Source organism: Tauraco erythrolophus, chromosome 1 (assembly GCF_009769465.1).
Source record: "Tauraco erythrolophus isolate bTauEry1 chromosome 1, bTauEry1.pri, whole genome shotgun sequence".
Taxonomy (NCBI): Eukaryota; Metazoa; Chordata; class Aves; order Musophagiformes; family Musophagidae; genus Tauraco; species Tauraco erythrolophus.
This window is the reverse complement of record NC_141465.1, coordinates 104862218-104991652: the sequence shown is the minus strand read 5'-3', so window position 1 is coordinate 104991652 and position 129435 is coordinate 104862218. Positions and strand designations below refer to the sequence as shown.

Sequence of the window (129435 nt, the reverse complement as noted above, 5' to 3'; positions counted from 1 at the left end):
ACTTCGCACCAGCAGTTGAAAACAGTCCCTGAGCTGCATCATGCCCCAAATCGTGCCTAGGCATTGTCCAGAGGAGTGCTGACAAAGGCCAAAACACGCCAGGGAACATGTTACTGACAAAACACCACCAAGGACTGTGAAGTCATACTCAAGCCTGAACTCTTGTCCCTTTGAGGCTAGTAGTAGTACCAACACAATCCCAATACCTGGTCCTTGCAGCCTGGCCTTACTTGGCTGCCTATCAACAAGGTTTTAGAGTCATTTTTCTAATACAGAAGTGAACAATTTATCTAGTAATCTACTGCATAAAATGTTGGCAGTTATGACTCTTTCTACTTCTTCCAGTTTTAAAAGGAATGACTTAAAATGTTGAAATCAAAAAGGACTTCAAACTGTATGTAGACATCTACCTCCAGAAGAGGTGTAGGACTTTAGACATAAACCTCATAGAAAACACTACTGAGAAGGATACATACCACAACAAAATATACTAACTCCCATTCCTAGATGCTCAATTCCTCCTTACAAGGAGCACAGAAACATAATTTTAAATTGTACACTGCATCCAAGGAAACAGGCACTAAGCACTCGAGTATGATGAGCTCCACAGTAATTGTGTCCTTGTACAATCAAAGACTAGGAGACTGCAGAGCTGAGATTGTTCTACACCAAATACTAAGGAGTACTTGCTTACCTGTAACTTCTTACAGCTTTACCCTGATCTGGATTTGCCTAACACTTTTTAAGCAAATCTTAAACATATGTATTTAATATTTTTTCCTTACTGCACGATCAAAGTAGGTCTGCTGTTATTCCAGCTCAGTCAGTCTGTCATATTAATGTAACGAAATATATTCTTTGGGAATACATGGTTTTCCTCAGGAAGGCATTTCTGCCACAATGAGCTGCATAATTTAAAACCAACAGAAGTCTTTGATGTGAGATGAAGTATCTGAGTGTAAACATTAACTACAAGTTAATTGACAAATACTTATTGCAAACATTAAGTTATGTTAAATCAAGGATATGTCATAAAACAGTAATGTAGATTTCATTGCAAATGTTTAATTGACAATAGAAACCACAAAGAAGAAGGAGCTCATAAAGGAGAAGCATTACGAAGCGCAGTTTAGGCAGTGCTACGTAGAAGAAGTTATAAATAAAGTAGAGCACACTTGCCTACTTCTCATCGCATTTTAACCAGAGAAGTAACCTTGTAGAGTCATCTTTATCTTGCATCAGTCATTAAAACTCCAAACCACTTTACAACTCTAAATCACAACACATATCGATACTGGTGTTCCTTCTTCCTTTGAAAAATACAAACACCAGTTATGATAGCAAGTGTTACAGAGCAATACAATCAAAGGAAGCTACAGCATCAACAGCTGTAGTACAAAGTACTGCTTTGGTTCAGCATCTGTTTGTCCCTCACATATAAACACAAAAAAAAAACATCAAAGCTAGCAGACCAAATCAGACTGCACATGAACTCCATTTAACCTAGAATCATAGAATGGTTAGGGTTGGAAGGGACCTCAAAGATCATCTAGTTCCAACTCCCCTGCCATGGGCAGGGAAACCCTCCACTACCCTAGGTTGCTCAAAGCCTCATCCAACCTGGCCTTGAACAACTCCAGGGATGGGGCATCCACAACTTCTCTGGGCAACCTGTTCCAGTGCCTCACCACCCTCAGGGTGAAGAATTTCTTCCTTAGATCTAATCGATATCTACCCTCTTTCAGTTTAAAAGCCATTGCCCCTTGTCCTGTCACTACACACCCTTGTAAAAAGTCCCTCTCCAGCTTTCCTGTAGGCCCCCTTTAAGTACTGGAAGGCTGCAATAAGATCACCCCAGAGCCTTCTCTTCTCCAGGCTGAACAGCCCCAACTCTCTCAGCCTGTCTTTGTAACAGAGGCATTCCAGCCCTTGGATCATCTTTGTGGCCCTCCTCTGGACTCACTCCAACAGCTCCATGTGCTTCTTGTGTTGGGGACTCCAGAGCTGAACACAGTATTCCAGGTGGGGTCTCAGGAGAGCAGAGTAGAGGGGCAGAATCATTTCCCTCGACCTGCTGGCCACACTTCTTTTGATGCAGCCCAGGAAAAACCTGTCACAGTGCATCTTCCCATTCTGTTCTGGGCTGTTGGGCAGTTGTAGAAGGTGACACAGCTGCCTCTCATCCCTGTTAACATCAAAAGCTACTACGTAACCCTTTAAAACTGCATTCCTACAAGGAACCCCCCTTGGACTCCTAGTGCTCCTACAGATGAGTTAACAAGTTAACAACAGACCATTTTACCATCTGTGGAGTTAACTAGGAAAGCATGGCCATGCTTCTTGCTCTCACCTGCCTTATTGGGCTGACGTGAATTGCCTTATCTTTGGACAAAGTTGCAGTTGGTGTGCAACACCAGTGGAGAAGAACAAGGCCCTTTCACTACCCCAGTACTGGGCAGCTGAAGCTTGACAGAGCAGAAGGGCTTCACGCATCTCATCTCTGGCCCACCAAAGGCTAGCCTGCAGAAAAAGTATTCTGTAACATAGCCCAAACTATTTTAAGTATGCCAAATGTGACGATTTAGAGCATGTGTGTGCTCCACACTCTTCACCTACTGCACACATGAAAGGCATTTGCAGGAAGCACGTTTTCTAAGCAACAGTATGAAAGGAGTCTAATATCTTGCTTCTTCCTCTCTGTTCACAGCTTACAAGCAGAGTATAAGCTGAGAGGCAGGGAAATGCAACTGGATTGCTTTGCAGATACTGATAACAAAAATGGATACTCCATGGGTGTTTATTTTCTTGAATGACACAGCAAAAAAAGACCCCAAACCTAAGTCACGCTGTTCCCAGAACAAAATGTATTTCACTCTTAAAACAGACTGTGAAAATTGATAGACTTTGTATTTGATTTGCTTGCACTGAAACCTGCTCTTCCTTGTTTCTTCCTAATGCACTGCAGCAAGGAGCAACACTGTAGTCAAACATAGGACATGGCAGCTGACAGGGCTTCTACAAGGGCAAATCATAGATTCTGGAATTTGTTCACACAATCTTCATCTGATACATTCAAAACAACTACTTTTTTGGTTGGCTGCAAGAGAGATCAATATGACAGAATTAAGGAAAAGGCTGAGCATGAACTGTCAGGCTGGCAGGTAACAAGCTATCCCTTTCATAGGAAACAGATTTTAACTATGCCAGGGTTTAAATCATATTCATATAAAAATACGATAAAAATTAAGTAAAGGCTATAGCCACCTTAATTTTTGTGTCTAAAGTAACTTCAGTTCCCTTTAAAGTTACAAAATTAAAATACTGTCCAAAACTGTAGTGAGATGAAACACAAATGTTCCACAGTAAAGAAAGAATATTGTATGGTGTATTTCTATTTTGCCAATAAAAAAATATGCAGTATTATTAATATATTCTAAACTGATCTCCACATAATCTACATCTGGAAGCATCATAACCTTACTGGTAAATAATACTTGAGTGGGTAAATGGGGCTTCTCCCTTCAGGGTTCAATAAAGATTTGAGGAAAACGAAGTATTTCCACATGATTTAGTCAGTATCGACATCTGTCCCTTTCAAAATTAAGAATTATTGAGAAGAACCTTTAACTTTTTTCCACCTTTCATTTTGTCTGGCTACAGTTATTTTTTGTTAAAAGAAAGAATGACCTAGAGAGTTTCATCTCCTTCCTAAACTACAGATGACTAAATCAGCTAGCTATGTAAAAGGAATAAACACATTCACAATGACTAGCAAGGAGTGATATATTATCTTCAGATACCAGTAAAAAACAGAATCCTTCACATTCATTCGATCCAGCTTCCAAAGTCAGATAAAGGTCAGATGCACTTCGGTTTGTTTTTTTTTCTTCAGAGAAATTATGCAAGGCATTTCTCCTCACAAAAGCTCTGTGACAAGTAAAATTAAAATAATTTCAAGCTATTCTATATGCAGTTGCTCAGTCCCTTTAAATCTCATATTGAAGTCCTGCTTCCTAAAGCAGCCAGGAGAATGAAGAAAGACTGGATAAATACACACTTGACTTTCCAAAGAGCAGACGAGCCTTGTGGGGAAAGGTAAGAGCTAAACAAAAATATATAGCAAATCACTGGGGGAAATCAGAGTTGCAGTATGCAAGTATTTGTAAATAAGTACTTTTCAAATGTTTCTATTCTTATTTACCAAGCTATAATTTTCTTGCATAAGCTTTACTCATTCCATGCTTTTCTTAATTTTTGTTCATTTTAACACTTTAGAAAAAAAAACACGTTCTCTAACCATACTAGGAAACTAGAGCCTTGTGGAGATTCCATCTTTTTTTGGTTTGTCAGGTAATTTAAAATTAACCCAAAACAACCACTTATGGCAAGATATTCTTTATGACTAAGCAGAAGTCATCTAGCTTCTCTCTCTTCCTTTATTGAGTGTTTGGAGGTAAGAGATATTTACTGGTATGAACTACACTTCTTTAATTGCCTACCCCTTCTTGAGGGAATTACTAATTAAGCAGACACTTTGTAAAACTTGTACACCATTACATGGAGATGATATCCAGGTAATGAACTGCAGAAGAACATGGTAAACCACTCCTCCGTTTACCAGCTGAACCCTTCTGGGACACCTGGCCTCAACAGCCTTGCAAGTCAGCCACAGAAGCATTTTCTTCTTTTAGTAAATTACACTTCTCTGACTAAACCAGCCAATATCTAGACGCGAGGCAGGGGTGGATGCTCTGCACTAGAGGACCCATGACTTTACATTTCTACGTGCAGCCTTAACGATGTACCGGTCTCGCGTCCTTCACTGCAGTGACCCAGAGGCTCAGCAAGACATTTAGTATAGATAATGTTTCACTACTGCTTGTCTCCTGAGCCACCACTATACAAGTCTGCTGCTTACAACTCACAGCCTTTCCCTTATGGTAGCTGGAGGCAGCAACGGAAGCCAGTACAGAAACAGTGAGTACCTCCACACTGGGTCCAACTGCCCACAGCTGGCTGCCACAGCTTCCCTCAGCTTTTGAGGGAACTCTACTGTGCTCTCTAGTGACAAACCTCTGGCAACAGGAGACGGCAGACTGTCCTGCGTTTGGGGAGAGACAGATGAGACACGACAGACAGCTCAACAAAGCCGAAGGGCCCCTGTGCTGCACGTTTCTTTTTTATCCCCTCCACTGTGCTCCACTCCATGTATCTCACTGGCAACCGTGATAGTTGTAGGTCCCTTCCAACTGAAGTATTCTATTCTATTAACACTCAAATCAGCTACATAAGCCACCTCAAAATAGTACCAAACATACACCTCTGGAAACTGAAGAAGATAGATTCAATGCATTAACATACATTCAAACAGAGCACTCAGAAAACTTGAAATAATCCTGTGCTTGTTGTTGATGTTACATATTTGTTTCACAAAAGCCTGCAACTACACCCATAATTTCTGAAAATACAACGCTTTGGATTTTCCAGTCTGAAAGCCCAAGATCAAATCGTGTTACCGCATGTGACACTTGAATTACTTGGTAGAAACTGGTAGATATGTCTTATTGCTGATCAGTAAAGTGACTTCAAACTGGCTTGCAGAAAGTAGCAGGGGCCACTTTTTGTTTGTAGGGAGTCAAACTTGGGTATCTGTACCTCTGCCTTTTGTCCTCTGAATGTTACAACTCTCAAATAAACACTTTTTATATGCCTGCAAGGTTCTTAAAATACTGCCTGCCTCTTGAAACACTTCCTCATCTTCCCTGTTTCTGTGAGCTCTGGTAAAAGGCTCTCAGCCTCAAGTGCTTTCAGGTAGTCCCTTGAAGAACGGCAAAATCATGAAGAATTTCATACAGCAACAGAGAGGTCATGTGCATTTCCCAAGACACCAAACAAACATGCAAAAGTACTACAGAGGACAAAATTTACACTCTGGTACAGCAGCTATAGCACTGCACCAGAAATCCTGGGGCATATACAGCGTTGTGGTGATGAGTGTGGAGCTGGATACACAAGTCTTGGCTCCCCTAATGGAAAGGTCACCTTCATAACAGGGCATATTCAGAGAGCCACATGCAGCCGCTGACTTTGCCAGCAAGGAAAATCAAGTGGAAAGGGGTGGTTGGTACAAGGCGGGTCCACCAGATTCAATGTGAAGCATGGCAATTGCTTCCATACAATCCTGAGGCCAGCATGCATCTCCTGAGTTATAAACCTCAACATGGATGGGGCTCTTGCTGCTCAGGCACAACAACGCTCTGTGAATCTGGGAGCATAACCCCGCTGCCTGGTAAAGTGTCACCTGTACTAGAAAACTGTTAACTTTTCACTCTGAAGTCATACACAAACCAAACGCAGACTACCCTGGAAAGAAAACTGGCTTCACGCTTAAACTATCCCATTAGCTACGGCATACTGTGTTTTTTAAACTTCCCAGAACTGTAAGATATGGGATGGGCTCTTAAACAGTTGCTTTACATCTCTCTAGTCAAAATTAGTGCCTTTATAGTCTCCTGCTTTGTGACATTAATAGCATACTTCTGGTTTATAAGCAACACACAATATAAAGAAACAATGTTTGATTTACTGAGATCTAGCCTAAAAAAACAACCCAACCTCCCAGTATTTTATTTTAAACGGCATCCAAAAATACCAAAGTGACTGAAGCGCAAAGGACAATGCAAATCAATATTTTAAGTACTATTAGCAAACACATCAGATGTACAGAACTAAGGCCCTATTGCCAAGTGGGAATAACAAGTGGATAAAAATTAACTTACAAATAAAAGCATAGAATTTATTGCCTTGTCTTTGGCACCACAATACTGTTTAAGGGTATTATCCTTATGATTCATGCCAGATTAGTAAAATGATGTTGGCTTACAATCACATAAATCAGCAAAGCTATGTCAACTTGTTCCTCTAATATAACCCTTTTTTTCAAAACCTGAAGACATGCCAAAACTAGTCTTGTTTTCCCCTTGTAATTTATTTTCCTGGAAATAAATCTCAGCGAGACCACAACTTATAGTTGAGTGTGATTTTCTTTTTCTAGATATGCACGTTATACGCAGACGAATACTACTTTGAAACATTACTTACAGATTGCCAAGCAAGAGACTCCATAATTCGATGTTCACAGCGTTCCAGATGCTTTATCATTTCCCTTGTTAGGTTGGCTCTGCTTTAATAAAGCTTTCAATCACCTTGTAGAAGTCAAAAGCTTTAAATCAAATACATTGAGAATCCATGGGAAAGACAAGTCTGTTTCAGTACTGGTACCATCACTTGTGAAGCATTTCCTGCAGGGAAGATGGACTAACATTATTAAGAGTTCTACAGCCTTTCACTTCTGACATTTTTTCCTTTTTGTGTTTACCGAATCATTGCTAGTTCAGAAATTTGTGAGCACTTCCCCACCCCCATTTATTGTATTTTATGTATTAGAACAAATGGCAATAACTACCACAAATAACAATGCTATTTAGCACTTTAGATTCAACTTACTGCCGTATGTAGCCATGACAACCTCAACAGCACATGCCAGAAGAGATGTGTGGAAGACGTTATCATTCAGAAGTTTGCTAAGGAGAAAGTAAGTTATTAATACTTGTCCTGACACTAAAATAGCAGACTTTAATACAAGTTAGGGGCACACACCTGAAATTCTGCACTGAGAGGCGCTCTTCCTCCTGAAATATATGAATCAAACCAAACCTGTGAACATTCTTAGTATTGTAAAAGCAAGGCCAGTACTAAGCTACCAGTACTGAACTTACCGACTTCAGCATAGACTCCATTACTCTGTAATACAGACGTACTCCAAGCTTGTATCTCTGTTTAAAAAGAAGAAATTCAAGAATATTACAACATGTTTTAAGAGACTACAACAGGCAGATTCTCATGTTTAACAATTCAGAACACTTCAGATTTTTTGGAAAAGCCACCACAAAGAAGTCATTGTCTCTCTCCAGCTCCATTTGTTGATAGTACTGGAGAGGCCTCAAAGGCTATTAAGGTTTGTAACTACCTCAACCACATGAAAACTGATTAATCAAGTGTTTATGTTGATTCACAGTGAACAGGATAAAAAGCAGGGCTGACAGGAGACTGTCGAGTACAAACTTGGTTGGAGGATTTGTTTTCCAAAATTCTTGTTGAAAGCACAGTTGGCCTACTGATTTTATAAGGAAGTGAGTCACCTTTTGCCGTTTAGGCTGTTACCTTAATGAATGCAAATACACGTTTCACTAAATGTATTTTGCCCAGTGATTTTCCATTCTTTGTTCAAGTGTTTCAAACATATTTCCACCCAGTTCCTATTGCTCCTTATATATTAAGAATAATTTGTTGAATATTATCTTACAGTGCTTTAGAAAAAATACCTGTCCATTCCTCAAATTGAGAAGAATATTGTTACTTTTACCATTATTGATCTGCACTGGAGGAGGACAGTCAGTAAGCCAGGTGCCACATTACCTAGTACAGACAGAGTTCAAATAGGTAATACTCAACCAAAACGCTACTTACCTGAGCGCCAATTTCAGCACAACCCTGCCCAACTGCTTCAGCAAATTTCTTTTTGAAGATGTGGTCAAGACTTTCCACTCTTTTCAGGATACTATCCTTAGGGTTCACTGTGCAATTCTAATAAAGTACAGGAAGGAGGGCAGAGGAAGGAAAGGTAAAGAAAGGACGTTTTACTTCAAAAACATTTTAATGATTTTATCACGTTAGTCCTGACTCACTTTGTAACATCTCTCAATCAGCTCATCAGCATGAATAAAAGTGAAGCATTTAAAAAAAAGACAGAATCATTGTACACATTCAACAATTTCCAGTAACTACAACTTCTTGTCTCACATGCAATTAGCTGCAACTAACTCAACTAATATGTGAGCAGTACCATCAACATTAATGTTTTAAAGTCAGAAATATTCTTAAGTTGCTGAATGTGGACATGAGATCCTTCGAGTACATCCTCCTCCTCCTCTTGTCTCCCTTTAACATCCCCTTCTTTTTCTATGTGACACATTCATAAATAAATCCTAATATTTAGTGCAGTAACTAAAATATTTAAGAACTTAAAAGGTTGCAGTACACATCAGTTAGATAGAAATGCTTTCTACAGTGAGTAATCACATTTAAACCATCCCAATTAAAAAAGTACTTCTTCAAAAATGGTTGTTAATAAAGGAGTTTCTCAAAACACAGGCATCAGATCTACAGGTGTATATTTTACTTGAGTGATAATTCTGAGAATCTTTCACAAATCTTCCTCCTAGTCACTTACGTTGAAATACTTGAGAAGACTATCTGATGGTTTATTCCGTTGCTGAGTTTAAAATCATGATCAATTGCTGAATGTTATTCATTGCAGCTCTGGAAAAATACAATAAATACATAATAAACATTAAGGTTGGTTTGACAGTTTCCAGAAACTGAACAGCATTCTACAAACAAAAAAAAACCATTACTACTTTAGTTCTCATCCCAGTTGTCAAACAACCTGCTGGAAAAAACCATTGTACTGTGTTAACCATTGTGAGTTCTAATAATAGAATTTATCTACTCATCTAATTATTAGAATGATTACAGTCCATAAGTAAATAATCAAAAGAATTAAGTAATAAACACTAACAAGCACTTTTAAAAGCAATAAAATGGTGGAACTGCAATGCTTGTATGTGAAAATATTCAGTTAAATCAAACAACTCCCTAGCAAAAACAACTCCGGATTTTGTACAAAAATAATACAGAAGACTGGTGAATGAAGACAGCTTTATATTTCAAGTCACCTGTTCACAAGCCTAATAAGTAAGAGGCATTAAAACATGGCAGTCACAAGAAAATACAGCCTTTTTAACACAGATGCTTTAAAAACCTGTATTTTTCAGAGGCAGAGCTGTCAACATTCCTATTGGCAATAGCGTGAGAATACAGTCTTCTCCCTCTCTGGATCTGAACTCAAAAGTCATATTAAAACTTAAATTCTTACTTTAACTCCAATTCTTTCTATTTCCAGTACAAAGGCTACAATTTCTGTAACCCTTATTCTACCTGCTGTATCTGTAACTAGGTTAGAAAGATCTAAAATATAAAATCTTCTTAACTTCTAAAGTATTATGAGTAGGGAAAAGGATGTGGACATTAAGGAAATTTCTGTGTTCCCAAAAAATACAACGATATCTTCTTAAGTACAACAAAAATTCTTTATTGTCTAGATGAAAAGTAGATAAAAAATATGAATAACATTAACGCGGACATACTGAAGTATTGAAGTATGCCTCCACAGAAGAGAAGGCTCCAGGGAGATCTTACAGCAGTCTTCCAATACCTGAAGACAGCCTACAGGAAAGCTGGAGAGCGACTTTTGACAAGGACACGTAGTGATAGGACAAGGGGCAATGGCTTTAAACTGAAAGAGGGGAGATATCGATTAGATCTAAGGAAGAAATTCTTCACCCTGAGGGTGGTGAGGCACTGGAAAAGGTTTCCCAGAGAAGCTGTGGATGCCCCATCCCTGGAGTTGTTCAAGGCCAGGTTGGATGAGGCTTTGAGGAACCTGGTGTAGTGGAGGGTGTCCCTGCCCATGGCAAGGGGGTTGGAACTAGATGATCTTTGAGGTCCCTTCCAACCCTAACCATTCTATGATTCTATTTTACAGATAGAGAGTAAAAACCAAAACACACTGACATTAAAACTACTTGTATCTCTACTTAATGCCTAGAATTTTCTTGCTAAAACCAGATTCAAAATCACAATATCCATTGTTTCATATCCAATGTCTTAACATAGAAAACCACTAAAGTTAATCCAAGTAACAGCAGTATTCTAGAAAAGCTGTAATAATTAAAGATTAAGAATACTTTGAGAAGTGCATAGGATCCTGCTGTTTATCCCATGAAGTTAAAAGCCTTGTTAGGGTGAGCGTATATCTCTCTGAAGAAAGTATTTTTCAGTTTCTCTTCTAGAACTGTGTCATGGCCACAGCTAAGCCACCACACCGCCCCTCGCTCACTCTTTCCCCTCGGTGAGGTGGAGAGGAGAAAAATGTAACAAAAGGACTGAGGGTCGAGAGAAGAACAGGGAGGGATGGCCCACCAACCGCGGCCGCCCGGGCAAAATGGGCTCATTTGGGGACAAATCAATTTAACTCATTAACAGTTCATTCAGGAGACCACAATAAGAAACAAGGCCAAATCTTATAACACCTTCCCCCACTCCTCCCTTCTTCCTGGCTCTACCTCCTCCCCCAGCGGCCCAGGGCATGGTGGGGTTGCAGGTCAGTTCATCACACATTGTTTCTGCTGCTCCGTTCTTAAAGGGGGAGGACTCCTTACTCTCCTTCCCCACTCCACTGGATCCTCTCCTCACAGGAAATAGTCCACAGACTTCTCCAACATGAGTCCTTCCCACAGGATGCAATCCTTACCCATCAGATTGCTCCAGTGTGGGATTTTCCCACAGTCACAGCTTCTTAGGGCAGAGCCATCCGCTCCAGTGTGGCATCCTGTACGGAGGACCTCCATGGGGCCCAATGAACCTCAACAGTCCTGGCAGGACAAACTCCACCCAGTGGGCAACCCAGGAGCTTCAGAGCTCTCCAAGCTGCGCTGCTACAGCCATCTCTAGTCAAGTGGTGGTGGCGGCCCAGAGTGGGAGGTTCAACTGGCCAGCCTCCTACCTCCCACTCTCTCTTCACTGTAGGTCCAGCCTGGTTTGGGCTCCTTTGTTCTCTTCTTAAATAGGTCATTCACAGAAGCGCTGATTGGCTCTGCCCCGGCCAGAGGGGATGAGGGGGTCCAATGTGGCCAAAGGCTCATCTGACCAGTTTCAGAGCCAGGGAAGCTTCTCGCAGCTTCTTAGAGGGGCCATCTCTGCAGCCCCTCCTCTGCTACCAAAACCCCATCACATAAACCCAGTGCAAACTAAAACCCTGATGACAAACATTTTTCATGACTTTTGGAAAGATCATTATTTTAAGATAACGAACACGGCCTCTTCTCAAATAGCATGGATTATCCAGGAGATGACTGAAATATCAATAGGCGGGGAAAATAATAATAGTGATCTTGTCACACAGGACAAGAAGATACGTGCATGAGCTAGCATCTAAGCAGCCCACATTTCCACTTCTGGGGGTATCACTTATTGCTCTGCCTTTATTATTTGCACATACGTATAAAAGTAATAATACATTCTAGTATATCCATACATACTCATGTGGCCTGGGTTGTTTTTTAAACATTTTCAAGTTACATATTAAGCAATAGCATTAAAGTTTGTGTTTTTAGAAATGTTTGTGTATTAATTTCTCTCATAACATCTAGGAAACAGTTTCGATTCTTCCAGTGATGGTGTTACTTTCTGAATTTTTCATCTCATCTCTTTTGGTGGGGTGGGTTTTTGTTTGTTTGTTCTAAATTTCTGTGCTATTTAACCTCACATTGGCTCACATCACTCAGAAAATAAGTGGTGAAAGAAAAAATACATTCAATCATTACAACTATAGGAGTGCAAAGATGTATTTTTCTTTAAACTACTTCTTAGAAGGTTTTGGTAAAATTTGTTCTACTACAACTCTACTAATAATAAGGAAAAAGCATGAGGGCAGTGGAAAAAAAACTAAAATGAAAGCACACAACCCATTCTCATTATGCTCTGAACACCCATTTCATCTACTGATTTCTATATAAATGACGAGACACAAATGAAATTTATTAGATTCTCACTCATTTCAGGGGGCTTTCAGAGCAGATCCTCAGTGTCTAGGTCCAGAAAGAGGTGTAAGAAGACTCAAAGTAGTAAGTATGGTGCTTTCAGACAATCTGTAAGGGGTTCTACTTGACACAGCGAGAGAGTTGATTAGCCACTTTCTGATTCATGCTGGTGCTCAAAGGCTTACTGCCATCTAGTGACACCTCTGTACTTTAAGAAAAACAGTTGCTACAGCCAAAACCACTGCTGGTGAGTAAGTCTTCACCTGAACTGTCTTAAATGGCATCAGTTTTGGAAAACTCAGGAGAAAAGTCCACGTGTGGATGGAGAGAATCTAAATATCTCACTAGACCTCCTCTCAAGACCAGAGGAGGTTTAGCACACTTCAAATTTTTAATAATGCAGAAACTTGGTGTTCCTGGACTTTCTCAGTAAGACTTTCATGTCAGGAGCTTTAATGAAGCATCTTGCACAGTGCTGGAGGGCCTTTTTTAATGCTAGTATAACTGAAAAGTGTCAATAACAAGCTATCTACATTTTTCAAATGTGGGATTTGTCGTCAATGGCCTTCTTGTTAAATACATCACATGTTATAGATGGTCTAGTTCCTGATACTGCACATTCAGTCTGGGAACCGATAGGCAGCTGATGCCTTTATGGCTAAAAAAGCATCACTGGCAGTCAAGAGATTAAAGGCAAAAGACTAAAAGCGACCACTAAGCAATCAAATAAAGCCTTCTGCAGTCACAGGCACTAAAGTTCTTTCATATACTGATCAATATCTTCTCAGTTGCATGTCTCCTTTTACTATACTTATGAAGAAGTTTTTCAGAACCTTACTGCTCTGTTGGCTAGAAAATAATTAGTTTATGCAGATGGCATTTAGTAGATTGATAGCGGATGTACAAGCCCAGAGTCTAATTCATTTTTCCACAAACATATAAAGACTGTATAAGTATTTTTAATAAAAAACAAAAATAATTTTTCTCACTTGAGAAAACTGAAGTAATAATTACGTGTACAATACTTTACTTTTCTCATCTCTACAGCATGTGAAAATGAAAGGCATTTATACAGCAAGCATGGAACAAGAACTTCACTGTCAGACTTTATTAAACCTGACACTAAGAATGACTGCCTGTACGACCACTTCTGTCTCTCCACATAGTACACGGCATTGCAGTGACACAGCTGGTTGGTTCTTGAGTGTCGGGAATTTCTAAGCACCATCATCAGGCAAAAACATACTGATTTTGTCAAAAAACTATGGTGGCATAAGGAAAAAATGGCACATGAAAATCTCCTTTCCTTTCACAGAATCACAGAATATTAGGGATTGGAAGGGACCCCAAAGGATCATCTAGTCCAATCCCCCTGGCTGAGCAGGATCACCTAGGTTAGATCACACAAGAACGCGTCCAGGTGGGTTTTGAACATCTCCACAGAAGGAGACTCCACAACCTCTCTGGGTAGCCTTTCCTTTGGTTATTGAATTCAAGCTTGCAGTTTTTCTGCATTTGATTGTAGATCAAACATCTCCAATTAATACCACATTTATACCATATCTGTCCATTTTCCCAATAGACCAAAAATATGTTTGCAACTCTGACACATTCATCTTCCCACATGGGAAAAAACACAATGTTCGTACTCTGAAATGTTAATCTTCCACATAGAAAAGCAGTAAGTACTAAGATGATCACAGGAGAGGAAACACATGTGCATATACAATCCGGTACCAGGAAAAAGAAGCCAGAAGATACAGAGCTGGACTAAACATGGGAAAGGAAGATGGAGGTATAGCAGACAAATGTACTACCATGGAAATAAAAACTCGCATTCTCACAACAATAAATCATAGAATAGTTTGGCTTGGAAGGGATCTTAAAGATGATCTAGTTCCAACCCCCTGCCACAGGCAGGGACACCTTCCACTACACCAGGTTGCTCAAAGCCTCATCCAACCTGGCCTTGAACACCTCCACGGATGGGGCATCCACATCTTCTCCAGGCAACCTTCACTACCCTCATTGTAAAAAAATTTCTTAGATCTAATCTAAATCTGCCCTCTTTCAGTTTAAATCCATTGCCCCTTGTCCTGTCACTACACACCCTTGTAAAAAGTCCCTCTCCAGCTTTCCTGTAGGCCCCCTTTAAGTACTAGAAGGCTGCAACAAGATCACCCCAGAGCCTTCTCTTCTCCAGGCTGAACAACTCCAGCTCTCTCAGCCTGCCTTCATAGCAGAGGTGCTCCAGCCCTTGGATCATCTTCGTGGCCCTCTTCTGGACTCACTCCAACAGCCCCATGTGCTTCTTGTGTTGGGGACTCCAGAGCTGAATGCAGTACTCCAGAGCTGAATGCAGTATTCCAGGTGGGGTCTCAGAGTAGAGGGGCAGAACCACCTCCCTCGACCTGCTGGCCACACTTCTTTGATGCAGCCCAGGATATGGTTGGTTTTCTGGGCTGCAAACAAACATTGCCGACTCACATGAGCTTCTCATCAACCAACAGCCCCAAGTCCTCCTCAGGGCTGCTCTCAATCCATCCTCCGTCCAGCCTGTACTTCTGCTTGGGATTGCCTTGACCCATGTGAAGGACCTTGCACTTGGCCTTGTTTGATACAGTAATCTATTTCACAGTCATCTTGTACTACTTCATTCAGTAAAAAGCTTTTTCTGTTTTCCAGCAACTTCACTGGGAAGTGAGGGTACTCAGCACCTACCCCTCAAGTACATGTTCACTTCTCATTCATGACCGAAACCACATGAAAAACAAAACAGTTGCTTTAAAATTAAAACAACTACTCTAAAGATGAATATGTCTAGTGAGGATGTTAAACAAAAGAACATAGCTTTAAAAAAGTTCATACCGAACAGGAGTCTGTGGAAGAATAAGATTAAGTTCCTCATCTGGATTATTTTTTACCGGCGTCCTCTCCAACTGTGAGCTACAGAAATGGAAAATAAACTTATGAAGTACTAATGTAATTCAAAAAATAATGTTTATATAAGATTATTAATCTGCAGAAAAAGCTATAGAACATATTTTTAGAATATCTAGACGTCCAACCACTCCAGTTGTTAAAACAGTGTAATTTAAGTTGCCAAGTAGATCTGCTTTGAGCAGAATGTTGGACTAGATGACCTCCAAAGTTCCCTTCCAACTTCATTTATTTTCTGGAATTCTATTTATAGCAACTTAATTTATATGTACCACTAGTATTAGCTCCATTTCAATCTAATTTTAAACATACGTATTTTTCTAGCATAGATAGTCACAGATTCACACCATCTCACATTAGGTAAAGTGGAAATGTTGAACCACTACAATTTTAGAATATGACTAAAAGAATTCAAATACATCTGTATTATTGAGCAGCATGAGAGAATGTGCCTGGGCACTAGTACTCAATTCCTTACTCTGCTAAACCATCCATGACATATTTCTGTTCCACACAAACCATCATTCCCCAAACAATTTGCGGGTACAGGTCAGAAGTCAGAATGGGCTGAGGACCAGTCTCTGCAGGCAGCTTCCAAATGTCACCAGCCAGTTTTAGGATAGGAGGAGCTGGACAGTGAGGACCCAAGCCATTTCATGCCAGCTGGCCCCAGAGCCATAACACAGCCTCGGGCATATCTAATCAAATAGCATGATGTGGCCTCAGCCACCTCCTCCTCCACCTCAGCTTCCCCAGGACAACAGGGGTCGGCACAGAGTAGAGCTTCAGAATCATTTTAGGTAGAGTCAGAGTCATATGTTTTCTAATTATTTAAGTGATAATGTAAAGCAAGGCTGGTGATGCCAGAAACACCTTAGCTGAACTACAAAACCTAAGAGGTCAACAAGATACTGAGATCTTCACTGATAACATGAGGGGATGAAAAACAATGCCAGTTCACATTTTCTGTTATGAAAAGAAAGCAGTAAATGGAAATATTACCATGCTATGACATCAGGCTGTAGAGTTTCATCATGATCCAAAAACAATCTTGCATCTATATCTTGTTTTTGAGATAGAGCTCATCATACTGTTTTGAGAGAACTTCAACCTCAAAAAAAACATAAAAAAAATCCTTTATTTCACAGGAACATGTTTGACAATTTACTGAATAACATAAACTAGTCCTACTTCATTAATACAAGGTTGAAATGCTGAGAGAATGACCTTGAAGCTCATAAAGTCACTTCTTACACAACAGCTGAAACATAACCAGTGGAAAACTACCGTTTCCACACGCAAAGATTATCTTTTATAAGAGAAAACAATCCAAGATCATGAGATTTTTTTTTGAAGAAATGTAGGTCTTGACACTGTAAAAAGCTAAAAACAGCTAGAGTGGGAGACACAGATCTGCAAATCAAACTAACATTTCCAGGTTTTTAAATCTTTCCTTCCAGTAAAAAAAAAAAGTGTCTCCAGGAGCAGGAAATGTAGTTGTCCTTGGAACAGCCATCGGACAATCAGTCCCTGTCGCTGCTGGTTTAGAGATGAAAGCCAAGACCCAAACTCAAACCTTCTTGTTCTGAATATAAGAACAGTTTCCCCATTTCATATTAATATTTGTAGCGGCATAGCTCTTGAGACATGCCTATTTCTACAAAAACATAGACCATTATTTCATATCCACATTGTTTTTTGAGTTACTGTTAAAAGTTTCTTAGTTGATTGAATCCCACATCGAGAGGACTTCATTTTGCATAGAAAAGTTTGTTGGTTTGGGGTTGAGTTTTCTTATTTTTTATTTTGAGTGACTGACATCAACTGGATTTCTGAAATTTTTTTTTTATCAGGGCTAGATACTAGCCTCCACTTCAAATCTGCTGCTGTGCTCCTGCAGAAGTAGGCAGTGACCTCAATTGTCTGCTCCCTGAGCCCTTAAGCATACTAAATATATTCCAGTGAAGCACTGGCACAGGTTGCCCAGAGAAGCTGTAGATGCCTCATCCCTGGAAGTTTTCAAGACCAGGTTGGATGAGGCTTTGAGCAATCTGATCTAGTGGAAAGGGGGGTTGGAACTGGATGATCTTTGAGGTCCCTTCCAATCCTAACCATTCTATGAAATAACACTATGCTCTAGCAAATTCCTGCTAGAAAAACAGGAAACAGTGCATATGAACTCACATTATTCTCCCTCTAATCCTAAGATAAAGAAAGCTGCAAATACCTCCTACACAGCTCTGTTCCTCATCCCCTCCTTTTACCTTTGCCAAACGAATTTGCTCCAAACTGATCTCATGGTTAAAACTTTGAGACTAGGACTATTAAAATCAAAGATTATCTTTCAATTCCTATTATTACTTTTTTTTTATTTAAAAAGTTCATTATCTTTCCATTTTTCATTATCTTCTGAATGGCTTATGCGTTTTGTCAGAAATATTTCAATATTTCATAAACTTCTAGAAAATTCAGACTCTCACTGCAAAAACCAGTAGCTCTTAGATAAAATGCCTGTGGCTGGGCTAACTGGGAAGAAACCTTCAGTCAAAAATAAGAGTTCTGGATCAATCTATTTATCAGTTCATAAAGCCTGATCATCAAACATACAGTGAAGACAAATGAAATACCAACATTAAGCCTCAAAAGCTTTTCTTGTTTTGGAAACAGTATTAAAATTTCTTGAAAGCTCGGTGGTCAATTTAAATGTCCCATATTACTAGCTATTGTACTGATGATCTCAGCTAGGACTGATGGTTAGCTGGATTACAGGTATCAGATGACTACCTCTGAAATATAGCTGTAACTTCCTGCTTTGTTTCAGAATATCCCCTCAGGCACTCAATTTTCAGGAGCAAGGATCATGCGACTGGATTTTTCTTCAAACACATCATTTTACACAGCTTTCACCAGCAGAGTCCTAGACTGGTAATTTTGAGACTATGCCTAAATTAAGCAGCCTTGGATGAAAACCCTCACTGATTTGAGAATAAGCTGTATAATGATCTTTGCCTGGAACTTCATACAGGGCTTCTCAACTACACATACCCATAAATTAAAAAGTCTAAAAAAACCACTGATAGCCTGAAATTCATTTGGAGGAGATTAAGATCTTTAGTAGGTCTTGTATTTTGTTCCCCATCCATACACCATGAAACTTGCAGACCTTCAGTCTGATAAACTTTAGAGCTGCTTATTTTCAGGTTACCACATCTACTGGTGACACAGAGCTAAACCTAATCTTTTAAGAAAGACGGATATAAATACATTGCAAGAAGTTACCAACTGAGGTGCATTGTTGCACGCAATCACATAGAGGTACTCTGCGGTATCCAGGCTACAACTCAGTAAGATGAAAGCAATTCTACACGGACACAGCAGTCCGAACTCTGCCAGTTGTGGAACTGAGTCTAATCTTTTGAATTTCTCTCCAACATGACTACAGTAATATGTCTCAATTATATTTAAAATAAGGTTTGTAATTTAAGACTGTATGCATTTATAGACTAACTTCAGAGAGTTGTATTGTAGACTAATGGCCCCACTAAGATCATAGATATGCAACTCCTATGTCATGTTTTGCTTTGAGCAAAAGCACTAGTTCAGCCTCAGGAAATTAATTTGTTAAATTCAAATGTAAAAACTAAATATACTCCATGAATGCTGGAATCCCTGCTAAGCCACATTCCTGAAAAACAATGCATTTTGTCAGATGATTCTAGAAGAACCTATTAGAATTTCATCAATGTGTAAAGAGAATCTTAAATAATTTGGCATGAAGTAAAGCACTGTTGAACTGTCTTAACTTACCTCTGGTAGTCCATTTGAAGCTACAATACCAATAGAATTCAAGAAAGGAATAAAGCTTGTGAAATACACATTCTTGACCTGAAAAAAAAGAAAATCCATAACATTAGCAATGTACAGAGGTAGCCACTCACACACTGTTTACAGAAGTATTGAGATTTAAAAAGACCATTTAGATAAATGTATATTCCAGATAGGGTTCAGTAGCAAGATTTAACAAACTTTAAAACAGAGGCATTACCTCATCTAAATTACAATCATGCTCTTTGCAAAGGACTTCAATAACTTTTGTATCGGTATCAATTGGTTTTGAAGTACGTGTACTCCTGTTCTGACCTCTTCTTGGAGTTCGAGCTGAACCATTTACAGTCACTGCAGTCACAGCAGACTCTGGAAAGATAGTCAGAACCACCACAAGGTTAGAGGCGTCTTAAAAAAGAAGAGATTTAAATTTTTAAACCTAAGAGACTTAAATTTTTATATGATTTTTCAGGTCCTCCTCTTAAATATTTCCCTTTTCATCTGTTCAGTAAGAAGCCTTTATATAGAAATCTATACAAAAAGAAAATTAATTTTTAAATTCCCATATCAGTATTTGGACGTTTTGGTTTTAAAAAGCTATTCAATATAGAATGTAATAGCAGTTTTTTTAAGTAACTTTGAATAAGCATCTGTTTTGCAAAGCTAGGAAACCCTTATCTTTTCACAGATCAGTAATTATTTTTTCTATGCTTACAGAAGTGTAAAACAAGGAAAGAGTAACTGCGCCCTGCATGTCTGAAGGCTAATGAAGTCACACAGGGCTTAAGTGCTGGTGGGAACCTGGAATATGGCTCAGCAGGGAATTCTTCCTTTCCCTACATACCCGCAGGCAAACAAGTATGAACAAACAAGTTCACCTTGAAGAAGATAGCAAAAAAACTTAATTCAGTGAGGTGTTTCATTTTGTTAAGCTCAAAGTAGACAGCTTTAATATTGTCAGCTTGAAACAGGTGAATTACATTAATAACACACCTTGACATCAATATATATTGTTGATTGAGAACTGATACTCTAATCAGTATGCTGTTCTCATCTGTATTTGTATTTGATAACTGCTCTGAGAAAATCTGCCAAACTATACTGCTGGGGTGGTTGCATCTTAATCCCCTCAACCTTAGTCAGATCATATAGCTTGACATCATTTAGCACAACATGAAGCCTCTTGGTCACGAGGATTTGAACAATACATTGTGTTACTTGAACACTTGAACTCATTACTAGAAGAATGAGGCATTGTGTGACAGTTTACACAGCACCTGCACATACTACACAGCTTCAAGTTAAAAATCCAGTGCTTTACGCTTGACAGCGATACCCACGTTTGCAGTTTAGTCTGAAGTAGGAGCGTTTCTTTTCAAGATACAAGGCACAGAACCAAACTGTTTCTAATAATGAGCTTCTAGTTGTCTTAGTTTCACTTAAACAAATCAGGGTGAATAAAGCTTAAAACCAGTCTGTTTCAATTCAGTGTTCTTTGAAAATATCTCCATTTAAGCCAACTATGGCTTTCCAACATTTGAAATAAACAGTAGCATGTGTCTGTCCTACTACAACAGACAACTTAAAATCAAACTAGTACTGGAGGAAGACAGGGATTTGCTTGCTACAAGTCCATCCTTTCACACTATTTATTTCTGCTGGCATTAAAAGAAAAGTGAGTAAGTTTTGGTACAAAAAAACCCAGGTTATTTGTTCAAAAAAACCCAGGTTATTTGTTCTTACTTGCACCAAATAATTACTAGGGCAGATAAATATCTTTCAAAACATGAATTTATGGAATATAGCAGAGAATATATCATCTAACCTATCACACTCTAACGCAAGTGGATATTTAGTTATGAAACAAAGAAATAAAGCAAGCAGATTTAGGCTATGAATACTACTGTCAAATCCAAACACAGCAGAGGATAAAACTTAGTATCAAAAAGTTGTTTTCTACACACTGGGGCTCCAAATACTTTAGTATATCAGTTCCATAGCTTGCAAAAAAAATATTCAACAAAACCAGAATTCTGTCTTTGAAAGTTACTATAAATGCTTGCTTTCTCTGCCTTTTTAGTGAGGTTTTCCAGGTTTTAGGTATAAAAACTGAATACACAAAAAAGTTGCTGCTGAACAGAAGTTTCCATAGTGAAGACCCATTATATTTTTGCTTAAAATAAGAGACACTTGCTAATAACAAAGGGGATGTAATAAAAGCAAAGCTATCTACATTTTACCTCTACCATTTTGTTTTAAGCTACCACTGCAATTAGGCTTTCTATCCACCATATACTCCTTTTAAATGTCTGTATAGTCCAGTACCTTGTACATTTCTGTTGTCATCATACTGTTTATGTCAATGAAATAACAGAGTCATAGCACCATCTTCTCTTTTCTAACTCAAAGCATACCTAACCACTAGTTCACCTACCCAGAACCTGAATTTTTACCAAAGTAAAACTGCTGTTTTAACAAGCCCCTAAACAACTTGTATGGGCAGAGGCCATAGGAAATGATGACAAGAACAGAAGAAAAAACATAATTTATATTAAATACACTGCCACATTCAGATATTTTAATTCAAGTTCACTATCATCTAATTTTAACTAAAACATTGCAAATTCCATTTTAATAAGCTTAAGAAGTTTCCTTATGTTAATTATGAACGTTAGCATGACTCTAATAGAAATTTAAACCGATTTACTTACTACTTTAGTGAATAAAAAACTAAAATCCTTACTGTATGGTTCCTTGAGCATAGCAGGAGGTGACAGTTTGATAAAATAATCTAAGACACAGAGCAATAATTGGAAAGAAATCACCAGGTCATCTTCCACTTGCAACACTTTACCTGCAAACATTTAAAAAGGTAAAGAAAACCTTTGTGAGATGTTTGACTTAATTTCTGAAGTAATTTGGAAAAAAAAATATTTGAAAGTTAATTTAATAAGATGCACTACTTTTAGAATTCAGAAAGCATCATACAGCATGCCAGTGTTCTTTAAAGGTTACTGATTTTAAAACTCATGGTTCTTAAGAGGTTGGTTGCTTTACAGATAGCATACATACAAATAAATCTACTGTGCACAAAATTCCTACCTCCCAGTGCTCCTTCCTGATTTCTGTTTCATTTTACTATAGGCAAGTAATTGTGTAGACTATTTTACTTACAAGAATCCCTTATTTCTGTGCAATTCTTCCTCACTTTCTTTTTTCTGGTGTTACAAAATCTTTGTGATAGCTGCCAAGTATTCAGAAAGCAGGAGTTGCTAGTATACAGTGAAGAAAAATTCAAAAGAAGCTATCACACTGCATGCTCAGCCTGTCAAACTTACATGAAATGATTTAAGTCACACAAATATTAGCATGAAGAGCACTTTTAAAACTATAATATTCCAGTTGTTCCCAAATTATGATTCAGATCTACAGGGCCATTCCAAGATGATGTGCATTGCCTCAAAAAATTTGGAAAGCCAATACTGATTCAGAACAGCTACAGACTACTACTTGTGCTCTATTTGCATGTGTAATTTTTGTATTTTTTTGCCTCGAAATTCTAGAATTAGTAAACATCACCTACACTCTCCTGTGACTTCAACTATTTGCTGTAAGTTTTAGCCTTCCTTATTCTCAAGGAAAAGGCAGAAAAACTAGAAAAACTTTGTGGGTTTTGCTGGATGCTTATGCTTAGAGAAACCTAGTGAAAAAGCTCCATGAAGCTCAGCTGATCCAAGACTGCTTTCAATGGCAGAGATGTGCACACTTCACTGATAATACAGACCCTCTGGAGTAAGCAGCAATTAAGATACATGATTCATTCCTTTTTGCAGGAGTAGTACAATGAGACAGGACTCCTTGGACTACTATAATTGTTTTATCACTCAGCTTTAACTGGAACTTCAGCCTTTTCAAGGAATAATCGTAGCATTCAAAGGACAACTTCAGGGACTTATCTTAAAATAACACCTTATTATTAAATTTATTTTATTTATATTATATACTTATAATATATATAAGTCTATTAAAAAAATTCTGCCAATCTTTTCAGGTAATCATCCATTATTAAAATATTGGCAGACCTTTAAAGTAAAAAAGAAAAAGAATTCTTAGAAAGTTTAAAAATTATATATTTATATACAGGATGTAACACAAATTAAAATAATAGCCAAATTGCATAGAAAGAAATCTTACTGAGTAGCTACAAAAGCCACACAAACAAAACATTCTAGGCCTGTGCTATGCATATTTGTAACAAGGATGCTATTCTCATACTGCACATGTTAAATAAACCCACACTCGCTTCAACAATAGTCATCAAAATAACTCCTTTTCAATCAAAACTCACCTTTTGCCAGCAAAAAGTAATCCAGTAATTTTTCAGGACTAATACAGAACTGAGTTCAGCAGAAATCCTGTAGAGACACAAAAATAAAGAGTTTGCATTAACAGCTCTGTAATAATTTAGACTATAATTTCTAAAAATATGCTTCAGTCTATGGAACAGCTTAAGACAACATGCAACGTTTCCCATATAGTTAAGTTAATTAATTATCTCATTCCATTCCCTACGTAATTATGACCACACATTTGAAAAAAAAATTAAGTCTCTGTAAAGCCGTTCAAGAATCAGGAAACATCTGTATAATCCGTGGAAAAGAAAGTGAATGTGGATAATTCACTTAACTGTTACAAGCTGTTTTCTCTCGTGCCTTTGACTAATGCCCTATTCTCCAGTGACAGCATGAACTCAAGCTCATTTGGGAGTTGCTAAGGCATCTTTTCATCTATTCATTTGTTGCTATGATTAGGAAGCTCACTCTCCAAATGTTCGTTTCCACCACACCAAGACACCCGCCATTGGGTGGCGATCCTTCATAAAGGAAGTTATCAATTATATCACTCTGCAGCTTTCATCATCTCTCACTGAAATTCAAAGTCCCCACTAAATCTAAACCAAACACATGACATACTATGGCTTAGGTATATCTTAATGGGTAAAAAGATAAAATGCTGACATGTTTTGTATCTTATCTTGACAAATACAATTTAGGAAAGTCAAACTTACTCACTACTAGGTTGTTCCAGATAAATAAGGCCACAAGTCCTAGAAAACAAAAATATATTCTTATTTTTGAACACTTTTCTGAAAGTAAACTATGCAATAACTTTGACTTCAACGCAGTAAAAAATAGGCCAGTTATTTTAACTTTAAAAAAACACTGACTCTCGGAGAACAGACCAAGTACAGCCCTGCCAGAGTTGAAATAATGCTGTTGCTTGCATGCTTATGTCAAAGCCTAAACAACAAAACAATTTCACTTTGGTATAATAAAATTTGTTATTGTTTTCTTCCAGAAAGAAAGGATTTGTATGTACATTGTTACTCAGTGGCTTGTAAAACACAACAAAGTACATGCTACAGCTGTGCCAAACACAATAGTAAAGATTTTAAAATGGCCTTTTATATTTCTGCAATTTTACTGAAAGCCTTGTGGTGTAACATTTCTTCCTAATTATTCAAGGTACATGTCATTTCAAGAAATAAATTCAGTTTATTCAGAAACAAAACAGGAAAAAAAGATATTTCAAGTCTTGCTTGAACAAAATTTTTACTGCAATCCAAGTTTCAAGAAAGTAAGCAAGAAGAGTTAGAGGGACAAAAACAAACATGCCTGTGTAAATCTGCAATGACACTTTCACAGCCCAGAAAGACTTGCAATGAGTAAAACAAAAATTTACAACTTTCATAGAACCTCATAGCTTTAAGGCAATTGTAAGCTTTACTAAAACACTGTGATATACACATTACCCAGGATAATGGTAAGCGTAATTGATTGGACTTTGAAAAGACAAATAAACTCAGATCACATTTATGCCTTGATCCCATAAACTACCAAGGGGTGACCTGCTACCCCTTTCAACGGTCATTTAAAGGATATTTGAGAGTCTTTTGTGGTTTAGGAGGCAAAAACATTACAGTGACTCAAATGTCTGTAAGTGAAAAATACCACAGCTTTCTGAAGCAACGGTATTAAAAAATAGGACCATCACGGAATGATGTTTCAATATGTAACAACACGAAACAGTTTTCTAATGGTATACACTATAGAGAATGTCACAGACTGATTAGAAATTGCCTCAGAGGATATCAGATCTTGCCAATACACATCTGTGCTAGCACATTTTAGCCTGTAGAAGAATCTAAAGTCTTTATCATCTCTGTCTTCAGGTTAAAGCACATAGTGTGGCAACTTACCGGCATGGAGTAACAGCAACTCAAAGAAGCATCCATTTGAGAATCTCCTGATGTTCAAGACACACGCAGAGAGCTCTTCGCACTCTGCCATAAGCGCATCCAATTTATTCCATACAAAGAGAATGACCCTCAATTTTCATTGTACAGTCAGCTAAACCACTTAGGAAGGTTTGCCTTGATGACAAGTGAGAACTGCTGACAGAGCAAGCTTTGCATCACCTCCAGACATTGGAACAGACAGCCTTCAGTTCCAGATCTCGGAGAGGGAGACACTATCTTATTTGTGCTTTTCTTCTTATCTTCAGATCCTTAGAAATCTTATCAATAAGGTCAAGCAAAAAAGTTACAATAAATTAATAAGTAACCAATCCTTATGTAAAAAGCTTAACAAAGAGACTAGCTTGTCATGCGCTCTATTATTGTTTGTACTGCAACAAGGGGATTGTTTAACTAAGCATTGTAATAGTTATGTAATGTAAGATGTGTTTATTCAATGCATGTAAACAGTTCCATTTCACTGTTCTGTAATATTGGCACATAGAGTTTAAATGGGCTCTTCTAACACACAGTTTGAAAATCTAAATACTTAAACATTGACAGCCATAAAGAATTCAAAATTTCAAAATGAAAAACGTATACTACCTTTCAAACTTGTGGTATAGTGCAAGTAATACATCATATTTCTTTTTCAGCCTTGATACAGTGCTATCAACTTTAGTGCTTACAGTGTCCATGTTAACATCCACCTCTTTCAGAAACTGAAAAAACGTGCATACACTGAAAAAAGGGGAAAACATGTCAGATTATCATAACTGAGAATGACCATTATGCAATAGCTCTTTAAAAACCCCAGCAAAACCCACTGCCTTACTTCACTAGACTCCAGCACCTTCTTACTACAACTAGCAGTGACCAAGAACCTTGCTTCAAAAAACACTACTTGCTTATCTTGAGCCCCATATACCACTTTTACGTTTTCCAGATGTAAGAAAACTGTTAAACTAGGTAGCACGAGTCTCTTGCAATACGGGCTCTACTACAGAGCAAGGATAGCCTCACCCTTTGGAAATACTATTACACAGGGGACCAGAGTTGTTCCTACTCGCCCATGCAATATTATGGTCATCAAGAAAGCATTTTGTTGTTTTGTTCATAACCAAAATGAGCAGATTACTAAAAATTAAGGAGGAGGAAGCTATGAAATATTCAACTATTTCAACTATATCAAATACATTTTGATCCTTTATCAGAATATAGGATTCTGAGAGATTTTTTTATTTTTGTCAGATTAAAAAATAGAACATAAAACCAGAAGTTCATTTGGGAATTCTTTTACTGTGGAATGAAAAATCTTTCCAATACATCTATGTAACTCTAGAGGATCAGACAATTGGTAGAGATCTCTGCCAGACTGACCTTATTGCTGACAAAAAGCCCAGGGTTAACAAGCAATTGAGTATTGCTAAAATAAAAATTGGCAGAGTAATAGCTTACTCTTCGAAACCCCAAGGGAAAAAAATTCCTTCAGTTTGCAGCACAAGTTGGTCTGTACTCATGTGGAACACACTGAATGTTGCTGCACAAATGCAATTAGATTTCATCCACACAGTTCCAAGTCAGTCAAGACAGAAGGCATTAAGTCAAAACATAGGACCTGACCGCTGCTCTAGGAGACAACACAAGGTAGGAGAAGCATGGAGAAGACTAATCGTAACTGATGACTTCCAAGAAAAGGATATTTAACCCCAAGCCTGGGGTTACCGCCACAATGTGCCTGGTGTTCTAAACACACAGCAGTTACTAGGCAGATGGCACTGGAATCCTGTTCCTCAGATGAGTTTAACACAAGAGTACATCTATTGCTGGTGTCACCTAAATTTACCTTAAAAATAGATGCTGTCCTATAATCTTAATTTCTGTATTACAAACTTAGTGAATATCTAAATATAACTTTTTACTAGGGGATGGTTACTGTATGTGGAAAGGTACAGAATTTAGACTAGAATTAAAGTGTTTGAAAAGGCAGCATGCTGGCAAAATATTGAAGAGTAACATTTTTTTTCCACTTCTTGATTTAGCACGAGCCTAATATTGGCAAAAAGATTTTATAGAAAATCTCAATACAGGGAAAGAAAGGAAAACATTTTAAATGTAATTTAAATCAAGCTAAATTGATTAAGACTTTAGGTCAAGCAAGAACAAGAATCAGCTTTGTGATACAATGAAAGCCAATTGCAGTCGAATCAAACAAGTATCACCATTCTCTCAACTAAAATATGACAGCAAGACTCCTAGTTTTCAAAAATACTCAGTCATTTCCATAAGTAGCCTTCACATTAAAATTGACTGGCCTGACAGGCATGAAGATGGCTTTAAGTTAATTGTTGAAATCTAAATTCACTTACCTTATGCTTATACTTTTCAGAAGCTCTGTGAAAGTGAACGTCATTTCATCTAGATCAATCGCTACAATAAAGATACAAACTCCCCATGTTTCCTTCTTTTTGTTATAAGCCTTTTAGAAAAAGAGAAACAGTTTTTATTTTTGTTATGCATAAAAACTGGGTAATTTATAGAAAGCAGTAATTTGTCCAAATTAAATTAGAAATGGTGAAACAAGATATCCTCAGGGAAACATTTGACTATGACAGTCAATTATTTGATAACTGAAAACTTTTAAAAGTTTTACATTGCGGATGAAAGACCAAGCACTTCAACTCTTATTCCTACAGCACAAGATCAATTTTACCCAATACAGTAAAGGTTCAAAACAGAAGCCTTAGTTCCACTGAAAGTTTAAAAAAAAGTAAATCATGGCTTCCATTTTGCATAAAGTTACAAACAGGATCTATATTTGACCATAACAGGACATTGAAGGTTAAGGAATCAGGAGAGAAGGATTTGCTCCTTCCTAGAAAGAAGGTAGCCATAAGACAAAGAAACATAAAATCATCACAAGAACAAATAATACTCATGAAGCTTATCTCCAGCTAGGTCTCAACCACTTGTCACAGCTGAACCACAAACCCATCTCTTTGTTTAGTAAAGCATGATCGTAACAAGCACCATCAGGCGTTTTCCTACCTCACATCTACACTTAAGGTACCTGTCTTCTGTACAAGCTGTAACCAATCATCCTTCACCAAAGAAAAGCCATCCCACAATAAGAGACATGCCATCCACATGGAGGTCACTCTTGATGGTTCACAACCTAGTCACTTGGAGTCAGCTGGGCATCAGTTATGATTCCAGTAGCCTTTCACCGAAACAGCATCTCAATGGAAAACCTCTGAGAAGTCGTGTTTTGTAGAAGTATGGAAGTAAAAACCCAAGCAGGCATAGCACAGATTTTGGAAACAAATCTATTTTGCAGACAGAACCAGGCATGGGTGCAGCGCTGCAAGACTCCCAAAACCGCAAACTTGTGAAATACTCTTTGGACACCTGGTGTCCTCACCTAAGGCTCACAGCCTGCGCTCAGCAAAGGAGCAGAGCTTGAGTGCACCTCTCAGCAGCTCTAGGTCATATGTGACATCCATCAGGGGATGGAGATGAAACAGACCCCTGGGAGCGAGTGAGCTGAAATAGCAAACTCCAGCTCTTCTACACTGCTTAGTTTTACTCCACTCCCTGGCTATTTTTTCATCCTTCTTCTTAAGGAAGAAGTAAGTATTTCTTACTTTCTGCATTCCTATTTGAGCATTTCTATGAATCACGACACCTCGTACAACAGAAAATGATTTTGAAAGAAACTATTAACAGGTTGAGATGCATTTGATGATACATAAAGGAATGGATATTAACATCAAAGAGTCACTGTCTCCTTTTTTACTGGGAATCCTCACCTTTTACACATTTTATGTACCATCATGTACCACCAGCCACGTAAAGATGAGGAAAAAATTGCCCTTGAGGAGGGTTTGCAAGACCAAAAGGTTTTGCTAAGAGACATGCTCCCACTGCCTCAGCCAGTCTCAACAATCCTTTGCTGACAGGTACAACAAGCTACCAGGCACGTAAGAACCAAAAACATCCTGTAGGATGGGGATGCCTATTTTCCTGCATTAATATGTCTGTGATGCATTGTAAAAAATCTTGCAGGTTAAGGCTAGCTAGTGACCTACCAAGAAAGGATGACTACTCATTTACTAAGGACACCACTGCCACTGGCTTTGGCTGATCCTGTTTAATAAATGAGCTCCTCTCACTTTGTATTCCTGCAAACTCAGACTATGATGTTGTTCTGCAAATGCAACATCTCAGTGCAGGAGGACTGAGTGCCAGGAAGTCGTGAAACTGTTCCTAGTTTGCTGCCTATCCAAACAAAGCTAGCTCTATCCTGGGATTATGAATGCTTGAAAGATATAGTAATGGTTTATTCGGTAAGAGGGGGTCTCATTTTGCAAGAACGGTCTTTAAACTCCTTACCAAACCAGTATGGTTCATGATAACAACTCATTTATCTCCACCATTAAACAAGACAGCAGCCAGTCAATCCACTAGATTCAAATCATTACAGTGAATCAAACACTAGTAACAGGACTACCCCTACACCCACTGCTAGTGTTACAGGATGCTTTGGGCACCTTCGCCTCGACCAGACAGAAGATGCTGTTATGACTGCTGGCCTAACAAAAAAACCTAAACAGAACCCAGGATAACAGGTTATGAATTTTTTTCCAGTAGCAAAGAAAAAGTAAGCAGCACCTGAGCATGCCTGCCTCTTAGTATCAGCTGTGTGAGTGAGAACACCAGACAAGGCATATCCCACCAGCTACTGCTGGTTAAAAAAACCCAAAGACACACATAAACTGCAGTTTCCTCAGAGTAAGACTATCCACCCATACCCGTATGTGAAGATTTTAGTGGGTTTAATACATAAACAAACATCATTGGGAAGGAGAAAGGGAGAAAAGATAAGGATAGGTCTTCCTAGCAAGTCAGACTCCTGAGTATTCTCTTCCTCATATCCCTTCCCTCCTAAAGCTCTCAGACATTTTTCAAGTTCTTTCCTACACAAATGAGTTAAAGCTGACTGCAGAACAAACATGTGGCAGCATTACTCCGTTCAACTATTTTGCCAGTGTCGTAACTCCAGGGGAGCCAATCCTATGGCACAAATTAACAGTTTGTTTACAGCCAAAGCCAGACAATTCTTCCCAGATGGACTTGAGGGCATGGGAATGGATGTAAGGCAACTTCACAGCCAGAAATGAATTTCTGAGGATTTTCTTCTTGACCACAGTCTGACTCAAGATCTTCGTCAATGATTGTCCTTGGCTGTCAGTCAGTTCCAAAAAGACGACTTTCAGTAACCTTATTTCAATTCATGGTGAATCAAAGCCTACCAATCACCAACTCAAAGATTATTTAGCACCTAGTCTACATAGATTTCTTTCATTTTTTATCTAGGATTCTGGGGAATCAATGCTATAACTTTGGGTAATGTAGCTCAGCTCTGTTGAATCAATATAGTTTTCTGTACGAAAAATTCTAAAATGCTTAAAAACTCTTCCAAAATACTTATTTCTCATTCTGGATTTACTCTTACTACTATTTGATCTATTTTTAGCAGATCACCAGTTTGCCTAAATCTAGTGAAACCAACCTGGAGGAGTCATAGGCTTAAAACATACATCAAACTGAACTACTGTGAAATGGGATCCTTGCCTCTCTTCTTTCCAGACGGTGTTGCAAAGTGTTGAAGGCACCAACAGAAAAATTCTGTTCTCTATCTCAAAGGTTCTCCAGTGCTAAACCAGCCCCAAGGAGGCCGTGGCCAGAGGAAATCTCAGTTCTAGTTTGCAGCTAGAATCGCAGGACAGCCCCTCCAGCACATTGCAGTTGTAATGATAGCCCACAAAAGTGATCCAGGAACAGAAACCTCAAAGGATGTTGCATAAAAGAAGGTCAAGAGAAATATGCAAAGACAGACAGGTACTTGAATCAGATGAAAGGCAGGATGTCACACTGTAAATACCAAAACCTAATTTTTGAAGGAGAAGACGTGGAACTTGTTGGCTTATCAAAACCCCAGTCACCACATCCTAATCAATACAGACAACTAGCTAGATAGTACAACAAACATTCACAGATATGTTTATGATCACAGAGGGGGAAGATGGCAGGGCAAAAGGAACCAAGAAACATTCACAAAAAAAAAATTGACTTGTAGGAAAAATGTCCTAGAAAAAAAATTCTAAAAGTGAATACTGTACCCACTGTCTACATATAAGAAGTTCCATGTAAAGACAGTTAGATCTCCATTTTTCAGCAATCACATTTTTAAACTCCCTACTGAATACTGTCTGGAATGGAAGATGACCATTAGTTCTCAACAGATTAAATCAAATCAAATACAATATTAGCTAAAAGTAACAGACATCAATGGAAAGCACTGAATTGATGAAAATGGTTTCCCATTACACTTTTCTTGCCTGTAACGAGGCTGGAAGGGACATCAGTCTTTCTCCAGGGTGGGCAGAAGATGAGTAAAAAAGCAACAGTGTGTCAGCTATGCTTTCAAAGTGCAAGGGCACACCACATACAGGCAATGCATCTACTATTAAGATACTGAACACCACCAGCAAGAGGCTATGGTGATGATTTATGTTTGCTTCAGGACTTTCAGTAGCTCTTTGTTTTTTGTTTAATAACAGAGGATCCTAAAGTATCTGTAATTTCGCTCAGCCACCCAAAGCTTCAGTGGATTCAAGTTCAGTTTAGCTGCAGTTCTACAAATAAGAGTCAAAGCTCTAGACAGAAGAGATTTTATCAGCTCATATGGATTTTATGCTTCTGCCAAAAGGAAGAAGCCTTCTGTGGGTATTTTAACATGAGGATAAGGTGGTTTACCAACTACAATGTTTTCTTTTTCATAAGAAACTACAACCAAAAGGAACTGAATTAATTTAAATGTGAAATGTTATGGATTGAGAACATTTAACCTGCTGATCACTAACTTTTTGGTCTATATAGAGCAACCTTGCTATATTTGAGAACTCATTATTTCATTCCTCCACATAAGCTACAGACCATCTTTTAAGTTTTCTTCACCATGAACATAGTTCAACTCTTGTGTAGATCAAGTGCTCTGCAGTATTTACATACCAGTGTAAGTCACTAGTTGGAGAGAATTTCAGAATGTAAGGTGAGCAATTAGAAACAAGGAAAGATGACAGACATCTTCATAAGCTAGAGACTTTTGGGGCCAGGGGAATAAGGCAGCAATTATACATTCTCACATCCACAGGGTACAGAATAATCACCACTGGCATGAATTATATCACAGAAACAGATTAGTGTAGTACTTGAGGAAAAAAATCATGGGCAAAGAAAGTTAAACTAGGCAGGACTAACTATGCAGACTACAGATCTTTCATCATCAGAATTTTTTAACAGCGAGTTAGACAGACACTTGACAAAATTATTTGGGAATTCATGAGTCGGAACAGCTGAACAGCAGCAGAAGAGTGGGCCACATTTCCCAAACAGTGCTATGAACAGCAAACAAAAAATTAAGCTCCTACCCATACAACACATACTATGGCAAGTTGGGCTGAAGAGGTTTAAGCACACCAGACCCTATGTCTCGAGGACCTTGGCAGACAGCAATTTCTATCAATTTCCTCAACCCCTTCGGTTTTCTTTGCCGAAGCTTCCAATTTACTCACCATGTCATCTGTTCCTCATATTGGTTCCTTCCAATATATTAAGCAACAATTCACTCAAGTTTCTTTTTCCTGCTTACATCACCAAATATTCTACTTCAGATTCTCATTTTGTTGTTCTTTACCAAAACAAACAGTAGCAGAACATAACAAACATCCTGAACTTTTTCCTAGCAGTATTAGTACGGCTTCCAGGACCTCTCCTAGTCTCTCACACCAACAATCACATGCTGCTCACCAAAGTACATTAGTAATTCCACTAAGTCTAAATTACTCTGTCTAGAGTACTACTGATTCATTACACAGATTTCAGAACAGTTAAAAAAACAGAGTACTAGGGAAACGCATCAGAGTCAATTTTCAAATTCCACAACTGTTAGTGTATAAGAGTTTTGAAATTAAGACAGTAAAAACTACAACCTTTAAAAAGAAACATTTTTTTTTACCTGAGTAGCTCATTTTGGTATATAAGAGAACAAAAGTCCTTGTATGACACTAATGAAAAAGCTTTTATATATACACTTCCACGTTTACAATAAACTTGTGCAGGGGTTGACCAGATATAAAAAGAATTTTAAAATAAAACACCTTTCTGGTCATGCACCAGATACCTTCCTTGATATCATACGCCAACAGTGCTGATTCAGTATGACATTTCTAGAACCAGAGTTTGTCTCAGAGATTTCAAGTTATGATTTGATTGTAGAAGAGTGTAATTAAATTCTGCTGTCATAGAGGAAATCTTACCACCATATTTAACACACAGTTGTAGTGGTTTGAACCATCTTTCTGCAGGTCTAGTTTTTCTAACTACAAGTCAGCCTCAATTTTCCAGAAAGATCATGTAACCATCTCTCTCCTGTCACCTTTCTCCTCCTCCACACCTCTCAGAGAGGTTCAGCTGTTTCAAGGATTCAAGGCTCAACTGTGATAAGGTGCAGTCACATTTCTTGACTCAAATTGCTGTAGCAACAGCTAAGTTGAAAGCATTGTAAGAAAAGCTACAGTGCAGAGCTATGCAAGATAAGAAAGGTGAAATTTCAGAGAAAAGTAGGATCATTTGCAGCTCAAAGATTCAAAAGAAAAAAATATCATTGTGAAAAGGTATGACATCCAAAAGGAAAAAACAGAAAGTCAACCAGTTTTGGCAGTGCCAGTGGCTTCAGTGGTGATGCCACAGAGGATTTATTCGAGGGAACAGCAGATACCAACCTTTCTCCTCCCAACTGATGCCTGCTTGGCCAGCAAAGACTCTTTACATGTCTCACTGGAGCACAGGCATACTTAGGTTGATAGGTCATTACATCCTAGAAATCTTTTGTGTGCATGTGCCAAAACCAACTGCTTTATACTTTTAAGCTGCCTATAAGTTGTTTGCAGAGTATCTTTGCTCAAAAAGGACAGTACTAACAGATGTTTTCACTTTAAGTCACTAAATACTCATCAAGCAAGGACATAGCAGGTGTTCAGACGAGGTCCAAGCCCACATTTGCAGTCTGAATCTCTGCCAGTTACCACAATACCTTATGCCTAGGCCATGCTGCTTCCTAGTTAGCACAACAAGTCCCCTCCACATCCTCAGAGGCTTGGCAGGCACAGTTCTCAGATCAACCACAAAGAACAAGACCAATGTGGCAGAGAAAGTACAGTTTCAGGTCTTCATGCTCTGTAAATGGCTTGAGAGCACGATCATTAGATGCTCTATTTCCATCAGTTGTCTGATGATTTAAGCTGCCTCAAGCCAAATCAACTACAGGGTTAAACAGAAGTGTTCTGGTAGGTACGTCTCAACTGATGTCCTGTTGTTCCCGTTTTTGCTTGAGAACAGAAAGCTGCTACATAAGCAGCTGCTTCTGCTCCAGTTCAGAACCAAACAGGTTAGCACTGAACCACGTTGATGAAAACATACACAGTTGGTGCTCACAGGACAAACCCTGGGACAGCCACTCCAACACATTACCTTTTCCATAGGGGAAAAAGAGCGGGCATTTAAATACAGCCTCATCCCGAGAAGCCCTGCTCCTCACGATAACAGCTTGACTTGGAAAGAGAAGCTGCAGTTAGCCAGGCTGTGAACTTGCTTGACTTCGCAAACAAAACCTGCACTGGTCTCAGCTAAAAGTTGCAACTCCAGTGCCCACCAGATCCCCATGGAGGTACACACTCGTCAGCTTCCTCATTTCAACACCTTGCTGATACATCAGAAAGTGCGAGGAAAAGGCCTGGGATTGAACTACAACGCAATGCAGACTTTTTGCTATACACTGAAAGGCTCTTAGGATAGGCCTCAATTGTACTTTAATTGCAGGACAGTAAATATTAGCTATATGTCATTATGAAGATCTAGTCATTGCCCTGTTCTGAGCAAGTAAAGGAGGTCATCTTCAGATGCTGAAAGGAAGAGTTGCAAACGCTCTCTGTCTTATCTGGCCACTGTCAGGTAATGATCAGCAAAAAGAAAATTTAATCTGTAAGTGAAATTTGCAGAATTTTACTGAAACCTGTTTTGTTTTCTTTCACTCAGTAGAACAAACTACTCCTGTTTCAGTTCACACAGAGGAGCCCAACTATGCTTTTAAGTAAATGTTCCCTGGGAACATCCGTGGCCAGAAATTGTATCTGTTACTGAAAGAGCTGTACACAGGCTCTCCCACGCTGTTAATGTACTGTGTTGTGAAACTCAAATGCACCATGAGCTGGTATACCCTACTGCGGTTTAAAAGCCACAGAAAATAAGGTATTACTAGTGACAGCAGAGTTGTGGTAGGTCAGCTCCAGGTGCAGAAGAATAAGCAGAAGTCAAAACAAATACACAGATACTAGCTCACACCGTGCGAATGAAATACCCCAGCTAGGTATTTTTAATCTAATTCAGGTCTCTATAACAAAGCTTCGGTCATGATTTAATTGTATTGTAGCTGTTTTCCGAGTCAGCCTGTTGAGACAGCAGTAATACACTGAGAAGAAGAGGGGAAAAAAAAATATCAGGAAAGGGCATAGCGTTTTAATCTGTTTATACATGCCCAATGACTAACTTTGAACGGAAATACCTCAACGATAAGTACATACAGATTAACATTATGCAGTGGAAAAGAGTTTAACATACAAACAACCTTTTCTCTTCAGAGCCTATATAAAGCTGACTCAGACATATTTGAAATAACTTGCGGTTTGAAGAACTAGCAGGTTATATAGCGTTGTTTTCTACTCTCGTTTATTAGTAATCTAAAAGACTTCTTGACTCTTAGACCTTTATTAGAAAAAAATAACAAAAAAGGGAGATATAAAGCAACCAGTTTACACAAACAGGCACAGGGTGACATCCAGTTTCAGACTAACTGTACTTGGAAAAACACAGTCACGTTGCACAAGCCTTGGTTACAAGGCACTCGGCCCCCGCTCCGGCAAAGTTACAGTTTAATTCTCCAACCCGGGCACAGGGCAGACCCCACCGGAGGGATGAGCCCCGCGCAGCAGGTACTCACTAGAGCTCCATCCGCCGCCGCTAAACTCTCGTATGTCACCCACGCTTTCTCCCTCACGCTCTCCGACACTTTCAGCGTATTACAGAGCGCGACGAAGTCAGCTTCGCCAGTTTCCAGCCTAGGAAAAGCCAAACACATCACTAGCAGGGACGGCGCGCTGGCTACGTACCGGCGCACCAAGCTCCGAGGACGCACCAGCTGCTGCCGGACGCCCCGCGGTGACATGGCCCCACCCCGAAGAGCTCCCGGGAAGGGGCACAACCCGGACCCCCCCCCGCCCCCCCCGGGCACAGAGAGCCCCGGCAGCGCCCCGGGCCCGCCGCCTCCAGCCGCGGGGCAGCCCGGCCACTTCCCCAGCCCGCCCCGCGAGGGACGGGACGCTCCCGGCCCGAGCGGCGCTTACCGGGGGGCGGCAGGCGGCGCGGCGCCGCTGTCGGGGCTGGCGCGCTGGCTCCTGGCGGCGGCGGCACCCGCCCTGCGGGCGGGCTTGGGCGGCATGGCGGCCCGCGCGCGGGCGCCGGACCCCGCCGCTCGAGCCCCCGCCGCGGGCGGCAGTCACGAAAGGCCGCCGGCTCCGCTCCGTTCCTCCCGGCCGCCCAAACCGCGGGAAAACTGCGTCACCGCCGGCAGCCGCTCTCGTCACTTCCGGGCCGGCTGCTGCTCCACCACACCGCCCCCGAAACGGACAAGCCCAGCGCGCTTCGGTACCCGAAGAAGAAGCTGCCCGCGCCCGCCGCTCAGCCAATGAACGCGCCTCTATCTCCGCGCTAGCCAATAGGAGACGGCTCCGCTTCGCGCGTCCCGGCAGCCGGCGCGAGGGCGCGCCCCGCGGCGCGAGGCCGCCTGCGGCAGCGGCGGGATGGCGGCGAGGCCTGGCTGCCGGGAGGTGAGGGGGAGCCCCTGTGCCCGACGGCGTCTCTCGCTCTCCCGGACACGATTTTACAGCTGAAGTGGCTCAAAGGAGAGGACTCCGCAAGGGAGACAGCAATGGCATCCGCCTGTCTCAGCTGCGGGTGGCAGGTGGCTGAGGGAGAAAAGCTTCCTCGCAAAACGAGCACTTCGCAGCCCGGGTGTCAGAGACCCTCCAGTCGCTCCAGAGACTACCGCCCAGCAACTTCTGATGTGTCAAGCACTCAAGAAGTTGGAGGCAGTTGATGCATCTTCTCCATGACACAGGAAGAACCGTAGACTTAAATATAAAAAGAAATAACTATACAGATGTAGAGCACGACATAAACTACAAATCCTTTATGACCATCTCTCAATCTGACATTCATCTGAGTCCTAACTAAAATACTACTTTTAACACTGTGCTTTACAATTACATTTAAGGTAAGAAATTCTCCAGTCTTCAGAGATCTTCAGGCTGAGAGAGTTGGGATTGTTCAGCCTGCAGAAGAGAAGGCTCCAGGCTGATCTTATCGCGGCCGTCCAGTACTTAAAGGGGGCCAACAGGAAAGCTGGAGAGGGACTTTTTACAAGGGCATGTAGTGGTAGGACAAGGGGCAATGGCTTTAAATTGAAAGAGGGCAGATTTAAATTAGATATAGAAAGAAATTTTTCACTCAGAGGGTGGTGAGGCAGTGGAACAGGTTGCCCAGAGAAGCTGTAGATGCCCCATCCCTAGAAGTGTTCAAGGCCAGGTTGGATGAGGCTTTGGACAACCTGTTGTAGTGGAAGGTGTCCCTGCCCATGGCAGGGGGGTTGGAACTAGATGATCTTTTACAAGTGTGTGTAGTGATAGGACAAGGGGCAATGGATTTAAACTGAAAGAGGGCAGATTTAGGTTGGATATAAGAAAGAAATTTTTCACTCAGAGGGTGGTGAGGCACTGGAACAGGTTGCCCAGAGAAGTTGTGGATGCCCCATCCCTGGCACCGTTCAAGGCCAGGTTGGATGAGGCTTTGGGCAACCTGGTGTAGTGGAGGGTTTCCCTGTCCATGGCGGGGGGGTTGGAACTAGATGATCTTTGAGGTCACTTCCAACCCTAACCATTCTATGATTCTATCTTTGAGGTCCCTTCCAACACTAACGATTCCATGATTCTATGATTTTCTGGATTTTAATCCAAGAGATTCAGACCCCCAGTGCCCTGACTTAAAAATCACCTCTGTTATCTGCAAGCGCATAACTGCATTTAGAAGGCAGATCGCTCCTGCAAACGAGCATGTTTCCTTTCAGATTTTTATGATATCTTGTTCGAAAAAGCAAAAATCTTTGTATGTAAAGACTCTCTCTACAGGCACGCATTTATCATTCATCTGTAAAGCAACTAGTATTAGTGAGATTGATATCAAACTTCTGGATTTTAAAAAAAAATCCTGAGTACAACAATGGTATAAAATTAAAATTCACTAGTATTTTTAAGATTTACACACTTATATTAATTTGTTTGGGCTTTTTCTTTATATTCATTAACTTATTTAAAAACAAGAGAACAGGCCATTTTTCTGATTCAGAATTAGAATTAAACCAATTACAGTAAAGTGAATACAGAACAAATGCAATTTCTCAGGCAAATCAAAGTACATAAACTCCAAATGAAATGTTTGCGTTGTAGACTCTAGTGGGATTTAAGCATTCCTTACTATGATTCCAGTAAAACTGTGACAGTTTACTCTGAATCTAAGCACATTTAAATATTTCTGGTAATCAGATGATACCAGATACTGTGGAAGGTTCGGAGTCTTGGACTACTTGTTGCATACAGCTGAACCACAAGACAGCTAAGCAGATCTACCGGCTTGGAAAAGTAAGCTAAAACCCTAAACCACAGATGAGTCCATTGCTCTCTCCTCACAACTGGCTTTAAGAGCACAGAAGAGTTTAAAATGGAGCAAAGCATCTTGGAAAACTTGGTCACAGCCAGTGGAGACCCTCCCAGCTGCCAGCAAGAAGGAAACACACCCTCCTGGGTAGCTTTCCTCACAGCTGCTTCGATATGCTTTTAGAGCCAGGCCCTAGATCATCCAAATGATAGGCAAAGAATTTGTGTAGCTCTCGTAACCCCCTGTGCATTAGTGCTTAGGGAACATCGTATCCTTTTAAAGAGTTGGCAACCAGCCTCAGTGTAAATACTGATTTTCTAGTTAGCATACCAAGCATCCTCTCAAGTCAAATTTTATGCACCTTTTCATCAAGGTACTTACGGCTCCTGTCCATAAGCAGGTACAACCAAAATATAATCTCAGAATGCCTCAAATTACAACTGGAGGGAGAAGAGAGGCAGCAGATGAATCGAGCTATAATAACCTTTAATCCTCCATCCCGGAGCCTCAGATGTAACTACATCTAAACTGCAGTAAGAAGACTTAACATGTACGTATGTACTTCCAAAGAAAGGCACATGCATGTGTCAAATCATATGTAAATTGCTGCACTTTTCCAACCCTCTTGTGAGATAGACTGATTTGAATGTTTTAATCCTGCATTTTAAAACATTTTCTTTTAACTTGAGCTTTTGGGCTTTTGGAATTAAATGACAAAGGAAAGAAGAAACAGCTCTTATTGGGGAAAAAAAAAGAAACAAAAGAAAAGCTGCGAGGTCAAATAAAGTATTAATGATAATTTCTTATCTGATCCGATAATCTTCTAAATATCTTGCTACAACAACTTTTAAAGTGTAGGTCATAGACAGATGGCAGTCTGTGAAACACTGCCCAGTCAGGCAGTCCTGAGTCATTGTTTGCAGCTGCTAAACAGTCTCAAGTAATTTTATTATCTTATTTTTTTTCCCTTAAAACTGTTGCTATAGTTTCATAGTAATTGCTAGTGGGAATAGAAGTCATGCTTTCACTGCAAATGAAACCAAGCCTTTTTTTTGACTCTTACTGGTCAGATACGATAGAAGCTTGCTACTTTTTTAGTTTTCATAAAAATGAAGTATTTGTGATGGAGAAACTTGATTTAAGTGCACCTCATGGTTTACCAAGACACTGCTTATTTCTACAGTATCACAGACCTCTACCACTTAAGTTACAGTCATAATAAAATCAGTTCTTCTGGAGATGCATGACAGAAATCTATGTACTGAAACCACTAAATTGGAAGCTTCTGGGTATTAGTCCAAGTACTAAACATGGGCAGAATTTTTGCTTGAATAAAACACATAGGCTATAAAGTTCACAGACTATAAAAATCTGCCTGAAACACACCCCATTTCCCTGCCTGTAACAGGCAGAATTAACCCGGGAGGCAGCAGAACCTCTCTCAGACAACCTTTTCTGTGCATGGACGACCCTTGCACCATGCTGCAGCTGCCAGACCCCTGCCATCAGTGCTACCTGGAGCCCAGCTGTCCGTCTCAAAGCCCCAGCACAGTGCTAACAGGAGTGAGGAGGTGATGACCTGTCCCCTCTCCCTACAGGCCAGCTCTTCTCCAGCTGCTGCCCTACAGGCCCCAGGCCTTAAGAAGGACTTCTCTGGAGCTCCACCGGGAGCAACAGACGGACTTAAGTGACCGTCCTGTTTCAGGAGTGCCTCAGGGACACTAAGGCCATGGATGGAACCAGGCCTTTTCCACTCCCCAGCATGACCTACCCTGGTAACACTGCCTTGCAATTGCACTGGCATCAGCTCTGCCTTTGAAGCTGGAAATGGTTTACAGGAGCGATGGGGTGAAACTGGCTGGTTGCACCCCTTTGTTGGTGAGCCTGGCACCTAATATCGTTGTATCCTATATAAAGACTCTGTTCAAATATGAAGGATAAAAACATTTCTGTAAGTTAGTATTTCTACAGTAAAGTAAAATCCACAGGGGCCATGACAAACCTCAACCTCAATTTCTCTCTAACAGAGAGGTATTTGTTAGATGTTTCCTCCTCTGACAGTTCAAAGCCTCTCTATATACACATTATTAATAAGAAGAATATTTTCACTCCCTGTTTATACACATCTGTGACTTGCTCTTCTCAGAGCATTATGTAGTGTGCTACTGGAGTCTCAGATATACTGCAGTGAGGAGTTTAAGGCTGGAGTCTCTACCAATAAAGTGCCCAAATTGCTAGTGGGATCTGAAAAGACGCTGACTGTGGTTGCTGCATGGAGAAACGTCTGCATGTATATGATGCCTATATGCAAAACTGCAACCCAGGCCGTGGCACGCATACTTCTGCTTCTCTCCCTTTGAGATTAGTTTAGAGAGGATTTGTATTGATTAAAGTTTTTAGGCTTCAGTGTTGTTTTTTCCTCTTTTTACTCAGGTAACTGTTTCTATTCATTTATTGAAAAATAATAACTACTTAGAACTGTATAAGAACCTTATACATTGCATGTTCTCTGTGAGTGCAAATGGCTGTCAGAGTCGTGTCTATTTTACAGATTTGTGCTAGCATTGAGGACCAGGGTACTGAAAAATGAAATCTCTGACTGATGCAATTTATCAACTGAAGCCTTAGTGGAAGTGCAGTCACATCAGAAAAACTAATCATTCCTGGTACAGCTTTCCCTGCTTGTGGAAGGTTTCCGGGCATTAGTATAAAACATGTCTTTGCCCACACAGCTGTGTCACACCACGTGCCTTGTCTTGCAGGTACCATCCTGTGTGTCCCCAGCAGGCAAAGCACTTCTAACCCCAGACACGTTCTGCCCCTGGGATGCCCACTCTGCAGGGCAGTTCCTTCCAGTTGGTACTGCCAACTGGTAACGAAATAAAGGTCAACAAACCAACCAGCCACAACCCCCTTGCTTGCAATTACACAGCGGCATTAACGACCCCGTTGCAATCCCTCCCTTCCGGTCCTGCTCCAGTCCCAGGTTCTGCTTCCTCTCTCCATGTGAGAAAGCGTGCTCCGGCACAGGCAACACCCTGTCCTGTTGCTGGCAGTCTCCCAGCGAGGATGTTTCCCATGCCTCCTCTTCCAAGATTTCCTAAGCCCACAAGAAATAGAAAACCCTCTACGAGAAGTAGTTCTCAGGAATCAAATTAACTTTAACTGACACCTTGAAAACCAATTGAAAATGAGCAACCATAGCCTACAGTGAACAGACTTAAGCATTTCTCTGAATCTCTTTTATTTTTGATAAGAGAGTGCCTAAAATGATTACTTTCTTTACCAAGAATATAATGAAATACTCCAATAGGTGAAAACATTTGTGTATAGTATTCCAGCAAAACTCATAGCATGACAACAGCGCTATAGGCTCTTCCCTGTTGCTTCCCCATAGTAGTAAATATCCTCCTCCGACTAGAACAAACAATGCCATAAGAGCACAGCTCTGCTGAGTATTTCTCACCACAGGCTTCTGCTTGTCAGACTTCCGTCCTCCCACCCAACCCATACCAATAAAAACGTGTACCCACCTTTCCAGAGGACAACGCTACTCTCAGCTGATGGCTTTGATAAACCTCTCTTGGCTTCCACGGTACTGATTCAGCTGGAAACAATCTTCTTCAAACAAATGAATCCAGCCCTCTAGTTTTTTTTTTCCTCTGCAAGTGCACACAATCTGTGCGCGTTGCTTCAGGTAACCCCGCGGCATCTACTTGTGCCAGATAACCAAATTCTTGCATTTCTATTTTGCAGGCCTTCATTATTTTCTTCCATGCCAAAGCGAGGCCCATGGCACTTTCCTAAAGCTGAAAGACTCAACTAGAGGAGGAGGGAGACTTGGAGCTCTTATCACGCTTTGAGAGGCTGGTTGCATGCAAAGACCTTCTGAACATCAGAGACTGTTCGGGACCTGTGAGAGACCAACACAGCCCGGCCAACCAAATAAACACAGTGGCATGGGATAGTGGCACTTCTTGGATTTTGCTACTTCTATGGCAAAGTGTGTCTGAGAGCATTAGGACGCATTTTCTTTCTTACCAAGAGTTTTAAAAATATTTGCAAAAATAATTGTCCAATGAGGTCATTTTTCTGCTAACTCTTTTCTGGCATTCATTGGTCTAGAAATGCAGCTCTCTTGAGTACAGCACAGCTATGTCTGTTTATTATACTCTTTTATTTAAAAAGGAGAAAAGCCCAAGCAGCTTTTTTCATGGATTTGTGTCCCGTTCTTCATTGACTTTGTCTAAGAGGGCAGAAGTTCCAACGGGAACTTTTTCCTGCACTCGGGGTGTTTAGGTCTTCTTCCCATACAAACTGCCTGGCATTTAATAAGACGTGAGTGCATGCTGGGAGCTTTCCCTCAGTGCATGCAGTTTCTCCCTCCTCACTCACACTTATTTTCACTACTGATAGAAATAAATTTCCCTTCAACCATCCACAGGCTCAAAAGTCATTAGGGACACAGGCACGCAGCATGATCATGACAACCTCCTGTCTATAAGAACAACCCGATTTCACCCCTCTCTGCCACCCCTTCTGCAGCCTCATTTGCTGGTGTCTCTGTTAAAGGGACACACCACAGTTCACAAAGTTCTAACTGGATTGTACATTGAAAACAAGTTATGTTTAAGTAAGTCTTGCATCGTCTTTAACAAGTTTCATGTTTAACTTACGGAAAATAGGAACAGTGTCTCATTAAAAGGTAGGAAACATGCTTAAAAGTACTTCAGAATGAATCCCGCGTCATACAGGGGCTCCAAAGAACGCACTACTAACCCTGCCCTGACATTTATTTACCTTTATTTCAAGCACACAATTGCAACATCCTGAATGTCTGTAGCTAAAGTTTTCCCAGTGGATTTTCCAGCTTGCTTACATCTATACCAAGTGTGGCTATGTAAATACAATTTATACATGACATGTAACCCATTCTACATGAGGCTTTTATTTGATGTTCATGACTGCCATGCACCATCAGAATGGATTTAAAAGTCCAGCTTCTGGAAAGGAACAATTAGACTTTTCATTTTATATATAATGCAGCTACACTAAGACTAAACTCTAAATTAAGCCAAACGCAGATGAAGAAAAAAAATGTATTGTGTATTTAAAGAAACTCCTTAAAACAAATTATTTTATCTCGATCCAATATTCACAATAGCAGGAAGCTGGATGATAGCATGTTTACAGTTGTATAATAGCTCCAAAACCAGTCAAGCATCCTCCCACTAGATTAAGAAAAGATCCTTCAGAAGGTGAAAAATAAGATTAGGCCAAAGCCTCTTCTCTGAATTCATGCAAGACAAAAGATTTGGACACCTATGTGTGCACATTATTTAAAAACAGGTTAAAACATTTTTTTGGCAAACAAGTATGCAAATATTTTATTAAACATTCCTACTTCCTGTAAATCAATGCTCAAAATTTGGTCAAAAAGACAAGTCAGCTCCCATATTGTGGAAGCTTAGAAGATTTTGGGGGAGATTTTCCAGCCTTGTTTTTGAGCGTTACTCATTTTTTTTCCCCTCTTCGCAATTTTTCTTGCAACCAGCTTCAGACAGCAGGTACTACGATACATCTTATCCGGCCTCTCCCCTACAAAAGTTGCCATTACAAGAGATCCCCATGATATAAAAAAAAAATTTCAAACTTGCTTAAGAATAGCAGTTCTAAGTGAAAATGGCACGATATAGGAATGGTATTAGCAATCTTTGAGCTGGCTCCAGATTAACTGGCAAAGCTCAGTGGCACAGGCTGACAGGAATGCTGTGAAGCTGAACAAAGGGAAGAGTCTTGCATCCGGTGAACGCTCCTGGCTCTCAGCGGGGTCAGCCTGACTCACAGCATGCTCTAGATTACATACATCATTTGGCAAATACTCAGGACAGGGATTTCTGACACTAACAACATCTTAAGTCAACTCTGGATCTCCACTCTGATCATATGCATTGTGGAAATACAACCCAGAATTTAAGCAAGCAGTACAATATTGCCTTTAAATGAAAAAGGAATGGAAAAACATGTTTCTCTGTTCATATTTCATTTACCAGCCATCACCTATTCCATTTTATCGTCTCGCTTTTAAAAACAGTTCTGCAGGTAAAAAAACATTAGTTTTAACTTTAACTGTTGTCCACTCTAAAAAAACCTCCACAGTAATAGCAAAAGAAAACACAAGACTTTTAGACAAACAGGTTTATAAGATTTATTTTCCATTGCACATACATGGATTATATACAAGTTAGTAACATAAGTTACTTCTTAATTTTCTAAAAGATTGTTACAGCAAACACTTGCCATTTTAAAACATCAAGTCAGAAATCAATCTAAAAAGGTAAATATGACAGTATTTTAAAAACAAAACAATTGCACTTGGTTAGGGAGAGTCAATACGGGTTTGTCTATATGCTGTAACAAACAGTATAGCAGGTAATATTACAGTTAGAAGTAGCTCTTGCAGTCCGGTTTGTACATTAATAATTCTTTTCAGTTTACTTAATTAAAAACTGGTGGATATTGCAAAGGACTTTCCCTTCTTCCTAGTATTCTCACATGAAATGCACTAGCAACTAAGTCTTTATACAATTGCTATTGAATATAAGAAACACCACACCTGAAAATAAGGAAAAACTAAACCATATTGATTTACATGTATCATGAATGAAAAGAATGGAAGGTGTTCAGCATAAAGCCCTGTCCACTACTGACATAAAAGAGATTTTAAAAATAATCACTGCACACAATACAAAGGGTGGGGTCATACTGGAGTTTTTAAGTCTCCTGTAACAGTAATATTCCTCATTACTGTTCACAGATGAGCGTTTCCATAGCAACCTGTTTTCAAAGTGTCGAATCATTTCGGCAATTGACGGCTTCCGCTTCTGAGTTCCTGTTTATATTAGTAAGAGAACACGGACAGTAAACAGAAGAGGGGATAGGTTCATCAGAGACGTAATAGGTTTTACATTTGCAATAGTAAGATGTCACCAGAAATGAGAACGACCCCTCCTCCACCCCCCTCTCAGAAGAAACACACGCAAGCACACATTCACACACAGAAAATCAATAAGCAGGGTATCATCCTGAAGGTGCGCTGAACCAAATCGCAGTACTGGTTTAGTTAAAACCAACCTGCCAAAACCCTCCACTGGCTAGTTTTAACCCAGATGAGTTCCCAAACTCCCTCTCTTCGCATCTGTAAAAACACTTGTGGGGACATAAGAGAAGGAACAGCAAAAGAATAAACTGCTGTAGGCAAAAAAAGAGTGGACCAGTAGTAGTATTTAAACAACATGTTGGAATCAGAAACAGACAGAATTTAACCAAATTTTAGCCAAACTAATGCTCACAGCCAACCTATGTTCATCATTATTACCACGGGATAAACACATTGAATTTTGAATTGGATTTTGCTATCAAGACCTTTACATTTTTAAACATTGTTCTAAATTATTTTTATAAAATATATTTCTTTTACTTGTTTTCCCAAGCAGTCAGGTCCAACAACATGACTAATGCAATTAAACTCCTTCAGTGTACACTTGCACATCATATACAGTTTGTTTGTTTGTTGTTTAAAAAAAAAAAAGCAGCAAGTCTGAGTAAATCTTTAAGGCAGTATTTAATAGCTTGTCAACACTCTTCCAAATTATGTTTTTCAAACATTTTCCATGAAGGAGTACTGAGCACTAGAATTCTCCTGTGAAGACAACTCTTACATTTCACTGATGCAAATAGGAAGACGTGAACCAATTCACAGACGGCTTTCAAGACAAGAAGAACCTGCAATTCTCTACTTGGACTACAAGGCTCCAGCTTCTCTTGTATTAAAGGGTTTTTTGGTTTTGTGGGGTGGGTCAAGAAACAAGGTTAAATAGAAGCATCAATGAAAGCCTGAACCACAGAAAACATACCCATGCGTACACATGCCTTTAGCAGTTCCTAGCTCACTGGGGCCTTGGCACAATATTATTTGGCACAATAAAACGACTTATTTTCCATACCTACACAGAAAATATCAGGCGTACTTAACCCACAGAGCTGGTTACTGCAATAAGCAACTCTCGCGTTAATAAGAGTCACAATCAAGCCTATTATTGAACTCAAGCGGCACTGAACTTCCTGCCAACACAAAAGATCACCAGGAGGAACGCTTACCTTTCACGGCTTCTTTGCGCTGTAGTTTATAGGTTTCCTTGCCACGGCAGAGGCGGTAAATAAAGAATCCCAGCTGATCCACGTTTTCAATGCGATCAGTAACAATCATCTGTTTCGTGAATCAAATAGGACTGAGGCAAGTATGTTCCAGCCTGTTGAACAAAACATAACAGCTCTGTCAAAAGCCATCTCTTTGTGGTCTAAGTGCACAAGAAACACTTTGCATCGTTTTCTTAACATGGCTGTGACATATCTGGAGTTCTTTCCAAATAAGTATTATCGCAGAATTTTATTCTAAATGTGCAAACATCATTGCACTGCACTACGCTACAGAAATACATAACGGTTATATTGAAAAAGGTCACAAAACTTCCACTGATGCATACGTCCACCGCTCTCCTGCTACAGTAACATCAGTCTTCAGCAGAGAAGAAATCTTTCCTCTCAGGCGCACCCACTGTCCGGATCAGTCCTGCACTTCTCAATCCAAAGTTTGCATTTAATAATTAACAACAGCCCGAGAGACCTCAGTGGGAACCACTCCCAAACAGGAGTTGGCAGAGGCGTGCTTCTCCATGGAGCATGCTCTACGTACTCTTGCTGATGAAGCACACCAGCTACGGTATACTCCAGCTGCAGTCCACGGGGTTTGGGAAGCCTTGGACACATTCACAGTGTGGGTCACAACTCCCAAGCCAAACACAAGACGACCATCTAGCCCCGTAAAAGTTAGTAAGACAATTCCCACAACTGTTTATACAGAAAAGTATTGGAAAGCCATGGTGGTATAGCAGGTACTTTAAGGCAATACACTGAACAGGAAGAGCCATGGACGACACACAAAGGCTTCCCAAGCCTTTTCTAGGCCGTTCAACGCTATGTTGCCACAGGTGGAATGCTGGGGAATCCAGCTCTGTGCATACCTGACTGTACATGGCTGACGAAGCACACAGTCAGCTATCAGCCAATTTCCTAATACTGCCACTGGTAAATAACCATCAACGTTTTTTGAACTACTATTTCATTTAAGACATTTTGTTAGTGGGATATTAATTTATAGCAGTAGAGCAGGTGTTGCTTGCTTTCTAAAAATACAATGATCACTTATTATGGAAACAAACTCAGCTTCTGTGGTGAAAGATCACTATATTTTGAATTGACAATAAACCACTTGAAATTTCCATTGCAAAACAAGACTGTCTTTTCAGTCCAAGCAACATGCTGAGAAAATGCTGATTAAATGCTATTCTTTTCAGTAAAGAGAGAAAGGACTGTATAAAATTCACTTTAAATTATGAAAATTTTCTTCAGGACATACAATGATGAAAACAACCCCGTTTTTTTCTCTTTAAATAACGGCTTGGAAGACTTCACATTCCCAAATTATCTCACTCATTATTTGGTAATTAAATCACTGTAAACTACTGTATCTTAACCCCTGGTGTTTTAAATTTCAGGAGAGAGCCTGAGGAAGCCCCAGAGCAAAGCAGCAGTGCAGGGCACTGGCAGGGCGGGCAGCAGCGCTGACAACCTAGGCAGCCTGCAAGGATGCCTCCTGGGCCCGTGCCCTCCAAACCGCAGGACCTCGCAGACCACCCCCCTAGACCTGAGGCTTTCTTGGCCCTCCCATGGGGTGCAGGAGGAGAGGGAGCTCAGAGCAGGAATCTCCTCTGCCCAGCTGCTGCAGGAGCAATTACTGAGCACTGGGACCCAGCACAAAAGTTGTCAGCATCGTCTTTGAGATGTCCTGTGCATTGCATATGGTTAAAATCGGCCAGTTGGCTCAACAACAGAACACGGTGGATAAACAAATATACCTGGATTTCAGCATTGTTTCTCAATGAAAGGAGGCCTTTCACTGCCTGCATATTCAAGCAAACTGTATCAATATATAGAAATGTCCTTCTTTAGGCTAAAATTATGGCTTTTGTGAAAAAATCAAACAGCCCAGAGCACCTCGATTTTCATAAAATGCCCTCTGCATGTATTCAGAGCTCACTCAAATGAACGAGCACTTTAATTTCATACTTTTTTTCCCTTGTGCAACCAGCGTGACTGCAGGACAGTGAATAGAAATTTACTCACTTTGTCCATCTGCAGAGTAGTTTCCCAAATTTCAGTTACAAAACATTTAGCCCCATTTTCTGAGACATCAAATGTCCACAGCCTTTTGTTAATACAATGAGAATTAAACAGATGTCTCCTAAAATTAGAGCATTCACTGTTGGGGACAACGATCAAATAGTTTGCTTTTGCACAGATTTTGAATTAAATGTGTGTTGCCTGGTTATCCTCTTACTTGTAAACCAAGCATATTTGATTTAGTACTAATGACAAAATGGGAAATTAATAGATTTTAATAGTGGAATTTGTGTGAACTAAAAATGGAAACAAAACAGGATACACAAAGTAAAAAAATATGAGGTCACCAAGTTTTACAGACACCACCTCGTCTTATGTACAGGAAATGAAAGTGTGTTTAAATACCCAGTCTCAAAACAGCAGCAAAAAAGCAGCAGAGGACTTACTTGTGAACTCATTTTTCACATGAAATTTATTTATATACAAAAACCACTCAGAAATGGCTAAAATGCTTCCTGGAGTCCTAATTTCAAGGCCTTGTTTGAAAGATGCAAACCCAAAGATGAGATTAACAATTCTTAAGTTACAAAAACCCACTAAAATAAAATATAAAATACTCTCCCCAAATCTTAAGACACAAGTTAGCTTATCAGCTCTCTTCCTCACCATAAGTGCTCTGCTGTTCTGTAAAGAAAATGGAAGGCTGAAAACCAGGGTAAATACTATTTAAAACTGTGCTAAAAGCATACATATGTGAGTTAAAAAAAAAAAAGAAAGATGATTCATATTACATTAGTAAGAGATCCCATTAGATTATCTACTTTGGCCTCCTCAGTTTCACAGGCCATTACGTTTCACCCAGTTACTACTACTAAGAGAACAGCGTGTCCCCGTGATGGCGAGAAGCCAGCCAGCACCAGCACCACAGGCCAGGCAGCAGTGTTCAATTATCAGACCCTGCTGGGAAGTGATTAGGAGTTGCCAAAATATTATACTGAAAACTCATGTTTGGTTGTTCAGCGTTGTGATAACTCAGTCCTTCCCAGTGTCCTTATTTTTAAGGACACCAAACCTCGTTCTGAAGGTCTGGTGCTCACAGAATCAGCAGTCTGGCTGTACTAAAACCCCTCTTGCTTAAATGGGCTTTGCTAATCATACAGTGCAAATCCTGATCACTCCTACAAAACCTCCCTGGTAATAGGAAGATCCATCTTAAGGCTGCTGGAAGCCTCGTGAACTCACATCCAGTGCTAGTCCATCACACTTAGTGCCACATCTAATTTCCCTGAGCACGCAGCGCAGATGCAACACACCTCACGTACATCATTCAAGCCATGGGACTGCTTCAAAGCAGCGGGCAACCCTAGAGATCTACGCTTTAAACAACGTCCTCTTGAAAGGATTTCTTGGAATACTTACTTTAAACCTCTCAGATAACCATCTTAGTCCAGTGCATACATGCTTTAGGGAAACTTTAGGTCACGACGGATTATAAATTAAAAACCACACAGACTACTGTCCAGAGTCTAGGTACACCACATCTACACAATTTGTCAATGAATTTGTAGTATCGAAGAGTGAAATCAGCTTTGTTTGGCTTCCTCTGAATTAGCATTTCCTTCATGATTGTAGATAATTAACTAAGGTTACAGACTTTTTACTGTCTTTGCAGGGATGTCTAAAGATTAGTTAACGTTCTAACACATGTGCCTTGAGTGAATGTCAGAGTTCTGGGGAAAAAAAAAAAAATTATCCTTTCTCCCTGTCTTCAGATCAAATTACTTATGATTTAAACCATACCTTGATGTTGATGAGCAGCTCCAGGAAATTTTTTGGTGGCATAACAACTGAAGTGTTCAGAGGAATCACATAGCACTTATCCAGGCTAAGGTCAAGATAGGCAGTGAGTCTCTGTTGAGGAAATATTTATTTTAATCAAAATAATGAGAACATCAGAAAATTTACACACAGACTTTGCCAACTGCTATTGCTTCATGTTGTTCTTCAAATTATTGTTTTGTTCAATATAAAGTCTGTCCAACAAACTCCAATTTGAGGGTAGGTAATGCAGAAATAAAAGGCAGACTTGATGAGAGTTTAAACCTACGACAGGGATTTGTGCAAGGCAACAGGCAGTAAGTAGCTCAAATGCACTACAGTAACGAAATTAGAAAGGTGTATCTGAGCTGTTTGGGAATCCACTACAGTAACCATTTATTCCTAGTTCCTGCACTTTGAAACAACAGGGCAAAAACCTTGCTCTAATCTCTATGCTTTTACATTTTGTTATAGTTGAAAGGGGAAAAGCTGCCAATAAGTACACAATACAGAAGGAAAAAAATACTGTTACAGACAATGCAACAAAATTCGTTTTATTTTCAAAAATTCTACTGACTGGAAGTATTAATGATTATTTATAGCTGAGTTATTACATTTATAGTGCATGAATTGTAGTATTTGTCATTATTTGATAAAAACAGAGACATAAACCCCAGGGAATTATCGTGATGAATCCTATGGCTCTGTTCAGAGCTGTGTTATACTGGATCTATTCTTGCTAAAGACAACATTATCTCAAGCTGCTGAAAGCTCTAAGGCTGGAGATGTATATGAAATACTGAGCACCAAGAGCTCAACGGTCAAAATAGTACCAAGACAGCAATCATCAGTGCAACTAATCTCATTACATGGGAATAAGTGCTACGCCTATGGCAAATGATCTTTGTGCTGACCTTTAGAGCAAAGCCTTTAACCCATTAAATCAAAAAGTAAATTTCTAATATTATATTGCTCCTATTGACTTCTTATATGCTGCTTTTTTTTTCTGTTTTTCCCCCTCTTTAGAGGCTTTGCTATAACTCTTAACAGAAGCTCTCTAAATATATTCAGGAATATTTTTAAATTACATAGCTCAAGCAAGCAATGTTTTCCTCCAAATCTGGTTATGAATATTTGATAGATAGCACTCACTTTGCCTGGAAAACTTTAAACTCTTAAGTTTGCATAAAAAAATAAGATACTTCCCTATTCTTTTTCAGCCTTGTTTAAAAAAGCTATTCAGCGAAGTCTTCAAATGTTCACAGAAATTTAGCTTCCTGAAAAACAGCTGTAGAACATTTCATCGCTATCAGACAGCTTCCACCAGGCTGTTACAGAAAAAAGGGCTTCTAATTGTTTTACAGCTGTCATTAATACCAAGAGCTGTAGGCCTGTCAACTGCCCTAGCAAAAATTTAGTACCACGATTCCTACCAGAGTTGTTTCTACAAAGAAGAAACAGCTAAAAGTGCTTCAAAACCCTGTTCCAGTGCCTTTAGGAATCACAATAACCTGTGGTGCACACGGAAAATTTAGCCTCTGCTAGGCTTCCTACGGCATCTGGAAAATGAGCTCTCTCCCACCGTCGGTCAGCTGGTTGCCTCCTTCCCTTTCTGCTGCTGCTTTGGGGTTTTTGAGCCATGCTAGGAGAGCACCTCTGGGGGTGCTTAAACATACCTAGTGACATCAGATGCAACCAGTCCCTGCAAGGTGAGATCAAACCTCTGACAGCCCTTTCCTAACTTCCTTGGCCCCACAGCAGTTGGTCAACTTCTGGCTCGGTGGACTTAGCATGGCAAGAACTATATTCTCTTTACTTCCTTATACTAAGGAAAGGAAATAACTCAAAGATTTTTCCCTTTCTAAAAACAGAACCGTATTTGCAAATGGTGGTTTACATACTACTTCATGATGATTGTATAACGCTGTACTTCGTATGCCCAGTTAGTAAATGCCTGCAGCCTGCTGCTGATCAAAACATTTCTGCTGCCTCCTCCTCCACCCTCCACTTTGCCCCACCACAATCATTATGAAGTACGTTTATCAGGTTGACTGACAGGGAACACTTTTCAAGTTTTTAAATGCATTCGACTTCTTCAGATATATTTCTTACCCGGTGGAAGTCATGGACGATATCAGCAGGGTCGCTGTCAGCAAACTCAGGGACTGGCACACTGATAAACTCAACATCTTCCTCCTCCAGGATCTGAATATTTTGCTCAATCGTGTGGTAGCGAGCACTCTGAGCTTCTGCCCCAGGCTCAGGCAAACTTAAGCCGTCTTCGATGTACTTTATTCCACAGAAATACACACCACCCTGCTAAAAACAGTAAACAACCCAGCAACAAAACCATCAGTAGCCTTTTTAGAAGTTTAAAATTAATATTCTAAAAGCACTGTGGAGAAGAAAAACCTGTCAGACTAGGTGAAGTGTTTTCCCTTCAATTTGATTCACACAGTAAAGTAGGAGCCAGTCGCTATCTACAACAGGACCATGGGTAAAACCTTAATTATACTGAACCCAGAAGGAGCCCTTCCCTTAAACTCAAGAAAAACAGGATCCCAAAAGCAGGTTCTTAAAATACACTCTTCTATTTTGCATCCATTATCTGTGGTACATTGCACATTTTTTTAGAAAATGAAGCTCCTCTACCTATATGCATGCATATTATTATTATTTTTAAATTAAATAATTATTTAAATTTTAAATTTAATAATGATTTCACTGCAGTCAATAATTACAATTTAAGACACTGAAAGTGATCATCCAAATCACTTTTGAAAACCAAGTCTAACTCTGAATTTGGTCCTGCATGCAGCAGAGGTCAGACCACATGACTTCAAGAGTTACCTTCCAACTCCAATTATTCTGTGAAATTGCTTAGTTTTGCAAGGCTTCTGAAGTTTTGAAAGTCAGTTTCTAAAATAAATTTTTGTTTTGAACAGTTTTAAAAGACAAAAAGGTAATAAAAAGAAACTAAAACAACCAATTTGTGTCCTCCTGTCACAGTTATATATGTCACAGATATGTATATATCTCACATATATATTTATATATGGCAGGTTACGTAAGTGAAGTGTAAAATACACTCTTGAATCAGAGGACGTCATATACCAAATTTATAGGCCAGACAGTTTTAGAAACATACACCTTAAGCATATACACATCCCATCAATTTAAAGTTTTACATTGAAAACATGTCTTCAGTGCAGCGTTAGCTCAATTCCCGAATGTTTCCTCCAACCCAGATCTGACTCATGAACAAGTACCACAGGTCTGAATGAAGCAGCACTTTCAATTTCAGCTAGCTGGCATGTGAAAGGTGGAGAAACGTGGTGCTAAGCACGGATGGAATACACATTAGTAATGCAGCAGGCCTTCACCTACTCTCAGCTTGTTAATCCACCAAGAGACAATATGTCGTTTAAGCATTGTTTGCAATACTACTGCTCCCCTGTAAATTAGGTTAACGTGATAGCCAAAGAGACTGCAAACTGCAAGTTCAGCTAGAATTTCTCATGTTTAAAAACTTTCCTTCCACATTAGGAGATACTAAAATGAGGAAAAAAATAATCCTGGTAGCAGGGACAAGAAACCTTCTAATTATGTGCACTAACCAGTGGGCTAGAGGGATTCATGTTTTGCTCATACTCTCTCTTTCTGACCCTGTGCAGTTTCTGAAGGAGGAGGGGTATGCTCACACCACTTGGGCAACAACCCAGCACATCCAGTGCTGCCCAGTGACAATCACCCTCAAGGAAGACAATATTTAACTAAGATCTCCCATGTTTTAGGTAAGTGTTCAACTTCGCTGGCACCACTGCCTTCACAGGGCTCCTCCTGCAGTAGTGCCATTTGTTGAAGACTGAGAATACACTTTGTCAGAGGTCTGATCATCAGCGTCGATTAGACTTGACAGAGCATGTTTAACCACGTTGACTGTGGTTCTCCCAAGTTCCCTGCAGGGCCTGTATTTCTTATTCCTGTGGAGGCTACAAAGGAGGAGAGTCACGGCACTGCTTTGACGACCAGTTCCTTTCCTGTGCATTTGCAGCACTGCGTGCTTTCAAGGGTTAATCTACTTCCAGTATTCAGCACTTTGGAACAGGAGAGAGCAGATGAAAATCTGGGACACCACTGGGGTTCCCACACCCAAGTCCTATTTAAATATAATCCTTTCTCTGCAAAGTAAAGTTTTTGAAAGTGTTGCTCCCTTTTATTTGCCAGCTTCAGTCCAGCCTTCCTCTGCTGACAGGTAACTTCAGAGCAGGTCACACACGTTGCCTTTAGAAAAGCTGAAGTTTTAGAAAGATAAAAATGGGAGGAGCAAGGCTATTTGGTTTAGTTCATTGCTCATCTTTCCTCTTCTGCACATAAAGCATAACAGAGAAAAACGCAGCCCTCCAGTAACAAAATGTATTTGACTTACCTGGAATGCAAAGTATTTGTACAGGTAGGCACCACCCAGGATCACACCCGCCAGCATAAAGGCCAATCCAAAACACATGCACCAGCACCAAGCCCTCCTCTGCCCAACAGGCACAGCATCCTCAGGGTCCTGCAATGCATCAGAGAGAGAGACCTTCAACACACTTCCCAAGACACATATGGTAGTAGATACTTCAGGCCCAGCAAGTACAAACATTGCATCCATCAGAAAAAGCTGTACGTGCTTTATCACAGTTGTTTTGAAATGTATTTTATTTGCTAAAGTGTAAAACATATCTATTTATGTTGAGGTTTAGGAAAACTTGTACTAACAGTCATTTTTAATGCCACCATCACTGATTAAATCAGAAGACTTAAGGAAGACAAAAATATAACAAAATCTCCCAAGATACTTAATAACACACAGTGAGCCACTTTACAGATGGCAGACAGAAAAATATCCGTTCTCAGGCAAGCTCCATGCAACAACAGCAGAGCGAGGAAGTCAATTCAGAAAGGTCAGATTATTTTTTATCTTGGTATATGCAATTTAATTGAACCTGAAGAACCAACAAAAGATCAAAGGTAATAAGAAGAGCAAAACATATCCTTTCCTATGTTGTTCCATCAGAAAGAAAGAGACTTTACCACCTCTTTGCTGGCAGAATAATAACAGTGGGAATGAAAAAAACAATGCTTTGTAAGTTGTAGTTAAGGAAGTTTTCTGCTCTAAGACAGCGCTGGCCATGCCTTGCTATCTGCTGTGCATGTTATGCTAAAGGAATGACAGGATGTTTCCCTTCTGGGGCACTAGTTTGCATAACCATGCAGTCCCCACAGGCATCCTAAGCAATAAACTGCTGCTTGCAAAATCCTTCCTCTATCAGCCCAATCACAATGCTCCTTCCTCCCTCAAATGTTTGCATAACTCACATCCAAAAAAAAAAAAGAAAAAAAATCCTACAACAACAAAAAATCTTTAAGTCACCCTCTTCCAAGCCATGATAATTCTGGGAAAATATGAGAATTCAAATAAATACAAAGCAATTTATTACCCCTTTGCAACCAAAAAAAAACAATAGGGTAGCATGATGACCAAGGCAAAATCATTATGGAAAATAAACAAAAAATCCCAAAATGGAGGAAAGGCATGAGGGAAGTGCTTGAGAAGGCATTGATAGCTATGGTTGTCAGTCAATGTTCTGCCTCATGTGGGTTTTTTTGCAGTATTTGCTAACTAAGATTATTTCCCACTTGACCAAAGTTGTGGTTGTAGTCCACATGCTACCTTGGTCCAGTGGGGAAGGAATTCCCCTCATCTGGCCAAAGCCATCTAAGCAAGTCTGACACCAAATGGAAATGGAACCCTCCCTGTAAATGGTGGGGAAAAAGAGGCGGTTCCTGAGAATGACTCATTCCAACCATTCCTGAGAGGAAACAGAGGGCTTTTGGAGAGGACTTCTTTACGCTGATTATAGGGGGAGATTCCTTGGTTAACAAACTAGGTACCTAATTCATATGTAGCCAAAATTACAGCCTGTGAAACCCACCCTTACAGCACACTGCAACTATCTTTCATACAGAAGTGGCAATGCAGCTTCTTTGCCAGGCAACAAATGCCAAAATCTGATTCAGAAATACTTAAGAGCCAACCTCTGAAGATATTCCACAGATTCTGTTTTATGTTACCTTGCAAACTACCACAGTAAATCAGGTTGTGAAATCTCCATCTTTGGAGGTTTTCAACACTCAACTAGACAAAGCCACGGCTGATCTTGCTTTGGCAACTGTCCTGTTTCTAAAGGGAGGCTGGACTAGATGACTTCCAGAGGCCCCTTCCAACCAACGTTTCTGGGATATGTTAAAAGGCAAAGTGAGAGTGGCTGGCTAGAAAAACAGAAAACAGTTGCCGTGGACTGGAAAAGCAGAATGAAAGGATAAGTAACAACTTTTTAAAGGTTTTACATTACTAATTATTTAAGGAATTCAGTGTAAAGAATTACAGGATTACTAACTGTGGTTTTTAACTTGGCTGTTTGCAAAGACTGAGAACAGGACATAACACCCATCTTAATCTAATTAACTTTCAGGTCAGGTTAAGATTCACTGTGGATTCTTCTATAAATCATCTCAATTATAAATCTAAACCAGGTAAAACAAGGATTTTTATTTTTATGTCGCCCCGTATCATTAGGTAACTATTTCCCTAGATATTTCAGAGCATAAAGGACACCCGATTGAAACTTTTTAAAATAGCTATCTTTTAAATTGTTACGAGTTCATGTCTGAAAAACAGATAGCAAACTGGCTCCAGGATACAATGCCGAAAACATTCCCTAGCGAAGAATATAAAGAGTATCTTCATTCTTTCCCAGTGCTGCTTTTATTCCCCATTCCACCTTTTTAACTCCAAGCAGAATTATTCATTAGTGGAATAACCACCTCTTCCATTCGTCCATCATTTTGTACATTCATAAAGATTTACAAAATGTGCATCTGGGAAATGGTACAGAAGGCATACACAGCATGAACACCGACCCAGAAATGGGAATTAATGGCAAATTAATTTCGCACAGGCCACAAAAACTATCAGAAAAAGGAAAGCAACTTCTACACTTTTGCCACGCTAGGAGGAATCTGAAGGACAAGTTTACTCATATTCCACCCAAAATTATTTTGCTGTGCTATATGAGATGACAGATGCAAATGACAGGTTTAATAGAACTCTTTAATCCCCTATCAGCAGCTACATTTTATCATAACTGTTTCTGAAGGCATCCCTTATGGTGGCATATTAACATATTTTGTGTTTGTAGTTGCCTATTGCATTGATTTGTCCAGAGCCTACTGAAAACAGCACACCAAATTTAGAGCAAGAGTTCAAATCCAGCTTAGCCTCTTGCTTAGAACAGTGCATGAAAGCACTGCATCTCAGTACAGAGGAACCACAAGCATTAGGTAACACTGAAAATATTTTATGCTATTGAAGGAGAACACAGAATTGATTTCTTCTTCTGAATCTGAAAACTAAGTACACCATCAAGCAGTTTAAAACCACCTTAAATTAAAGAATTATAAATAAACTACTGAAGCTAAATTATACTCATACTAGTAGCTGTCCCATGGCTAAGCTTTTGTATTGTTGCCATGACAGCTTAGTTTGGGCTGAATTGACCCAAAAATTCATCCCTCGCTATATAAATCTGACCCTCCGCACTGGGAAGAAAGCACGACAGATGCTCACCCTCCTTCCAGGTGAGTCATCTTCTGAAAGAAAAAGCATTAAGTGAAAGCGGATCCCCACACCGAGAGGAACGGTGCTGAATTAGCACCTCTCCCCACATACTTATGACTGCACTTTGATCCCAGATAGCATCTCCAGCTTCTGAAGCCAAAGCATACTGAGGTTGCAGCCTCGCTGACTAATTTTTCTCTAGGTCAGCTTTCCATTGCCAGAGGTATCTGACAAAAGCAAGCAGCATACACTTGAGGTGAAGACTGACCTCTAAAAATATGCCTCTCTACTTTTGTGAGCAGCAATAATTAATCCTTGCTGTTACGGTCCTTTTCTTTCCCCTCTTCTGCTTCATCCCTGCCCCATATAGTTCCAACTCCCTGGTGAATCCTCAACCTTATGGTGATGCCACAGAAGTAATCTTCTCTGATGCAAAATGCCTTAAGAGGAACTGGATGCAAGCCCACTACTGGCTTGTTTCCCTTGATGAGCTGATTGTTCTAATTGGAAAACATTTGATTAGCCTACTTCCCATGGACAAGACAGGAAACAGAAGCATCCCTCTACCACTTGTACGCTAAATCCTACAGTGTTAAAATTAAACAGTTCAGAACTTCCCAACCTGAATAGCTTCAAGCTCTGCAGGAACAATTTTCCTGTAGATAGAAAATGAGAAGCGTTAAATTCTCTTATTATTTGAGATTGGCAAGGTTCAAATCTGTCATCTTCTCACAAAGAATTTACAAGATGACTGCTGTTTTCAGTCAAGATCCCTTCATCAGTGGCCACAGCAGCTAACGTAAAGCTGCACTCTGTCTTGTTACTGGAACCGTGGAACACTTTGAAAACGGCCAAATGATACCACAAACTATTTATCAAAGCACTTCTCAATTATAGAAAGAGAAGTCTTCACAAGAACATATTTACGACAATTAGCATTATCTGTTCTGGAGTGGACTGAAGGGAAAAAAGTTAATAACCTCTAAATCTGCAAACATCAGCAGTTATTAACAGCTACTGGCTGTTCTTTTCAGCTCAATTTTAATGCTACTTTTTTTTTCTTTACATAAATGCTGGATTTCAGAAGCACCAAATTCATGTTTGAGGTAACATTACAAAACTCTTCTAAGAAACTCAGAAATACTGAGGCACAAATGTATTTAATTAGACTTGGATTACCAAGATTACTTAGATTTTCCCCTTGTGACTTTTTGTACATAGTCGAATATAATTGCTTTACCATTATGAAAGTAAAACAGACTAAAAACTTAAAAGGCACATGTCTAGTTCATATTAAAATGGGTGAAAAGATTACCAGACCTTGCTCCATTGCAGAAATTAAGGATGTATCAATTATATGATTAAAAAAATAAAATTCATATGAATCAATTAAGAAAGAATCCACCTAAACCAGAGACGATGGATATGCTGTGGGGAGTCCAGAATACTGTTTGAACGTTGTACACCTACGCAAAAGATAACGGCCCAAATTTTAAAAAAAGGTATGAGAGCAACAAAAATCACTTTGAGAGAGGGAAATGTCTTTCAGAACCAACATGCAGTCTTTGATCACAGAGAAACCAGATGCAGAGTATTACAAATATTACTAAAAATGTCTGCAGAATAATCCACAAACGGTCTGTAATAACGCATCTGAGAATAACATCTAATATATATACACACACACACATAAAAGCTTACAAGTGGTGTGGGTAGAACTGGCTGGAAGCTGTTTTCTTCTGAGGTCCTTTTGCATGCCAGTTAGCTTACATGGATGGACAGGATGCAGTGGGGCAGACTGAGCTTCCTAAAGGCAAATATTGACCAACTGCGACGTTAATTAGTGAAATGGGGAGAAGTTAATGATGACTCCCTAAAAGTGCTTTTTAATGAGGGAGGCTAAAGAGTCTTGAAATAAAATACTGACCAACGGCTGTATAAACTGAATTCTGGTGGTCAGGCTCGCCTGCTCTCACTTATAAATCTGACATCTGTAGAAAATCCTTCCAAAAGACAGTCAATTTAAAACGAACTTAATTTAGAAAGAGCTCTGCATTCCTCCCATGGTATTCTTGCCTGAAGACTGCTCCAAGCCTGGTATTCTATTTATTACTTGTTGCAGATGGGAAATTAAGGCAGGCTTTTGCAAGACTCCTCACTTGGCAGATGCTGTGAATCTGGAAGGCCATCATACTGATCTGCCTCTCAAGCAGAAATTTTATGATTCCTAATAAACTTAAATTTAAATTTTAAGTACAATGACCTTTTAACTTGCTAGTTGGAAAAACAGACTCTATATACAATAGATGCTTCAGAGATCTCTCGCTTATCACCAGGAGTGACGTAGTCTTTCTACGCAGATGATGAAGCCTGAAAACAAGCTATGGTTGTTTATGTGCAGTTGATATCTGAACACTGCAACCCTTCTGTGGCAGCACTGCCAGTTCCTCTTCTGTCAAGATGGACAGGGACTTGTCCATCTGGCCAAAGGCTCTCTGCCTAAAGAATAGCATGAAAATCAGACTTTAGTTCTGCTGTTGCTTGCTGTAGTCACACAGCTTGGATAACGAAGGAGATTAATTAATCAGAATTATCTATTAGGCAGTTGGTACTATTAACCTCTTCCTGTATTTCCAAAATCTGTATATGTTCTATAAAATAACACCATAAATAAAAAATCTGTTGTACAGCACTAAGAAATCCAGCAGTGAGAAGAAAATACATTCCAAGAGATTTCCAAAGTTCAAAGTCCAAAGACATTTTTATATTAGTTGAATACTACCTTTCACCAAATAATGGCTGTTTTATTAAAAAACGAGGTGTCTGTCAAACAGCTCATTTCATGGTTCAAACGTCATAACTATCATGGAATAAAAACATTAATATATGCAGCCAGCTCAATATCATCTTAAAAAGGGAATCAGTGCTGGTAGGTAGGAAGGAAGTTGCATGTATTGAGAAAGATGGAGGTGAAGGGAGAACAAAAACAAGGAAAAATTGACCAAGAAAAGGGGAGCAGGAAATAAAACTAGAGAGAAACATGATGGAACACGAACAGTTCAGTATCTCTGCAGGAAGTCAAGGAAAATTAAAATTGTAAAGTGAATGTAAAGGATGTGAATCAGCAGTTCACCCACAGCCACATGATAAAGGGGCAATAAAATAAGCTGTCTTGGAAGAGTAATCCTGCATCTCTTAACTGATGAGAGTAATCCTGATTTACTGAAACACTGCCTTCAATTTTTGAGACAGATTACAAAACTTGATAGCAGCCAACAATTAAAGAGCATGGGTAAAGAAGGAAGAAGCCTGTAACTATTTAGTCTGCTGCTCTAATTAAATTTGGGAGCAGTATTGTTAAAGGTGGTTATTTTTCTTGTTAGCTTTAGTTTCACATGGTCTAAAATATAGGGTGGGGGGGTGGAAACAAACAAACAAATCAAAACAAACCCAAACACACTTATTTAAATGGCCTGAAAGTTCTGCCTTTGTTAACCAGACAAGGACTTTCTTCAGGTGATTCACATGCACAGCTTTTGGCTATATCCTCATCCCAGGCTATCTACAGCAACCATACAACTAACCACACACTATATTTTACTGTTTTCTTCGAACCATATTCCCCAAACTCTTCCTTTTCTCTCTGTCCAGTTCCAAGACCTCCCAACCTCCTTCTCTCACCATCAAAACCAGTGGTTTCAAGTCTTCCTATAATTTCCTTCCTATCCTGTGTCTATGTCGCCCGTATCTTTCCCCATCCCAAAGCAGAGTTCTCTGGTCTCTGCCACGTGCAGAGTACTGGGCACACCTTATTTCCATTTCCTCCCTCCATCACTGCTTCACGATAAACCATTCACCACATCAGCATGCTACACTCTCGGGAAGAGGAGCTGGGCTATGGCCACAGAAGTACTCTATCTTTACCCTGCCTGACCAACCAACACTCCTGCGTCTCTGGTCCTGCATTTCCACTGTAAACACTCAGGGTTAAGGGCTGCCCTCCTTTCTTTTTCTGTGCAGCAATTACCACAACCGGATCTTAATATCATCGTATATTCCTTCTGAACATCAGGAAGTACTTTTTTTACTGTGAGGGTGACTGAGCACTGGCACAGGGAGGTTGTGGAGTTTCCATCCTTGGAGATACTCAAAAGCTGTCTGGATGCAGTCCTTGGTAATGGCCATTAGCTAGCCATCTAGTTGGACCAGATGACCTTCAGAGGTCCCTCAACCATGCTGTGATACACATCTACAGTCCTTAAGTAACACCACCACTACGCAGAGAGAGGATTAATGAATCATTAAAAAAAAAAAAAAAAATCCCGGAGTGCTGGGTCTGTACTAGACAAGTAACAAAGCTCCACACATCCTTTATTTCCTTTGCTTGGAGCTTTATGATTCTTCTGTCTTCCCTCCATCCCACCCCCCCAACATGAAACTTCAACAGAACCTACCTAACTTGGAAAATGTGCTGTCTTTAAATGTCTGGACACTGAATTTGAAAGTCCTTGTGCTGCTGACACCCACAGAGATCCACAATTGCCACTGTATGGTACTCAACACAAAAAGTTTTCATAAGCTTGGCTGGTGAAGAGGTGGTGGAAGACAGTTTTTTTCACGATACATAAATGTTTATGAATTTACCTATATATTTTCATAAACTAAAATGATGGAAATTTGTTCTGTATTCCACAACTATTTTTCTCAAATATTTTAAGAAAAGAAAAGCAATCTGGTGCAACAGTTTGCAAGTCATAGATCAAAACACACAGATGAAAGCTTGCACAGATACCTGGCAAGAGGTGCCTGAGGGATGCTTATTTTTTTAAAGCAGGAAACCCCAAACCTAAAAGGTTATATGGGACATTTTTCCGAATATGTTTTGCTTTCAGAACCCTTTATGGTTACAGCACGTCAAACAAGGCATTTCATTAAACTGTCCAATTTTGAAAAATGCTTCATTTTCACACATTGCCAAAATAAACTCTTTTCCCCACCTGCATTCTCTGACCTATAATTGACTTGTGTTCTACCTTAACTTATAAAAAATACACTAAATAAATCTGTAGCTTTAAATGCAATATTTCTCTTGACTTTATCCTGAATTAGATCAATGTCTGAAAACAGGAACTTAGAAGGTTCCTATTCCACTTTAAATGGATCAATACTAAATTATCTTTTTGACCTTGGTTGTTCCAGTTCCTGTCTCTTCCTTATCTGGCTCACTTCCTATGTCTGAAATTTCTCTGCTTTTTTCCTACAACTGCCTGAATCTCAGACATCAGTATGATGGAATGCTATGTGGATTTAACCTAGATTTCTCTCAAGGCTATTTTCCCAAGCGGTGATGGCTCTTTCACCCAAGAGATCTCATTAGCATGCACATATGCACCACTGAGCCTCAGAATTTAATAAGTCTATTCCCAGTTCAGCCACAGATGGTATGTCATCTCAAGCAAGTTAGAAACACTGTGTCTCAATTTCTCTCTAAAGTAGAATCTAGCATCACAGAAACCACTCGGGAGGTCTCCAGTCCAACCTCTTGCTCAAAAGGAGGGTAGACTCTGAAACCTGTCCGTGTTGCTCAGGGCTCTTGTCCAGCCAGGTTTCGAAAACCTCCAAGGACTGACACTTCTCAAAGCTTCTCTGGGCAATGTGCTCAGCATTCAGTTCTCCTCAGGCTGAAAAATATTTTGCTTATGCCCAGTTAGAAGCTCTCTTTTTTCAATTTGTAGCCACTGCCTTTTCAGTTACTTCCCCAGGTGCCAGGGGGCTGCTGCGAAGTCCCCCAGCAGCCAGGCTGAACAAGCCCCACTCCCTTGGCCGCTCCTCACAGTGCATGTGCTCGAGCCTCCGGCCATCATAGTGGCCCCTGCTGGTCTTGCACCACTTTGTTCATGTCTCTTTTTTTGATCAAAAAGCTCTCAGCCTCCAACGATGCCAGTGACTCATGCTCAGCTGACTGTCCAGCAGAAGCTCTGGGTCTTTCTCAAGCAGATCGGCTCCCAGCCAGGTGGTCCTCAGCCTGTACTGATGGAGAGGTGAGGTACAGGACTTTGCATTTGTTATTTCTGAAACTCGTGAGGTTTTGTTCAGCCCATTACTGTAGCCTGTTGGGGTCCCTCTGAATGGCAGCCCTATCCTCCTAAAAAACACACCTTGCTAATATATGGATTAGTGAATTCAGATGCGTGGTACCTGTACAGCAAGCAGAGTTCCCCGTGTGGAATCCATTCTACATGCAAGTACAGAATAGCATTTAATTGTGGCACTTTGGAGTATGAGCAGAGAAGAGCTGACCTTGAAAAGCTTACATTTAATTACACCCTCTTCCTAGAAGAAACTGTTGTAACAATCTGAAGGGCTTCACTGCAATTAGACTATTCAAAGCCTGAAGCGGAGCACACACTTCAGTCCCCAGCACCTGGCTGCATCACATCCTGCAGAAGCACAGATGCTAACCGGTGTTCAAACACCTCGCCAAGCAGCAGGACAACTTCCCAAAACCGCAAACGTTAGGGCAAGACGACTCACCGCACTTTTGTGCAGCAGCCTCAAAAAGTCCTCTTCAGTTTCCCATTCCGCAAAGGGTACTGCATTTTCAAACGTGTAAATGCAAGGGTTTTCTATGCAGACTGTATTTTTTTTAATAAAAAAATAAATAGACCTTTGTGACTCAGCAACCATGTAAGATACACTGCAGAGATCACTGCCTCCTCTCAGTTATGATCTCCCTAGCATACGCTTTTTCCACAGTCATTCCGCTGCCTCATTCTACCCTCAAAACAGCAGAAAGCCACTGTCAAAAGCAGGAGCTGGCTGAACCCTAGGAGGACGACAACCACAAATTATCCCAGGACTTGCATTCAAGGATCTCTACTCTTAAAACGCATGTGGATTTTATTTTTGTGTGTGTATACAGACATACATATATATGAAAAATAATATATATTATATACTTAATAATATATAAATGTTATAAAAATATTTGCACGTACACACAGAGACACTATTTGGAAAGAGCAAACAAAATATCAACTTATTTTTTCCGCAGCCTCTGTAATAACTGTTGGGCAAATATTACTTTGCCTTTTTTTCATGGTAAATTTTGTAAGGCTGTTGCACAAAGGCCTCTTGCTTGTAGATGCTTCAGACAGAAGCTGGAGTCTCTCTATATGTCGGTTGTGGTTCAAACCCTAAGCCCACGTGATGTCTGCTGCAAAACCATTTCTGACTTCATTGCAGAGCTCAACCTTATTAATTATCTCATTCCTTTGGTTTACCACATCTGTAAAATTAGGACAGATATCTGAGTTTTATAAATTAGCATGCTTTTCATCTGTAGATTCGAAGTAATTTCCAGTGAGGATAAAAAGCAGTACATAAATAGTAAGAAAATTAATGTTGTATTATTCATACGGATCAGGAGACTAAAAACAGATTAACGCTAACTTTTGTCAATCACAGCATAAATGGGGGGGGAGGGGAAGGAGTCTACACAATAGCAAACAGAACACACCGTTACTTATCCCAGCTGTAGTTCTTACATTTCAAATACGTCATAATGTTTTTGAAAGCACAGAATAAAGAACATTTAAAACGAGCAGGACTTCAAAACGCAGTATTTGCTTTCGAAGATACTTCCTGAGCGTCAGAGAGAGAACTATTTTCTTTGTATGTAAGCTATTTGATGCCTGTAGCTAGCAGCTACTGGAGAAAAAGTAAGTATAATGCTGACAAATATTCCAAAATCGCAACTGCGGAAGAGTTAACCAAAAACATTACTGGAGGTAAGTAAGCTTACCATTCTTCTAACCTCCCCCTCAAATACCATTAGCATCAAAGTTTATTAAATTGCTGATGAGAAAAAAAATGGAAAACACCACACAAATAACAAAGAAAATTGATTTATTTGAGTATATAAAAACACAACTGTTAGTAACATTTGCAACTGTAAACATTTCATTAAAATACTTTACAGGAAAAAAATATATACACATATTTTGAAATTAAGCTTTTCTTGAAATAAACATTCATATGTTAGATTAAATATTCATTATAATGGAAGAAGTCTAAACCATTTCCCTTGAAAATATTGTTGATTCCAAGAACATTTTCTTTCAAATGTTTTTTTTTACAGGAAAGTTCAGCATTTCATCTTGATCCAAATCTTCAGAAATGAACAAATTTAACTTTAGTTTTTCCCACTGAGCACAACTTTTGGTTCCAACAGCCGCTGTTTAAGTGGTATTTTTCATACCACTATGCAATGTTAACATCCAAACTAGTTTCTTGAAGCTTACCAGAAAGAAACAAAAGAGTACTGCATCACAGAAAGACAGGAGTGAACATAAAAGAAGTATTTATGACATTAACTATAACAATACATTACAGTGCAGGATAATGTTTCTAGATACTGCACTGTACAAAGCTTCATCTAATTATGGACTTTGCCACAAGACAGCGTTAAGGAAAAAAAAAAGTTTTCCAACTACATTTTTAGGGCAAGGGGCCTCAGCCAAGCATAAATTCATTAATCTGAAAAAAGAAACCATTTAGAACTGCGTAAAGTACTTGCACTGTCACTGTGCTCATCCCTGCACTGAATTCATATAAGCTGTAACGATGTGTGTACGGACATCAGCTCTTGCTCACACAGCCAAAAACATAAATGACACAAACAACTGACGAGGTAGTTATCACAAAGGTCTGGTAGAACACACCCTGTTTGAAATATTAAATATTATGCTTCTGGGAAATGGCTGTATTTCCAAACCAAAGCTTTGTATTTGTTTTTCAGGCTAGAGAGCGATGAGAAACAGAAAAGGAAGGGAGATACAGACCACTGACAGAACTCTGTCCCACAGGTTCATTTCCATCACTGGGTGGATGGGGATGACAAAAACACTTCAAAATAGCGAGAAATTTTCAGAGAAGCACCACAAACTTTCATGATTTTGTTTTTTTAATACTGTTCTCTCAATTGCTGGCAATGTCTACAGAATAGCTTTAGGAGCCAAAGTCTCAAGACCACAGCAATCTTATTTTCAGGAAGCTGCACTGCTTAACCAGTAGCACAGATCCACCATGTAAAAGGATGCAGGGGATGACATCAGCCACAAGGCTTCTCTTATTAGGAAGGGTTCCTCATGAACAACCCCTGCCACAAATTTTGTTTACATAAACTCAGTTTCCCCAAATTTATGCTTGCAGGTACCCATAAAGCCAGATAAGTAACAGAATCCTGGGTACCCCTTGTGCCTAAAACTGGAGGGTTTTCATCTGAGGTTTGGTGGCTTTTCAATAAAATCTCCAAGTCAGGGAGAAGAAGGGGAGAGAAAGCTCAGTTTCCTAGGATTTTTTTTTTTTACTTCTGATCCTCTTTTAAATAATCATACCTTAATCCAGAATGCTCTGACAGACAGCAGAAGCTGTTTGGTTTAATGACCTAGTTACATCACGGAAAATACTGGAAAAGACAAAGACTGCTCTTTCCCCAACGGTGAGTGGTGAAAGGTCTATAGAAAATTGCCCGGAGGAAGGCTATAAAAGGAATAAGGAAGCTCCTCGAAGAAAAAAGAAACCAAAAACAAAACAAACCACCCCAAAACACCCATCTACAGACACATCCCATCAAGTGGGAAAACCTGCTTTCCTGATGGCAAAACAACAAGCAAATGACTATTTATTAGAGTGTATACTAACATATATAGCATATACATACACATTATATAGTGTTTTTATATATATATATTTACAGACACACAGAGTACAGCAACTGTAAAGCTACTATCTTTGTTTCAGAAACATCTAACACCAATTACAAAATCTGAGGGGTTTTCTACATGGTAAAATAGTGCTTATTAGTTGCTCAACAGTATTTCCCAGGTGGACTCTCTTACTCTGTGTTGAAAGTATTTTACTGTGCTTTAGAAAAAATTAAGGTAAACTGAAACAAAAGACTAATTTCAGAGTGCAGAGTAATAATGTTCTCATAAGGAATAAATGCAGACAGCTGCTGCTTTTAAAATTCTTAACATTTACACTTCTACATTGAAGTCTCTCTGCAGATACAGCTGTCCAAAGGTCAGCTATGATACATATATGTGAATCCACAGTTTCTGCACACAAAGCTGTACCTGGTGAAGATGCACTGAGTTGAGCGGCCCAAGAGGGGAAAAAAAATAAAAATAAAAGGTTGTCACCTACCCTGGCAGAAGGGAGCAACCGCCTCAGAGTTTCTGAGGGCCCAAAAAGCTTTGGGGAAGACTTAAATCTATTGAACAGACTTTGCAAAATGTCTGAAGACTTCAACTATGCTCAGAACCATCTTTGGCTCTTCAAAGGTCTATAGAAGGGAGAAACGTTAAAATACCACCTATTGCTCGTCTGTTGGGAAACTGGGTCATAATATACCGCATTGTACTAACAATGAGCAAACTGGAAAATTAAATGCGGCCTAAGAACCTTCACTAACAGTATTCTGTATTTTGGCCAGGAATTATGGCATACAAGTATCTTCCCAACAGCAGTAGCAGAGTTGTAATGATTGCCTACAGTACGTATGGAGCCACTTTCACAACACACAGTAATACTGACAGGTGACTTATGCAGAGACAGGATTAGCACTCTTGATTTTTACACTCCTTTTTAAGTAGGATACTCCAATGCGTAAGACCCTTGCCTTCTGCAAAAGCTTTAAGCTGTTGTTCCCGTGATACATCCCCTACTCTTCTCACATCTTCCTCCCCTCTCTTCAATTAATTTCCTATTAGTATCTGCATCAGAGGTTACTGGGCAAATTTTGGTGAGATCAGAGTACTTCTATGCCACATCATCAGCATATTTTGACCGCACACACTCTTTAATAAGCCCTAGGAAGATTATCTACTTGAGAGTAATCCTGCAATGGCAGACAGACTGGCAGTCTTCATGACACTGTGCCAGAAAAGCAACAGAACGAGACTGTCAAAGAACTAGCCCAAGAGCTCATTCCATGAATTTTTATTTTCTGGACATTTCAGAGTATTTGGCTTTATTCACTAACATTAACTGGTTTACTAATACCTCTTGCTACAATCTTTGGAAGTTCTTCTTAATAAAATTCTGAATGTGCAATTCTGCTGATCCACTTCCATTCTTAAGTTTTTCCATTTACTTCAGTCCAGAATGCCTCTCAGGACATTCTTCATAAAATGTAGTATTTTTCATGTTCACACCTGTGATCCAGATCTACTTACTGTCCTACAGAAACAACATCTGTAAAGATACCTGAGAGGGGAAAACAAATGTTCCACATTTGCTGTTTTGGAGATGTGACCTTTTTTCAGTCTACCAGAACTGACTCTTCTATATACATTCTCGTATTGCCTTCAAACCTCACTTGAAGCTAAGGATTTTTCCAGCAATGAAGCCACATGAATAATACATTCGTCACACGTGGTTTATTTTTCCCCTTCCCTCCAAAGAACTACATAGGCAGTAGAAGTTCCCTGTGGAGGGCGGGAAAACATTAGTTTCTAATGCATTTGTATTAGAGAAGGTAAAGTTCAAAGAGTGTGTCTTGCGCTCACCTCAAAGGTATCAAGTTTTACAATGGCCTTCAGTTCCTTGTTTTGTCTGAGATCTGAGAATAAACTCCCAGACTTGAAGATCCAAATACCTCTACAGCTACATGACATAATTGGATTCAATATTGTTAATCCTGCACGAATTGCATAGCCTTTTCTACTAAAGCTACAGATGACACTACTGTACTCAAGTCTGCTTTTGTTTATGCTCTGAAACACAAAAGCTCAAAAAAAGCTTATTCAAGAGAATTTTGCACACCGGTAGGTATAGGTCTGCAGTTCTGCTAAGAAAAGATGGAAATACGTCAAGGAGAATGTCAAAGGCTTGATGTCCCATAAGAGTAGTCATCTGCTTTTGGAATTCTCATCTGTACAGAGCATCAGCTCCCAGCATGCTATTTTAGGACTGTTTTAAGCCTTGTTCAGGCATGTTCATCCCCTGATAACAGTGCAAGAACTTCTAAGTAGCTACTGTGAGACAAGACCACCTTTTGACCTGGTTAATAAGTCTTTGCAAGTCTCATTTCTGGCCAAGGAAAGCAGTACTAACTAAGACCCGAGCAAGGTTAAGGCAGATCTTGTATCTCATCCTCAGCTGCAAGAATTTACAGCTCTGCGTTAAGGAAATCATAGTCAAATAACATGCTTCCGTCAGTATCTGGACAGGGTCAGGAGAATTTGCTCCCCAGTGTACAATTAGCCAGATGTATTTTGTTTGTTTAGCAGTAGGAACGACAAGCCCAAATTGGTGGGCTATCTGAAAACAAACATCATCCAGGGCAGATCTGAGATTCCAAGGCCATATGAAAAATGTGTTTTCTGGAACTTGTAGTTTGTATCTTGCTTCTGTGCTCGGTGTCAAACTGATCATCAAACCTGGGGTCGGAAAGGAACTCCACAGCTCAAGGTGGGCTGTGGGAATCCATTACCTTCTAGAGAACAGCACTCCCGCTAGGAACCACTAGGCACACAGATAACCTAGGGGATTTCCTGTAATTGCAGAAAATTTGAGTAACGATACTGTCTCATTTGTTGCGGCATACGATTCTAAGGACTTAAATACTTTGGTCCGAGTTTTATAAATGCAGTATGTTCAGTAGAAGTGTGGAATTTCACCACCTGCTACAGCAGGAGGGCATCACTAGAAAACATCTTGTGGTCCCCCTTGGCTTTGAAATGACAGTGGATTCTGCAGGCGAAGAACCTGACTCCATCAAAGACATGGCAAAACCTACAGCGGGGTATATCTTCACGCTAAAAATTCAACAGATACTGTCTTCCCAGGCAGAATTTCATCACAAAGATTTAGGAAATTAAAAACCACTATCTCTTCTGCGGATCCGACCTGGTAATTCAGAGGCCTGATGCACAAAAGATTGTGAAAGCAAATGAAAACAGCAAGGCGTGCTGTTTGTGCGCAGCTGGCCATTTTTCAAGTTTTCATTCTCTTTTCTAAGAGCTCAGAGCAAATTACGCTACTCCTAATTAAAAACTGGGTTTGATTATGGGAGCACAGAAACTGCAAGCAAAAAACCTTTATCTTCTGGGCAGTTTTGCACTTCAAAAACTTTAGAAGCCGCCGCTGTTTTGTTCTTTGTTGCTGTTCGGAGGCTCGGAAGGAAGGCGACAAGCTACTGGAGTCTGGGCGCTGTTTTGGGGCTGGGGGAGGCCGCTCTTTGTTCCTTTACTTAAAGCAGCCCAAGTTTCAAGGCGAAGTTCGCCGTGACACACGATTACCAGGCTCTGCAAACACTCTGCGGCAACAAGCACGGCCCAACTCCCAACTTCACCCCTGCCGCCAAGCGCTCCCTGTCCCGAAGCATTTCAGGTTTGCGAGCGAGCTCTCAGCTTGCCGGACTTCTCCGTGCGGCCGGAGGGTATTAAAGGCGCTACGGAAACCAAACGCGATCCGCCTTTAGGAAAACCAATTTCCGCGACAGACCCAAACACACCGAAGGTTCGCTCCGCACAGCGCGCAGCGGCTGCGGACCGGCTGCGGGACCGAGCGGGCAGCCGCGCTCACCGCCGGTGGGCCGGGGCGGGCGGCCCCTCGCCGGGCCGGCCCCTCAGCTCGCTGCGGGTCCCGACGGGACGCCGCAAAAGGAAACGAAAGCGCCTTAAAAACCGACCTGGACGCGGTCCAAGAGCTGCCGGGCTAAAAAAAAAAAAAAAAAATAAAAATAAGAACATAAAAAAACCCACACCACAAAAATCTCAAAAGTAGGGAGAAGCGGAGCTTTAAAGCTCGTTCTGTCAGCCATTTTAGAAGCGTGAGCCGAGAGGGGCGGCGGGGCACACCGCTGCGCAGCTTTCCCTGCCGGCCCGCCCGCGGTTCATCGCCGGGGAGCAGAGCGTATGAAGCACAAAATCGTCCCCACCGCGTTTCGCTTCCCTTCGCGGCGCCGAGCGGAGCCGGAGCACCAGCCGCCGCGCAGCCGGGCCGGCCGCAGCGGCTCGGTCCCCCGCCGCCCTCACCTTGGCGTCCGGCGGCAGGATCAGCACCTGGCTGTTCTCTTCCTCCTTCTTCGCCGCCTCCTTCTGCGCCAACGCGGAGTTGAACGACACCTTCACCATGGCCGCTCCTCAGCAGCCCCCACGCAGGAGAAGGAGCCCGGACCGGCAGAGCTACGAAGGCCACCTCCTGCCTTGCCGCCCCCCAGCTGCCGCCTGACCGCGACTGCCACCCCCGTCCCCTTGTCAGGCGGCGGCGGAGGAGGAGGAGGAGGAGAGGCGGGCTGCGGCCTGCGGCGGGGCGGGCAGGGGAGAGAAGAGGAGAGGAGAGGAGCGGAGGAGGCGGCGCCTGACGGGGCGGGCTGGAAGGAGGGAGGGAGGGAGGGCTGGCGGGGTCTTGTCCTCCGCCCGCCGGGTGAGATGGGTGAGGGGTCGGGTTGGTGGGCACGTTGCTGTCCCTGCTGTTGAGCTGCGGCCTCGCACGGGGGTGCCACCTTCCTCGGGGAGCCGAGAGTGGCACAAGCGGTTTGGTTCACCCGCTTTCAGTGTCTGCATTTGTTGGGTTGCCATTAAAATTTGATTTTTATTGAAAGAAATTTTATGGGTGTTACGGTCGGGAAGAAAATCCCAAAAATGCTATATAGGCAGTGCATAGGTGAAGTCCACCAATTGTTAAACCCCTTGGGAAGGATACGAGGAGTACTGGGAAAGTGGAGGTGTGACCTTCCCCGTTCCTCTCCAACTTGGTGGGTTTAAGTCAAGCGAACCCAACACACCCGCTCGAGTAGGGTGCTCTTCAATAAAACAATGCGATGCATTCAGTCGTGTTGTGGATATGGTTATAGGCTGCTCCGAGAAGGATTTCATGCTGGTGAATCACCTGGGTAGAGTTGATTTCCTGGCAAGAGCTTGGCAGAGTGGTGTTACTGTCGCTCTTCGTAAGACACCTGGCAAGCAAAATGCAGTCCTTGAGCTCCGTGGGCGCTCTGCTGCTTTGCTTTGCAAAATCTGGTCTTTCTCTCTAGGGCATTAGATGGCACCTCGACTGAATTTTCCTTATGCTATGTGCCTGGTCATCCGTGTCCTTTAAAATTGCTTACCTAAAATGGCTGACAGAAAAGCTATCTTAACCTGGTTCATTCTATCATCCTGAAATATTTTTCCCTAAAGATCAGTGGATAATTTAAGGATCTTTTGGGTTTTTTTGCTGAGAAAGATACAAAATCCACAAAGCAAACCATGATAATTTTACATGATCTCTAGATAAAACAGCTAATGGTACAGCTTGCACCCAAGACTGCAGATTGCCCCAGGTATTCCAAAAGTTCAGACTAACTACCTTAAAATTCAACAGAGGTTAACTGAGTCATTTGCAGATATTTCACTGAAGTATAAAAATCATGAGTGCCAAGGAAGACAGAATACAGAGATTTCTCTAGGCACTTTCCGACCATATTTGGTATGATCCTGGACGTTTTGCTTTAGTAGGAACTTTCATAAAAAGTATTTGAGCATTCTATATGAAAACCATGAAGTACTTTAATAAGGCTATTGTCAGCTACAGTTTCCCAGGCTGCTACTATGGATTTTTTAAATTTTTTTATAAGTGGAACTTCATTGTCCCACTCCCAGATTGAGCAAAGCAGTGGGTGACACCTCTGCTCCCATTTCAATGGGAATCTGTGCAGGCGCATCGTGTATTCAGGACAACATTTAGCATGCAAAGGCTGCAGTTCAGGGCTTCGCTTTGCTTTGTTCTCCTTAATGACATCGTCAGATATTCCTCACAGAAGGATGGGTATGCAAAAGATGGTCAAAGCTAAGGCACGGCATTTTATTACCTATGTCAAAGTATATCTAAGTCTTTCCTCGGGCAGCATACCGCCTTATCCTTCCAGATCAAATATAGTCTGTCTGCTTCTTGAATCATGTTTACAAATCGTGGCGGCTCACCACAGCAGGATTAGAGCAACACCCTTATGGTGTTGCCACTTCTGACCTTCCAGTTAGTGAGAATTTAGGATATTTGAGGTTCTTTTCATTAGAGAACAGAGTAAGAATAAAGCACTAGGAGAACCTCTCGGCTTATTTCCAGACTGTGCTGTGCTTCTACGTGCTTGCTTTCAGGCTGTGGTTTCGCAGGCACCTGAGCTGATGGGATGGCTCCGTTCCTCCCAAAGGAAATCTTGCCTCATCTTCTTCCTCCTCTTGCCCTTCATCTTCCCCCTCATCTCACTCTTTGTATTCCCATCTTTCCACCAGCAATCCTACCCAATTCCTGTGCTACACATATGACCTGTGCATATCTAAGTTTTTCTGGGTTAGTTTTCTGCTGGGTTGCTGTGTTGTGTCAGTTCAGAGAGACATGAGGACCAGCACCAATATAAACAGTGGGCCTGCGAGGCCAAGAACAGGGAGGAGGGTGGAAGCAGGGAGGAAGGCCTCCCCGCTTCTGTGTAGATACAAGTATTGTACCATTACTTCTTTCAAAACCACAGCCTCGTTTTTTCTCAGGCAAGTAGGTGCATCTCAGTTTATATCCGGATGACTTTCTCATTCTCTCTTAAGTTTCTGCCTCTTCTCTCTCATGTACAAGGCTTCATTTCCTTCAGTCCTCTGCCTCATCATTTATTGGATCTCAGGACTCTCCTAGGAACAGATGACCTACGCTCATAGAATCATAGACTCATAGACTCATAGAATGGTTTGGGTTGGAAGGGACCTCAAAGATCATCTAGTTCCAACCCCCTTGCCATGGGCAGGGACACCTTCTGCTAGATCAAGTTGCTCAAAGCCTCATCCAACCTGGCCTTGAACACTTCCAGGGATGGGGCATCCACAGCTCCTCTGGGAAACCTGTGCCAGTGTTTCACCACCCTCATTGTAAAACATTTCTTCCTTAGATCTGCTCAAAATCTCCCCTCTTTCAGTTTAAAGCCATTGCCCCTTGTCTTATCACTACATGCCCTTGATCCCACTGCCTATGTCGCCGATGAAGATGTTAAACAGCACCAAACCCAACACCGACCGCTGAGGAACATCACTTGTTACTGGCCTCCACTTGGACATTGAGCTGTTGACCGTAACAATTTGAGTGCGACCATGCAGCCAATTCCTTATCCACCAAGTGGTCCATTCATCAAATCCACGTCCTTCCAATTTAGAGACAAGGATGTCATGCAGGACAGTGTCAAGTGCTTTGGACAAGTCCAGGAAGATGACATCAGTTGCTCTTCCCCTATCCATCAATGCTATAACCCCATCATAGAAGGCCACCAAATTTGTCAGCCACAATTTACCCTTCGTGAAGCCATGTTGGCTATCACCAATCATTCCCTTATTTTCCATATGCCTTAGCATGGTTTCCAGGAGAATGTGCTCCATGATCTTGCCAGGCACAGAGGTGAGACTGACTGGCCTGGAACACACACAGGTCTCTCTGTGTGTTTGTGTCCTTGGGCAGAGGTTTTCCATTGTTTCAGCAGACACTAAAAAGGGGGCATCTCATTGATTCTGTGTTTAGCCTGAGTGGAAAATGGCTGTTACATCCATCAGGGCTGGGAGTCACTTTCTCTTTCCGATGCTTCTCTTAAAATGCCATGATGCCCCAAGCCATACCTCTGCTTGCCCATCTACAAAATCAGCCTACGTGCCATCTCTTACACCGGGATCATAAGTTTCTAATGCCTGTACTACACAATCTGTGGATTCGAGCACATAAAACTGCAGGGGTTTTAAATACCAATATTGTCTTCCAACAAAGGACACTGTTTTGAGATGAGAAGAATGTCGTTGGTTTTAAAGTTTCTTTTATAAAGCTTTTAAATGGAACTGAACGTGGAAAGTTCCATATGGTGTCACGGTATTTTTTAATTGTTTGTTCTACTCCTCGTTTCTCGTTAACTGCCTGACATTTTGATATGGTGTATCTTAGTTTTCTCTCAACCACTCTTTTCCAGTTTTCTCTGCCTACCTACCTATCTACCTATCTATCTCTGTCTGACTATGTATATAATTCTCATTTCTTGGGCGGGGGGAGGAAGGAGACAAGCGAAAGTTGTTTCTGTGACAGACGTTTCTTCAACTCGCTTTCTTAGCCAGAAATTGAAATCCATTTACACTGTTTCAAGGCTTTTCACACCGTGGCTGGCTCTTCCTCTCTGCCCTGTTCTGCCTTCCACCCCCACTTTTCCGCACAGCCCCCTCGGCTCCACCTGAAAGGATTCTCATCTACCAGATTCTTACTCAAATGGCCTGCAAAAAATCTTGCTGTCACACTGTCCCTTTTGTGTGATCCCTGAATTAATTCGCAAGGACTTGTACTAAGAGTAGAATTAATCTTAGATACGTTAGTACACGGGTAAGACTAATAGTTCTACCTTGTATAATACCAGTGACAAAATCCTGTACTGGCAATGCCACTTTATCACCAAAAGGATTTTTTTTTTGCCATTGCTTGATCTGGGAATTTTTTTTCAGATTTTTTAATTTTGGTTATGTAGGGGAATATGGCCATGGCAGCAGGTTTTTTTGCTTTGTCCTGAGTTAAATCTGCTACCACCTCCAAATCTACCTTTCCTGTAACAGCTCAAACCAAAAAGACCAATGTAAATTCCTGATGGCTAAAGCAGAAGGGAAAAGATGGCACTTAGTATTGTAAATAGGATATCATAGGAAAGAAACACATCAAAGAGTCTGTTTATCAGCCTCTACATTCTTCTTAATTACCCAGAGCCTCCTGAAGTCGGCAAACCAAATGGTGCATAAATCTTTGCCATTCTTTAGCTTGCAGATGGCTGAGATTGCAGACTGTTGGTGTTCTCACATATTTTGGGACCCAACCATTACAGCAGAATTCCCAATTTTTATTAGTCTCTAGGCAGTATTGTAATCTAAATCTTAAAAATAACATAATTTTCACAATCTGTCTAAAATGTAGCCGCTACAACAAGGCATGAAATAAGCTTGACAAATCTATTCCAACTTGGCTTGTGCCTCCCGGCACCTCAGTCATCCCTGCTGTGAATAAAGCCCATTAGAGTGCGTAAGTGGCACCACAGCAATGAACTATGCCATAATCCACCAAGCTGCTTTGCATGGCCGGCTTCTGCACCCACGTGGAACCTCGGGGTCCATCAAGGCACAGCAGCTTGCTTGACTGGGTCTGTAGTTTGTCTGGTGGGAAATTACCATAAGCAATATGCAGAAATGTACCTGTGTGTACAGTACCCAGTTGCACGCTCTTAATTTCAAAGAATTGTTTGTAACATGAGCCAGATCCTCCCTCATTTGAAGGCAGTGGAAGGACTCACATGCTCGTCTCTTAAAGCTGTTCCTGTGCTCCTGTGCTCAGGTTCAATACGAACGTTTTTACTTCCATTCTTACTGGGTGTCATCTATTAAGTGCCAGACTGCAGGAAGGCAACTTTTGTATTAATTTATCAACATTTTATTTGCTCATTAAGCATCAGTGATTTTGCCAGTACTGAAGGAGACTCAAATTAAAGACTATTGCTGCCCCAGGGATTTTATAATATAAATCAGATACAGAAAGAAAAAATTCTCAGGGAAGCTGAGGACACAGAATAACTTTGAAGGCTCACTCTCTGTCCCCTTAAGCTCTTTTCATTCTCTCATTTCTGTTCACAGAAATAAAAGTTGTATGCAAGCCCTTGTCCTCTAGTATCCTAGCAGCTGCTACTTTCTTACCGGCACAACAAATGCCTTTTTCCCCCTTTTTATACATTAAATACACACTGCAGATATCTTTTGTCTTTTAGGACTTATTAAGCTTTATCACTCCTTTTGACTTTGTCCATTAGTACCCAAGACTGCCAGAACTGTCAGGTGCAGGTGGTTAATTTACCCCAGGACACCTGCTTTAGGAGGTTAAAGATGAATTCAGCTTGCTCCATTACAATATATCCTAGCATAGAGTGTCATAGTCTCAGTTTTCTGTTTGAGCCTCAGGAGTTTTTTGTACCTGTCCCTTTGTCTCCTTTTCTGCTGCATCAAACGCAGACTTCCTCATGGCTGGCACGTGGCCCTGTCCATATAGGTTGTTAGATCTCATGGCTTGTCCTACAGATCATTACTGGTGCAAACTTTCTTTTCTTTGGTCCTGGGTCACCCATACGTGTAAGGAGCTGTCCTGCCCATCAAAACCCATAATATTTCTGAAGTTTTGCGTGTCATAGCCCAACCGAAGAATCACATCTGTGGCAGCTGGGTCACCATAGATCTGTAAAGGTGCCCTTACCTCACATTTACCAGCCAGATCACTAACATCTCCCACATTTGAACTTAATGCTATAGTTTCTCTCTTCTGTGGGGCAAACAATGTCTATACAGAGGAGAAGATGAAGCCAGGCCAGAAGCACTGAGCCTTCTGGATGGATCTACACTCTGAGAGGCCCTACAACTACTGTTCCTCTGCAGTTCTGGGACTCAGAATACAACCTCCTGTGCACCAATGTGCACATAAGATGAGAGCTCTGCCAAGGTGAAGTGATAGGCTGCTCACCCCACTAATCCAAATCATCTTACCATTGCTCTGAATCCTTGTTTTTTGCCTCCTTTCCCTCCACTTGCTGCATATCACTATGTTTCCATGGCTCTTCTGGATCTGAGATTGCCTTTTCATGGACCCTGTGTGAGTGTGCGGACAGTGCTTTCTGCAACAAGCTAACTAGCCCAGTGCCTCTAGACATTCTTGTGGTACGAACTATTCAGATAGCATCCCTTTGGGGGTTTGAAGTAAGCAGGGGCCTAGAACGTCAGGGGTGTGGAATTGGAATAAAATTCTTGTTTAGCAAATTTGTCAAAATTTCTATTAGTTAAGGTCTTTTTTTTTTTTTTCTTCTTCCTTAAACCTTTTGTTGGCTTTGTCTGTTTTCAAACATTTTCTATGTTTACCAGCATTTGGCAAAAAGGTAAAGAAGTGACCTTTCCAGCCTGATGCTGTAAGATTAATTCTATGCAGCAACTGTTGGTTTTTAGGATAAACTTCTGCAAAGCTGCATGAGTTACACAATAGAAAGCATGCAAGGCTCTATCCTGTTTAAACAGGTTTCAGTGTGGTTGGCTCACAACCCTGCTCAGAGAACAGCAAACTTGATGTCTTGCGTTGAAGGGTTAATTTCTCTGCTAGCTATTCTGTCACGCCTAAGACAAACCTTCTTCACAAACAGCAGGAGTCAGAGGCTGCACTCAGACATGCCTGTTTAAAGCTTCATCTGATACCTTCAGGAGAAGTTTCACGTTACACCAAATTTTGGACAACTGCATGTATCTGCTACAGTGGCACCTCCATTGCTTCCTATGAGTCAGGCCTTGGTGTGGTCATAGATAAACTGGATCCAAGAGTAAAATGCTTCTTTTTTTTTTATTACTGCACTTCCTTAGTGGATGAGCTTGCACCGGATCAGCTCTGAGCAGCTCACCACTCACCGTTTAGCTGCACAATCTCTAGAGTTGCCTCCAGGGAAGTGGACAGAACTTGCTGGTGGGGGAGGAAGCGGAAGGAGTAGTGAAAGGGCTCCTTGTAGGCAGCAGCCCACAGTCACTTTGCTTTAGATGTGATACGAAACCTCACTCTTCATGTTGGACGGAACCACTGACATTGTCATCCTGGTAATGAAGATGTTGTGGGGAGGAGGTGTAAAATGGCCCAGATGCTGAGATTTCTGTGTTCATCAGTTCTTTTTCTGCCTTCTTTTCCTGACAGGCAGGGCATCCTGGAAAGGCAAAAGCAGCAGCAACATAAAATTAAGAAGGGCTGCAGGAGAATACTGGTAACAGAGCATGGGATACACCAGTTGTCCCATGTCAGTAGTCAGAGGTATCCCTACATTTGCATTTAAGATAAAATATGTTTTTAAGATGCTTGGACATTTAGTTACCTTTCTACTCAATTTACAGACTTGGAATAGCCCACCTCAGTTTATATGTTTTTAAAAACAGCTGTAAGTTCAATAAGATCACCTGGCTTAATAAGAACAAGGAAAGATTTCCCTACGAATGCTCTGGCATGAGGGAGGTTTCCTTTGTGATATGGTAATTCTAGTAAAGCAGAGCAATAAACATACATCCCCAGCCTGTGACTTGTTTGCATCATACAGCCCAGGCTTTCCAGTATTGCTCACCATTTCAAGAGAAGAGGAGAAGAAAAGAAGAGAAAAGATGTTATAATGTGTTATAACATGCTATAATATGTTATAATGTGTTATAACGTGTTATAATGAGAGAAGAATTTGGAGTGGGCTGCAGCATACTGCTTGTTAAGTATTGTGCCTGGGCCAATATTATTATTACTTATTGTCAGGTATCTGACAATAATTTAAACCTCTTTTAAAACTTCATTTACTAAAAGACCGCCTTCTCAAATCCGGAATGGGTTTGTAGAAAGATGTTTACTCCCCAGAAGACCTCATCTTTTGCCTGACTGTAGAGACAAAAAAAATCAATAACATGCAATCTCTCCCCAACATTTTTCTCTTCAGGATTATTTAAAGTAATAGAGCTAACATATCACGTTTCTTGTATATTTTTGAGACTGGTTTGAAGGGTAGTGGTATCATTACAAGGATGAGACACTGAAGAAACTGAAAGAAATGTAAGAAATATTTGCTAGTTTCTCAGGAAATCCCTGTAGTCTGTATATAATAATAATGTTTGTCATAATAATGCAGGAAAAATAAAGATAATGGTGATTTGTGAGGAAATGCCAAGACTGAGAGAGAAAACCATAGTCTCAGTCTAAGAAAAATTCTTAACTATCTCCTCTGGGGAGGGCTAGACAAAAAAAAAAAATCTATCTTCCTGCCTATGACTTCGTTCTCTAGTTACTGAAGTCAAAAGCAATATTCTCATTGACTGAAGATGTGCAATTATGAGTCTTGACTGCCTTAGAGAGAAATCATCCATCTTCACTCTGCTAAAAAAGGATCTTACCATCTCCTTTCAAGATTAATAAAATTTATGTACCAAGAAACACCTGGCCATTACTGGAAGCAACAGAGAATACAAAGGTTTTTGCACAAATTGCATCACTCAAATGATTTGACAAGAAGCCGTCATCAGTCAAAGGCATGGGTCAATGTTTTTACATATGTACCTTGCCAGCAAACCAGCTAGTTTTCCTTCAGTCTTAAATAATTCATAGCACAAGAATTAGATTCCTAAATAATGCTGCCCCTTCTGAGTGGAAACCATTGTAAAAATAGGTTAAAAATAAACAATAAATTCCTTATATATATATATACATATATATATGTAGTAACTGGAAGCATAGTACTTAACCAGTCATCTGCAATCAAATCTGAGGCTACTCATGTATTGGTGAATATCTCTATGAGCATGCAGCTTGCCACAGAAGCAAGATCCTAATATGAAAACCGTGGATCATTTCCGTTGCCTGTTCTCCAGTAAGACTGCCATTTGCTTTCAATAAACAATCGTCTGAGTAAAGACAATAGAAGCAGGTCCTGTATTTGAAAAACAAGAACAAACACAAATAAATACACACCAGGAAAGAAGGAGAAGGAGCCAAACACATGTAAACCAGAGGAAAAAGAGCAAGAGGAATAGACAATTTAATGAGACTGGGAATGTGGAGATTAAGACAATTTTCATGCTAGCTTTAAACCTAAATTAAGAAGAAAGTGATAAGTATTTTATTAAAAAAAATGAGTAGACATGTTTTGGCATAGCATGCTTTCCTCAATATGCATGGGGGCTAATGCCTTGTTTTGATTTAAGAGGCCTAAAGAGATGTTCTTCACTGTGAAAATATCTTTGAGTAAATCACATTAGCATATTTCCCAGACTCTGTCTTTTCTCCTCTATTTTGTACAAGTTACAGGCTGAGTTTGTGAGCCCTGCAATCAGCCTCATGATATCTCCGTCTTCTCTAAAGCGGTAACTTCTGAACACAGTTTCCATTTATTTCTCGAATTTCAGGGAGTATTCTTAGCACAAGTGGGAAGAACTCTCTTGATTTCGGTAAATATTTAATAATGAAGGAGGAAGAAGACATGAAGAGGGTACAGAGCCTTTTCCCTATGTTCATCAGAACTACAGTCTCAGGCACTTTTCGAAGTGTACTGAACCAAAAATCCATTAAGGACACACATTAACACCTTCCAAGATAACAGTGTCCACCCATCCTTTCTGTTTGTCCTTTCAATGCAGCTGGGACACACCCACACTGCATAATTCCTCTCCAAGACAGAAAAAAAAACCCATAACAATAGTGGTGGAATGGGCATAAACCCAGCCCTGGAGGCAGGGAGGGAAGGAGGTGAGGGGAGCCTGAACTGAAAAGAAAAAAAAGAGCATAAAGTACTTTGAACAAAAGGAAAGAGTGTAAAGTCCTTAGCATAAGGAAATTAGGGTCAACTGAGCCATGAGTAGGAAAAACGAAAGGCAAAATCCTTGCGCTGGGTAGGAGGGTAGATGGCAACGGAAAATGATACGGACAGAGTGCTTTTGGCGTGGGAAGAGAATTGACATCCTAGCAGAAAAATTGGAGTACGCTGGTGTGTGTGTCTCTGTGGAGGATGTGAGGTGTGGACATGATTATGGTACTTTTTAAGTAGGGAGCAGACGAAAAGGGACACTGAGCCACCAGCAAGGTGGTAAAATGACTGCGTGATGTCTTAGGTATGAAACATGGGCCTGATGGAACACTGAAACCAAAATGAAAGGTAGAATCATAGAATCATAGAATGGTTAGGTTGGAAGGGACCTTAAAGATCATCTAGTTCCAACCCCCCTGCCATGGGCAGGGACACCCTCCACTACACCAGGTTGCCCAAAGCCTCATCCAGCCTGGCCTTGAACACTTCCAGGGATGGGGCATCCACAACTTCTCTGGGCAACCTGTTCCAGTGCCTCACCACCCTCAATGTAAAAAATTTCTTCCTTATATCTAATCGAAATCTCCCCTCTTTCAGTTTAAATCCATTGCCCATTGTCCTATCACTACACGCCCTTTTAAAAAGTCCCTCTCCAGCTTTCCTGTAGGCCCCCTTTAAGTACTGGAAAGCTGCTATAAGATCACAGGTGGTGGTCACATAGGGAGGTTTTTTGTGTACAGCATAAAAGGTGGCTTTAAAAAGAACAAATCTTACAGATTCACAGAGTGAGGCAAGACAAATGGGGATTCCAGTCGAGCTGGGTGTTTCCAGGAATCGCCTCCTCTGATGCCCCCTTGCTTTGTTGTAAATTTCCCCATGTTACCTTAAGGTGACTGGGGACTGCTGTCCTCAAAGAGCTCTTGAGTCACTGGGGCGGGAACAGTTTTCAGGCAGACCCTGATGGAGGAAGGTTAACCCTAGCCACTTCCACAGTCACCACAAACATGAACTTGCCTCCTGGCTGTCCATGTCCTCCAGGGAACGATGTATCACACTGGAAAAGGGGGGATAAGGATGCGCTCTACTGAGGCAGTGGTCCTGATGGCCTGAACAGCAATTCTTTATGAGTGATGGCAAGTCGTCTTCAGCCTGTCCAACACTTTGGGAGTGCATTCACACAATAACAGAATGAACAGATGCTGCAAAGAGTTTACAGGGAGCAATTTCTCAGTACTCCACCAAACCAGTAACCCTGCACATATGGCCTGTTCATCCATACTCCAGTATGCATCATTTTTATCTCTCTGACAATGTAGAGGCATTAATATCTTTTCAAGTTTCTTTTGCAAAGTTATGCTATTGTCCCACAACGGTTTGTATATTTTTCTAATCTAACACATTCAGTTTGGGTATATACTTGCACTTTTACTAAAATACATCCTGATCTGCACAGCTTCAGAAGCTTTCTCTCCACCACAGAGCAATCACCAAGTACTCAGTGACACAGGATCTTTTTTTAACACTGTGGTTCTAACCACTGACTTCATCTAACAGGCTCGTGTCTGCCTGGGGAAGTGCCAGCACAGGAGCAAGACTATGCTCTCAGTACCATCTCAAACTGGCTCTTTTGTGCTTGGGGAGAGACATAGAAAAGGCAGATCTGGCTGGGAACTTCTGCTACCTCTATGTGCTACAGACAAAGGCAACCCATTTGGAGTGAAGCAGCAGACGTCTTTAAGGATGGTAGGTCTGAGCAGCCTGTTACCATGTGGCTATAGCACCATCATAGGCCTAGGGCACAAAAGTCCTATGTAGGAGCTCTTGAGAAGGAGACGCACTGTAGTCCTAAAAATGAATGAGAAGTCAAGGAAATAGCTTTCATTCCCCATCCCTGCAGCTTTTGCTGCTCTGAGTATAATTTCATACTCATTTAGGCACGGGGAGTAGGATTACACAAAATATGATTAAACATTGGAAATGGAGAATAGCAATTAGGATCAATCAGATTGCATGCATTTTTAGAAATCTGAAGCGATGGACACAGGACACTATAGCACCGTGTGCTGTATAGACTCAAGACAGAAGGTCCCTACCTCTCAGGACTGAGCAGTTAAGCTTAAAACTGGAGACAAAAGGCCAGATCAGACAAACCAGACAGGACAACAACTCAGGCACCATGACAGATGTCTACACACTGTTGTCAGCTCTTCTCAAAAAGAATAGTTCTGAGGAGCGTAATGAAGTACTTGATGAACAGTGCAAGATGACAAACTTACTGATGTTCTTGGAGAAAGCCTTTCCAGGAGAAAGATGTGGAGGCAGAAAGCATGCAGATCTCTGTCTAACTGAGCCACGGCATTAGCAGATTGAGGGCATACATTTGTTAAGGCTGTGTAGCCTCTTTGAAGGACATCTGAACTAGCTTTTTGTTGGCCTAATTGGTTCAACTGATCAAAAAAGTGGTTGGATGGAGGGAAGAGGGAGGAAAGAGAAAGACGAAAAGCCACATCTGCTGTGTAATGAGAGCCATGCTGTGGGCTGGTAGGCAATGTGGCAGCATATTGCAAGTACACAGTACTCCCCACTTTGAAACAATCCCATTTTTTCTCTGGCTGAGATCAAGGATGGATGGGGAGAGGGAAACGGACCTTTGCAGAAACGCAGTGTTTTGCCTGTCTTGTTACAAGGCACATATGTAGCTCTGAATCTTGAGTAGTGGCAGTCAACAAAGTAGGATGTGTCAGTAAATTCCCTGCTGGAACTGCTTTTATTCAATCCACTTCAAGTTCTTGCATGACGCCCATTGACTTGATGCTGAGTGGCTCTATGGTAAATGAAGCGTTTTGCATTTCCAACTTGGGACATGGCAGAAAATGAGCAGGTTGTCTACTTGGGCCGAGGCCAGCTGTATGAGGTTCAACAAGACTAAGTGCAGAGTCCTGCACTTGGGTCACAACAACCCCATGCAATGCTACAGGCTTGAGGAATAGCGGCTGGAAAGCTGCCTGGCAAAAAATGACTTGAGGGTGCTGGTCAACACCTGGCTGAATATGAGGCAGCAGTGTGCCCAGGCGGCCAAGAATGCCAACAGCATCCTGGCTTGTATTGGCAATAGTGTGGCCAGCAGGACTAGGGAAGTGATCATCCCCCTGTACTCAGCACTGGTGAGGCTGCACCTCAAATACCATGTTCAGTTTTGGGCCCCTCACTACAAGAAAGACATTGAGGTGCTGGATTGTGTCCAAAGAAGGGCAACGAAGCTGGTGAAGGGTCCAGCACACAGATCTTATGAGGAGCAGCTGAGGGAACTGGGGTTGTTTAGCCTGGAGAAAAGGAGGTTGAGGGGGAGACCTATCGCTCTCTACAACTACCTGAAAGGAGGTTGTAGCGAGGTGGGTGTGTTGCTATTTCTCCTAAATAAGAAGTGACAGGACAAGAGGAAATAGCCTCAAGTTGCACCAAGGGAAGTTTAGATTGAAAATTAGGAAAACTTTCTTCACTGAAAGGGTTGTCAAGCATTGGAACAGGCTGCCCAGGGAAGTGGTTGAGTCACCATCCCTGGAGGTATTTAAACAACGTGTAGATGTGGTCCTTAGGGACACGGTTTAGTGGTGGACTTGGCAGTGCTAGGTTTATGGTTGGACTCCGTGCTTCAAGTTCTTTTCCAACCTAAATGATTCTATGATTCTATATTCTGCACACCTAAATGTGAAATGGCTGCTGTTACAATTAAAAGGGCAAAGGAAATATATGGAAAATTGATAGGTCTGGCTAAGATTTCTGTTAATTAAAGCATGTAACTTATTAAAACAACAAAACACAGTGAACTGATTCAAGACCTCTGTTAATGGTAATTATAAGTATATATTCATGGTATTGCGTCATTCAAGTAATAACCATAGTTGAACAAACATTTTGAAAGAAAGATAAACCCATCAAATGTAAGTTCTTTGTGTGAGCAAAATGAGGACCCTAGTCCTCAGTCAGGACTGGGCCTCTAGATGCTTTGACAATATAAAAAAATAGCAACAAAGAAAGGGAATGAAAAGTAATTGAGGACTAAACAGCAGGTTTTGACATGTTTAAAACTGTTGACTAAGATACATCTATGACTAATAGAAAGCATATATCGACTTCTCAGTTACTCAAGTTTTGCTCTATTTAAACAGTATTTTATTATTTTGACTCTTCCTCCACAGTCTTTTATCAGAAGCAGAATAAACAATGATCAAAATATGCACTGGAATGTTTTTCTTTGGGAAAAAAAATATTAAAAGCATCTTTCTCCTATGATAGTGTTTGAATTTTAACGTAAAATGCATTCTGAGCTAATCCTCTCTTACACAGCCTTGTTCTTGCATAGAGAGATGACAGGCTTTTAAATCTGCCAAAGATGAGTTCAAGCCTTTCTTTCCAGCTCTGCATTGCTTCTGCAATACTTGCTGATGTCGCTGCTACTTAGGGGAGCATAAGGAATCTACCTTAGTTTAAGGGTGAACTGTGGAAATAGGAAGTGCTGAAAGCTAGGCCTCAATGGTGAAGGAGAAACTGATGTTAAAACCATCTTTAAAAGAACAAAACAGACAAGCAAGAGTAGCAAATAATTAGTCAGACTAAGGACTTTCTATACTCACAAATTCACGAGCTGTGTCCTTGTTAGCAATTGCAAGACAGTAAGGCTATGCCTATGCTAGTAAATTAAATGTGCTTATGATCCCATTGTGGTCCACTGTGACTACCCATTCTGTTAAACACTTACCTCCCAAAAAAGAGTGGCTGCTCCCAAAGTTCTTATTGCAGTGGTCCTTGACCGATTATCACACAACATCTAGGAACTGCTTGGGGAAGGGCTGCACACCCTAAGACAAGTGTCAGAAGATCCTTCTGACAGGATCCCTTGCCAGGGATCCTTCTTCCAGTTTAACAGTCTGGATGCTCAGATTCTAATTCCAGGGAACATTCACTGTTTACTTCACCAGTGTAGGGAGAACAGTGCCTATGTCTACTAATATGAATAAATGTGCTGAAGTCAACAGAACAACTCACAATGATGAAGGTACAGCGCTAGTATGTTGTACTATATATGTAAAACTACAATAGGATTAGTAATTATTACAACATCAGTCTCTGCATACTCATATGTATTTGTTCTGTGAAGCCACAGATGTCCAAATACTTGAGAAGATCTGGTGGCTGTTTCTATGCATAGGGTTACTTGCATACTTAAGAGTTTGACATACTGTGACCAAGACAGAGAGAGACAGTAAAAGCCACCAGGAGAGCACATTAAAACATTTAGTTTATTTCTTTTGGCAACTGAAATTTATTTTATATTTCTGTTAGTACTTCATGATTCTTCCCCTTTACTCTGCTCTTGTGAGACCCCACCTCGAATACTGCATCCAGTTCTGTTGTCCCCACCATAAGAGAGACATAGATCTGTTGGAGCGTGTTCAGAGGAGGGCCACAAAGATGATCCAGGGGCTGGAGCTCCTTTGCTACGAGGACAGGTTGCAGGAGCTGGGATTGTTCAGCCTTGAAAAGAGATGACTTTGGGGGGACCTAATAGCTGTCTTCCAATACCTGAAGGCAACCTACAGGAAGGGTGGGGAGGGACTTTTTACAAGAGTGTCCACTGATAGGACAAGGGGAAATGGGTTTAAGTTGAAGGGGAAATGGGTTTAAGTTGAAGGAGAACAGATTTAGATTAGATTTTAGGAAGAAATTCTTCAGTACGAGGGTGGTAAGACTTTGGAATAAATTGCCCAGAGAGGTTGTGGATGCCCCCTCCCTGGAGGTGTTCAAGGCCAGGTTGGATGGAGCCTTCAGTAACCTGATCTAGTTGAGAGGCGTCCCTGCCCATGACAGGGAGGATGGATTAGATGATCTCTAAGGTCCCTTCCAGTCTATGCCATTCTATGATTCTATGATTCTATGATTCTATGACTCATTATGTCCTGATTCAGAAAATTAGTAGCATGAATCATTTAGTCTTGGGAAGGTAAGGCCCTCACTACAAGATGGAAGATGTGTGGATTATTGAAGGTAGCTAGAAGCCTACCAGAATTTTAAAGCTAGCGCAGTTTTATTGTGTTTTACTCCAATAAAGCCTTTTAATTCACCTGTGGGGATAATATATTTTATAGTTTCAGTGATGGACTTACCAAACATGCAGTGACCTGCTAAGACCTAACCAATGTGGGATTAAGGAAAAGACAAATAAGGATATGGCAAGTAAAATGTTCCTTGTTCAAATTCAAAGGATACGTTTCATGAACGTTCTCTTAAAATTAAGCCTTCTATACATAGCTATCAACCCTCACTTCCTGGTTACACAGAAGCTCGTTCTATATTACAGGCCTGCAGCAAAGGAAGCAAAGCAAGAGAGCAGGCAAGAGTGGGAGACAAAATTAGTATTTATTTTTTACTCTTCTAAGTATTCAAATATTTTCATATGCCACACAACAAATGGAACCTGGTTTCCAACTCGTTTTCATCTGATGGCGAGATCCTCTGGTGGTGCCACCTCTGGCTGATTAAAACTTTTCATGAGGTTGGGACATACAATATCACTCTCCTGCATAGATTCTTTTATGCCTGACATGGCTTGGGTTGATGGTATACATTTTCTTCCGTATAAGGCTGTAGGCTTTCCCTCTGCTATATTCAACTGTCTGTTTTAATGAAATATGTGGGGACTCAGTATGTTTGAAACTGCTAGCTTTAAGTGAAACTGGGCTCAGAATGGCCAGGAGTTATTTGCAAAGGGAGGACAGGCAGACACGCAAGAGCACACATACACTCAGAGCATGACTGCATCATTATAATTTCCATAGAAGCTAAAAAATAAATAAACACGAAAGTCTGATTTCGCTGCACAATGACTTCCTTAATTGTAAAAGTTCAGCTGGGCTAGAAACCGAGTTAACCACATTTTAATGCTAAGCATATCTGAAGACTCACGCTGCAGGCCCTAGGCAAGCGTGTCCTCAGAAAGCAGGCTCCACACCAGGCACTGAATGCAGCCACAACAAGTCATCTTCCTTTGCACAACTAGACCAGGGTGCAACAGTGTGCAAAGACCATGCACGCTGTGGCCTAAGTGTGGAAAACCAGAAAATGCAACCACCATCCCCAGTGAAAATATGGAAGCTGTGCTGCACCAGTGGTGACTCAGACCTGCTTCTTTCATCCCTGCCAAGAAACTCAGGACACCTCCTCTTCAGAAATCACTGGCCACGTTACTGAAACACATGGTCTTCCCAAATTCAGTCAGAAAGTGCACACGTTCTCTTTCCAGATCTTGGCAACACAGAAATACAGAAACGGAATGATTCTGTGAGGAATAATCTGGAGTCTGGGATTCCTATGGCTCTGTTATATAATCAACAATAGCTCAGTAACAGATGCTGTTGGTAGGAACTCAGCGTATGTACCGCAGAGGAATTTTCACAGAAGCAAATCGACTTCAGTGTGAAAGATGTTGGAAAGCTCATGTTCCTCATGTGTGGTAGGGGAAGAAACGTTCCCATGTCTCCACCGCAGCTTCTACCAAATCACAGTGGGTCTCAACTGCTCTGATTGGATCCAGCTGCCTGAGTGTCCGGGGTTCGGGGACAGAGTTAATTGTTTTTCTATCCGAGGACTGTGGATGACTTTGTAGATTGTAATCACTCAAACTGGATCCTGCTGCTTCTTGGAGGTGAAAGAGCTCTCCATTCCGCATGACTTGTGGCCAACGGAAATCACTTTTGTTTGGGGAACAGGGAAGGGCCAGAGCTGTGACCTATGAAACAGATCTGTGAATCTCTTGCTTATAAATGCCAGCAGAGAGAGGCTGGGCCCATTACGACAGCTGCCTGTAAGAACTGTGACCTGACAGCAAACAAAACATCAACTTCTTTTAACAAAGGAATTGCTAGACTGCTGCTCCAAGAGAGGAAGTTCTCAAGTAGGTATTTTGTCATTTAAGTGTCATTCTTCCCTACTGACTGCAGGCTTCATCACAGCATTTCCTACTATTGTTGCCTAGCATCTGGATTACTGCAGCTCCCCTCCATGGGCTGGCGATACAGATGATATAGATTCTCCAACGGCTTCAAGCACGTAATTAGATTGCTCCCTTAGTAAGCAGAATTACCCGGAGGGAAAGCACATTGCACCACCGTTCCATGACTTGCCCAAGCTGCCAGCAAGAGCCAAGAACAAAGTTGGTGCTTGAATCTACAAGGATCTGCAAATTCATTTGGCCCATCATGTGCAGCAGTAAAAGTCTGGCAGGGCTCTGACACAGGAGTTGCATGCATTTAATAATGTGCTGCGGATAGCAAAGTCCAAGAAGAGCTGGGCTGCAATTCGGCAGGAAACTGAGCCAACCTAGCAGCTTGGTGTTGCCAACAGGCTGCGATCCTACTCCCACCTCCCCCGGCACCCTCCTGCTCCCAGCTGGGCCTCCTGCCCCTTCCTTGGAATCACTCTGTGTGGTGCTCATCTCACCAAGCCAGGTGACCAAGAAAGCTGACTCACCTCCTAAGCCCAGTAGACCACTCACTTTTTTTGCTGGCTTTGTTTTCAGATGCAGTTAGCAAGACAAACCCACCCACTCTTAAACTAAGTGCAAGATGAACGCTGGAGTTGGTGCAAGGCAAGCATTAATGGCATGTGCCTGTGGAGGAGGAAATGCAGGAGAAAAAAAATGAGCAGCCCCCTTTCAGCAGCAGCAAGCTGTTAAATTGCATTCAGCATCACATGAAACCCCACCCTTGGGCCTTGCTCATTGCCAAGTCCTTTTTTTTTTTTTTTATTTGCAAAACCCTACAGTGGGTGATATCTAATCTATTTTGAGACTCAGTGTGCAGTTCAAACAGATTTATTTTACACGAGGTATGGATGATGGCAACCCACTGGGCAGATAACAGCCCAAACCGTACCATGGAGTACGATTCCAACACAGCATAAGCTGCTCTAAATTTGGGCTATTGCTGCCTAATTTCCCTCCATCCTCCCTCACACATTTCTTGCTTTTCTGCACGTTTTAGCCTTGTGTCTTGCGTGGCATTGGTGCCAGTGTAACCAGAAGATGAATCAAGCTCAGGTGGCTGATCTAGCTAGAATCTAACCTGTCAGAAAGTGGCTTGTTTCCTCAGTAATCTGTTTTTTGAATCGGACCAGTGCACAAATCCATCTCATGCAAGGGAAGGGGTATAAACATTTAGCTGATGGCATAAACAAAGGGGAGAAAGATACTTTGCCTTTTTAACAATGTTTTAGTTTTTAATATGCATGGTAGGCATGTTTTCAAGCTTAGGAACTAGGAGCAAAAGGGGAAGATTCACAAGGGACTTAGGCTCAGTATTTTACCTCTAGGCAGGTACTCAAGGACTGTAATTCATGAGTTTGATTTAGGCATCTCTCTTGCTTTCAGGAACAGAGGAAGTTAGTCAGTGGTGCATCCTTTTCCGAGCAACAAAACCTCTGAATAAGGGAGAGCAGCATCTGTTGAAACCTGCCAGTGGGAAATGAGAAGGCAGAGAAGACCTGAGATTCTTCCTCTTCTCAGATTTAGACTTCTGCATGTATGAGACTGGAACATATTTTGAGCTCTCCTTCCTTTCATTTGCTTCTAGATTTAGGTAACTAGCTCTAGCCCTAAGGAACAAATGTGTCTTGCTGAAAAAACAGTCTCCAAGGAGAAATACATAATGGTTTGAATATCCACCCAAACGAAAAAGAGATTGGGGTTCTTCTCAGAGGGACGATGCCCAAACCTGCAGCTCCCTTCTTCTCAAAGGGGAGCTCCTTACGCCACAGCTAGGAGGCTAAGCTGCGTGAGCCCTTCCTCCCACAGTAGGGACCACCGGACGAAAAAGCGCTGAAGAATCACAAAGCCAGGAAAAGCACAAGCAGTAATAGGAAGCCCAACTCTGTACCTTAATTACAGAGATGGAGGTCTTCGGCGCCAGTCCTTGATTCCAGCCTAGATTACATTTTTTTATCCAGTGACTCCTTCGAGCAAAACGCATAAGCAAATCCAGGGGCAGGGCTATAGGGAAGGTATTAATTCTCCTTACTCACCGATTCCTTTGATTTTTCAAAACACAAGACATTTGTACAGTTGCTAATAACACGCTGTAAATGCCCAACAGCTCCAAGCAGGAGAGAGAATGAACGCTTTGTTATTCTAGGAAAATAGATGTGTATTTTTACTGTAGTCATAACAAAGGAGGCTTCAAGCATTCCTCTACATGCCAGTTGGGTTGTTTTTCTCCTTGCAGATATTAATCTCTCTACAGTCTGCAATGTCTTTCTGTGTTCATATGTGATGCATTCTGACAGTTTTTTTCCAGTTAAAATTTGATATTTCAAGAAATCCATTCACAGTCTGGCTTTGAATATAGCACGTGAAGTTACTTTAGCTTCCACATCACTTTCCATTTTATTTTCAGCAAACTTTGGTTAGCATATTCCTGTAAATGTGTGAAACTTCAAATTGGAAAGGACTTGTTTCAATTCTCCTTCTGTTGACAGAAGTTTGTCATCTCTCCAAAAGATAGAGGCAACTGGGTTTGACTGAGGGTTAGATTCCCTTCCTACATATTGTTACTTCTGGAAAATTAGTGCATGTCAGGTGTTCGAGAGTGAACACGGGATGTTTTTATTCCACCAGGAGGTGGGATTGCCAGAGGTCAGTCTGAAACTAGGGACATTGCATGGCTTCTCCAGCTAACCTACCTCTGATGTTCAGATGTTGAAACAAACCACAGCATTTTGTTTTGAGAAAAACAAGCCTCGAGTTAATCGGGCATATGGAATTAACAGCAAATACTTGGATGAGGACTGCAACAAACAGACACTAAAATAACGTAAAAAGCAAAACTAAAGTCTCTCTGCAAAAGTTTTAAGGTTTAAAGATTTTTAGCTTAAAGGACAGAATTTATCAGTCTGAAACCTTTTTCAAACCTTTTTCTAACTGCTTATGTCAGAACAGAATTTCTGTATTATTTGCTTGCATAAAAAATCTTAAAAACCTGTACTGAGTCCTCCTCTTGTATACAAAACTCTGAAGCATTAGGCTACTATTTATAAAAGCACTATTCCCTCCTTCAAATTCTGCATTTGTTTTCTTGACAACTGTGTTCAGGCCAGGAAGAGGTGAAGAGGGTTATGGACTTAGGATTTTATCTCTGCAGAGTCTGGTATGGTCCTCTCTTGTGAGGAGGACCTTGTACCTGGATTGTGTGTTTTGGTGAGAGAGGGGCAACTGTTTGTCTAGGAAGATGACAGAACCAAAGACATGTGAATTCACAAGACAGGAGTTTTATGTGGGTCTCTTGTGAGCAAGGGACACCTTTGCAAGGCATCTGATCGCCTGAGACAAGTAGAAACCCCATAGGGACAAGACAGCCTTTTCACAGACACAAAAGCAAGCTTGTTTATGAAAAACTTATGTTTCATGAAAAATAAATTTTAAAAACTGTATTCCAAGACAGGTGGTGTGAGTTAACAGAAGAAGAAGGCCTGAAGTCCCTAAAACAACATAGGGCATACAGCTACCTGCAGAATGCAGGTCTGGAATACCTAGCAGTATGTTCCTTGCTTGAGGGTCTGGAAGAATGTGTCATGGTTGTCTTTTGGCCTGAGTTTACTTCCCATGAAATGAAGGTGGGCAGAAGTGGGGGAGGCAAAAGGATAGGGTGGTGCACACCCAAGGCTCACCCTGACATACCAGAGACGTGTCTGACTTGGGACTACTGTGGAGACACTTCTGGGTTCTGGAGTTTAGACATACTCCATGAGATTCTTTGATTTTGCTTGCAGCCGCATGTAACAGGCATAGTCAGCGCTGGCAAGGAGAGTACAGTATAGTGCCATCTCCAGCACTAACATCCAATCTATACTGGTCATGTAGGGAGTTTGAGCTGTTGGGTGAATGTGAAGGATACTCTCCCATGACAGTGGAGTGTTCATATCAGAAGCAACACAGTTAGTCCATACAATTGCCCACAATTCTACAAGCATCCTGCCTGCATCCATGCTGGATGCAATTCCGTGCTTGTGGAAATGCTCCGGGAACAGAACTATACTGTATTTTACAGGACAAAATGTCATGGCTTGGAAGGCAGGGTACATAGGAGCACTTGGCAAAGTTATTAGCATCTAGAATAAATGTACTTTTGCAGCTTTAGCACGAACGCGTCCCTGAGAACTCTGTCCTGCAAGACTGGAATCTGCCAGGTACTGTATACTCAGGCCACAATCTACCCAACAGCTTAAATATGTGCTTAATTGCAAGCAACGAGTCCAAAGCTTAAAGCTAAACACAGGGAGAGGCATGCTATTGAACTGAGGGGAAAAACCTCTGCACTTCACAAGGTCAACCCTTGGCAAAATTGAACCTTAATTTCTTGAAGTACCGAAATTGTTCATGTGTCTTTGAGGCTTGAATTTGGAAATGAGAGTGACTGTTATTTCAAAGTGTATGACTCAGGCATTGAGTAACCAGAACAAAATCAGGGAGAAGTAGAAGCACAGGAGATACCGTGGGGGAAGAAACAGACAATGGAGTAGAAGGGTTCCCTGGGGTGAACTCCCTGCCACACTACCTGCGAATGCCTATAACTCACTGCTACGGCATCCTTCTCATTGCCAACTTTATTACCAGATAATCTAAGTGTGATTTATGAAGCACCTGGGGACAAGAATTATATGTGATCCCAGCCTGGCCACCTTCCCTCCTATTGTGATGACTGTATCTCTTTCTGGGGTGGAGGCAGGGCAGGTGAAGGACTATGAAAAGAATTTAATGAGGTTAAGAGAAACAACAACATGTAAATTATTCTCCTGTCATGACACTTTTCAGGGTGTGTAAAAACGTGGCAGATTGTGCCGGTTGCTTTTCACATTCTGTATTCCACAGTGCATTTTGCATACATGCTTTACATGCCCAAGTTCATGCCTACAAAGCAGTTCTTAGCGAAGCATTTTCCAATGCCAGCGTTGCTATATATATGTAACATGAAATTCTGACAAGCCACTTGGATCTGCGCAAGATTCTGTGTCCTTACAAGGCACAAGAGACAATTCCTGGCACAAGAAGCTTAGATCAAACAGACAAAATACCCAGGATTGTTTCAAAATGCCGTGGATATCAGCAATACATTTATTTTAATTATGTATGAACTCTTGGCAGATTATTTTCATTGACTGCCACCTATCTAGCACAAGGTGGCAAGATAAGACTGCATGGCTTTTAATGACCTCATGTCAGTAGTACGTTGTGGTTTGAGCTAAAAAGGAGACATGACACGAGTAAACATGAACTGTCATTAGGATTTGTTTACTGGAGGGAGGTTTGGTGTGAATTTGAGATGCTGTCTCTGATTCTGCATTGAGAATGCCTTCATCCGTTTTGGAAGCAGATGAGGTGACTCTCTAAAGGTCTCTCTTGGCCACCTGAAAGCATCCACATAAGTCATTAATGAAGAAAAACTGTTCAATGTGCTTTCAGTGTCTATGTTTGTGGATAAGCAAAACTACGGAAATAACTCCTCACTTGGCCCTAGTACTAACCCATGAACAACTCACCTACAGACATAATAAATCTGCCAGCACTTACATGAAGAACAGGGTTCCTTTCTGCATGGTATGTTACTGTCCAAATAAATGCCACAGTCCTGAAGTAGAGATCCAAGCATGTAATTGTACAGCCTGCTTCACACGGGACAGGCTACTACTGATCACAATAGTCTTTCCCAGGCTTAGTAGCTATGCACTCTCCCCTCATTTCACATGGAACCAGCATTGTTAGTAGTTTGTTAGATTTCAGAATCTCCCATGAGATCCTGCTTGGCTGCTGAGTACAAGTCATTCTGTAATTGCTTTTGGAATAGTTTTTCATATTGTTTTCTCAGCTGCCCATAAAAGCTTGCCTCACTTCTCCCAAGACTCATCTTTCACAAGAAGTTTTACCTCTACCCATCTCCAACTGCTAGGAGAAAAACCACTTCTTTTCATTTTTGCTCTCGTAGCTTTCTAAATAAATCTTCCTTTTTATCTTCACCCTAGAACTCAGTCCTCACAGCTAATTTAAAGCTAGCTACCTCTATTTCTGGCTGGTGTTCTGCTCTTTCTGAATCTCACGGGCAGAAGCTGGTGTCACTTGCAGGTATTTAAAAACCTGTGTGGAAGCTGCATTACTGTGACGCAGGTGAAAATCTGAGTAGCATCTTGGAGGTCAGAAGATGAACTCGCTCAGTTACAAGACGGGTGACCTAGTCTAAACGGGAAGAGATAACAGCTTTATCTTTAGCAGGCAATGGGGCACAATAAAAGGATGAGGGAGGTGTGGGAAGAGATTCATCCTAAGTAAATTATAACTCTTGTCAGCCTAGCTGGAATTCAGCATGTGGGAGAGCAGGGACTGCTGCTGTCATTGCTGCCCTTGGATTTTTTTGTGAGGAGAAGTAAACAACTCTAAATTTCAGCCTGGCTTCTGCAGAAGCTTGTGTGGGTGTCCCAGTAGTGTTTGGTAAACAGGTTACAGCAGGAGCCGCAAGGAAAATCAGATTTTTTTTTTTTCCAAATAAACAAGTTTAACTTAATGAATACTCAAAATTAATATGTGTTGGGGGGTTACCCCAGGAGTCTCATTATCCCTAATTGGATGTTTTATTTCATGAAGCAGTCAGCGTTAACTTTTAGCTTGGTGAGGGAAAAGACCTCATATTTAATTGCCCCCAAATTTTCCTTTATTCCTGAGAGCACTTGGCAGGACTGTGAATATCTCTAGTGGCCAAGCTGTCAAACAAGCTTTCCCTTTTCAAAGGACATTCTTTTTTTTTCTTTTTTCTTTTTTTTTCTTCCCCTCCCCTCACTATCCAGAGCCAGTTTTGATTCTTTTTCCCACTCAACACCTCCTACTTCATAGGCAGCACCGGTCCCAACAAGCCCTCCAGCAAACTGAAATCCGCAACTGCTTTCTGCCTGGGTGACTTCCTGTCTTGAGGGCTCTGTGCCCAAATTTACACCAGCAGAAATCAGGGTAACGCAGGTTTAATATAGCTCAAAGCAGAGCTAATTTTGTGCTGGAACAGTCTGGAATGGCGTACCAAACTCTGGTTTCGGCCATATGTACTAGTGCTTCACACTCCTTCCACAAAAAAAAAAAAAAAAAAAAGCTGTGGCTGATAGTATTATCTATTTTTACCTCATATTTAACTTATTCTAGAACTACATCAACGAAGCAAAAACACCTTTTTTTTTCCCCTTTCTCATCTCATCGGTCTAAATTTGCTATCCGACATAAGCAACCAGGGAAATAAAGATTTCTTTTTAAATAGCAATCAGAAATGGATGACTTCTCAGAGGTATATAAAAATATTAATGATGTAAAGACAGCTTGACAAATAAGGGATGATAATTCTCATCTCCACAGGCCAAAGTACAGCTGTGGCATCCTTCCAAGGAGCGCTCAAGATGTTTGATTTCTATTTTAGTTGATATTTGACAGAAAAGATTTTATTTTTGCATTATCCAGGGGAAGTGGAAATGACTATTTGTTCTGTCTGTTTCCTACTTGCTGTCCTCGCATATGCTCCTGCCCTTTTATTTGTACTGTTTGCAAAGTTTTATTACCCATGGTCAGACACCTGAGAGCCTTCAGGAGTTACATATCTTCTGTAGTCAATATTTTCCATTATTGTTTTAAGGTGTGGTATACTGAACACTTAACAACTGAACACTTGATGTTTAGTGTCTGGAATGTATAAATAAGAAGAGAGCTGAAAAGCACTGTAGCCTGGAAAAGATACAGACTGAAACATGTATCTTCTTTGGGCTTCTTACATGAGGTTCTCTACACCTTAACTTCCAAGTTCCGAAGTGATCCTCTAGTTCACGAAAAGTAAGGTAGGAACACCAAGAGTTAAGAAATCACAACAGTATGCTGGAAGAAAAGGCTTTGTACCAGAGGAATCGTAGGCCTGAGTTTCACTGAACTAGGAATAAGACTAGCATCCCTCGTTTCTGCCCCTGGCTACATATTCCCTTGTGTCTAGTGACCTAGGAATGGCTAGCCCTGAAGTCAACTGCTTCAATGAGCTCATCTGACAGAAGACGAATCCACCAGAAAAACAATGGTTTTCCATTGAACTTGTTTGCTCACCTGCTTCATTCTGCAGTCTCACAGTCACTGGAGCTCACGTAAGGGCAAGCGAGATGGAATACATAGCTGGAAAGAGATGAAGACGACCGAAATTTTCAGCATTAGCCTACAGTTGTACTAAATTAGATGTAACATAAAATGACACTTTGAAGGCATGGTTCCATACGATGAGGTTAGGTTTCACTCACTAACCAGAAGGAAATGAGCACCCCCTCCCAAATTAAGTATTCCTGAGTCTTGTCATTGAGTTGAAGTGGCTCATGGAAGCATATGGCAAACACCAAGAAGGAGCTAAGGGACGGTGAAAAATCTGTGGTTGGGAGATGAGAAGTCAGCAACATCTCAGCTTCTTATCATTGGTGGACTATTAGATCAGCTCAGCCGCTCATGGATCTGTCTACAGGAATCAGTTTTCTCTGCAGATCATCACTTAAAGGACCATTGTGGAAGAGACAAGACTCAACTGAACAGGATAAAATAAGCTATTTTTGCTTGTGCTAACAGGTTCTTAATAACACAGTCCATATGACATCGAAAAGACAATCTAAAATGAAAGATCTCTGAAATGTCTAATAGTCTTACTGTGGATGGAAAGATATGTTCATGGCCACACAACCTAAAATGTTCTCAGACTACCGAAAAAAATCAGGAACAATGCTTTGTTATTCAGAAGGGGCATGAGTTTCAAAGGAGCAGATCTGGCTCAAAACCAACACAATTATGAAAAAAGTTTACTCAGAGGAAAGAAGGCCAAAAGCACTGAAGAACTGAGGAAACAGAGGAACCAGCACTGGGGAAACAGAGGCCCTGTTGTTTTGTACGGGGAAGCGTTTCAGAAGTCTATTCAACAAATTATCCACTCAGTCTTAAAGCAATGGCCCCACGGGGCAAGTTTGGGGCACGAAACCATTTCATCCAGCCTTTCCCTTTATCCTGAAGGGATGTGACCACTGTGACATAGTCTGAATGACTTTCTGTGTCTTGGCACAGGCAGGCATTCCTTGATGCCTCTGGTCTCACCCTGTCCTCCCACATAGAGGCAGGAGTGCAAGTCTCTGCCTATGGACCTGCACTTCTCAGCCACTGCATCCCCAGGACAAGGAGAGGGTTAGGACTGGGCAGTAAAAAGCGGCTACATGTCCATGTTGCCTGGAAGAGAGGAAGCAGTTTGAGAAGTGAGAAGGGTGGCTGCTCCAGTGAAAGACTGGTGATATTGGCCTGGTTGGCTGGGAGGAGTCAAAAGGAAGGGAGGGAGCAGGCTCCTGGACACAGGGGCAGGGAAAGATCAGCCTACAGGAACCTCCTATAACCGGTATGGGTCCCTTGACCTCTCAAGTTTGGGTGTCCTATTAACACCACAAGCTTTCGGCGCTAGTGAAACTAGTATTATGGCCCTGAAATGTATCAGAAAAACTTCAAGTCTAAATAATTCAGATGTCAAAATGAATGTGAGGAAGAACATTATTTAGCAGACCAATTGCTTTGTTTTCAAAGTTGCTATTTCCTTCTGTTTATGCACCCACACAGACACTAACAAATCAGTGAACTGGATGCACTACCAGACAGCATCGCTGATTACATCTTTCCCTCAACGAAATCAGGGAAATACTGGGGGGAAAAAAAAAAAACAAGCAAAAGTTATTTAAAGGGCAGAAATATTTGATGAGATTTTATCTGCTATCCCAAACTATCTACAAACAGAACGCTGAGGGCTGTTGTATACTGTAAATGAATTTTAAACAACTCCTGTTGGCACAGTTATCTGCTTCTCAGGGTTGCCAGATCTCATTTCTTTATCACAAGTCTCACAATGCTGAATCACTTACTTAAACCACAATTCAAAGAACCACTGACTAATGAGTTTCTTGCTTTTTTTTTTCTCCCCAAGTGTAAATTTCTCAGGGACATAGTTAGTGTGAAAGGTAAAAAGATAATCAGAGTAAATACCAGACCAGTCAGGGATGTTACCATTCATCTAGTGCTTCCTCTAATCCAGAGAGAAGAGGATCGCTGTTTGCTGGCAGGTTTTGCAGCTGCCTGCTGACAGCAGAAGGACGTGGGGTCTGGGGACTCCCTGCTCTTCTGTCCAAGTGCTCGCCCTGGCCATAAACCTTGGCCCCAGACTCGCTTTCACTCTGTGCTCCCTCATCTGCCCTCCACCCCGGCTTCTCTTTCAGTCTCTTCACATTACTGAAAGTTTCATGAATATAAAAAATTCCTCTGGCTTCACTGTGACCCCACCCAGAGCCTGTTTACAGCACCAGCCCATATACAGCAACATTTTTTTTTTTTAAAAAACAACAGTATCTTTTAATTATAGCTTGACTGTGGCAGCATCGGAGGCAGGAGTTGCATCTGTTACCTGCCCCGATCATCCTGTGCAGACCTCTAATGGATGCAAAGCTGCCTTCAGCTTCTGTGGATAGACAGGTCTGCACACGCAGCACGGGCATGTCCGACAGCCCGCTGCTGGCTCCTGTCGCTTACGGGACACCCAGCTTTAGGTCAAAGGAGCTCCGGGCTCCGTCTCATTTAAAGCTCGGGGTTTTCGATGCATCTTCAGCATCAGCCACTAGTAAAGTGGCTTTCTTTCAGCCATTAGTAAAGCACCGTTTCATTCTCCATCTGATAAAAAGCACCCAAGGGATTTTTGGACATCAGGACTCTCGGACAGTGAATTAAAAAGGTCGAGAAGTCATTCAGTCACAAGCCCTTTCTTTGCAGTTTGTTTTCCGTGTCTTTAGCATCTGAACCTCATTTAGAGGCTCTTCTGTGGAAATCCGAGGACTACAAACGCATGCAGAAGAGCAACAAGCGCAGATCCTTGTGTAACGACCCAGCGCCAGGAGACGGCCTTTCCAAACACGCATGTGGCCTGGCAGAGGCAGACGTGACCTCCCTTCCCCTCACACCCACTGCTCTCCGCGCCGAGCACCGCTCCGCGCCCCGCCCGGCCACTCGCCTCACGGGAGCCGTTACCCGCCCGGCCCTGCCCGCCCCTCCCGTGGCGGCGCGGACCGGGGAGAGGGAGGATCCGCCCTCGCCACCGCCCCGCCGCCCCGCGCACGCGCCCTCCGCCGGGCGGCTGCAGCTCGCGCCTCCGCCGCTGGGGGCGCTGCCGGCTGCCCGCCGCCGGCGGGAGCTGGTTCTCTGCGCTCGGGATCGTGATGGCGGCAGCAACGGCGGCGGCGGCCGGGGGAGGTGGCGAGCGGAGCAGCACCCGGGACCGGCTCCTGGCGGCGCTGGAGGATCTCGAGCTCTTGGCCAGGTACCGCGCTTTGCTCTCCGCACCCGGTGCCCGGATGGGACGGCGTCAGGCGGCGGAGGCGAGGCGCCGGGGGTGGGGAGAGCGTGCTCGGCGCTGTACGTGCGCGGAGCCTCCGGCGGGTGCCCCTGGGCTTGGGCTGGGAGGGGATCGGCCTGACCCGACCCTCGCTGGGCTGCGAGACGGGAGGAAGGGCCGGCCCGGCCACGCGCGTTTTCCTGCCCTCCTGCCGTCCCCAGGCCGGCTCCTGCGCGAGAGGGGGTGGTTCCGCGCCGGGGGGCTTGGACCGGCCCTGCGCCCTGCTCCACAGCTCTCGCTCGGGTAGGAAAGCATCGGCCGCGCTTTATTTCCTCTTTTCAGAGCAGAAGGAGAGCTTCCTTATACTTCCACTTGCCTTTCTTTCGTGGTTGACACCTGCGTTTCCTGCGAAATGCACATACCCTCCCGATTTTAGGCTTTTTATTAGTCACTAAAAATCGTGCTTAAATCAGAAATTTGGAGGTGGGATTGCATCACTTAAACTGTTCTGGTCATTGCCTGTGTTAACGTTAAACTGACTCAAAGTAGGCTGCAGAGCTCGTCTCTGGAGTGATATAAAGGCTCGGGTACTTAGTCCCTGCTTTTGAGGCTGGACCAATATCCCTCTTCCAAGTTGTCCACCATGTTGTGGAGGCACAGCTGGCAGTGCAGTTAAACTGGTTCCTAATTATTTTCCTCCTGTTGAGGAGAGCAGGAGTGTAAGAAAACTTTTTCTGAGGGAGCAACCTGAACTGTCTAGATGGCTGGCTTTCTCTGTATGATTACCACTGGCTTTGGCTGGGATGGGGTTAATTCTCTTCCTAGTAGCTAGTTGGGGGAGATATGTTTTGGATTTGTGCTGGAAACAGTGTTGACAATGCAAAGGTGTTTTCCTTACTGCTGAGCAGTGCTTACACAGAGTCAAGGCCTTTTCTGCTTCTCACACCACCCTGCCAGGGAGTAAGCTGAGGATGCACAAGAAGTTGGGAGGAGACACAGCTGGGACAGCTGACCCCAGCTGACCAAAGGGATATTCCATACCATATGACATGACACTCAGTATATAAAGCTGGGGGAAGAAAGAGGAAGGGGAGGATGTTTGGGGTGATGATATTTGTCTTCCCCTTCCAAAGTAACATTTACATGTGATGGAACTCTGCTTACCTGGAGATGGCTGAACACCTGCCTGCTCATGGGAAGTAGTGGATGAATTCCTTGTTTTGCTTTACGTGTGTGTGTGGCTTTTGTTTTACTTACTAAACTGTCTTTATCTGAACCCATAAGTTTTGCCACTTTTACTCTTCTGATTCTGACCCCCATCTCACTGGCCGGAGGGAGCGAGCGAGTGGCTGTGTGGGGCTTAGTTGTCGGGTTAAATCAGGACAGTAGGAAATATATTGGTCAGTTGCTCTTGTTTCTGGTTAGGTTTTATTTTCAGGTTTAGATTTTGTTGTGACATATGGGTTGCTGGAGAACATGTGTTTTGGGAGAAAAAAAAAAGACTTGCTCCTTATCTAAACTTTTTTTTTTTTTTTTTTTTTAATATTGGGACTAATATTCTACCATAATGAATCCAGAGCAACCCTCAACAGCATTTAGTGAATCTTCCTGTTGATCAGCAAAGTGTTGCAGTGCTGTAGAGATGGGCCTTTCACAGTCATGATACTGGTTTGGTGGTATGATGAGCTAACAAAATTAAGCAACATGTCTAATCTGTAGCCTTTGTTTAGTTTTGAATCTGTGTCTGTGCATTATCCAGCTAACATAGGTCAGAATTACAACCCTCCATGACATCAGCTTTGATGGCAGTAGTTGACCTACTTAGAACAGATTGTTTGCTACTGCTCAGTGTTGGTAAGGTAGAATAAAGCCTTAAGTGATAATGACAGGTTTCTTTATTCTCTAATTGCTTAAAATCATTTTACTGTTCAGGAGTGACCAAGAGACATAGACCAAGATGCTATTTAGAGCTCTACTGGTGAGAGGCTTTTTCAGATGTTTTGGAAAGTACCTGAGCTCATCCCATTGAGCTGCTTGCACTGGACCAAGCGAAGAATCAGTACTGTTCCAAGAACAGTGTCTTCAGATAGACAGTTACTCATGCATAGATAGCTTTCAACTACCATCCATAGCCTTGGAAACCAAAAAAGTCTGCTGAATTTACAGAAAATGCCTTTTTATATCATGGTCTTGTTGCTTACTGAGTCCTTTCTGAGGTTCTTGATGGCTTTTCAGAATGGTGGCAAAGTAAATGGATACCTGGAAGCGTGATCAAGAGGTTTGTTTGAGAAGCGCTTCTAACAGCACTAGAATATTACTAGGTTTTTTGTCTTTTTCTATGTTTGATATACAACTAATATATCATTGTGGAAATACTTGTTGTTGTACAAGTAGTTTCACAACACACTCTTTAGGTGTTTGAAAGTGTAGACTTAATTGCTTTAAACCCAAGTGTGGGAAAAATGGAGGAAAAGTAGAGAAGTAAGATAGTGAAGACAACTTCCATGCCCTCTTGCAACAAACGAAGGCAAGAGAAGTTGGGTATGAATGCATTTCATTGTGCTCTTTCTTCTCGCAGCTTCTGCTTCTGCTTTATGTAGTTTGGCAGGAACTTAGCATGTTTCATGAGTACAAATACAGACAAGCACTTCATGAGCTCAAAGAACAAAGAAGAAGACGTGATCCAATCATGAGACTATTCACAGAATTACTCTTAGCTGAGAAATCCCTGCCAACACTGTACTATAAAACTGTAAAATACTCAAGTCCATGAATACGTCTGTAATTATATCAGTACTCTGACAATTTTGGGATGACTTGACATGATTTACAAATAATGCCTTGGAAAATTGTGCAAACACAGAGTTTTCCTTTCAGGGAACTAATTGAAATTTTGGCAATTTCAAGAAACCAGAAGCTTCCACAACCGGGGGAGGAGAGCCAGGTAAGCTGAATTTCTGAACTGTATTTATTTGAGTAAGCACAATACTTCTAATTTCTTCCTTTCTTTCTCCCTTTGTCCTTGCCTATACTCAGGCTAATGGTGATGATGAGGTTTTGGCCCCACTACAAAGGCATTCTTGGTCCTCATATTGCTTTTTCGTTTATTCATTTGTTGTATGCTTCATAGGCTGTTTCTGCAAACAGAAGAAATTTTGTTTCATTTTTCATGCAAACAGAAATGCTCCTATTGATGTCAGTTGTTCCTCTTTGCAGCACAGTGGAAGGTGTGTTGTTACTCTAGCTAAATTAAAAGTTCTGCAAAACTCTCGTTCAATAGATCCTGGAACTGCTGATTCAGAGAGATGGAGAGTTTCAAGAGCTAATGAAGTTGGCAGTTGATCAGGGGAAAATCCATCATGAAATGCAGCTTTTAGAAAAGGTAGTAGAAAAGAGGGATAATGATATTCAGCAGCTGCAGAAACAACTAAAAGAAGCCGAGCACATACTGGTAAGTTCATAATGATGTGTTTCCTTTTGAGCATCTGCTTGTGAGAAAGGTGGTTCAGGAGAAAGTGGTGGTGTGTTAGTTTGAGAAGATTTAAATACTTAAAACTTCGTAAAAGCTTAGTAGTTAGTTTGGTTTTTTTTTTCAGTAGTCAAATACTGTTTCGTTATCATGGTGTTCAGTTTTGTTTTATAATGCTAATTTTCTTCGAAACCTACTTTACTTCTCTATATTTTGAAATGTTCACTGAATAGTTTCTCTCTTAAAATGCAATTAAATGCAAGGGTTTATTCACAGCACCGACTTTATGTAGAAGTTTACAAATTAAAGATGCATTGAAGGTTTGGTTTAGTTAGTTTGTTGTTTTTTTACAACCAGGCAACAGCTGTTTATCAAGCAAAGGAAAAGCTGAAGTCGATTGAAAAGGCAAGAAAAGGTGAGCATCCATGATTGTACGTAATGCAGTTGTAAAGAGAGTTGCTAGTTAGGGTTATTTTATTTTTTTAATTCTACCATCACAGATTTTGGATGCTTTATGTGTGAACAAATTTCCATTTCATTTGAAATGAATTCGTTATGCAATGAATAGGTCCCAAACACAAGAAGGATGTGGAGCTGTTGGAGTGGGTCCAGAGGAGGACCACGAAGATGATCCGAGGGCTGGAGCACCTCTCCTCTGAAGACAGGCTGAGAGAGTTGGGGCTGTTCAGCCTGGAGAAGAGAAGGCTGCAGGGGGATCTTATAGCAGCCTTCCAGTACCTGAAGGGGGCCTACAAGAAAGCTGGAGAGGGACTTTTTACAAGGGCATGTAGTGACAGGACAAGGGGCAATGGATTTAAAATGGAAGAGGGTAGATTTCGATTAGATCTAAGGAAGAAATTTTTTACAATGAGGGTGGTGAAACACTGAAACAGGTTTCCCAGAGAAGTTGCGGATGTCACATCCCTGGAAGTGTTCAAGGCCAGGTTGGATGAGGCTTTGAGCAACTTGATCTAGGGGAAGATGTCTCTGCCCATGGCAGGGTATTTGGAACTAGATAATCTTTAAGGTCCCTTCCAATCCAAACCATTCTATGATTCTATGAACCTATAACCATTTCCTCAGAATAAAGGCAAGAATGAGTTATTTTTGTGGCAAACGTCATAGAATCAAGGAATTTCATAAAATTTCTATTACTGTAATGCAGTCACATATGTAGAAAGACTGCTACATTATGCTCTACAATTACTAAACAAACAAAAAGAATTTCTTCACTACAGAAAATTCCATAATAAAGCAGGTGCTGAATTTTTCTTACAAATTGTGCTTCTCAAGTTCACTGCTTAAGAGATTGGTTTGTGCTTTTCACAAGGTCGAATAACCGTTGACATTAAAGGCGTGCTGAACTTGTGGCTGTAAAACCAGTTCACTGCCAAGTTTGTCGTTGCATAGAATCCTCTAAGCAGTCATTGTGTTTGAAGCATGCTCTTAATGTTTGATAAAATTACATTCCCAATCTTTTAGATATTAGTGTCCAATATTCTTAAATAATTGAATGATGCAATCTCTTAAAAATATGGTAACTTTTCTTCCATTCTTCCAGGTGCCATTTCATCTGAAGAAATAATTAAATATGCTCATAGGATCAGTGCTAGCAATGCTGTTTGTGCCCCTCTGACATGGGTACCAGGTAACTGTCATATTTATAATAGATTTTTATTTTTTTAATAATAAAGCATGGTCAGTATCTGGTCTTACAATGCTTTCATACAGTGAAAACACTGAGGTTTATTAGAGTAGCATTGTTTTCCACTGATATCTAGTATTTTCAACAAAAATGGATATCCAAAGTCCTGTAGACTTTATGTGTGTCTTCAAAAGGCTATTGAACTGCATGCTTCCATTAACTGACTGGCCGCCTCTGCTCTCCTTTGTTTGCTTTTATCCCCTGAAAGTTGGCCCCAATTATAAGTTAGAACCAAATATCTTAAAGGCTTTTCCATGTGCTTGCTTGTGTTCCCTCCTGCCCTTTATAATATTCTTTTCAGAGAATGTTAGTGAAGTCAGAAGCAAGGCTTTCATTATGTGAGGTTTCAATTTTGAGAACTGTCCTCCTTGTCCAAAATGAGAATGTGTTTTTTTCAATTCCTGTCCTTGCTGTTTAGCTGTGAAGTAGCAGGGAGAGCAAAGATATCTTCTAAACGTGGTGTGAGTTTTTTGTTTGTTTGGCTCTTTTTTTTAATGTGCTTTTTCTGCTTTGAATTAACAAAGAAAGTCTAAGTGAAAGACACAGACTTGGATTTTAACAAAACAGGTGTGATTCTCATTGCTGATCCAAGCAATCAGAGTACGGGTTGTTTTTTTTTCATCAGGAAACTAGGCACTGAAGAAAAAATTAATGTCTGCAAGACAATTGTTAAATATTTAAAAACATTTGTTTGCTTTTTTCCTTAAAGGGGACCCACGCAGGCCATATCCTACAGATCTAGAAATGAGGAGTGGTCTCTTGGGTCAGATGAACAACCCATCCACCAATGGAGTTAATGGACACTTACCAGGGGATGCACTTGCAGCGGGCAGACTGCCAGGTAAGAGAAACTCAGGTTTTTTGCTTTATTCCTTGTACAGTCATGGCAATTATACATTTCACTTAGCAAAGGCAAATCAGAGTTAAAATAATGGAATTTATTGCTATTGTTGTTCCCTGGCAGTGAAGATCTAGTAAACGAAGTTGACAAAAAGAAATTGCATGAGTTTTTGTCATTTCATGCTAAATCATAGTGCAGATACTACAACTAAGTCAATATAAACAAAACTTAACTTAGATACCCTTAAATTCCCTTATTTTAAATTGCTGTAAATTAAGTGGTATCGATTCATATTAGAAGCTTTTTCAAAGCAAACTTTTCTTAGCAGTGCTGACAGAAAGTATGGAATTGTGAAAGCTGTATATTGGAAGAAAAGAGGTTTATTGTCATCCCCTACCTTTAAGTCTAAGCTCTATATAGCAAGACTGTTTGCTTAGAAGTTCTGGATTGAAAAGACATTGCATAGGACAGCTGGTGAGGTAGTACCCTGAGGGTAGGAATGGAGCTTTAATCCCTTAATTACTTAGTGAAATGGGCACTTCCATTGACTTTAGTGGGATTCATTCATTCATGCTGAAGTAGAATTTAGCAGTAAATTACTGTAAGTGAATCAAGAGTTCAGTAGTTCTGTACCTGTGCACCATTAATCTACTAACGTAATGTTTAAACTAAATTGTGGAAATCATTCTTCGTTTGAATTCATAGGAGATCTGTTACAGTTACCTGTCTATTAAGCCACTTGCAGGTGTTATGGAAATCTTGTTTTGAAAAATTATACTGACTATATTAAAAAAAACCTGTATCGTGACTCCATTGGAGAAATAGTAAACTTGGATTTTGTGTTTCCGATCATACATCTGATCCTATTGTCACTTCTTAGGAAGTGACTTGAAGTTCTGCATCATCTCGCTTTCTAAACCTCTGGCCTTGGATAAAATGGGTCAGAGTGCCGAAAAGGAGCGGGACCCTGACACCTGTCCATAGGAACCCCCCAGGGAAATGCTGAGGATGTATCTTTTCCGCTCTTTTCAAATATGGTCAGAGGAGATTCTTCCTTGTGGAGTTTGAACGTTTATTTGTATAAGTTTTGGTAGAGCCCATTCTAGCTGGCTCTTCTGCCTTAGGGGATGCAGACTTGCTCCTTTTACTTTTGAGTGCTGGCTCTGTAAGAACTGAAAGCCCACTCTTTTGGACTTTTCCTTGAGAAGCTGGAAAATGTGGGATTTAAACTCAAGTAAAGTTGTTAATTGAATCTAGGTCTCCTGTGTTACGGGAAATCCTCTAATTACTAGACTGTCAGGTAAGAGGGAAACATCAAAGCTTTGTTTAAAAGAAAGTAGAGACTGCCCCAATGTTTTGTGTAGGGATCCTGAATCCGTTGGTGTGTGGAGACATGTCCTGAGAATGCTGATTATGGGATCTAATCCTTTTAGAGACTTCTGCAGAGAGATGTCCAGTTACTGAGTCCATACTGAATCTGCCAGCCAGCCACTGGGCTGCTTGGTAGCCTCAAAACTTTAAGGCTGCTTAGCACACACATTCAGCCTGGTTTAATAGTGGACTGGTTCCAGCGTTGAAGCACGGCCACAGGATGTAAAACACTGTTTTACGTTCTCAGCTGGTTCAAATAAACTTGGTTAACTTCACTATGGCTGGGATGAGACCGCCTGGTGGTATCATATGTTGCTTGTCCTAAAGCGGGCACGGAACTGGCATAAAGGCTGGGTGTCACACCCTTGCATCTGCTGGTGGGTCAGATTTGCATAGCTAAGTAATGCATCAGGTGTGAGGGGACTGTGGCTGTCATTCATATGTGGAGTCTCAGGTGTCTGCAGACTTAAAGATGAGAAGCCACTCTATGTGGAGTCTGCATGCTTCTGAGTTAGGTCACACCTCAGTGAGTAAGTCTACCATATATGACACCTTGCTTAGACAGTGCCCTCTCTTTCTGTGCTCAGAGTCCCACATGGGTGGGCTTTTGTTCACTTCCTGACTCTGCCTAATCATTTTTAATTCTTGCTGTAAGCAGGAGATAGCTGGTTTCTTCTATGGGATAGATTTAGCTACAGTGCCTGGTAATAAGTGGAGAAGAACTGAAGCACAGCAGAGGGAGCATAAATTAAAAGGAAGGGAGCAGAAATGCCATAGAGATGTGTACTGCAGCTTTGAACTGGGAGCCAATTTGGAGGCAAGGACAGGAGAGGAACACTAGGAAATGTTGTGAGGGGAGAGTAGGTTGGTAAGGAGTACAGTGTGGGATGACTTTGGAAGTAGGAGGAGAAGAGAAGAATGAATCAGAGCTAAGAGAAGAATGAATGAGAGCTGGGAGAAGTCAGAGGCAACTGAGGCTGGCCTGGTTGGGCCACAGTGGGGCATCCCCCCCTCTCACGTATTTCTGTCTGTGGCCCTGTTGTTGTAGTAGGACACTCTTCTCTTTTGTCCTTGATGCACCAAACTTGCTGTTGGGAAAACTATAACCAAGGTGTTTCAGCCAAATTTGGATAAAACATTTTACTCTGAATTTCTATGGTCTGTGTTGAGTATTTTTTTTGATCTAATGTTTTCATCTGTTTTTGCATACTGACAAGGGGTGACCATTTGCATTACTGCCAGCGGCTGTGGATGTTAAGTCAGTTCAAACTGTGCTTTGAAGGCGAAAAGCTCTGTATGAATATATACTGTTTTGAAGTGGAGTGATGAGAGATCAAGAGCCACCTGCATAAGTGGGCCTCTCTGGCAGAGTACGCTTTTACAGTGCTAGAACAGCTCCATTGTTAGATGTTTTCCAGCTGTTGTTGGAGGGTTTCATGTGTCTGAAATTCAGGAAGGATTTTAAGATTTGTTTTAATTTTAAATTGGAGTTCTGGTTGAAGTGCCTTGTTGCATTTGTCAGTAAACAAAGCTGATAGTTGATTGATTATGCTGTTTTTTTTTCAGATGTGCTCGCTCCTCAGTATCCTTGGCAGTCAAGTGATATGTCAATGAACATGCTACCTCCTAATCATAGTAATGACTTCATGTTGGAGCCTCCAGGACACAATAAAGAGAATGAAGATGATGTAGAAGTTATGTCAACAGACTCCTCGAGCAGCAGCAGTGACTCAGACTAGGTACAAGGGGGACAGTATCCCTAGCAGACCTTTCCTGTGGTGAAGGTAGGTTGGATGCTGTTCGTCACAAACTGCAATACCCTTTTGTTAATGCTGGTGGCCCTATGTAGGGAGAAGATAACAGCTGGCTCAGAAATAGGGTGACTAAATTAAAACCCTGGACTTGAGAATTTTTTTTTTTCTATTAGCTGTTCAAGTAAAATGACTGGGAGCTTTCTGCTGGAAGAGAGATGTCAAACTTCCAGTGATTATGTAAATGTGTATGTTTGCAAGAGGGGTGTGTGTGTGTGTATATATACATTTACTATACATTGGATGATAAACCTTCCTGGGAAAAAACGTGTAAGGGGAATCCCCTTGTATGTTTGTTAGTAACTTTACTCTTTTTCATGATAGCCTTTTCTATGGCACAGAAATGAGACAGGAAATTTGTAATTTTAACATCTTTTTTTGTTACTGCCTAAATCCGTGTTCTTGATCATCTGTGTACCGAGAACAGAAACATGGCAATAAGGTGTAAAAAAAAAAGTTTGTAATTATTGTAATATATAATGAGTGATTTGTCATAAATAAACTCGGTTTTGATGTAACTTTGTTTCATTTTGCAAACTTAAATTTTTAGATGAGTTATTGTGTAACTTCAATACTCGCCACATCTTATCCCAGTATGTGGCTGAATTCTGATCAAGTTTCAGGAAGTTTGTACTCCTGTTTTCCCCTTTGCAAAATGCCAAGTTTATATGAGAAGCACCTCAGCAGTCAGGAACTGAAAGTCTGTCCTTTTCAGCTGAGCTTTATCAGGTACACACATAACCGGGCAGATCCTGAGGCAGTGACATGGAGTGCCCATTTGCAAGGCTTCACCAATGCTTTGGTTAAGCATCCTGCAACCCTGGAGATGACATGCTTTGGGGCATGCTGCAGGTTCAGCTCCTTTCAGTTCAGAGCACTCACAGATTCTTTATTCTTGTCATCTATAATTTTTTCAGTTCTTTGAACCTGCTAATTTGTTTACTTCAGCAGTTGCATTTCCTGCCTCAGCTACAATGTTCTTTCATCTTTCCAAACACACTTCCCTTGGCTTTCCTTTCCTTGTTCTGTTTTGCTTAAGAAGTCATTTTATGACAGCTGCTTTTCTCTTAAGTAACCCTCTGATCAAATCAGAAAACTAATATGTGAACTGTTGCTTGTGGCAGTTTCAGGTTTCTGCCCTGCAGCAAGGCTTCCTGAAGCACAGATGACAATTGTCTCCACTTTTTTCCATTTTGTAGATTCCTCGCAGGAAGTGCTAAATCAGGTACTTCCTCATTTGCTCAGATAATTTTTCAAATATTGCTGTCAGTAAAGCTGTCACATCTGACCAATACATGTACAAATCCCATAAGGATGTAGAAATGAAAAGGGCCTCTTCAATTAGGTTCAGTCACATAATACGGGGCAGTGGTTTTTGTTTTAAGAGAAACAGGGAATTTGGTTTTGTCTCAACTGAAGTTTTGGATACTTCCTTTTGGAAGTATTTTCAGAGTTATTAAAATTTCACCTCTATTTTGCAGTCTAAAGTTAATTCATGTACATACATATTTTAACCTTTTTCAGTATCATCTTTTCCTTTTTGATGTTTACCCCCAATGTCTCGAGACAACCATTTCCTCTTTAATTTATGTTAATCCCAGTACACCTGCCCTGTCTCAATCACCCTAGTTAACCTTACCTATCCCTGTTCTAGTTCACATTGTTTTTTCTTAAAAGTGCATGATCAGAATCGTACACAGTATTACAAAATGCGGTTTCTTACGGCTTTGTACCATGGGATTAGTATTTTTTTCCCTAAACACCCCTCTCAACACATCTTATGAAAGAGCCACAGCTTACTAGTCTCTTTTGCCTTCTCATTTATAAGGACATTCTTTTCTTGGAATGAAGCACAGAGATAATTAGTAGCTATGAAAAGTGTAATGCACAGTCTACCCAAAACTCTTACATGGCTATATCATGTGATTTACTAACTGACATATTGTGGAGGTGGGTGATTGTTTCCAGACCTGAGTAAGAGTGAACGGAAATGATGATGACAACTTTTTCTGGGTTGTTTGCTACTCTATTAAAAGGATTAAATGGGACCAATGTGTTACATCTAAGAAACAGGAAAGACAACAGCTCTGCCCACTGTTCATTTCACATAAATCAGCCTCTAGGTATAAGATGGATCCAAATCAGGTTCTTTACATAAGTGCTGCAAACCATATACTGTTGAGGAGTATTTTTCTCAATGCTGGATAACTATAATGCCATTTTAGGTGAATTCTATCTATAACAAGCAATATAGCAAACCACAAAGTTTTAACTGTGTGTTCTAGTATTCAGTGGCTTAGATGTGTACATAGATTTTCCTATTTAGCCGAAGTACCAAAAATCAAAGTAAACATAACATTAAACTGAAAGGACCAAATCTTAGCAGCTAAAAACTACTGAGAATCAAATTTTTTTTGGGGGGGGGGGCAGAAACACTACTTACAAAACAAGTTATTTAAGTCAGGGATTGCTGACAGCTGGTTGTAGTAATGCACTGTAGTCATTTAATCAGTCCACTTAGAAAGGGTACAGAAACCCTGACATATGGAGATGCTGTTTGTGACCTCAATTCAGTAACTACCTGTATATTTACAACAGATAGAATGTCTATAACCATTAACAGTAAAAAAATACTTATCCCATTACAAACCATTTTACAGTGACCTGTTTTCCCATCAGGAGCTAGATGCCTTCTAAAATTTAAAATTGCACTAAATAATTTTGATTTTTTTTTTTCATTATTCTTTGGAACAGATGGACAGGACATCTGTCAACTGTTCCTACAGGCTTTTCATTGACAGCTGAATGCAATAATTTTCAGTGTACATAAAGTTGCTTTCAGGAAGAAAATCTCCACTTTTGAATAGAAAAAAAAAAGCTTTCTACAAAGATGCAGTAGTGAAGGAATTTTCAGTGATATTTCCCATTTCAAAACTGCTTTGTAACATTATCTTCTTCACTTGAGAGAGAGAATATCTGTCCTAAGGGATGTTGCCTGTAATACTTCAAATTCTAAGCAGGAGGCTTGCGATTGTCAGGAGCATTCTTACACTTTGTATCACTCTGCTTCTCAGCAAAAAGAGCCATCTCTACTTAAAAAAATTCATGTGCAAAGCAAGGAAGAGCTTTAAACCCTTCAAGCTCATTTCTTTTAAGAACAAGTCAATTCATCATTTTAGACAATTTTAATTTTTAAGCATTGTGCTTATATTTTATTTAAAAGAAATTAAAGGTATCTCAGAACATTTTGTACAGTGGGTGTATCTAAAGGAAACAGACGAAAACTGTGTTTTAAAAGAACCCTGAAGAGAAAAAAAAGCCAGTTAGTGATTTTTTTAAAAGTAATAATCCATCCTTATCCTACAATTAATTGCTGATGTCCTAATGACTACAACTGGAAAAGAATCAAATTTGGTTACAGATCCTAGAAAAACAAAAAATTGAAACTCATTACTTTTGTATAGATCTTTGTGTTCTGTGCTTTCATTCACTACCAATTCAATCATTTAGTCACATTAAACTGATAATTAACAATTCTGTCAAACCCCAGTAGCCATACAGAATTGCACCCAGCTGTGCTGTTCGACAACCCTCTTTAGCCAGAAAGTATGACTGTCTGTGGCAGAGCTACACCTGTAAATGAGACTAAGTTGTACAATGTTGTTTGTGTCAGCCTACTAGAACACTGTAGGCACCTCTCTGTTAAAGAGTTCAGTAAAATGATCAGAAATGAAGATCAGCTGCAGAGATCTGAAACACTTCTGCAAATGAATTCTAATGTAACTGAGGCTGAAAACAGAACTCTGTAATGAAAAGTGGGTGGCAAGAAGGGTCAGAGAATCTTCATTTCCTACACAAGCCACCGCAACCCTTTCACGTCTGTAGTACTCTGATTTCCAAGTATACATAACTGTCTGCAGGAGAATGAGGCATTGTCTGGAAAATGTGACTTCGGTTCACGACAGTATCTTAACTGAAGCTATGAGACATGGCTAAGTTTAAAATTTGGTCCAAGATTTAGAATTAGAGGAAAGCAGCATGATACACAAAGTAGTTTTACAGAGAAGGGAGGACAGTGGCTAAAACAAATCCGTTTCTCTTGGCACTGATGCTGTAACTGTTTCCAAGTGAGTAAGCTTCTCTGACTAGTTCTGACTTCCAAAGGTCTATTATTCATCTATATAAAGACTAACCAGATAAAACACTGTGAGTTTTCTATAAAAGAAAACATTAATTGGTACACACTAGAGCTAGAAAGAGCTCTGGAATGAGACAACTGTCATGTGAAATACAGTAAAAGCACTGAAACATTTGGCATATTTTTGGCTTTAGGAAGGGTAGTATTTTAACATCCTTTTCTCTTGTGTACCAAAAAAGCAGGTCTGTCCTTTAGTTTGTTACATAACGTACAATCGGCTTTTACACTAGCTGGTGACTTCCCGTGTACCCCTTTAGGTGATCGAGCTCTTCTGTAAAGGGATTGTAACCTTGCTCTCTCAAACAGCGTAAGCCCCAGAAGAGTTGATCTGCTGGAGGAAATTCATCCCATTTAACCCATTCCCAACCTGTAGGAAACAAAAAAAAAAAAAAAAAAAAAAAGAAAAAGCCAGAGTGTAAAACTAATCACATAACAATTCTGCCTCCGCAAGCCTGGGTGGATGGTTCTCGTACAGAAACCACCAACGACATGTTCAAGCTCCCTGCTGCATACGCAGTTATTTTAAACTTATGAATTAATTTCCTCCCCTTAAGTCTTGCCCCTACCGGAAGCGACCGTTTTCTCAGATCCGCAAAAACGAACGTGCCCGTAGCCACTCCCTCACCTCATTACGTCCAAGCGCGCGGCGATAAAGGGAAACGTAAAATAAACCAAGCTAAAAACGCGCGTTACGGCACAACCGAGCGGGAGAACGGCCGCACCTGCGGCTCTCCGCGCTGAGCCGCCCGAGCGACGGCGGCGAGGCCAGCACTGGCGGCGCGCGCTGCTCACCCTCGTTCTTCTCTGGCTCGCGGTTGCGTGGCTCCGCCCCCGGCTCCGCCTCGCCCTTCATGAGGACGGTGACGTAGTGGTAGCGCGCCGCGGCGCACACCGAGTTGACGGTCGACGCGAAGCGCACGTTGCGCAGCCGCAGCGCCGCCTCTTCCAGCGTCTCCCGCGCGGCGCACTCCGCCAGGCTCTCCCTGTGCGCGGGGGAAGGCACGGCCGCCTCAGGAGAGGGCAGGGAAGGGCGGGCCCGGGGCGGGCGGGCGGCTTTCCGTTCCGCCAGCGTCCGGCGGGGGCGGGGGGTTCGGGGCTCCTACCCAAACTCCAGGTGGCCTCCGGGGAGCTGGTAGGTGCCGGCCCCTACCGCGCCTTTCCTCTTGCCCAGGAGGACGCAGTGAGGGTGCGCGGGGCTGGTCACCACCACCCCCACGCCGATCCCGGGCCGCGGCGGCGGCGCCGTCTCGTCCATGTCGGGCGCGGACGCTGGGGGAGGTTGCTCTTCCCTCAGGCCCGGAGCGCGGCAGCGGCTCCGCCAATCAGGCTGCGGCCGGGCTTCGGGAGGCCGTTGGGAGTGCGCGAGGCGCGCATGCGCGCCGCGCGGGCGGCGCGGGTGGCTGAGGGGGCTGCGGAGGCCGGGCCGCGCCGCTCCACCCAGCCCTCCCGCCCGAGCCGGTGAGGGGCACCGTGGCGCTTCGCTTCCGCCCGGTAAATAGTCGCAGGCGGAGCGTTGGTGCGGGACTCTGCTGGACGCGGCTGCCGGCAGTACGCGGGCAGCAACTGTCACGTAATGAGGAAAGCGGATAGCTGCCCAGGCAGGCTCACCAGAGGGAGAAATACTGCCTGCACGGCGAAATGGCTTTCTGTTTTGTACTTATGTTCGGTGGGTTGTTTTTTGTTTTTTGTTTTTTGCTTTTTTTTGCCTCTGAATACGAAGGAACTAGCGAGGTCACTGAGAATTGAGAAAGCGTTTGTGGAAATGAGGGCCACCTAAAACCAAACAAAATAGGTACAGCTCGGTTTCTTGGAGATCAGGGTGCCAGCTGGCCTCTGACTGCACGTTTGTTCAGAGCTTAACAAGTGGCCCCTCCTAGTTTAGCCCACGGTTCCTGCTGCGTGGAGAGTCTGACTCTGAAGTGTCACTTGACAAATCATTAAAAAAAATAAACAGCCTCAGCCAAGCAGAGATCCAGAGGCAGAATAACAGTTGCTGACTAATAAAGAAGTCGTCACAATTTCTGCTAGCAAATGTTTACCTTAATTTTCACAGTTAATTATAGGAATATAATTATGTGGAATATAAGATAAAATCAAAGACTTTCCTCACCCACTAAGCTCATTCTGGTCCAGTATATTAAAACGCCAGAAGGCTGTTTACCTGAACAAACTATTCTGTGTATACCATTTTCCTTACCTTATACCAAACAGCATTTACAAACGAGTTCAGGGGTGGCCCGCTGTGATTCTACTCATATCTTTTTAAATACAAGAAAATATTCATACAGTTATGCTTGTCAGAATAGCTTTTTTGGTAATGTTTTGAAATCTGCTTTATCCAGATGTTTGTATTTAGTTGTTTCCATTTCTTCATTTTGTGTTTGTGGTCATTAACATAAAAAATACTGTGTGAAAATAAAAGACATTTTGTTGACTGAATCTATTCTGATTGGTTTCTCTTCAGGATTTATTTCGGATGTGAGCATGCACTCAGAGGTTTTGCACAGATCATGAAGTAAATATAGGCCAGTATTTCTTGAGTGGTGGTCAACAGACATCCACTGAAGAAAAGCGAGAGAACAAGCAAAGAATGAGAAAGTAAACCAGCATCTTCTACTATAGTAATATGTTGAAAAGCTTGCAATGTTATTTATGTGCTGTTGTAAACTTGTTTATTAGTATTTATCTGACAAAGTACTCCTGTGAGATAAACAGCTAAACCAGTGTATTTAAACCAGCATGCGTCCTGGCTGAGGCATCTACTTCTCAGGCCCAAGCACTTGTTCCTCATGCTCGCGCTGTTATTGAAGTGGCTGTGCAGCGAACTGTATGCATGAACTGATCTGGTTCCAAAAACGGGGTTTTTTGGTCAATTTGTTTTCTAGCATGCTGTGGGCAGCAGAGGGAGAGGATGGAACAGAGTTAGATCAGATTAAACATAGCATGAAGCCAAACCTAACTCAGCAAACTGGAAAAAAGATTAATTTTTCAGCAGGATGGGTTCCCCAATATGATTTACAGCTCATGTACATGAGTGATTGAATTGGCACAAGGGATGCAGTGAGTGTGAGCAGCTGGGAACAAGAATGATGGACTAACCATGTAAGTGGCAGGCCAGATTTATGTCAGATTAAAATGACTACGCAGCCGTTCCTTAAGAACACACAGAGAAACCAGGTCAGAAAAGCACACACTGTAAAAAAAGCTACTTGAAAACCAGCTATACGATCAGAAAACATCTGTCTTTCTGAGAATCTCATGCACACAGTTCCCTTCCTGTGGAATTTGCCACATACTCACATTTGCTTGGCAGAAGTAAGAACTTCTTGTAAATTGGAAGATGTAAGGGATTATGTTTGAATATTTTACATTGCAAAACTGGCATTCAGAAGCTGGGTGGAATGTGACAGCAGTGCATGGCATCGGAGTCCTGCCAGCAGGCTGACTTGAAACATGAGCTTGAAAGACGTAAAGATTTTCCCTCACTGGCATTCAAGCAGCTGGTTGTCATCCTGGACCCTAATACTGAAAATTTAAATTTTAACATTGTTAACAGTTTCCTTACTTGTATTTTAGCAGAAATGTTTCTATGACACCTCATGCTTCCACTAAATCGCCAAGTCTCTTAGCATAAATCATCCATTGTTGTAATGTTACAGCTTGAGAGAAATCAGTACCAGAAATTTGGAAGTGTGTGATTTGTTGTTTTTAGGTTGAAACATAAATAAGTTCTGATCACGTAAGAAAATCCTGTAAATTTTTTTTCAAAGGAAATCAGTAATGTTCTGTTGCAGTTTTAGTTGGATGGAATGTGCATCTCTACCATTATATATTACTGTGCAGAGAGCTCAGCCTCACCTAATAAGGCAGTGCCAGAACTCCTTTGGTTTGGAAGCTGAAGTGAGTCTCCTGGAGACCGACTTGTTTCTGCTAGAGCAGAGTCTTTGGGCAAGAGTGGCAGAGCCCTAGAGCAGGTCGCTTGAAGAGACTGTGGAACCTCCATCCCCGGAGAGGCTGAAAACCTGACTGGACGTAGCCCTGAGTGACCTGCTGGATGCTGGCCCTGCTTTGAGCAAGGGGTGGCATGAGGGGAAGACAATGAGTTGGAGCAGATGGCCTTCAGAGACCCCTTCCAACCTAAACTGTTCTATGACTCTATTCTGGCAGCAGGTTAAGATTTCTGCTTACTAACTCAGTATTTGCAAAAATACAGAAATTTGTTATAAGGTCTGCACGTTTTGGTTTAAATAATTATTTTACTTTTTAATTTCATGGAAGCAAGTAGCTCCTAACTCTGATATAAGCAGCTACACTAATTTGAAGACCATTCATCTCCCTAAAGCCAAGAAAAGATGACAAAGCTTGTAAGATCTCAGAGGCCTGGATCTGTTAAGTCCTTTGAGATCTCCTGGAACATACAGTGCTACAGAAACATGAACACGTGTGGATGATTTTTATTTCTTGTGGAGATAGCAGGTATGGTTGAAGTTGCTTAGTAGTTTCTAATTTCTTGGGTTTAGTGTTTGAAAGTTTACTAAACTAAACTATAAATACCAATCCTATAAATTTCTAGCATGTTATGTTTGTGCATCAACTTTTGGGGGTAATTTCAGCAAAGCCAATTTGGTTATTTCTGGGAGATACATTGGGGAATACAATTTGGGTTTGGGAACAAAAAAACCTTTCAGGAGGAAAAAGACGCTTAGTGGTCAAAGGATGAAAATCTATTCAAGTTAGTGTCAGTAAATCCCTGTGCGTTTGTGCACAGAGCTTTTTAAAGGCTTGCTGTTACGACCTGAGTGTTTCACCTCACGTGGCATATTCCAGTCCCTTCAGCTTAAATGTAACCACTTTTTCTTGAGATGCTGTTGGTTAGAACTGGGAGGTAGTTTTGCCTCACAGCTGAGAATTCGGGGCTCTCTGCCCTTGTCGTGTTCAGTATCAGCAAGTGAGTTAAGTCACCAGAAATGAGTATCAACAAGTGACTTCAGTCAAAAGCTGCTCACATCGTCAATGAAGCCGAGACGTGATCCAATGAGCTGTCATACACTGCCTCTGGCAGGCGGTGACGGCAAGACAGTATTTAGTCTTCACATGTTTTGGGTGAAAATCCTGTCTTTCTTCCCCACAGTGGAATGCTGCACACTCACGTCTAAAACAGGAGCTCTTGTCCTCATTCTCTGCTGGGCTGTTCTGTTGACACTTGGCTTTAGTTGTGTGCCAGAGTCTTTTCCACAAGGATGCCAGCCTGCTTTATGCAGCTGTGGTTCTGTGTTGACCAGGTAAATACAGCTATGGCGCCACTCTAGCTGTGCCACTTTTAACGTTAGGAAAGGTGGTAATTAGGAGAGGTTCATAATCTACAGCTTCCTTCTTCAACGGGGATAACAGAAGTCCATGACTGATATTTTTCCTTTTCTTCTCCTCAAGTTGGCTATCTTAAAAATGTAGGAAATTGCACTAAAGATACATATTATACTAATAAGAGTACACTTGAAATTGTCCGTGCAAATTTTACCTACACATTTAATTTGCTGTTTTTGTGTGTTTTTGTTTTTGTTTTTTTTTTTTATGGCAGTCCAAATGTAAAGAGTAGCTGCTTTATGCAAAACAAGGAGAGAAACCAAATGCAATTTTTTGGCATTGCCTTTTCCATTTAGATTCAATCACTAAATTGTCTTGATTCAACAGGAATAAATACTGCCATGCTTGTAAGCAGAGTCTTGCATGAAGTTGGTAGCTATGTCTTCTACTAGGATATTGTGCAGTAAGTGCTTTGGAAGTTTTAGACAAAACAGGATTCTCTAGTACAGTCTGGTTCTACAGCAGTAAACCAGACTTTCCTTTTTGCACTCACATAGCTTAAGAGAACTCAGATCCTTGCAAGATGTGTCTGAATATTTCATGTATTCCTATCATTACTTGCATAAAAAATCAGAGAGTAGCTGACAGGAGTTATTTCCTGTTCAATAGCTTGTCATGCAATTTGTTAAGCCAAGATGCACTACTCCGTGTAAAAATGTGTTCTATTTTCATCCCTAAATCCCCTATTTTTCCCCCCCTTCTACACAACTCTTGTGATTTTTAGATTTTTGACAATACATCTATTCTGCTTTCGTTTGCCTTCTTAAAATTTCAGATTGTTTCACTTAATTTCCTTGATATTAGTTCTTTACAGTTACAAATATGCTTTCATATCAATAATATTAATTGCTTGTCACAATTTTTCTTTTCCCTTCATTTTATAAGATTTGAAATTATGTATGTGTCCATCTAGAATTTCCTGAAGTCCACAAAATGCATTTTAACAGTAATTAAGAAAAATGAAAGAAGATGGGTGAGAAAACAGTTTTTGCTCCAACTCTTTAAATACCACAGAACACTGAGAAGTAACACCTTTTGTTTTTAGTACTTGTTCAGGCCCTCTGTGATAATGTCTTGTGCTGATTCTTACCTGCAAATAGACAGTTTACTGTGGTGTGAACAATAAGCTGTTGAACGTTGACCCTGAGCTATGTACCTCTGATCTGATTTCCAAAGCTCAAAGATAGGATTCAGACCTAAAGATTTAGTCAGTGCATTATGATGATAAAGACTGGCTGCAATGCTTATCCAAATTTCACTGCAGGAGAAGAAATGAACTTGATCTGCTTGCCTGAACTTACTGGGAAGTGGAGGAAAAGAAAGATGTGTTGATGTGGCAGGGTCACTGGTTAGGTCCCTTGTGGCCTGACTTCCTTTCCAGGCTTTGCCTTTAAACTTAGTCTCTTCCTTTTCCATGACTGTCAAATAGTATACTGCTAGAGAAATTCCTTGTTAGGAAATCTGTGGATAAAATGCAGGCAAGGATTCACAGCATCCCTAATGTGCCACTGGCTGGACTGTCAGAGTAAGTACTGATTTGATGGAGTGACCAACAATGACGCTATGGAGAAGACTGAGTAAAGAGAAGAAATGCAGACTGCTCACCTCCAGCTGAAATACTAGAATTTCCACAAATGATCCCTCTACTTAAGAAAGGATCCCCAAATAACAGAAGGGAAATTTTGCAGAAGTTAGCTACTTTACCTTTCCCTATGCTTTATTATGAATTTATGATCTGCATAATTCTCAACATTCTCCTGGCTTCACATTAAACTCCAAACAATGTTTTTTCGTCACCTTTTAATATCAGAATTTATGAGACTTATAAGATTTTTCCCGCACGACATTCTTCTCTCTAAACTAGAGAGGCATGGGTTTGATGGATGGACCACTCGGTGGATAAGGAATTGGCTCAATGGCCGTACTCAGAGAGTAGTGGTCAACGGCTCGATGTCCATGTGGAGACCGGTCACGAGTGGCGTCCCTCAGGGGTCCGTGTTGGGCCCGGCCCTCTTCAACATCTTTGTCGGTGACGTGGACAGTGGCATGGAGTGCACCCTCAGCAAGTTCGCCGATGACACCAAGCTGTGTGGTGCCGTCGACACGCTGGAAGGGAGGGATGCCATCCAGAGGGACCTCGACAGGCTGGAGAGGTGGGCCCGTACCAACCTCATGAAGTTTAACCAGGCCAAGTGCAAGGTCCTACATCTGGGTCATGGCAATCCCAGGCACAAATACAGACTGGGTGGTGAATGGATCGAGAGCAGCCCTGAGGAGAAGGACTTGGGAGTACTGGTGGACGAGAAGCTCAATATGAGCCGGCAATGTGCTCTTGCGGCCCAGAAGGCCAACCGCGTCCTGGGCTGCATCAAGAGGAGCGTGGCCAGCAGGTCAAGGGAGGTGATTCTCCCCCTCTACTCTGCCCTCGTGAGACCTCAGTTGGAGTATTGCGTCCAGTTCTGGAGTCCCCAACATAAGAAGGACATGGACCAGTTGGAGAGGGTCCAGAGGAGGGCCACGAAGATGATAAGAGGGCTGGAGCACCTTTCCTATGAGGACAGGCTGAAAGAGTTGGGGCTGTTCAGCCTGGAGAAGAGGAGGCTCCTGGGTGACCTTATAGCGGTCTTCCAGTACCTCAAGGGGGCCTACAAGAAAGATGGGGAGAGGCTGTTCAAGAGGGCCAGTTGTGATAGGACAAGGGGTAATGGTTTTAAAATAGAGGGAGGTAGATTCAGGTTGGATATTAGGAAAAAATTTTTTACCATGAGAGTTGTAGAACACTGGAACAGGTTGCCCAGAGAGGTGGTGGATGCTCCATCCCTGGAGACGTTCAAGGCCCGGTTGGATGAGGCCCTGAGCAACCTGATCTAGTTGGAGATATCCCTGTTCCTTGCAGGGGGGTTGGACTAGATGACCTTTGAAGGTCCCTTCCAGCCCTAACGATTCTATGATTCTATGATTCTATGATTTTCTACATTATGTTTCCTTATCATAGAACATAGAATCCTTGCTTTTAATATCATACTTCAGAAAGGGCCTAGCTGAGCAAAAAAAAAGGTTGATTCCTACAACCTTCACTGACTATCATGAACTCCTGTACATTATTAATACTGGAATATTCTTTTTTATATCAGTGATGGAATTATCATTCATACCTGGTTCCCTTAAGAGTACTCTTTGACATCCGGACATGCTGTCAGCCCAACAGTGGTCACTATCTTCACAACGATTCATAGAGAATCATGGTGTGCATATGCAAGAGCAATAGGACAGATTAGAGCTGTGCTGCGAAGAGAGTGTTCCTGTCTTCGATACTTGTTAATTATCTCTTTTCTGTGTTCAGACAAGACTGAGTCATCAGAATGAGTGTAGGTGGTGAGACAATTTTATTTTATTTGTAGCTCTGCCATTCACATTTTAAGTGACCTTGGGCAACTCATATTCTGGCAAAGATGGATTGTGCTCCAGCTTCTATGAAACTTCTGAGTGTATTCAATCCTAGGGCAGCCAGAGACAGAAGAATATGTGTCTGTTAGCTCAGGACAAAAATCCATCTAGGACAGTACCCGGTGGTCCAGAGTAGATGTCTGCAATATAATAGGCAAGAAATCATGATAGGGCTTTTGACTACTCTTCGGCCATTTGTGGGTCAGTGACGACTCAAGGCAGAGGTGGCTTCTTTGTTATTTACTAACCCTCTTCTCATTTCTCTTCTTTAAGAAGCCCATGTAAACTTCCATCATAGAATCATAGAATGGTTAGGGCTGGAAGGGACCTTCAAAGGTCATCTAGTCCAACCCCCCTGCAAGGAACAGGGACATCTCCAACTAGATCAGGTTGCTCAGGGCCTCGTCCAACCTGGCCTTGAACGTCTCCAGGGATGGAGCATCCACCACCTCTCTGGGCAACCTGTTCCAGTGTTCTACAACTCTCATGGTAAAAAATTTATTCCTAATATCCAATCTGAATCTACCTCCCTCTATTTTAAAACCATTACCCCTTGTCCTATCACAACAGGCCCTCCTGAACAGCCTCTCCCCATCTTTCTTGTAGGCCCCCTTGAGGTACTGGAAGACCACTATAAGGTCACCCCGCAGCCTCCTCTTCTCCAGGCTGAACAGCCCCAACTCTTTCAGCCTGTCCTCATAAGAAAGGTGCTCCAGCCCTCTTATCATCTTTGTGGCCCTCCTCTGGACCCTCTCCAACTGGTCCATGTCCTTCTTATGTTGGGGGCTCCAGAACTGGACGCAATACTCCAGGTGAGGTCTCACGAGGGCAGAGTAGAGGGGGAGAATCACCTCCCTCGACCTGCTGGCCATGCTCCTCTTGATGCAGCCCAGGATGCGGTTGGCCTTCTGGGCCGCAAGAGCACATTGCCGGCTCATTTGCAGCATTCATGGCTAGGTGATCCACAGCTTAACTATACACTACACTCTACAAAACAATCACTTTTGCAAGGAAAATCCTTTTGCTTACATTGAACCTTTCACCTACCAGCCTTCCCTTGTGTTCCCCAGTTCATATATTGGGAGAGATGGTGAGCTGGTGCTTAATATTCTGACTGTCCCCTGTAGGAAACTGCACCCATCTAGACCTGGGACTGCATACATTAAATGCCTGTTGCAAGGACAGGTGAAGATGTCAGAATCCTTGCAGGAGAGACACTGGAGCACCTTCAGGGAAGGACACTAGATTCCCTTGTCTCTACGACAGTCAGTGGAAGAACAGATGGAATAACCTGCTTATATTGCAGATGTTGTTATATGCTCCTGAGGGTCCTCTTAGCAACCTGCAGTTTGTCCACAGTCAAGTCTGACAGTAGTCCTACAGACAAGCAATGCAGAGAGAATCCATTGGCTGCAAGATGTGCTATGTAAAGCAATATAGAGACCACTGAAGGATTCTTCTCACTTTGCTTCAAGTCAGGTCTTTTCCTCTGACCTTGGCTGGTCCAGCAGCTGAACCAGTTTATTCACTTACCATACCAAAAAAGTGGGCTCCTCCCTCCTGTCTTCATCTAAAAGTGTTCTGGGAAGCTCAGTGAGGTTTTCTTTGTGGGTACTGGGATGCTTTTTAAGCCCCTGCTAAACCTCTTCTTTTGTTCTTGGGAATTTTCTACTCTCTAAACTCACAGCCTTAGTAGTGGCTTTGGCTTTCTCACTCAGGTGTCCTTGGCAAGACCCTCTGTCCTAATAGTTTTCAACTTAAATGGTGGCCAGTGGAGCTTACATGGTCTGGGAAGCAAATCAGATTTTACCATTGTCACTAGGTAGGTGTGGTAAATCCATAATAGAGCAAATTTGTATCTATTTCATAATGCTTGAGCCTTCTGGGATGCTTTATTTGGCTTCAAACAGTTGTCTGCCTGTTGAAATATCTTTGCTTCTTCTAGCTCATTTGCAATGTACCTTTTTTCCCTTCTTTATAGCTTTAAACACAGCTTCGGAGGGAGCCTGTGTTAAAAAGCTTATTTTAACCTTAGCAAGAAATCTCACCATTTTAAATTTTGAACAGGAAGGAACATGTATCTAGAAGTTTCTGGAGATTTAACCAAAATATCTGTGTATCTATCAGAATCCTACAGTGCATTCCCCTTTCCTTGAATATCATCTCTGTGAGTGTGGATCAGGTATTGAACCAGGCTGAGCCTATGGAAACCTGAGTTACTTTAACTGGACTCACTAGGAATTTGCCTGATTGTAACCAACATCATTATCTCTTCCTATTTCTCTAACAAAGCACAGAAAAGCTGAACATGTCAATTACAAGAACTGATGGTTTTGGGATTTGGGTTGCATTAACTCTCGATCACCTTGTACTGACAGTCTGAGCCGGACGGTGGCACTGCTGGTCAGACAGAAAGCAGGCAGAATTTCATGCGTTTTTACAGTGAATCCCAGTTAGACCAGTTCTCGCAGCTGAGAAGGAAGTCAAATACTTAAAGCTCTCTATGCAGCTGTGTATCAGACTATAAACAATGGCAGCAGCTGCCACAGTCTTTCTCGAAGTCCTTCAATATTGCAACACCATGTAACATTACTTCTTTTGATGTATAAAAGATAAAAACCTTCTTATCTTAAATCTGGACGAAGTTACTCGTACTGAGAAGAAGATGCAATAGTAGTTGTACTCTGAATGTCTTGTAGCTCTTTGCAAAGGCAAGAATCAGTTATAACTCTGGAGAGATTTGCCCAATTATCTTGCAGGAGCAAGCAAGGGAGTGAGGATGTAAGTTCTGTTTCCTGACCTGTGGCCAGTACTAGTCTCTGAACAGTAGCTTTGGGCTTTTAAGCTTAAAAGTTTTAAGTTTTGCCAAGCTTCATTACATCATCTTTGTAAATTTTGTTGCATGTTCTTTCTTCTGCTTTCCAGGGATGAAGTAATTTCAGAGAATCTCCCAGAGTTATGAGATTTCGTGAAGTTTGTATGTGGACATGATATACAAGTATTGTCCTGTGATTGAGCTGCAGGCAGGCCTGGCAACTAGCAAAGAGCCACTGCATGTGCAGAGGAGAGGTATTTTGGTGGAGAAAGAGCACAAAGTTTAAGTGGATTTTTTTTTTTTTTCCCCTTTGGCAGAAGAAAGTCTTTTATCAGCCTTGGTGGAAAATTTTGGACAGTCTATTTAAAATTTTGCAGCTGCTTACAGGTTCAGTGACATGTACTCATACCTTGAGTATCTGAATGTAAGAGGTGCGGAGCTAAGCACTCAGCTTGCTTTAATGCTAACAGGTGACAGCACCACTATGCACAGACAGCAGAGGACCAGAAGCAAAAAATTTGGACCATGGTTACTCCATCTTTTGCAATACTCGCCCAAGGAGAAGCTATGATAGTGCGTTTCAGTTTCAGAAGAAAAAAATGCCACTTGTCTGGTTATTGGGTAATTCCAGCTAAAAGCTCACAAGAGTCACAGCTGCGGCATGGCTTTCCTTCAGATCAGATCTAGCTTGGACATCCATGATGCATAATTTATATGCACATATATTTATATATAATATATAAACAACTGCATTTTTCTTTATTATTGGTAGAGGACATTCCTCGTTCTAGTTTCCCAGGCCACTACTCTTTTCCTAATTACTGTTTTCTTTTAGAGGAAAAAGCTTTGCCTGCTTTTGAGTTGCAAGGTCTGTTCACTGTTTTCTGCGGAGACATCTGTCCCCCACTTAAGTTCGTTAGTGACGTGGCTCAAGGCCACCACGGTAAACGTACACGTACGAAACTGCAAAGGTGGAGGTGCAGCTTCCAGCTGTGTGAGGCAGAAATGGGTCTGTGTCATGATGGAGGAGCCCAGTACGAGCAGAGTGAAGATGGGCTGCAAAATAAGTACCGAGAAATACTGTGTCTTCAGGTCAGTCATGGATGTGTTGGAGTTATTGCACGAAGACACCCTGAAAGACGGGGTGGGGGGGAATCCTCTATGTAAAAATAATGACAAATTTTCCATTTTGAAGCAG

General features: G+C 41.3%; 6 protein-coding genes across 7 annotated transcripts in view; 1 reads left to right on the top strand and 5 right to left on the bottom strand.

The window, feature by feature from the left end:
• LOC104378595 (retinoblastoma-associated protein) overlaps positions 1–7295 on the bottom strand; it is a 49969-nt gene extending 42674 nt beyond the window's left edge. The window contains exon 1 of one of the 2 annotated variants that reach the window (XM_086620577.1): positions 7102–7295. In XM_086620577.1, the coding sequence (XP_086476703.1) occupies positions 7102–7161 (60 nt within the window). In that variant the 5' untranslated portion in view covers positions 7162–7295. Of the gene's footprint in view, positions 1–2350; positions 2436–7101 lie in introns of those variants that run through there. The other variant, XM_086620585.1, reaches the window with a different exon arrangement.
• Positions 7296–16681: 9386 nt separating this feature from the next.
• On the bottom strand, positions 16682–22288 carry LOC147529444 (retinoblastoma-associated protein-like). Its single transcript, XM_086620610.1, has 4 exons — positions 22231–22288; positions 19708–19856; positions 19470–19547; positions 16682–16773 (listed from the first exon to the last, which is right to left on the bottom strand). The coding sequence occupies exons 1-4, from the start codon at positions 22247–22249 to the stop codon at positions 16720–16722; spliced, it is 300 nt and encodes a 99-aa protein (XP_086476736.1). The 5' UTR covers positions 22250–22288; the 3' UTR covers positions 16682–16719.
• Positions 22289–22308: 20 nt separating this feature from the next.
• Positions 22309–37126, bottom strand: LOC147529443 (retinoblastoma-associated protein-like). The gene is made up of 6 exons (XM_086616154.1): positions 36902–37126; positions 28152–28261; positions 26389–26523; positions 24556–24594; positions 23836–23902; positions 22309–22341 (listed from the first exon to the last, which is right to left on the bottom strand). The coding sequence occupies exons 1-6, from the start codon at positions 37124–37126 to the stop codon at positions 22309–22311; spliced, it is 609 nt and encodes a 202-aa protein (XP_086472280.1).
• A 9196-nt stretch (positions 37127–46322) lies between these two features.
• On the bottom strand, positions 46323–73684 carry ITM2B (integral membrane protein 2B). Its single transcript, XM_086612069.1, is given in 8 exon segments — positions 46323–46505; positions 46508–46561; positions 47830–47941; positions 47943–47981; positions 51712–51822; positions 53842–54048; positions 56159–56287; positions 73438–73684. Coding segments are annotated over 8 exon segments (783 nt in total). The 5' UTR covers positions 73537–73684; the 3' UTR covers positions 46323–46473.
• Positions 73685–103100: 29416 nt separating this feature from the next.
• MED4 (mediator complex subunit 4) lies at positions 103101–112893 on the top strand. Its single transcript, XM_086620569.1, has 7 exons — positions 103101–103201; positions 106094–106160; positions 106497–106667; positions 107043–107100; positions 108247–108333; positions 109100–109231; positions 112169–112893. Exons 1-7 carry the CDS (start codon positions 103101–103103, stop codon positions 112339–112341), a joined length of 789 nt encoding a protein of 262 aa, XP_086476695.1. The 3' UTR covers positions 112342–112893.
• A 1942-nt stretch (positions 112894–114835) lies between these two features.
• Positions 114836–117866, bottom strand: NUDT15 (nudix hydrolase 15). Its single transcript, XM_086620559.1, has 3 exons — positions 117715–117866; positions 117404–117594; positions 114836–116978 (listed from the first exon to the last, which is right to left on the bottom strand). Exons 1-3 carry the CDS (start codon positions 117864–117866, stop codon positions 116833–116835), a joined length of 489 nt encoding a protein of 162 aa, XP_086476685.1. The 3' UTR covers positions 114836–116832.
• Between the last annotated feature and the right edge of the window lie 11569 nt (positions 117867–129435).

Bases quoted from the DNA above. Each gene is read 5' to 3' on its own strand.
- LOC147529444 (XM_086620610.1), bottom strand. The intron at 19,548-19,707 runs GTAATGCCTCTG...CTTTTTTTTCAG, and splicing joins ATGATTGTAATTTAGATGAG to GTCAAGAATGTGTATTTCAC. The intron at 16,774-19,469 runs GTAAGTTAAGAC...GTTTTTTTTGAG, and splicing joins CTTCAAATGGACTACCAGAG to GTTGAAGTTCTCTCAAAACA.
- LOC147529443 (XM_086616154.1), bottom strand. From the start codon at position 37,126: ATGTCACCGCGGGGCGTCCGGCAGCAGCTGGTGCGTCCTCGGAGCTTG. The intron at 26,524-28,151 runs GTAAGTGAATTT...CCCTTTTTTCAG, and splicing joins CTGAAAAGTATAAGCATAAG to TGTATGCACGTTTTTTCAGT. The intron at 23,903-24,555 runs GTAAGTTTGACT...GTGTCTCTACAG, and splicing joins CTGGAACAACCTAGTAGTGA to GATTTCTGCTGAACTCAGTT.
- MED4 (XM_086620569.1), top strand. From the start codon at position 103,101: ATGGCGGCAGCAACGGCGGCGGCGGCCGGGGGAGGTGGCGAGCGGAGC. The intron at 106,161-106,496 runs GTAAGCTGAATT...CTCGTTCAATAG, and splicing joins AACCGGGGGAGGAGAGCCAG to ATCCTGGAACTGCTGATTCA. The intron at 108,334-109,099 runs GTAACTGTCATA...TTTTCCTTAAAG, and splicing joins CCCTCTGACATGGGTACCAG to GGGACCCACGCAGGCCATAT.
- NUDT15 (XM_086620559.1), bottom strand. From the start codon at position 117,866: ATGGACGAGACGGCGCCGCCGCCGCGGCCCGGGATCGGCGTGGGGGTG. The intron at 117,595-117,714 runs GTAGGAGCCCCG...CCCCGCGCACAG, and splicing joins GGAGGCCACCTGGAGTTTGG to GGAGAGCCTGGCGGAGTGCG. The intron at 116,979-117,403 runs GTGAGCAGCGCG...TGTTTCCTACAG, and splicing joins CGAGCCAGAGAAGAACGAGG to GTTGGGAATGGGTTAAATGG.